Source organism: Monodon monoceros, unplaced genomic scaffold (assembly GCF_005190385.1).
Source record: "Monodon monoceros isolate NGI ecotype Baffin Bay Population unplaced genomic scaffold, NGI_Narwhal_1 Super_Scaffold_18, whole genome shotgun sequence".
NCBI lineage: Eukaryota > Metazoa > Chordata > Mammalia > Artiodactyla > Monodontidae > Monodon > Monodon monoceros.
The window spans coordinates 144,269,626-144,407,922 of NW_021703774.1; the positions used below are offsets into that span (position 1 = coordinate 144,269,626).

General features: G+C 48.0%; 8 protein-coding genes and 6 non-coding genes across 23 annotated transcripts in view; 6 read left to right on the plus strand and 8 right to left on the minus strand.

Moving 5' to 3' along the window:
- The window catches only part of EIF2B3 (eukaryotic translation initiation factor 2B subunit gamma), a 157,798-nt gene extending 109,075 nt beyond the window's left edge, over positions 1–48,723 (plus strand). Inside the window, exons 7-12 of the mRNA XM_029228142.1 lie at positions 20,792–20,919; positions 22,069–22,259; positions 24,078–24,155; positions 24,716–24,864; positions 39,851–39,954; positions 48,500–48,723. Coding sequence (XP_029083975.1) covers positions 20,792–20,919; positions 22,069–22,259; positions 24,078–24,155; positions 24,716–24,864; positions 39,851–39,954; positions 48,500–48,552 — 703 coding nt within the window. The 3' untranslated portion in view covers positions 48,553–48,723. The remainder of the gene's footprint in view (positions 1–20,791; positions 20,920–22,068; positions 22,260–24,077; positions 24,156–24,715; positions 24,865–39,850; positions 39,955–48,499) is intronic.
- On the plus strand, positions 25,878–25,950 carry TRNAK-UUU. Its single transcript has one exon. It is a non-coding gene; the product is annotated as a tRNA-Lys (tRNA).
- Positions 48,724–54,594: 5,871 nt separating the features above from the next.
- PTCH2 (patched 2) lies at positions 54,595–70,869 on the plus strand. Of its 8 annotated transcripts, none has more exons than XM_029231256.1 (22): positions 54,595–55,645; positions 56,097–56,289; positions 62,577–62,766; positions 62,874–62,943; positions 63,134–63,225; positions 63,866–64,061; positions 64,662–64,783; positions 64,932–65,079; positions 65,165–65,296; positions 65,379–65,534; positions 65,619–65,711; positions 65,987–66,112; positions 66,206–66,324; positions 66,429–66,777; positions 66,927–67,239; positions 67,331–67,473; positions 67,559–67,739; positions 67,866–68,146; positions 68,236–68,373; positions 69,427–69,569; positions 69,657–69,756; positions 70,130–70,869. In XM_029231256.1, exons 1-22 carry the CDS (start codon positions 55,574–55,576, stop codon positions 70,391–70,393), a joined length of 3,621 nt encoding a protein of 1,206 aa, XP_029087089.1. In that variant the 5' UTR covers positions 54,595–55,573; the 3' UTR covers positions 70,394–70,869. The 8 variants fall into 8 exon arrangements, 5 of the variants coding, with proteins under 5 accessions (XP_029087089.1, XP_029087092.1, XP_029087090.1 ...); XM_029231259.1 differs by having other exon boundaries at positions 63,866–63,974; XM_029231257.1 differs by having other exon boundaries at positions 56,148–56,289.
- A 2,464-nt stretch (positions 70,870–73,333) lies between these two features.
- Positions 73,334–73,448, plus strand: LOC114900191. The gene has a single exon (XR_003794796.1). It is a non-coding gene; the product is annotated as a U5 spliceosomal RNA (small nuclear RNA).
- Positions 73,449–76,978: 3,530 nt separating this feature from the next.
- On the minus strand, positions 76,979–82,502 carry BTBD19 (BTB domain containing 19). The gene is made up of 8 exons (XM_029227200.1): positions 81,976–82,502; positions 80,504–80,717; positions 80,358–80,411; positions 79,119–79,178; positions 78,951–79,019; positions 78,742–78,873; positions 78,492–78,617; positions 76,979–78,364 (listed from the first exon to the last, which is right to left on the minus strand). Exons 1-8 carry the CDS (start codon positions 82,125–82,127, stop codon positions 78,230–78,232), a joined length of 942 nt encoding a protein of 313 aa, XP_029083033.1. The 5' UTR covers positions 82,128–82,502; the 3' UTR covers positions 76,979–78,229.
- A 302-nt stretch (positions 82,503–82,804) lies between these two features.
- Positions 82,805–84,928, plus strand: TCTEX1D4 (Tctex1 domain containing 4). Its single transcript, XM_029227014.1, has 2 exons — positions 82,805–82,814; positions 84,194–84,928. Exons 1-2 carry the CDS (start codon positions 82,805–82,807, stop codon positions 84,898–84,900), a joined length of 717 nt encoding a protein of 238 aa, XP_029082847.1. The 3' UTR covers positions 84,901–84,928.
- PLK3 (polo like kinase 3) lies at positions 84,912–90,279 on the minus strand. 2 transcript variants are annotated; one of them, XM_029231024.1, is made up of 15 exons: positions 89,524–90,279; positions 89,257–89,364; positions 89,046–89,162; positions 88,777–88,906; positions 88,608–88,695; positions 87,732–87,827; positions 87,446–87,644; positions 87,208–87,334; positions 86,923–87,014; positions 86,588–86,681; positions 86,368–86,451; positions 86,116–86,278; positions 85,830–85,959; positions 85,538–85,651; positions 84,912–85,430 (listed from the first exon to the last, which is right to left on the minus strand). In XM_029231024.1, the coding sequence occupies exons 1-15, from the start codon at positions 89,731–89,733 to the stop codon at positions 85,239–85,241; spliced, it is 1,944 nt and encodes a 647-aa protein (XP_029086857.1). In that variant the 5' UTR covers positions 89,734–90,279; the 3' UTR covers positions 84,912–85,238. The 2 variants fall into 2 exon arrangements, with proteins under 2 accessions (XP_029086857.1, XP_029086856.1); XM_029231023.1 differs by having other exon boundaries at positions 88,608–88,906.
- An 8,727-nt stretch (positions 90,280–99,006) lies between these two features.
- BEST4 (bestrophin 4) lies at positions 99,007–102,804 on the plus strand. The gene is made up of 9 exons (XM_029229671.1): positions 99,007–99,201; positions 99,294–99,388; positions 99,981–100,214; positions 100,394–100,548; positions 100,952–101,029; positions 101,323–101,508; positions 101,608–101,688; positions 101,800–101,954; positions 102,128–102,804. The coding sequence occupies exons 1-9, from the start codon at positions 99,050–99,052 to the stop codon at positions 102,399–102,401; spliced, it is 1,410 nt and encodes a 469-aa protein (XP_029085504.1). The 5' UTR covers positions 99,007–99,049; the 3' UTR covers positions 102,402–102,804.
- Positions 102,805–105,667: 2,863 nt separating this feature from the next.
- Positions 105,668–108,295, minus strand: RPS8 (ribosomal protein S8). The gene is made up of 6 exons (XM_029231152.1): positions 108,240–108,295; positions 107,737–107,843; positions 107,174–107,273; positions 106,613–106,788; positions 106,251–106,380; positions 105,668–105,833 (listed from the first exon to the last, which is right to left on the minus strand). Exons 1-6 carry the CDS (start codon positions 108,241–108,243, stop codon positions 105,724–105,726), a joined length of 627 nt encoding a protein of 208 aa, XP_029086985.1. The 5' UTR covers positions 108,244–108,295; the 3' UTR covers positions 105,668–105,723.
- On the minus strand, positions 105,951–106,019 carry LOC114900134. Its single transcript, XR_003794753.1, has one exon. It is a non-coding gene; the product is annotated as a small nucleolar RNA SNORD38 (small nucleolar RNA).
- Positions 106,485–106,552, minus strand: LOC114900136. Its single transcript, XR_003794754.1, has one exon. It is a non-coding gene; the product is annotated as a small nucleolar RNA SNORD38 (small nucleolar RNA).
- On the minus strand, positions 107,353–107,456 carry LOC114900137. Its single transcript, XR_003794755.1, has one exon. It is a non-coding gene; the product is annotated as a small nucleolar RNA SNORD46 (small nucleolar RNA).
- Positions 107,927–108,006, minus strand: LOC114900126. The gene has a single exon (XR_003794745.1). It is a non-coding gene; the product is annotated as a small nucleolar RNA SNORD55/SNORD39 (small nucleolar RNA).
- A 10,546-nt stretch (positions 108,296–118,841) lies between the features above and the next one.
- Positions 118,842–137,108, minus strand: KIF2C (kinesin family member 2C). Of its 2 annotated transcripts, XM_029228669.1 has the most exons (21): positions 136,924–137,108; positions 135,974–136,068; positions 133,374–133,475; positions 133,158–133,206; positions 130,871–130,993; positions 129,054–129,179; positions 128,402–128,502; positions 127,654–127,749; positions 126,962–127,016; positions 126,708–126,870; positions 125,452–125,542; positions 125,118–125,181; positions 124,947–125,038; positions 124,044–124,186; positions 123,056–123,260; positions 122,827–122,937; positions 121,888–121,955; positions 121,445–121,550; positions 121,238–121,351; positions 119,635–119,758; positions 118,842–119,525 (listed from the first exon to the last, which is right to left on the minus strand). In XM_029228669.1, exons 1-21 carry the CDS (start codon positions 136,988–136,990, stop codon positions 119,443–119,445), a joined length of 2,178 nt encoding a protein of 725 aa, XP_029084502.1. In that variant the 5' UTR covers positions 136,991–137,108; the 3' UTR covers positions 118,842–119,442. The 2 variants fall into 2 exon arrangements, with proteins under 2 accessions (XP_029084502.1, XP_029084504.1); XM_029228671.1 differs by lacking the exon at positions 129,054–129,179.
- Between the last annotated feature and the right edge of the window lie 1,189 nt (positions 137,109–138,297).

A 138,297-nucleotide genomic window follows, 5' to 3' on the forward strand; every position in this document is an offset into this window, starting at 1 on the left:
GCATACTGTTATTTTGTCTGTACCAGAGTCTCCTGCTTGTATTTGGGGGACCTGTGCTATGATAAACCAGTAATTTATTTTTATAAAACTAATAGTAACTTATGAAGCATCTTTCTGCAGTTTCAGGCTCTTTTTCCTTCCTTCTGCAAGGGTGAGCTCCTCAGCCCTGGTGCTATTTGTCTCCAAGCAGATGTCCCTTCCCTAGGCAATTATCCTATAGATGGGCCCTCTTAGCAAAGGGCCAGACACTTACCCAAGAGGAGGAAAGAAAGAAGAGCAAGTTTCCTCCAATTTTGGAAAAGTCCTTCACATCGAATAAAGTTTCATGAATGCAGAGAAACAAAATTTGGTACTTTCCCTAATTTTGCTTTGATAACAGAACTGTGGGCCTTAAATACTTCCCAGAGACTGTGTCTGGCAGATCATAGGACATGGATTTCCAGAGAGAAAACTTCCTTTTGTGGTTGATCTCAAGGATTTTTGATAGGAAATGTAACTAGAGTCCTCAGAGGAACAGGAAGGAAAAGATTTAATAACTGCATGGTTAAGAAGAGTAGCAGCTAGTCTTCCTTGATGGCTGCTGGATAAGTTTCTGCCTTGAATAGTACTGGTAGACTGGAAAGCAATCAGGCTGGTACCACAGCAGCAAGTTCCCTCAGACCAGCTGGGGAAGGGAGTCTGAGAACCTGAGTTTAAGTGCTAAGCATGCACTTAAACTCAGGAATATTAAGGGGAAGAGGAATTGTTCCTCCATGCCCAATATAATATTTCTTGCAGCATTCTAACCCTCACCTGCCTACAACACCTGCTAAACCACTACAGAAAGGCCCATGTAGAGCTAATGGTGAAACAAATCATCTGGACTCCTGGAAAGCTTTCCCAGGGATTATTGTTTCTCTGTTTTTTCTCACCAGGACAGTATTGCCCTGCTCCTCTCTGATTTATTATTCTGTTTTTTCATTCAATCAACACATATTTATTAAGCACCTGTTATGAGGCAGGCATTGTGCTAGATCAACTGTGGGATCCATCGTGAATAAGCAGACATGGGCCCTGCCCTCATGGAACTTACAGCCTTAGCTCCACAGTGGATTGTAGAGACTTTGCTTTTTAAATAGCAAGGAAACTTGCTACCAAGATTAGAGTGATCCAGGACCCATTTTCCACATACCAGTGTAGGCTATCCATATTATAAAAATGAAGCTAACTCTTTGCCATTAAAGGTTTATTTTTTATTTATTTATTTATTTTGTATTTATTTGGTTGCTCTGGGTCTTAGTTTCAGCTCGCGGGCTCCTTAGTTGCAGCTCACCCACTCCTTAGTTGCGGCAGGAGGGCTCCTTAGTTGTGGCACGTGAACTGTTAGTTGCAGCATGCATGTGGGATCTAGTTCCCTGACCAGGGATGGAACCCGGGCCCCCTGCATTGGGAGCTTGGAGTCTTAACCACTGCGCCACCAGGGAAGTCCCTAAAGGGTTTATATTTTATGCCCAAATGAAAATGAAGTCCTGTGAAATAGATCCTGCCCTTGACATGCTGAGAGGGGATACAATAGTGGTAGAGATCATGATTTTTTTAAAAAATTCTTTTCCTATGGAAAATTTCACACAGATACAAAAGTAGAGAAAGTGATGTAATGAACTCCCATGTATCCATCACACAGCTTCAATAGTCACCAATTCATGGCCAATCTTTTTTTTTTTTTTTTTTGCGGTACGCGGGCCCCTCACTGTTGTGGCCTCTCCCGTTATGGAGCACAGGCTCCGGACGTGCAGGCTCAGCGGCCATGGCTCACGGGCCTAGCCGCTCCGCGGCATCTGGGATCTTCCCGGACCGGGGCACGAACCCGTGTCCCCTGCATCAGCAGGTGGACTCTCAACCACTGCACCACCAGGGAAGCCCTGGCCAATCTTTTTTTATTTTTTATTTTTTTTTTATATTTGCTACCGCCAATCTTGCTAGTGTCACACCGGATTATTTTAAAGCAAGTCATTATGATATAATTTCGTCTGTAATTATTTCAGTTGTAATTATCTATAAATATTTCAGTATATATCCCTAAAACATAAACAAATACCTCAGTATTACTACCACACTTTAAAAAAAAAAATCTAACAATACTTCCTTAACACTACCAAATGGGATTGTAGCTTTTGGTGTCTGGATATGCAGACAGTTTTGCAACAAAGCTAGCCTCATCCTGGCTGCTATAGCTCATTTGGCCACCACCAGTTAGCAGTTCCCACACCTGGCAAGTGTAGTGTTCCTTGAGGACAAGCCTAAATTTGGTGATTCTGTGGCTCCAGCACAGAAGCTCTGCCAAATGGGACTTTCCCAGAGCTTGCTGTAATAAAGAAGTATACAGAGCCTCAGCTCCACTACCTCCCCATCTCAAGATCTGTTAAAGAGACCCTTATCTCTTCTTCGCCCCATCTACCCTTTACTTCTCAGAGTTGTTGGGATTAAAGGCATTATATTGAAAATTGGTAAATTTCAATATAGAATTAGGAAAAGTATAAAGGCACAGCAGGACAAATTAGAATGGTACTTGAGGGAGATTCTTTATTCCTGGCTGGAATAGTGGAAGTTATGTCTCAAAGCTTTGAGAGATGGGATTGAACAGGTTGGTGGGAGCAGTGTGTACAAGGCCTTAACAGCTGAGCAGGGATACAGGTCTTTAAACAGAATAGTCCCATATGGAATGAGCAACGATTCAACCTGGCAGGGGAACATAGACTATTCCAAATGGGAAAGAGACTCTTTCAAGGTAAGTAAAAGGCATTTATAGTAATCTGACTATGAGGACTCCTTTAGGGATGGAAAGGAAAAAGTAAACCTAGGAGACATAGCTTCGAGAAAGAACTGCTTTAGCAATCCTTTGTTTCACCTATGAAAATTAACATTCTGCCCTGTATATTTTTCTAGTTGTCTACATGTTAATGTCTTCCACCCAAATTCCTTGACATTAGATACCTACCTGGATTGGTAAGGCATTCAATATATGCTTGGTGAATGGAAGGAAAGGAGATGTGGTGACAGTTTAGACAGCAGAAGTAATTTTGTACATCAGTAGTTAGAGAAGAGACGAGTATTTCTGCAGTTGACTAAGTAGAAAAGCTATAGGGAAAGCTGTGGAGAAAAGAAAACCTATACTGTCTTTGACAAGAGAAGTTTAGTAAGTGAGCTGTGTGACCCTGGACAGGTGTCTACCTTTCTGTACCCCACTTTCCTCATCTGGGACACATTGTACCTGACACATGGTGGTTGTGAAAAATACTTGTAAAGAGCTTAGAGCAGTAGTTGGTGCATAGTAAGAACTTTTCATTGATCACCTACTGTGTTGCTAGATGCTAAAGATAAAAAGATGGAGTTTCTGCCTTCAAGTTGCTCACAGTTTAGGGAGAGAGGGACAGATTAAATTATTACAATAAAATGTGCTAAGTAGTATGAGAGTAGAGTAGAGTAGTATACTAGAAGCACAAGAGAATTTGGGGGGGGATGATGGAAGTACTCTATATCTTGATTTGGAGTAGTGATTACAGTAGTATACATTTGACAAAACTCATTGAACTGTATGTTTAAAGTAGGTACATTTTATTATATGTAAGTTAACTTTATTTAAAAAATTGATTTTAAGAGTTTAAAAAATGAATTGGACTTACCACAATTTTTTTAAAATTCAAAGCAACAGACATTTAATATATACCTAAATATATTCTAACTGCTGTGTTGGAGGCTGAGGATACCAAGATGAATACAAAGTCTTATAGGCCATTGTCTCTGTAACCTTGAGAAAATTACATTATGAAACAAGAGAAAAAAAAAAAAAAAGCCAGAGATCCCCAGTCTTAGTAAATGGGAAAAGGGCACCTCAGGTAGCAGGAGTGTCATGACAGCTGGAAGATGTTCCAGCAGCAGTGGGAGGGAGGGAGGGATTGAATGGTTTTTGAGCTGAACTAACATCAGTGGTTCAGATTAACTTTAGTGGCAAAATCCATCACTAAAACTGGGCAGAAATTAATAAAGTAATGTATTTCAATATTGATTTTTAGCTAACAGTCTATCATTTCTCAACTGGCTTAATACAGCATTCTCCTTGGTAGTCTTCTGCCTCCAGGCTCTCCCCTTTTAATCCATCCTCCACAAAACTACCAGAGGACTTTCTAAATTGCAAATCTGACTGCATCATTATTTGGTGACTAGCATTGCCACGTCCCAACATTTACCAGTTGAAGTAATGCATGGGCCCAGGAGGAGTGCCTGGGGTAATAAGGATGAGGCAGGAGTTTCCTTAGGGATGCCACTGTTTGGCTTGGATGCTGATACCTTTTGCTGAACGTCTGCTAGTCTACATGTGCATTAAGGCACTTAGCTTCATCAGTATGTGATCTTAGAACTAACTCAAGCTTTCTAAGTATCAAATAAATCTTAGAAGCCATTTAAAAAAAAAAGAGGATTGGTAAGTTTGACTAATAACAAGTTTTAAAATTCTATATTGTGGGGGGAAAGTAAAACCGAATAAACATAGTATAAAAATAAACAACAAAAGTGGGGATAGGGGGTATTTGCAATACCAGGATAGCCCAAACACTAGTTTCCTCACATTACAAAGAGCACTTTAAAATCAATAAGGAAAAGACTAATGACTCAAGAGAAAAATGGGTAAAAGTTATAGGTAGTTGGTTCATAGAAAAAGCTAGTACACATATGAAAAGATGCCTACTCTTATAAATAAAAATGAATGTTTTAGAACAGTTTTAGAATACTGTCTTTATTGTATGGCAAAGGTTTTTAAATTTTGTGATGAAGCTAGTAAAACTGTGGGGAAATTCTCTTATACTGTTTTACATAAACTTTTTGTAGGGTAGTTGATGATACCTATCAAAACTTAAAATTATATACTCTTTGACTAAGCAGTTCCTCCCTGAAGAATGTATCCCACAGAAATATTTACTTAAGAGTATGGAAATATTCATTGCAAAATGTTCTTTGCAACATCCTTCATAACAGGGAAAAGTTATAATAATTTAAACAGGGTAATTAATTATATTATTGTGCAACTGTTAAAAAGAATGAAGTATAACTCTGTGTGGTGATGTGGAAAGATTTCCAAGATATATTTACTAAAAAAAGGAAGTTGCAGTATTAGCGTGTATTTTCAGTGTAATATGATTCTATTTTTTGCTTTAAAGAAATAAAAAGATATACATATATATGCTTTAGAAGGTCTTTTTATCCATTTCTGAATGCAGTATGACAGATGGATGTTCCAAAGACTGTCTTGAAAATTTTAATTCAAAAATGTCTTGGATTTTATGTCCAGAGCCAGAGCAGAGCTTAGACTGAGTATTGTTACTGTGATGCTCTTGATGCTGAGTGGTGAGCTAAAAGTTTCTCCTCTTTTATAGTGTTATCTGATCTAAGCCTGAGGAAGCTGGCCTCTTAGGAACTTTTTGTTTGGCTTAGCAAGAGTTGCTCCAAAAGGAGACGGGTCCTGTAGAGAACTGAAGCAATATGCTGGCTCTCTGAGCTGAAGCCTGGAGAGACAGGAAGTTCATACCAGAATTAGTCCTGGTTCCCTTTACCACAGAAACCCAGAAAAAATTGTCTTTCTCTCCCTTTTCCTAACCTGCTAGACCTGCTAGCTGTTTAAGAGACCTAGAGGAAATTAATCTTCTTAAAAGGAAGAATTAAAGCTGAATACTTACTTCCTGTTCAGAAAAACCCAAAGTTATAATTAACCTCTTGTAGTGTTTGAACCCAATCCATCTGTGCAGGACATACAGTCTTAGGGTTTGGCCTTCAGAGCAACAACCATGTACCAGATACTATTCTGGGTACTTTTCACACTTCATTCAGTCCTTAAAATAGTCCGCTCATTTAGGTATTATCTTCATATTTATAGAAGAGGGAAATGAGGCTTAAAGTCATTTGCTTAATGTCATATAGTCAGCACCCCAACAAAATCAGCCACTGTTGGTGAATTGATTGCTAGCAACATCTGCCACATATCTCAGATGTCTCTGTGTTACAGACACACACACGTGCACACATACCTGGGGGGATAAGAGAGTAGTCACAGCTTCCTAGTCTTAGCTACACAGGGATGCAGAGGCGTATGGATGGGCCCCACAAACTAAAGTCAGGAATTGGGGATAGGCAGCCATGTTACAAGGTCAGAATCAGGGTGATAAAGCCACACACGAGATGACGTTATAGACTGGCTAGAAACCCGTGAGTCAGCGTAGGAAAGCAGAGAAAAGAAACAGAGATGAGAGACCATGGGAGATAGGCAGGAACCTTGGTTCCTTACTGTTCAGTTCAAGCATCCATATGACTCAGCTGTACTTGGTTTCCTGTCCTTAGATGTTCTAGAGATTGCATGAAGTATCCTTTACTTAAATAACAGAACAAAATTAAGCTAAGAATCTGTGGTTTACATAACCTTCTAACCGGAGCTGTTATGTGGTAGCTGTGTACTGACAGCTGAAGATGTAGATGCTACCAATATTAAACTAGGGTAGTCTCCTCTGGACGTCTTGGTTACATTCATTTTGATCTCTGGGACTTCTGGAAATAACTTGCTGCTGAAAAAGGGACAAAGGCCTAGCAACACATTGTATTGACTTATAGTTAGCTTAAATATAAGCCCCCCAGCTGAGCCTTGCCTAAGCTATCATAGGCGACCATGGGCCAGATTATGGTAGGAAAGATAACCTTTTTAAAGAAGACTTTTAAACTGGCATAATATTTATAATTAAAGCACTCCTAGGAAGAAGAATCATATGGAACCAGAAAGTCTAAAGCCAGAAGAAAAGATGTGTTTAGTTTGGTGAGGATTTAAAAATAATTTCCCTTTAAGTATAATGCTTAACTGGTGTGCTTGCCTTCTTTCTTCCTCCTCTGACAAATTCTTAAATATCCATTAAAGCTTACCTAGATATTACTCCTTTAGGAAGTTTTTTCTCAATTTTTTTTCCCTTCACCCCCACTTAGAATAGATACCCTTGCTCTGTGCTACCATAGTATTCTGTGCTTATCTCCATTAGGCATGAGACCATTCTCTCTTCTGATCTTGTATAATCTTCAATTATTACATGCATCCTATTAAACTGAATTTGCATGTCTGTTTTTACTACTTTTTTGAACCCCTTGAGGACAAAAACCAACTCTGATTCATCTTGTGACACACAGTAGATGCTCAGTAAATATAAAGGCAGCCAAACCATCAACTTCATATGAGGGCATGGATTCGCCTGTTTTGTTTCACTGTCATACCCCCACTGTCTAGAATATGCGTGGCACATTTTGGGTACTCAGTGAATAAATTCAGATGAATAAAATGTTAGTTGAATTGCCCTAAGCCTAAACAGTCTCTCCAGCCTGTAGGATCTGAACCTGTTTTTCTTTCTCAAGACATATGCACCAACACTGAAAATTTATTCTTATAGAAGCTTTTAGTATTTTTGTTAAAAAGGGGAAAAGGATATCATAGAATACTGTATACCAAATACTTGGTTCTAAAGTCAGTACCTTTTAATCTAAAACAATTCCCTGTTTACTCTTCCAGATTATATCTGTTTTCTTTGAAGGAAAAAAATAAAAAACTGAAAACAAAGCATAGGGTTAACTCAGCAATCACCTTTTCTTCCCAATTACAGCTCTGCTGAGAGAAGAGGCAAGAAAACCCAAGCCTTTAGTATTCTCCTCTGCAGACTTGAGTTCCAGGCCCTATAAAAGTAGGTTTTCTGTTCTACCTCTTTGCTAACTAATATTTTGAAGGACTGACTTAAAGTGGAAGACATTTAGAGGATTTTAAGTCTCTTTTGATTTACTTACAAAGACAGAAAAGCCAGAATGCAAAAGTAGCCAAATTTTTCCGTTTGCCGTGGACATAATTTTTAGACTTCCCCTGAAAACTTAGAGCCACAAGGAGGACCTGATCACAGATCAAGGCAAAATGCTAAAAATAACAGATTTAAGCAGAACTAAACTAAAACATTTCAAATGTTGGATTTTTAATGCTAGTAATATTAATAATACAGAAATGTATTTAGAGTTCATTACATTTCCAAATCAGGAAAGCTCTGCTTTTATCTCCAAAAATCAGAAGGAAAAATTATTGCCAGCTGTCTGGCCTAGAGGGATTACACTCAATCATTCACACAGTCACTCATTCGTTTATTCAAATAAATATTTATTTAGCACTGACTGAATGTTTACTGGTAGAGAGACAGTAAGCAGAAAATTTTAAACCCTGTGGAAAGTGCTGTGGTTGCAGAAAACATGGGATACTAGTTAATATGGTATAGTGGAAAGAGTCATAGGCTTTGAGATAGATGTGGAGTAAGTTTCTGCTCTGCCAGTTATAAAAGCTGTGTTAACCTTAAGAAAGATAATTAACCTTTCTAGGCCTTGATTTCCTCACTTATAAAATGAGGACCATAATACCTACCTTGAGGATTGCTGTAAGAATTTGAGATACGTGTATTAATTTCCTAGCATGGAACTCGCACATGATATGGATTCAAAAACAATACATACAGACCTATTAGAGAATGGACTTGAGGACACGGGGAGGGGGAAGGGTAAGCTGGTACAAAGTGAGAGAGTGGCATGGACATATATACACTACCAAATGTAAAATAGATAGCTAGTGGGAAGCAGCTGCATAGCACAGGGAGATCAGCTCGGTGCTTTGTGACCACCTAGAGGGATGGGATACGGAGGGTGGGAGGGAGGGAGATGCAAGAGGGAAGAGATACGGGGACATATGTATATGTATAACTGATTCACTTTGTTATAAAGCAGAAACTGACACACCATTGTAAAGCAATTATACTCTAATAAAGATGTTTAAAAAATACATACAATTATTGTCTTTGCTATGAGAGTACAGAAACCTACAAGTGCTACAAAAGCCTTCCAAGGAGAGATGATATTTGAGAGCAGTCTTATGGCTCCGTAAGTTTTCACAAAGTTAACACTCCCTTGTAACTACTATTCAAGTCAAAAAATAGAACATTACCCAGTTTCCAGACACTCCCTTTAAACAACTATCCCCCCAACACACAAAAGTAACCACTATCTTGAGCATTAAATAAATTTAAGAAGATAAGACCAGATTTATACTTTAGAAAAATCACTGTGCCTGCAACACAAGAGGGTGGATTGAAGGAAGAAGAGACATGATCAAATTGTGCTTTAGAAAGGGTGTTCTGTCTGTAATATAAAGGATAGATTTCAAGAGGTAAGACTGGAGGAAGAGAAACCAATTAAAAGCAGCTGAAGGAATCCAGGCAAATAATGACAGTGGCTTAGACTAGGCAGTAGCGGTAGAGATGGAGAGTTGACAGTTTTGAAAGATTTGGCGGATAAAATCAGCAGTGTTTGGTGACTGGTTGTATGTGAGGAGTGGAGGAAGGAGGAGGAGTCAAGATGATTACCACATTTCTGGCTTGGGTGACTAAATGAATTTCCATATCACTAAGCAAGGTAATCAGTGTTTGGGGTTGGGGGGAGCATGTTTGAGAGAAAGATGGTGAGTTCAGTTTTAGACATGGTGTTTAAGGTACCTGTGGGTCATCTAAATGGTGGCAGAGTCCATCAGGCAGTTGAAAATGTGAGGCTAAACTAAAGAAGAGAGGTCTTGGCTATGCGTCTACCTTTGGGAATGAGCTGCAAAGAAGCCACCAAGTGATCTATCTCAGGGAAACAGATAGCATGAGAAAAATACAGGCAAAAAGAAAAATCCTGAGAAACACCAAATATTTCAGGGGAAACAAAGAAAGAGGTATCAGAAATAGGAACAGGTCAAGAGAGTGATGCCACAGAAAGTAAGGGAAGAATGGCCTATGACTGTGAAATTTGGAAGATTCAAAAAATATTTTTAAAATACTACCCATAATTCTACTATTGTGAGATAATTGGGAACATTTTAGTGTATTTCTTTCCATCATTTTATTTATTTTTATATATACATATACACACTTCAGATTGTGCTGTAGAAATAAGTGCTTTCTGCTTTTTTTTTAATTTTTGAATTTTATTTTTTTTATAGTTATCCATTTTATACATATTAGTGTATACATGTCAATCCCAATCTCACAATTCATCACACCACCATCCCCACCCCCACGAGTCACTTTCCCCTCTTGGTGTCCATACGTTTGTTCTCTACATCTGTGTCTCTATTTCTGCCCTGCAAACTGGTTCATCTGTACCATTTTTCTAGGATCCACATATCTGCATTAATATACGATATTTTTTTTTCTCTTTCTGACTTACTTCACTCTGCATGACAGTCTCTAGATCCATCCACGTCTCTACAAATGACCCAATTTCGTTCCTTTTTATGGCTGAGTAATATTCCATTGTATATATTGTACCACATCTTCTTTATCCATTCATCTGTCGATCGACATTTAGGTTGCTTCCATGACCTGGCTATTGTAAATAGTGCTGCAGTGAACATTGGGGTGCATGTGTCTTTGAATTATGGTTTTCTCTGGGTATATGCCCAGTAGTGGAATTGCTGGGTCATATGGTAATTCTATTTTTCTTTTTTAAGGGACCTCCATATGGTTCTCCATAGTGGCTGTATCAATTTACATTCCCACCAACAGTGCAAGAGGGTTCGCTTTTCTCCACACCCTCTCCAGCATTTGTTGTTTGTAGATTTTCTGATGATGCCCATTCTAACTGGTGTGAGGTGATACCTCATTGCAGTTTTCATTTGCATTTCTCTAAAAATTAGTGATGTTGAGCAGCTTTTCATGTGCTTCTTGGCCATCTGTATGTCTTCTTTAGAGAAATATCTATTTAGGTCTTCTGCCCATTTTTTAATTGGGTTGTTTGTTTTTTTAATATTGAGCCGCATGAGCTGTTTATGTATTTCGGAGATTAATCCTTTGTCCGTTGATTTGTTTGCAAATACTTTCTCCCATTCTGAAGGTTGTCTTTTCATCTTGTTTATGGTTTCCTTTGCTGTGCAAAAGCTTTTAAGATTCATTAGGTCCCATTTGTTAATTTTTGTTTTTATTTCCATTACTCTAGGAGGTGGATCAAAAAAGATTTTGCTGTGATTTATGTCAAAGGGTGCTCTTCCTATGTTTTCCTCTAAGAGTTTTATGGTGTCCGGTCTTACATTTAAGTCTCTAATCCATTTTGAGTTTATTTTTGTGTGTGGTGTTAGGGAGTGTTCTAATTTCATTCTTTTACATGTAGCTGTCCAGTTTCCCCAGCACCACTTATTGAAGAGACTGTCTTTTCTCCATTGTATATCCTTGCCTCCTTTGTCATAGATTAGTTGACCATAGGTGCATGGGTTTATCTCTGGGATTTCTATCCTGTTCCATTGATCTATATTTCTGTTTTTGTGCCAGTACCATATTGTCTTGATTACTGTAGCTTTGTAGTATAGTCTGAAGTCAGGGAGTCTGATGCCTCCAGCTCTGTTTTTTTCCTTCAAGACTGCTTTGGCTGTTCGGGGTCTTTTGTGTCTCCATACAAATTTTAAGATTTTTTTGTTCCAGTTCTGTAAAAAATGCCATTGGTAATTTGATAGGGATTGCATTGAATCTGTAGGTTGCTTTGGGTAGTATAGTCATTTTCACAATATTGATTCTTCCAATCCAAGAACATGGTATATCTCTCCATCTGTTGGTATCATCTTTAATTTCTTTCATCAGTGTCATATAGTTTTCTACATACAGGTCTTTTGTCTCCCTAGGTAGGTTTATTGCTAGGTATTTTATTCTTTTTGTTGCAGTGGTAAATGGGAGTGTTTCCTTAATTTCTCTTTCACTTTTTTCATCATTAGTGTATAGGAATGCAAGAGATTTCTGTGTATTCATTTTGTATCCTGCAACTTTACCAAATTCATTGATTAGCTCTAGTAGTTTTCTGGTGGTATCTTTAGGATTCTCTAGGTATAGTATCATGTCATCTGCAAACAGTGACAGTTTTACTTCTTCTTTTCCAATTTGTATTCCTTTTATTTCTTTTTCTTCTCTGATTGCTGTGGCTAGGACTTACAAAACTATCTTGAATAGTGGTGAGAGTGGGCTTCCTTGTCTTGTTCCTGATCTTAGAGGAAATGCTTTCAGTTTTTCACCATTGAGAATGATGTTTGCTGTGGTTTTGTCATATATGGCCTTTATTATGTTGAGGTAGGTTCCCTCCATGCCCACTTTCTGGATAGCTTTTATCATAAATCGGTGTTGAATTTTGTCAAAAGCTTTTTCTGCATCTATTGAGTTAATCGTATAGTTTTTCTTCTTCAATTTGTTAATATGGTGTATCACATTGATTGATTTGCATATATTGAAGAATGCTTGCATCCCTGGGATAAATCCCACTTGATTGTGGTGTATGGTCCTTTTAATGTGTTGTTGGATTCTGTTTGCTAGTATTTTGTTGAGGAATTTTGCATCTATATTCATCAGTGATATTGGTCTGTAATTTTCTTTTTTTTTGTAGTATTTTTGTCTGGTTTTGGTTACAGGGTGATGGTGGCCTCATAGAATGAGTTTGGGAGTGTTCCTTCCTCTGCAATTTTTTGGAAGAGTTTGAGAAGGATTGGTGTTAGCTCTTCTCTAAATGTTTGATAGAATTCACCTGTGAAGCCATCTGATCCTAGACTTCTGTTTGTTGGAAGATTTTTAATCACAGTTTCAATTTCACTACTTGTGATGGGTATGTTCATATTTTCTGTTTCTTCCCTATTCAGTCTTGGAAGGTTATACCTTTCTAAGAATTTGTCCATTTCTTCCAGGTTGTCCATTTTATTGGCATAGAGTTGCTTGTAGTAGCCTCTTAGGATGCTTTGTATTTCTGTGGTGTCTGTTGTAACGTCTCCTTTTTCATTTCTAATTTTATTGATCTGAGTCCTCTCCCTCTTTTTCTTGATGAGTGTGGCTAATGGTTTATCAACTTTGTTTATCTTCTCAAAGAAACTGCTTTTAGTTTTATTGATCTTTGCTATTGTTTCCTACATTTCTTTTTCATTTATTTCTGCTCTGTTCTTTATGATTTCTTTCCTTCTACTAACTTTGGGTTTTGTTTGTTCTTCTTTCTCTGTTCCTTTAGGTGTAAGGTTAGATTGTTTATTTGAGATCTTTCTTGTTTCTTGTGGTAGGATTGCATTGCTATAAACTTCCCTCTTAGAACTGCTTTTGCTGCATCCCATAGGTTTTGGATCGTCGTGTTTTCGTTGTCATTTGCCCCTAGGTATTTTTTGATTTCCTCTTTGATTTCTTCCGTGATTTCTTGGTTATTTAGTAACATATTGGTTAGCCTCCATGTGTTTGTGTTTTTTACATTTTTTTCCCTGTAATTGATTTCTAATCTCATAGCGTTGTGGTCAGAAAAGATGCTTGATATGATTTCAGTTTTCTTAAATTTACTGAGGCTTGATTTGTGACCCAAGATGTGATCTATCCTGGAGAATGTTCCATGCACACTTGAGAAAAAAGTGTAATCTGCTGTTTTTTTGGATGGCATGTCCTATAAATATCAACTAAATCTATCTGGTCTCTTGTGTCATTTAAAGCTTGTGTTTCCTTACTAATTTTCTGTCTGGATGATCTGTCCATTGGTGTAAGTGAGGTGTTCAAGTCCCCCACTATTACTGTGTTACTGTTGATTTCCTCTTTTATAGCTGTTAGCATTTGCCTTATGTATTGAGGTGCTCCTATGTTGGGTGCATATATATTTATAATTGTTATATCTTCTTGGATTGATCCCTTGATCATTATGTAGTGTCCTTCCTTGTCTCTTGTAACAGTCTTTATTTTAAAGTCTATTTTATCTGATATGAGTATTCTACTCCAGCTTTCTTTTGATTTCCGTTTGCATGGAGTATCTTTTTCCATCCCCTCGCTTTCAGTCTGTATGTGTCCCTAGGTCTGAAGTGGGTCTCTTGTAGACAGCATATATATGGGTCTTGTTTTTGTATCCGTTCAGCAAGCCTGTGTCCTTTGGCTAGAGCATTTAATCCATTCACATTTAAGGTAATTATCAATATGTATGTCCCTGCTACCATTTTCTTAATTGTTTTGGGTTTGTTTTTGTAGGTCCTTTTCTTGTCTTGTATTTCCCACTTAGAGAAGTTCCTTTAGCATTTGTTGTAGAGCTGGTTTGGTGGTGCTGAATTCTTTTAGCTTTTGCTTGTCTGTAAAGCTTTTGATTTCTCCATTGAATCTGAATGAGATTGTTTCCGGGTAGAGTAATCTTGGTTGTAGGTTCTTCCCTTTCATCGCTTTAAATATGTCATGTCACTCCCTTCTGGCTTGTAGAGTTCCTGCTGAGAAATTACCTTTTAACCTTATGGGAGTTCCCTTGTATGTTATTTGTCGTTTTTCCCTTGTTGCTTTCAATAGTTTTTCTTTGTCTTTAATTTTTGTCAATTTGATTACTATGTGTCTCAGCATGTTTCTCCTTGGGTTTATCCTGCCTGGGACTCTCTGCACTTCCTGGCTTGGGTGGCTATTTCCTTTCCTGTGTTAGGGAAGTTTTTGATTATAATCTCTTCAGATATTTTCTCTGGTCCTTTCTCTGTCTCTTCTCCTTCTGGGACCCCTATAATGCGAATGTTGTTGCACTTAATGTTGTCCCAGAGGTCTCTTGAGCTGTCTTCATTTCTTTGCAATCATTTTTCTTTATTCTGTTCTGCAGCAGTGAATTCCACCATTCTGTCTTCCAGGTCACTTATCCATTCTTCTGCCTCAGGTATGCTGCTATTGATTCCTTCTAGTGTATTTTTCATTCCAGTTATTGTATTGTTCATCTCTGTTTGTTTGTTCTTTAATTCTTCTAGGTCTTTGTTAAACATTTCATGCGTCTTCTCAACCTTTGCCTCCATTCTTTCTCCGAGGTACTGGATCATCTTCACTATCATTATTCTGAATTCTTTTTCTGGAAGGTTGCCTATCTCCACTTCATTTAGTTGTTTTTCTGGGGTTTATTTTGTTCCTTCATCTGGTACATAGCCCTCTGCCTTTTCATCTTGTCTGTCTTTCTGTGAATATGGTTTTTGTTCCACAAACTAGAGGATTGTAGTTCTTGTTGCTTCTGCTGTCTGCCGTCTCTGCTTTCTGCTTTCTTTATTCAGTATTATTTCATGAGCATTTTCCTGTGTCATTAAAAAATTCTTTGTGATCTAAAAAATTCTTTATGATCAGAGTTTTGCCTATATGCTATTCTATTACATATGTGTTTGATTGTTCTTCCATTGTTGGATATTTGGTTGTTCTCTATTTTTTAACATTAACATTTAACATTTTTGTGCAAAGATTCTTTTTTATTATCTGATTATGTTGTTTATTCAGCAAATATTTATTGAGCATGATGTATTTTCCTTAAGATAGATTTATAGAAATAGAATTATAGGATAAGATAATATGAATGTCTTCAAGACCTTTGTTATGTATTGCCAATTACTTTTCAGAAAAGATTTTACCAGTTTATACATTGTATGAGAAGCACCCTTATCGCTAATGAGAATTATTTTAAATCTGCTAGCTTGTGAGAGAAATTGCATCTTTTTTTGATATTTATTTCTTTAAAATATTTTTATATAGTTTTGAACATTTATATCTATTTACCTATTAAAAATATTAATCTTTTGTCCTGTATGTAACAATTATTTTGTCTTTTTTATTTGGTGGAGTTATTTGTTTGCATCTGATAGTCAAATCTGTTGTTCTCCTTTGTGATTTCTTATTTCTTAGGAGCTTATAATTTTATGACATGAGGCAGGTGTTTCTGGGAAGGCTACGTATGAGAGGGAAGGGGGAAAGTGAGGTTGCCGAGGCCCAGAACAGTGGACCCAGCTGCTGGTCTTCAGCCCCAAGGTCAGGATGCTCACAGTGGGTCACAGTGGCCTGTCCCACTTCTTGGCACAGCTTTGAGCTACCTCTAGTTTGAGTACAGTGCAGGAAGAGTAATTTTGTCCTCCATTGTGCTGCTAGGCCAACCGCATTATGAGAATTGACCTGATTGCTGAGCCCCAGCAGAGGTAGGTGGGACCTGGCAGGAATGCTTCAGATCTTCTCCCCAGATCCTTGTCTGGTCTCCTTAAAGGGTTCCGCCTAAAAGGGCTGTGTGCCAAGGCTTGTTTGCTTGCCTCTTGCAGTGACAGTTCTGTTTGGCCTATAGTGTAAATATCATGGCTCTGAAATCCCCCAGCTGTCCATGCTTTGTCATTTCTTCAAAGGGAACTGACTTGTTTTCCACCAGAGGGGGCCAAGGAACATTTGCTACCCACACTGGTTTGGAGCATTAAAAGGGGAGAAAAAAGCTAAGAGTAAGTGTTATTTCATTCTTTGAATTTATATGGAAATTTTTCATCTCCATCAAAGGATCAGAAGAAAAAGCACATTGAAATTCAATACAAGAGCTTCCAGCTTACACAGAATTCTTCAAAGATGTTTGACTTGATCTTTTAAAAATGACAAAAACCATGAACTGTGTAGCTCCAGGGTTCCTAATTTTGCTTACCCTCCTCAGCCTCCACCTCTGTCTTGCCTCCCTACCTACACTCCATCTGTGTGGTCCTGTGTCAGCCTGCAGAGCTTCTTTGAATAGGGGCTGGGAGAGAGGGTGGGAAGTATGAAGCAGCAGTCAGGTTTATAGGGCTGTTTATACATTAACCCCTCTCTCAGGCCACATTATGTCATCTTTCAGAGTCTTGTAACTGGTCTCTCTGTTCATTCTCCTTATTCCAAGCCTATTTTCACTGCTATCAGAATTACCTTATTAAGAAATAAAACTGATCATGTCACTTTCCTGCTTAAAAACTACCACTGGCTTGTCTCAGTCCAAACTGTCTAGACTGCCACAGAAGGCTTTCATGATCTGGCTCCATTGCCTCCTTAATCAACCTCATCTCCTACTCTTCTCCTTAAATCCATAATCAGGCTACTTTCCACTGGATTTTGAATTCTTTGAGGGCAGAAACAGTATATTTCCAAGGCACAGAACAGTGACTGGCATATTACTACAGTCTTATTAAATGCTAAATTAATTAACTAGTGATTTAAAATTCTAACAAGGTCACAGTATGAGAGAGAAAACTAAAAATCATATGGTAGTCTTTCATTTCCTTTGCTAAGTATAAATCAGAAGCATACTCACTGTGCTAAGGATCAGGTTCCTTCTTCCCCGTTACAGATTGTTGGTCATTTAGACCCAACATCCTGGCTCGATACCCATGAGGAAGCACCATGCCTCCAGGGACCCAACGAGGCCAAATGAAAGAGAGCTCCGAAGCTCTTGACCAAGGTTGCTTACTGCTCGTATCTGAGTGATATAGTACAGGAATGTTTTTGCCTTCTGGAGGTTCTTCTACACATTGATCTTTGGTCTGATTTTCTTTCTGTAAGTGGTGTCCTAGACTCATCTGATTTCATGAAAGTAAATTGAAGTTAACTTTGTTGTGGAAATTCTTTGATAGCCATTGATAAATAAGTACAACTGTTATAATGTGAGGGAGCCCACTCTTAAGTAGAAGGGAAGTTGAAATCTGTGTGGGAAATACTTAGTCATCAGAATGTTTGTTTTTTTTTTTTTTTTGCGGTGCGCAGGCCTCTCACTGTTGTGGCCTCTCCCGTTGCGGAGCACAGGCTCCGGACGCGCAGGCTCAGCGGCCATGGCTCACGGGCCCAGCCGCTCCGCGGCATGTGGGATCTTCCCGGACCGGGGCACGAACCCGTGTCCCGCTGCATCGGCAGGTGGACTCTCAACCACTGCGCCACCAGGGAAGCCCCATCAGAATGAATTTTAAATTTGTGAAGTCTGAATCAAGCCAGGAGAGTAGTACCATAGAAGCTATGAGAAAATGAAAGACAAGAAACTTAAAGAAGAGCCTAAAGTTGTAAAATTTGATAATTTGCATAAAAATAGAAGAATCACCTGTAATTCCTCTACTGTGAGGGAGTGTAGAGTAGAAATTGTGTATATAGCCTTTGAAAAGTGTTATTCAACCTGTTAGTGTCAGAAAATGTTTTAATCCATTACCATAACAGAATAAAGGAGAAAAAAAATACAATGAGCTCCATAGATGCAAGAAAAAAATTTTTTTAGTAAAAGTCAGTACCCATTCATTGATGAAAGCTCTTAGCAAGTTAGGAATAAAAGAGAAGTTCCTTAACCTGATAAAGGGTATTTATAAAACCAATAACATGTGCCAGGTATTGGCTATAAAGCATGAAGCCCAATATCTACACATAGAGGACAGTCAATAAATGGTGGCTTTGATGATAGGGGGAAAAAAAGGTAACAATCATCAGTCTAAATGATAAAATAGAAAAATTCCCTTTAAAATCAAGAATGAGTAAGGATGACTGAAGGACTCGCAGGGTGGCTCACCGCGCTGTGTAAAGTTTTCTCTGCGGGGGGCTGGGTTCACACGGTACGTTCGGCCTCAGTGTGAGGGTCAGGACTCTGAGCGGCAGGCAGTCCCAGGGCTCCCGTAGGAGTCTAGGGAGGGGCATGGGTCTGGGGCACCCCCATCACAGGCTCCGGCATTCCTTCCCCTTTCTCGCGAGCCGCATTTCTAGCCCTGGGGCCTCAGGCTTACCCCACTGGTTGGCCCGGAGCCTCTGTTTCCTCCTAGCTCTGGGCGCCGCAGTCCCCTCCTCAGAGTTCCCCCTCTCCCCATCCTTTCACCGGTGTGACTTTGCCCCCAGGGGACTTTTAGTCACGTGCGGAGGCATTGTTTCTGTTGTTACAAATGGGAGGGGCTGCTAGTGGCATCTAGTGTGTGGAGGCCGCGGATGCTGCTGGACACTGCTGGACGGCCTACACCGCACTGAACAGCACCCGTGACAAAGCATTATCTATAGTGCCCTGGTTTGGAAACCCTGCTCTAGGGTCTTACAGTCTTCAAAGCCCTGGAGAACTTAAAGACAAGTTATCTCTGGAGTTCAAGTTTGAGTTGAAACCAGCCTCAAGTTTCACCTGTCCTCACTGACCTGTGGATTTCTGTGTGACCAGGTGGCTTTGGAAGAACTACCAATACGTCCTGGCATTTCTCTTTGCCATTGAGGAAATCAGTAAGGACTCCCATCTGCTCCCCAATCTGTCCTTGGGTTTCAACCTCTACAATGCCTTTCCCAGTGACCAGAGGACCTTGGAAAGTACCCTGTTTTGGCTGTCTGGAGGAAATCAGACTCTCCCTAACTACAACTGCCAGGGACAGAGAAAATCTGTGGCCATTGTTATAGGAACCGCGTTGGCATTTTCAGCCGAGATTGGAACAGTCCTGGAGCCCTACAGAAGCCCACAGGTCACATATGGTCCTTTTGATCCCATCCTGAGTGATAAAGACCAGTTCTCATCGCTCTAACAGATGGCCACTACGGACAGCTCCCTGGCTCAAGGAATGATGTGGTTATTGCTGCATTTTGGCTGGACCTGTGTGGCGCTATTTGTATCTGATGATTTGAAAGGCGAGCAGTTCCTCTGGTATCTGAAAGCAGAGATGGTGAAGAAAGGTAAATGCCCTCCAGAAGCAGGACCTGCATTGATCACCTGATGGCATCTGGAGCTGCATCCGTTTCTGAGGAAAATCCAATTTACCAACAGTGCTGGAGACCACATATCCTTAGATGAAAAACAGAACCATGTGACATGATAGGATATCCAGAACGCTGTGAATTTTCCTGCTGGTCTTGGGCTGCTGGTTAAAGTAGGAGAGTTTGTCACCAATATTCCATATGGTCAAGGCCTGGTCATCAATGAAGAGATGATAGAATGGTCTGTTGTCTTCAAAGAGGTACAAAGTCATTTCAGTCTTGGAGATAGACATTAAGGAGGTATCTGAAGCATGTCCGGATATGAGACTGAGTATGCACCTCCTTAACTCAGCCCTAAATTCACATTTCACATTTAAACTTTTTTCTGTGTCATCTTACCCACATATATTCTGAGCTAATGCCTACAGAAAGAACAGGTCTCTGTATAAGCTCTTGTTTTAAATTTCAGGTGTGTCTGTTCATGCAGCGATCGAGTGAATAAAATGAATGGAGTTATGAAGTTAAAAAAAAAAAAGGATGACTGTTAGTGCTTCTATTCCGCATTAGTATATTGGAGGTCTTAGCCAATATGGTAAGATAATGGAAAATAAGGATTAGAAAGGAAGAAAGAAAATTGTTGTTTACACAGTTGGTATGATTGCCAGAATCTACAGATAAAATATTAGTATTAAGATTGTTTATCAAGGCAATTGGCTACAAGATCAAAATACAGTGAATTGAGTTTCTGTTGACCAAGAAGAAGAAAATAATTGTTTAAAAGGCACCATTTATAACAACAAAAAAACTAAGATACTCCAGATTAATCTTACAGAAAATACGCAAGACCTTTATAGAAAATGTTTTATGTTTTTTTAAATAACTTTTTTTCAAAAGGCCAGAGCATTCTACCTTCTCATGGGTTATTGCCAGTTAATAGTCAAAGCACCATGTTAAGATACACACACGTGCACACACATATAAACATGCAGGCACACGCTTCGTAGATAAGTCTTGTAAAAGACCATTTTCTGCATAGATCAGGGAAAGGGCGTCTCAGGCTCAGTACACTACCCTCCCACCTCCAGCCTGAAGCTGATAGAGAATGTAGATCCTCTGCTTCTCCAGAACTGCCAAATCCTTGTCATTTCTAATCTCTATCAGTCCCAAGGTGGCATGACAGGAAGGAATTTGGCTTTTCCTTGGATGCGCAGTTTTTGATTCTGATTGGATCCAGATAGTCAGATTTCTCATGTTTGACCACTCTTTCTTCCTAGGTCAATCACTTCCATCCGGAGCGAACTGATTCCATACCTAGTAAGAAAACAGTTCTCCTCAGCTTCATCACAACAAGGACAGGAAGAAAAAGAAGAGGATCTAAAGAAAAAGGAGCTGAAGTCCTTAGGTCAGTGCTTGAGTTGGTGGAGTAAGGTAGGGGTAACAATACCTTTGGAAGAGTGGCTGGGCAACTTAGCCCAGCCCAAGATGCCTGTCTCAAGGCAGCAGGTTTTCATCTAGCCAACAGTTAGGACAGGCTAGCTGACGCCACTCCCTGAGCTCTGGGTGGGCTTGCTCAAGCAAATCCTGTCACTGTGCTCTTCAGGGACAGGCTAATCATGCCTCAGGTCCATTCTCTGGTTAACAGCCCTGGTTTGGCTGTGTTCCTCTCTAGAACTTTTTGACTTTGAACTCTGCGCACCACTTCTCAGTTCCCTTATTCTCTAGGCTCTGGGGGCCCCACTCCTGACTAAACTCAGCCTCTCCTGTCAAGGGAAGAAAGGTGAAGGGCTGTATAATGACAGTCCAACCAGAGCCAACAGACTATCACCTTTCCAGGATGTAGGGACGAGGTCAGTCTTGTTTGCTCTCATATCCTTGCCTGGTCCCTGGCCCAGTCCTGGGCTCATAGTAGATGTTCCAAAAAATGTACTTATCAAAGGAATAAATGGAGACAGTGTAGCATGATGGTTAAGATATCAGGGCTTAGCACCTCAGACCTGGGTTTGAAATTTTACTCTGCCATTTATTAGCTCTACGACCTAAGGCAGGTTATTTAGTCTTCTGAGCCCCAGTTTTCTTACCATAAAATAAAAGATTTCAAATGATTGTTGTACGAGTTGAAAAACTGAGGCCCAAGTCCTGTGCTATTTCTCTCATAGCACAACTATCTGACATGATAATGGAGGCTAGCAGCACAAAGCCAACATGGCTGGTCACTAAAGCCTGGACAGTTGCTTCTGCTACCCCATGGTGTACAAGAGTCATCTATTTTATTTTCCCTAGTAGTGCTTGCTTGTCAGTCAGACTTGCTTATAGGACCTCTTTTTAAGCATTTTTATATCATACAGTATTTCAAATGTACAGGAAGCACATTGCCTCTTTTAATTTGACTTAGGCTTTCAGGTTTTAGTGGGATTTCCCCAGGGTCCATGCGGCATGGGTGCATTGCGGGGGAAGAGGTTTGAGCTGTACCCTCTTTCAAAACTTGACTGATTCTGTATCCTCTCTGTCATGTCTCGCATGTACTTGCTCGGTTTGGGTATTTGTTCTGAAGATATTTACAGTTTTATAAAAGAAGCCAATACGCTGACCTTTGCTCCCTATGATGCCTGCTGGAATGCCTGTCGAGGAGACAGCTGGGAAGATTTGTCCAGGTCACAGGTGCGCTGTTACGTCCACATCATGAAAGAGGGGCTCTGCTCTCGAGTGAGCACCCTAGGACTCTACATGGAAGCCAACAGACAGGTGAGAGGATGGGTTCAGAAGAGAAATCGTGGGAGTTCCTGTCCCAGGAGCAGACTGAGCCTTTTGTCTTATTTCTTCATTAGATACACAGTGACTTGTTCAGAATCCCTCTCATTCCAAAGGTTGAACAAGACCTGGCATGTCAGGAGAAACCATTGGGGTACCCAAGTACAGCAAAAGGGGAAGTGAGGGGTCTGGTCCATAGAGGCAGAGCCTCTGTGGCTCCAAAGAAAGGCCAAGATCTCCAAGAAGGCTTAACTTCTGGCCTGTGGGTTGAACAGCTTTCTCCTGTTCTGCTCGGCATGGGGATATCTACAGCACTTCATAAACAAGCAGATAAATACTGTGTAATCATTACTGTGATGATGTAAACATAGGCACACAGAGGAAGCTTTCTTAAGGAGGCAAAGGAGCAGAGTATAGAGTAGCCAGATGGCAAAGCATCAAGGAAGGAATGCCCATGAGAGAGAAGTGTCTGGAAAACAGCATTAGAACATGAGAAATCTTGCCAATCCACCCTTTTAATCCTGAGGTTTGTGAGATATGAAGAATGAGTAGCTTCTATTTAAGGGGAAGCAGTGCCCTAAAGGCAGGCCAGGTTTTAGTTAAGGCAAGGGGTGAAGAAGGGGGACAGTGAAGAGGCCGAGCATGTGCAGGAGCTCTTTATTGTGTAGCAGGCACAGGAGGAAGGGAACACTGGGATTGGGATTGAATCCCTGAAGAAAACCTGACTCAAGAATCTTCAGGACCCACACCATGTGGTAGATATGGTCCCAGCCCCAGACCTCAATCTGGCCTCAACCTGGATTGGTTAAATCCAAGGGAATCCAAGCTAGAGAGTTTATGAGAAATCACAACTAGTCCCATGTTTGCTCAGGGCAGTCCTGGGTAAAGTTAGCCCCAATTTAGGGTTAAAGATATAGAAAGCTTCCTTAATTTGACTTTTAGTTCTCTTTCTTCAATTCTGTGACTAGAGTCTGTCCGACTGGTCTGAAAGCAAGTCCACGGATAGCCTGAGGCCAGAGGAGTATCCTCTGAAGTGTCAGCAGGGGCTGTGCATCAGACAGGCCTGACTGGCCTTGGCTGAAGTGTAATAGAGGAGATCCCAGGGATAGGGACTGAGGGATTAGCCTTCACATCTCCATTGTAGCCAGTCTAGCAAGGCCTCCCTCAGATAGTGTGACTACCACACACAGTGCTCCGACCAGCATTCTGCCCATGCTGGAGAATCACAGATAGACACACTATCTGTGCCTTCCTAATGGGTCCAGAGATAAAAACACTCCATACCCATAACGTTTTCAGTTTTCTCATACTGGAAAGAGAATAGTGTGAATTTCCCCTTCAGCATTTTATTTTGCCTGGTGAAGAACATGGATGCCTTCTCAGGGTCTGTCCTGATTGTGGAGTTGTCTAACATTACTCCCGTCCTCACCTCATGCATGGCCACTGTAGTCCAGGAGGTGAGCGGGAACCTAGGATGACTGTGGTCAGGCCTCAGGAAGCTTCTTGCTCTCTTTAGGCCTCCTCTCCCAAGTGCTGCCTGGGTAGCTCAAAGGCTTGTCTCACAGCCTCCCAGCTGAGGGAGGTGGCATTACTTTCAGGGAGGAGACTCTCAGCTAGGAAACTGAGGATAAGATTATCTAGAAGCTGCTGTGCAAACAATCCCTGTCCTAGGGGAAATGCATCAGCCTGCCTCATCCAGACAGGAGGCTGTGGCTGCAAGCTCCCCACATCTCTGCTGGACACAGGGCTCTACTTAAGGTGCTTTCAGGTGTTTTCTGGTCTGTCTTTAGTGACCAAACCTCTTTCCTCAAGGTGTCCAAATTGCTACCTGTTATCTGTCCGGAAGAATCACTGGTCCATTCATCAGCCCAGATTGTCAGCAAACACCTGGTAAGTGCTACCTTGGACAGGGCAGTTATGGGACAGTGTCTGGGTGTACTGAGGCTTGTTCTTGAGAAGCTGGTTTGGGGCTTCTCCCCAAACCAGCTTCTCCCAGCTTCTCCTCAGGTCAATCCCTGAACCTCATTGGCCCCAGGGAAATCCCAAACTGAGTTCTGGTTATAAAATCTTACCTTCCAGCCCAGGCACTCAGGAAGATTGCCTGGACAGGTGCTGAGCCCAGCCACACAGACCCTCTAAGGAAGGTCCGTTATATAGTCTTTGGACTCAGACACAGGAGCTTTCCATCTCTATCCCTCTTCTTACCCTGATTTGAGCACTGTCTTCAGGAGAGCACGTCTGTATACACAAGTGCATGAGTGTGTAAGTTTGATTTGGTGTCAGAGATATTATATGACCTTGTGGCCCTGAGAAATACTGATGATGATCCCTCTTGCTAAAGTGTCTTTGGGAAAGATCCCATTAGACCCAGCTCAAGGGATCTGGAGGGTTGGTTTGCAGTTGGTTGAGATGGGTGGACAAGTTTTTATATTTATATTTGCCTTTTGCAGGTTGGAGTTGACAGCCTCATTGGGCCAGATACACAGATTGGAGAGAAGTCATCCATTAAGCACTCAGTCATTGGTTCATCCTGTGTCATAAGAGATAGAGTGACTGTCACCAGTTGCCTTCTCATGAACTCAGTTACCGTGGAGGAAGGGTATGTTGCCCCTTGTACCCACTTGAGGCAAGGCCCCTGGTATCTCTGGGAGGCTTTGGAGGCCAGTCCAGCCTAGGAAAGGAGTCAGCTTGGGGAGAGGAAGAAAGGGGAAAGGATGAAAGAAGGAATAGTGCCTAGGCCTTGGTTTTGGCTCCATAATATTTAATATGGTCTCTGAAAGCATTTCCATCAGTCTTCTCATACTTACGACAGTTGTAGTCCTGGGAGAAGCAGCCTTCTCTTGCTTTGATATTCTACTTGATGGGATGGCCACAGTAGTGAGCCACTGGCAGGACTGGAATGACACTGTACCACTGTCTAAGGGTCACCTTCCCCTATCTCAGCATCCCACAGCAGCCCTGAAGAAAGCAGAGGCCTAGGAGGAATGGATATATAAGACACTTTCCATTTTTGAGGGAGAGCTTCTCTGTTACAAGTTATAGAGAATCTTTCCCCATTTTAAGACGCTTTAGAATGCCCTAAAATCTTAGTGTATGAACAGCCTGAACTTGGAGTAAGACTTGAATGATGCTTAATAAGATTCTTCCTCTGTATGGACCTCAGGTTTTTTCCTTGTATAAAATGCAAACATTAGTGGTGGAAGAGAGGAAAGATATTACCAATGGTTTTCAGACTTTTTAGAAAGGAAACTTTTTCTTAAGATAAATCTTAAGCAGAAACTCATTATTTAAAACTGATAAAAGCACAGTTGTTTGGAATACAGTGGGGAAGGGGCACTTATCCTTCCTATAGAATGTGAAAACTGATCTATAAAACAAATTTTGAAAACTACTAGGCTAGGGGCCTTCCCTAGTGGTGCAGTGGTTGAGAGTCCGCCTGCCGATGCAGGGGACACGGGTTCGTGCCCCAGTCCGGAAATATCCCACATGCCATGGAGTGGCTGGGCCCGTGAGCCATGGCCACTGAGCCTGTGCGTCCGGAGCCTATGCTCTGCAACGGGAGAGGCCCATGTACCGCTAAAAAAAAAAAAAAAAACCACTAGGCTAGGGAATTCCCTGGTGGTCCAGTGGTTAGGACTCTGTGCTTTTGCTCCCCGGGGCCCAGGTTCGATCCCTGGTCAGGGAACTAAGATCCTACAAGCTGTGCAGCACAGCCAAAAAAAAAAAAAAAAAACCACCACTAGGCTAGATCAGCCTGAGATAGATTCTAGCTCTGACGTCTGTTGATTTCGCTGTCTGGGAACTGATAGGAGAGAAGGATAGGGGAAGACTGAGGCCAGTAAAAGCTGAACTACCTCTCACAGCTGCCCTTGAGGGATTAAGCGAAGCATTTTGGGGAGAGGCAGTACATAGGGATAGAACTAAAGGTTAAGCCTTTGCTCTTTAGGAAGAGTGGCTGATGGAAGACAGTAGACAAGGGTGGAAATGAAAAGTACCATAATAAAAAACCAAGAAAGTTGGAGACCGTTGGGGATATTGGCCACCAAGACCTGTCCTCCCCTAAGCCTACTTCCTGACGACTCCCAGAAGAACCCTGGCAAAGAGGCCTATAGCCTTCTGTCAGGAGTTTGAAAGAATCTTTTCTGGTGAATTTGACCAGCCCAAGAAGAAGAACCTGAATTTATTTACATGAGAGATTTCTAACAGCCCAGTCAAATCACCCTATAGTGAAAATTATGGATGGCAAATTCCATTCATGTGCTGTTTTAGAATCCTTTCCTAAATATGAAGAGATAATCAAAGATTACCAGAGATCTAAAGAAAGCCTCTATCATGAAAGATAGAGACCAAATCAAACAGATAGAAAAAAGCAACTTAAAAAGAGAGACTCTGCAGGGAGAGAAAGATGCTTTCAAACAACCTGTCATTTCAAAGAACAAAAAACAAACTCTAGGAAATTTAAAATATGATAACAGGGCTTCCCTGGTGGCGCAGTGGTTGAGTGTCCGCCTGCCGATGGAGGGGACACGGGTTCGTACCCCAGTCCGGGAGGATCCCACATGCCACGGAGCGGCTGGGCCCGTGAGCCATGGCCGCTGAGCCTGCACGTCCGGAGCCTGTGCTCCGCAACGGGAGAGGCCACAACAGTGAGAGGCCCCGTACCACAAAAAAATATATATATATATATGATAACAAAAAGGAAAACCTCAATAAAAGAATTGGAAGGTAAATTTGAAATTTCACAAAAAGTAGAACAAAAAGGTAAAGAGATGGAACATAGAAGAGAAATTATAGAAAATTAGAGGACTAGTCCAGGATGTCTAACATCTGAATACGAGTTCCATAAAAAGAGAGCTGAGAAATCAGAGAAGGAAATTGTTTAAGAAATAATATAAGAAAATATCCCAGGGCTTCCCTGTGGCGCAGTGGTTAAGAATCTGCCTGCCAACACAGAGGACACAGGTGCGAGCCCTGGTCTGGGAAGATCCCACATGCCGTGGAGCAACTAAGCCTGTGCACCACAACTACTGAACCTGCATTCTAGAACCTGTGAGCCACAACTACTGAAACCACATGCCACAACTACTGAAGCCTGTGCACCTAGAGCCCGTGGTCCACAACTAGAGAAGCCACCGCAATGAGGAGCCCACGCACTGCAACAAAGAGTAGCCCCCACCCGCCGCAACAGAGAAAGCCCACATGCAGCAATGAAGACCCAATGCAGCCAAAAATAATAAATAAAATTAAAAAAAAAAAAAGAAAATGTCCCAGAACTGAAAGATACGAATTTACAGAATGAAAGGGCCTACTAAGGGTCCAGCCCAATGGTAAAAATAAACCCACATCATTGTGAAACTTCAGAACGTCAGAGACAAAGCATGCTACCAACTTACAAAGAGAAAATAATAGATCATATACAACTAATCAGGAACCGGAATGGCTTTGGACTTACCAGTAGCAACAATGAAAACTAGAAGGTAATAGAACAATGCCTTCAAAATTCTGAAGGAAAATTAATCACCCTAGAATTCCGTACTCAAGGTAAGTGTTAATGAAGTGTGACAGTAGAGTAAAGACATTTTCAGACATGAAAAGGTGTATCCCACCAAAATGAAAAGTAAACCAAAAGGAGATAGATGAGAAACAAGAGATCCAACTCAGAATAAGGCAAAAAGAATACATGGGGTGACGGTGAAGGCAGATCCAAGGGTGACTGCTATGCATGAAGCATAAAGGGAGCAGTTAGTCCAGAGTGGAATCCAGGAAACACTTATTTAGGAAGATGAAACTGATAAAATGCCAGATATATATAAACATCTTGAAAAATTTAGACAACTGGCTAAAAGGTTTGAATTAGTAATAACATAGAACACTAACAAAAACAAAACAGTTATTAACTCTGTTTTTAAAAAAGTTGTACAAAAAAGGAGAAGGCATCAGAGTTTGCTATGTGGCTCAACTATGAAATAGAATTAACACAGTCATAATAAACACTGAGCATTGACCAAAATTATGCTATAGCTATATTGAAAGGATGAAGGGTAGGAAGGGAAAAAGGGAGCAGTGGTGGGGAGAAAGGAAAGCTAAATCCTCATCTTCCATTGTGGGAAGTCTATTGACAATGCTTAAAACTGAAAAATTAAGATGTAATATAAGCATGTTATTATCTATAGACATGGAAGTAAATACTGAAATACTCAGCAAAAAGAAGTCAAAGAGTTGTCTCTGGGAAGAAGGAAATGAGTTGAGGAAACAGGGGACTACTATTATTCATAATAAAACCGCCAGAACAATTTGCTTTAAACTTCATGCATGTATAACTTTAATTGCAAAAAAAAAAAAAAAAAAAAAAAGCCAGAAATTTTTCTGGTACACTGCTACCAATGGTGTGCTGATAAATTGTTAACAACCAGTTCTCCAAAGGAAAAAATAAGTGGCCTGATTTGTAGCATTTTCCAATTCCCATGATACAAAGTTTCCCCTATGACCAGTGATGTCAGTGAACACTGAGTTGGGAAGAGACGCTACCAGTCAGCTCTCCCAAGCAGGATGAGCTGGCTCCAGCACAGCACTGATAATAGAAACCTGTCTCAAGTGATTCCACCCTTTCATCAAACACTTCAGGACTCACTCTATGCTGAAGAATGTAGTAGGCAACTGAAGACAGAAAACTACATAAGGCTCAATCTCTTCCCTCAAGGAACTCATAAGCTATACGCAACAAGAAGTTACAAGTGCTGTGATAGAAATCTGTATGGCCACAGAAGAGGAAAGGGTCAGAGAAGACTTAATTAAGGAAATGACTCTTGAACTGAATCTTGAAAAATGAGTAGAGCCCCCCCAGGCTGGAGAAAGGAATGTTCTAGATACATCAAGAATATAAAGTGTGAGAGAGCATATCTTATTTCAGAAACCGCTCCTCATTTTGTTGTTAGCTCAGATTTCACCACTTACAAAGAGGCTCTGCTGACTATCCTCTCGGAAGTAACCTGTCCCAGCACTCCCTGTTACATCTTATTTTCTTCATTATAACATTATCACTGTCTGGCCTTATGTTGTTTACCTGTCTATCACAAGATGTTAGTTTGAGAATGGTAAGTACCTTATCTTTCCGTTTCACTGTTATATCCTGAAGGCCTACGGGAACTCAATAAATATTTGTTATGTGAAAGAATGGTAAATGATTCATAATGACCACAATATAGAATTCAGAAAGAAATGGATATGACAGGAGACAAGGCCATATAAATGGACAAAAGCCAAATCATGGACTATCCTCTAAGGAGTTTAATGGGTAGTGGTAATTTAAGAGTTTAAAGAAAAGGAATAACATGACTAAATTCCCATTTTATGAAGATCATTTTGGCTGTGGTGAGGAGGATGATCTGTAGAGGGTAAATATGGAGGCAGGAAGACTACTGAAATAATCCTGGTAAAATGGAAGAGGTCCTTAACTAACGCAATAGCAGTGGAGATGGAGAGAAGTAACAGGGTGGTAAAAACTATAAAGCATGATGACTGCCTGGATATGTGAGGTGAAAGAGAGAGAAATTAAGGAAAATTCTTAGATTTCTTGCTGGAGCAATAAGGTTTCTGGTGTGCCAGTCTCTAAGACAGAAATCAGTGGAGAAGGAGCAAGATTTGCAGGGTGGGAAGCAGAGAAATGACACATTCCATCTGTGACAAGTTGAGCTCGTGGCACGTGCAGCACTTGCTGTATAGGACTGGAGTTCGGGAAAGAAGCCTGTGCTTGAAGTACAGATTGGGGGCGGTGGGCATGGGGGTGGTAACCGAATCCGTGGATACAGCTGAGACCACCCAGGAACAGTGTGTGGCATTGAAAGAAAAGAAACCAAGACAAAACCTTGGAGAACATCAGTAATTGTAGACATAAGTAAAGGAATCTAAGGTAACTGACAAGGAACGAGCAAGGAAGGAATGTAAGGGGCAAGGGAGAGGACAGTTGGTCGGTGAAGCCCAGGTTTCTAGTTGGGAAAACAGGGTAGATGGTGCTGTACTCACTGAGATGAGGAAGGGAGAGGGAGGAGCAGATTTGTGAGGAGATAAGGCTTGTGCGGGGCACATGGGATTGGAAGTACCTGTAGGACATCCAGGTGTGTGGAGGTAGCTGGTAGCCAGTTTGTGAGTAGAGGTTCGGAAAAGAGGTCAGACCCAGAGACCTCTTCCTGAATCACTGTGTTCTCTAACTTATTTTCCTGTCTCCATTTTTCTTTCTCTTCCAAATCCACCCTTCCAGCATTGGTCCTATGGATGAGAGCATGAGCTTTGGGGTCAGACGGCCAGACGGAATCCTGGGTCTGTCACTTACTAGTCAGTTAGGGGATTGGATTTACCTCTTTGAGCCCGATTTTCTCATTATAAAATGGGGTAAAAACTGGGTTGCCTCATAGGTTTATTGGGAATACTAAGTGAGTTAATAGACATAAAGCACTGAGACTAGTGCTTGGCACAAAGAATGTTAGCTGTTATCATCTTCTTCTTCATTACTTTATCTCGCCTCACAGAGATGACATGTTGCCAGTGTTGTCGTCCTAAAGAATATCTCTGATCATATCCATGTTCTATTCAAAAACTTTTGAAGAATCCCCATTACCTTTAGAATAAAGTTTCAGTCTTTTGGAAGAAGTTGAGAAGGATCAGTTTAAGTTCTACTTTGTACATTTGGTAGAATTCCCCAGTGAAGCCATCTGGTCCTGGACTTTTGTTTGTAGGGAGCTTTTTTTTATTATAGATTCTGTTTCATTTCTAGTGATTGGTCTGTTTGAGTTATCTATTTCTTCTTGATTTAGTTTTAGAATCAAGTTTCAACTTCAGAGTTTCTCATGTTTCTCATGATCTAGCTCCAACACTGGGTCCTGGAATGTTAGAATGAGATGGGGCCTTAGAAATCATCCAGCTCAATTTCTGCATTTCTACAATGAATAAATCTTGGCAATCCAGACTTTTTTCTTATTGTTCCTGTGCTACTCTATATCCCATTCCAGATTCCTACATAAGACTGAGAGATGTCACCATTCTCTTAAAAACCAGAACTACACTTGCCTTTATCCATTTGATCACCTGGTTCTAGAGTAGCTCATGAGGCTTTGTAACTTCCACTCTGTCTCCTCTTGCCTCAGACCTTCCAAGGGAGACAGTGCCATAACTTTCTTGTTTGCTCTAATTGGTAACCTCTCCCTCCCCTCCTGTGGGTGGGCAGACAAAGGAGCAGCTCTCTAAAGCCCACTGTTAGTGTCCTGAATTGACATGAACAGACTTGGTAAGGAAACTAAGGCTCTGTAAGGAACTCCAGCTTATTTCTATGAGAGAAGTTCATAGAAAGACCTAGCATAATATCCCAGAGTCAGTTGCTGTTTGGGGGGAGGTATAATCTTGAATAGCCTAATAAGATTTCTAGCTGGGGAAACAGTAGAGGTTTAGATGGTGGCTGCTACTATTTTTCCAACTAAAAAAGCTTAGGTGAAGCTATAGGCAGCCCACATGGGACTAATGACTAGGAAGGCCATTAGAGACTACCCAACCCTGCAAGTTAGCTTCTGGTGATAAGATGAGACATCTTGCATCCCATATGAAATTTTTCCCATTATTTTTGGGTCATTTAGTTTAGTTTTGTTTTGTTTTTTAATTTTTTTTTTAATTTTATCTTTGGCTGCGTTGGGTCTTCATTGCTGCACGTGGGCTTTCCTTTGGTTGCGAAGAGTGGGGGCTGCTCTTCATTGTGGTGCACAGGCTTCTCGTTGTGGTGGCTTCTCTTGTTGGGAGCACGGACTCTAGGCGTGTGGGCTTCAGTAGTTGTGGCACACAGGCTCAGTAGTTGTGGCTTGCGGGCTTAGTTGCTCCGCAGCATGTGGGATCTTCCCGGACCAGGGCTTGAACCCGTGTCTCCTGCATTGGCAGGCAGATTCTTAACCACTGCACCACCAGGGAAGCCCCGGGTCATTTAGTTTTAATTACTTATAGTAAATTTAGGAAAGGTGATTAAATTGCAGTCATGTGAGACTTGATTATCCTCATGCTATTACATCTGGACTAAATGGCACAGTAGGAGCATGAATTTGTCTAGAAAGGAGTTTCTCATATTCTTAGTCTGCTTGTTTCTGCCAGCATTGGTGAGCTGCTAAGACTTTCTGGATAGTGGCTTGGACACCTGCCCAAGGTCCTCAGGGCTTAAAGGATACTAATAGGACCACCTTGGGGAAGGTGTAGGCAAGACTATGCAGAGAAGCCTCCTGCCTGTCTTTCTGATTTTCAACCATTTCCAATTTATATGACAGCTGATGTTCAGCAATCAAAAGTGAAGTGAAAACTTCATTGTCGAGGCTTCAGTGTCAATCCTGTGTTCTGCATCTTTGGTCCTCTGGTCCTGATTAACATCTCCTGCATTTCCTCCTAGTCCAAGGTGAATGACCCAAGCAGCAGTCTAGGGTAGCACCTTCACATGCAGGCAGGCTGGGGAACCAGGATTTCACCTGGATTTTCCATGCTTTCTACAGGCAGCAAGTGCAGCCCTCAAAGCCAAACAAGATACAGTATTGCTGCTTCTCATTGTTACCCTGAGTGTCCTCTTTACTGACACTCAACTCACTGCCCTACCCACTGAGCCCCTTACTTTTCCACTCCCCTTTATCCCTGACATTCACTGTGCCTGAATTGCCTCTCTTTAGAGATCTTTACCTGTAGAAATCCTACCCATCTTCCAAGGTCCCACATGTATTCTAACTGCTTCATGCAGTTTTCTTGAATTTTCCTAGCCAGAAATTCTCTCTCCCACCTCTCTGTTCCCTGTGCGCCCATCACTTTACTTATGCTCATGTGACACTGCATCTTTCTTTTTTCCTCAACTAGGCTGTAAATTCCTTGAATACAGAAATACTCCTCATATGTCTTTGTATCCCTTAACTCCCAGTACTGTATTTTTTTTTTGGCTGCATCGGGTCTTAGTTGCAGCACAAAGGATCTGTCATTGCCTCAACGCGCGGGCCTCTTTCTAGTTGCGGCGGCGTGCAGGCCTCTCTAGTTGTGGAGTGCAGGTTTTCTCTCTCTAATTGTGGCGTGTGGGCTTCAGGGCATGTGGGCTCTGTAGTTTGCGGCACGTGGGCTCTCTCATTGAGGCACGTGAGCTCAGTAGTTGCAGCATGCGGGCCTAGTTGCCCCACGACATGTGGGATCTTAGTTCCCCGACCAGGGATCGAACCTGTGTCCCCTGCATTGGAAGGCGGATTCTTTACCACTGGACCACCAGGGAAGTCCCCCCAATACTGTACTTTTTATATACTAGACACCTTGTAAGTATTTACTGAATGAAAAATAGAGATCCCTAATTTAAGCCCTCCTACTGTAACTGACTATCTGTCAAAAGAGCCCTGTCAACTTCTAGAAAAAGTCATGAAGTAAGTGCTTTACTCCTTCAAACTCACCAAAATGAAAACAAACAAAACCAGAAGAGGAAGCTTCATCTGTAATAAAACTAGATAACTGCCAAGTACCCATACACAGACTAAAGAATATCTGCCAGACACAATGAAATTTAGGTCAGATCCAAAAAGAGCACCAAGATTTGACCAGCATAAGGAACAGGGGCATGGACGATCTAAAGGAGAAATGGCAAACACCACTTTTGCAAAATCTCAAGGCACATAGAACTGAAGGAAAAAAACATCAAGGCACATAGAAGGGAGAAAAGCAGGCTGGCCTCATACTTTTCTGTGACAACATTTAAGGCCAGAAGACAGTGAAACAACATTTAGAAAATTTGGAAGGAAAACAGTTGTGACCTAAGAATCCTATATGGTTGAAATATAAAATCATCAGAAATACTCCAAGGCTCAGGAGATTTGTCACCAATGAACCCTCTGGAAAACTCTACTCAAAGACATAATATAGCCAATAAGTAATGAAACAAAATACTGACAAATGGGCAGGCTGAGTATAAAAGTGAACTCCCTTAAACATAAAATTAAGTCTGTAGCAGTTAGAGTTGAAAAAAGATCATAATTGTTCAAAGAATTCTGTCCATGTTTCTTCAGTCACACTTTTGTTTCGTTTTGTTTTGTTTTTGCGGTATGCGGGCCTCTCACTGTTGTGGCCTCTCCCGTCGCGGAGTACAGGCTCTGGACGTGCAGGCTCAGCGGCCATGGCTCATGGGCCCAGCCGCTCCGCGGGATGTGGGATCCTCCCGGACCGGGGCACGAACCCGTGTCCCCTGCATCGGCAGGTGGACTCTCAACCACTGCGCCACCAGGGAAGCCCCAGTCATACTTTTAAAAAAACCAAATTATAAAACTTTGGCAAGATCCCCTGGACTTAAGGGACTCCTTCGGACTTTTGATTCATTCCCTACTTGTAACCATTTGCACTAAGCCCATCTTCTTAGACTACTATAACTTATTTCTTTTAAGATTGTTACATCTTGGGAATTCCCTGGCTGTCCAGTGGTTAGGACTCCACACTTCCACTGCCGTGGGCCTGGGTTCAATCCCTGGTCGGGTAACTAAGATCCCACAAGCCACGCGCAGCACGGCCAAAAATAATAATAATAAATTAAAAAAAATAATATTGTTACATCTTTACTTTTATTCCCTCTGAGCCCTTTTTCTTTGCCTCTGCTTAGGGAATATAATTAGATTTCTGAGGAGGAAGACATTTTTCACTACTAAACCTTTATATAGTAAAGGGAGGCACATAGAACTAAAAGGAAGAAATGTTCAGCCTGCTCACTGGAGCCAGTACATTTTAATCTAGAGGACCCAAGAGCAAGAGTGACCAGAGACAGGAAGAAAGTGAGCTGTTTCTTCAAGTATTGTATCTCATTACATGAATTAACCTGGATATATCTCACAAATATGATGTTGAAGGGGAAAAAAGCAAGTTGCAGAAGGATACATAGAGAATGATAGCATTTATATAAAATTTTTAAACTTTGCAAAAGAATACTATATATTGTCTACTAATATATGTAGTAAAAATGCTTAAGAACAATAAATACCAGAGTCAAATAGTAGTTACCTCTGGGAGGAGAAGGAGGGAAACGTGAAATAAAGAAAAATACTTTATTTTTGTATTGTTTTTTGGTGGGTACACAGGTGTTCTGTATATTCTCTGGACTTTTGCGCATGCCTGAAATATCTCATTAAAAATAATACATGTTCTTCATCTAGAGGAACACCTGGACCAGGGCCTCTTGGGCCAAGATTAGGAGCCTCTGGCATCTGGAGAGATATGGGCAACTCAGCCATAATCTTTGGGCTGAAGGAGACCTTTAGTCACATGCCTAAAAAGCCTACGTGTATCTCCAGTTCCTTGCTCTTTTCTCCCCAAGGTTATGAGTAAGTTTAGAAAGCGTGCCAGCTAATCCCCAGAGAAGAACCTGCTTGCCCTCAGAGTTAACTAAGAAGTTTCATGGCTCTTTACCAAACACTGCCAGTCAGCAGCTGAGGCAGAAGCCCATGGCACCGTGGATAGTCACTTACCACTGTGTAGGCTTGGGCACATTGCTTAACTTCTGTGAGCCCCACTTTTATCTGTAAAGATTAGAATAAATACCACCATTCCTGCAGGTTTGCTGAAAGGATTAGGTTACATAATAAATATAAAGTGCTTTGTGTAGTGACTGAGCTGTATTAGACATTAGATTTATGTGAGTTCCCTTCTCTCCTGGAATAAACTGAAGAAAGTCCTAACTAAAGCCAGAGGAGGAATGAGAATTTGGAGGCACTTCTGCTTCCCAGGTGAGGGCTTCTTCTTCCTGTCATATGTTATGGTATCTTGGCAGTGATCTTACAATAGGCCTCTGTTTTTCTCATGGCCTCCTCTCCACTGAAGCATTAGGGTTCTTGGGGTAATTTCTCAAGGCCTGCAGCTTTGCTTAAAATTTGACACCACCAAGAAGTGAGGACCAAAAGCCCATTAATCTTAGCCATCTCTGAGCAGCTTGTTAGAGAACACAGCCAGGCATCGGCACAGCAGAGTCCTTAGTACCAAGCTGAGAGTTAAAAGTAGGATTCAGAAACTGTAGTTCTGGCACTGGGGCCAGGTCTTTTCATGAGCTGTATAGGAAGTCACCTCCCCTCCTGCTTTAAGCACTGAGGAGAAAAGGCAAGGTCTTTACTGTGGATTGGCGACCTGGAGGGGGGCTTGTTTGATATGGTAGTGTCTGTCCTTCCCCTCCAGCCTGAGCAAACACACATACTACCTGTAAAATCCTTAACGTTGGAGTTCTTTCTGGACAAGAGGAAAGCTAAATTGGCTTAAAATTTTTCCAAATTACCTCAGCCTTGCTAGGTGACTTGTGACTGCAACAATGATCATGGGAAACAATTGAAGAAACAAGTGGTAGAAAAGATTTCACACTCACTAAGCATTTTGTCGTCTCAAAGCCTTTCACAGATCCACTGAACAAGAGCTTCAGAAGAGCCCCCAGTTTCCCATCAATCAACCACTTTTTCCCTATCACGTCTGCAGACTCTCTAGTGGTGGTTTATTTGTCTCAGAGGGAGTTAACACACAAACTGGATGAGACAAGCAATAAAGCAATATGGGGGTTCCTGAGACCTTAATCAGACCTGTTAAACATAAGGAGAACCCAGGCTATCCATTGCTATAGAAATCTGACCTCAGTCATTCCAGATTCTTCCTTCCAGAAATGGTTCCCACTTGTGTCCCAGATTCCAAAATAGCCATTTAGTACTCTCTAATTATGGCTGCTGGAGTTCCTGTTGGCGGTTTCTTGTTTGCTGACTATGTTTACCCCTAGCCTAACTCCAGAGCACGCTACTACTCTTAAACGAATAAGTAGGAAGCATCCCCTTTCTCCCATTTTGAAAAAAGAAATGAGACTGGTTTCAGTGACAAACTAGTAGCCAGTTGTAAGCCTGCTATGTCTCAGAAGCCTCTGTGTCTGAGGCTTTCTATACTTCCTTACTCTTCTCTTGGGGTGAATTTTCCCCTAGGAGCAGGAGTCACCCTAACCGCTGACTGGACTGCTTTTCCTCAGGCAGAGGGCAAATTGGAAAGTGCTGGAAGGTCCCTTAATGCCCACCCACTGAGTGTATCCTGAGTCTGAGCCAAAAAACAAACTAATACTAGGACTTCCCTGGTGGTCCAGTGGTTGAGACTCACTCCACACTTCCACTGCAGGGGGCATGGGTTCGATCCCTTGTCGGGAAACTGGGATCCCACATGCCGCATGGTGCAGCCAAAAAAAACCTAAAACTGTTTCTACCCATCTCTAGCCCACACCACAGAGGTGCTGTGGCTTTGGCCTTTTGCTGCTTTCCGACAAGCTTTAACCTTCTAGAAGAATAGAGATAAAGAAGGCTCTGGAATGCCATAAAGTGCTAAAATTCCTTTTTGGCAGTTTACTAAAGTTTTGGCATTTGAGAAGAATCTTTTTCTTTTTGATATTTATTTTATTTTATTTATTTTTTGGCTGCGTCAGGTTTTAGTTGCAGTACATGGGATCTTTTGTTGTGGCGTGTGGGCTTCTCTCTAGTTGTGGCGTGTGGGTTTTCTCTCTCTAGTTGTGGTGCGTGGGCTCCAGAGCGCATGGGCTCTGTAGTTTGCGGCACGTGGCTCTCTAGTTGAGGCATGCAGTCTCAGTAGTTGTGGTGCACGTGCTTAGTTGCCCCACAGCATGTGGGATCTCAGTTTCCCGACCAGGGATTGAACCCACGTCCCCTGCATTGGAAGGTGGGTTCTTTACCACTGGACAACCAGGGGAGTCCCAAGGAAGAATCTGTTTTTTTAATGGCCTGTACATGATAGTTTTAGTCCTTGGAATGGCCTCTTTTCCATCCCCCACGCCTCCTGGGTTGCTTGAGGATTTTTTTTTTAGTTGGTGTTTTGTTTTGTTTAAATGGATACTCACATCCTTCCTACTCACCTCTTTCTCCCCTCCAGCTGCCCATTTCTGACTCTTTAGGGTATTAAATATTCCCTTGTTAGGATAGACCTCCTTCCACAGAGCCATCTTGGCTCAAAAAAACAACTAGGCAGGCCTTCTCTGGTGGCATAGTGGTTAATAGTCCGCCTGCCAATGCAGGGAACACGGGTTCAAGCCCTGGCCTGGGAAGATCCCACATGCCGCGGAGCAACTAAGCCCGTGCGCCACAACTACTGAGTCTGTGCTCTAGAGCCCGCGAGCCACAACTTCTGAGCCCGCGTGCCACAACTACTGAAGCCCGTATGCCTAGAGCCCGTGCTCCACAACGAGAGAAGCCACCGCAATGAGAAGCCTGTGCACCCGTAACCAAGAGTAGCCCCTGCTTGCCACAACTAGAGAAAGCCTGCGTGTGCAAAGAAGACCCAACGCAGGCAAAAATAAATTAAAAAAAAAAACTAGGCAGTCCCAGGCTTCCTCTAGCCTTTTCTCCCCTTAATTTCTTTCTTTTTTTTTTTTTAACCTTATTTATTTATTTGGTTGTGCCAGGACTCCTTAGTAGCGGCTTGCTGGCTCCTTAGTTGTGGCATGCAAACTCTTAGTTGCGGCATGATGTGGGATCTGTTTCCCTGACCAGGAATCGAACCCAGGCCCCCTGCATTGGGAGTGTGGAGTCTTAACCACTGGACCACCAAGAAAGTCCCCCCTTAATTTCTTTGTATGGCATTATGATTAAATGTATGAATTCTGGAGTCCAGCAGACTTAGTTTTGAAATTCCTACTTGGCAGTTATGTGGTTTTAGGTAAATGGTTTAACTTCTCTTAATCTGTTACCTCATCTGTAAAATTTTGTTATTTCTACTACATCAGAGGTAAAAATGGTACTTCCAGAATGATTTAGGAATGTCCCAAATGATTTTACTGATGAAATGGCTAGATTTGTAGGTCACTCCTGTAATGTGTATAGAATATTTAGCACAGTACCTGGCCTGAGGTAGATATGCAATAAATGCTAGTGAAGATTTTCAAAAGGACTTTTCCCCCACCCACCAGTCCTCAGAAGCCAAGAAGATGCTTTTTAAACACATTCAAATGCTAGGAGCCAGTGGAGCTCCTCTTGAGAGTGTTGCTTTTATGAGTAATCTTTTATGTAGCATGGAGTTGGTTTAAAAAGCATCCTTTTTTTTCTAAACGAGTATGGTTTTGATTAACCAGGTTCTATGATGAGAGCTGTGGGGCACCCACTGTTTCCATAGCTGATCTCCTGGGAAGATTCATGGGATCTGAGCCTCCAATGAAATTTGGTATATATTCCCAGATGAGAGACAGGAGCAATGGATCAGCCCAGGGACCAGGGCCAGCTTCCACCCCCAGACCAAAGGAAGAGAGATTGGATGGAATTTAGACCTCCCAGTCTGGGGTGCCTAAAGAACTGAAGGCAGACTGGTTGCTCTTTTCAGGCTTTGGGGGAATATCATTATGAGCATATACAAACTCTGGTCTTCTCTAAAGCCCAGTCCTCTCCTGGCCCAGCTGTGCCATTCTGTCTTCTAATGATAAGCTTGTAGCCATTAACTGGACTGGCCAGCTAGTCCTAGCATATGGAGGAGCCAGAACCCCCAACCCATAGTGACAAGGATAGTGATGAGAGCCAGGGACACTCCCTAACTTGGTTACTGTGTTACAGAAGCAACATCCAGGGCAGCGTCATCTGCAACAATGCTGTAATCGAGAAGGGAGCAGACATCAAGAACTGCCTAATTGGAAGCAGCCAGAGGATTGAAGCCAAAGGTAAACCAGAAACCAAATTACAATCACAGGTGCCATTTTTTACATATCACAGTAACACAGATAATGCTCAGTGCTGGTGAGAATTGGGGAACAAGCATATGCATACACTTCAGGTGAGAACATAAATTGATAAAGCTATCTTTAGGAGGGGATTGACATCACTGTCAATTTTTTTAACTTTGACTTTACAGTTCCATTTTTAAGAATTTATCTTGTTAGATAAGCTCATATATATTTATGCAGCCTTACTACCAAAAAATTGAAAACATAACAGAAAGATCTGATGACCCAGATTGGCACCAATACTTTACAGTGGCTGTTAGGCGTAAGAGAGAAGGGCCAGTGATCCAACAAAGGCTCTGGAACTAGCTCTGGCCTCCTGCAGTCCTTGAGTACCTCATCTGACCTGATAGTTAAGAGAGAGAGTCCCATAGATTCTTGGCCTGGAAGAAGGTTAGCAGCTTCTTCAGAAGCCATTTTCTCAGAGCCATCCTCAACTGCTTAGCGATGATGCTGTGAGCTTTACTGTTAGCGAGCTCTGCACTGTAGCTGTAGAAAGACTGTATAGTGCTAGAGAGACATGCAGACATCAGGATTTCCCTGCTGGGCTGGTCAAATTTGAATGGTCCATAATTTGGCTGGGTATTTTTAACCAAAAAGTAGACAAAGCTCACGATCAGTAAGGATGGCTCACTCCTTTTCAGATTATTCCTAAACCTAAAATAGGATGGGATAGGGGAGTTGCTGAAGGAACTAAACCCACCAATTCTGAATTGGTGTAAGCCACATCATTTTCCTTCTCCCAGTAAGTAGAGGCCTTCTTCAGTTTTTTCTCCTTCCCTTTTTAAAGTTGTGTGCTTCCCTTGTGAGCTTTAGACTGAAACAGACCCGGGTTCAGATCTCAGCTGTGCAACTCACTGGATGTGCACCAGGTTAAGTTTTTAATTTCTTGGCCTCAGATTTTTGAAACTAGAAAAATTGAGACAATAATACCTATCTTGGGGCTTCCCTGGTGGCGCAGTGGTTGAGAGAGTCCGCCTGCCGATGCGGGGGACGTGGGTTCGTGCCCCGGTCCGGGAGGGTCCCACGTGCCGCGGGGTGGCTGCGCCCGTGGGCCATGGCCGCTGGGCCTGCGCGTCCGGAGCCTGTGCTCCGCGGTGGGAGAGGCCGCAGCAGTGAGAGGCCCGCATACCGCAAAAAAAAAAAAAAAAATCCTATCTTGGAGGATTGTTGTGAGAATTAAATACAGTTAAATGTTTGTTTTGAGGAGTACAAACAGCTTCTGGAGCATACCAGGGGACTTAGAGCTCCGTATACACACCATGCTCTTGTGCCTCTCCATGCCTTTGCACATGCCCCCTCTCTCTCTGGAATTCTTGATGACTCTGCCCAAGTGCTTTCTCTCCCTGACTCTTCCCATGATTCCCCACAGTCAAAATGAGCATTCCTTCCTCCTCTGCTCCTTTGTCAGTACCTTTATTAAAGTACATACACAAGTTATGGCTATTATTTATGAATCTACCTTCCCTACTAGACTGAGATCCTCAGGCCAAGGATTGACTTATTTCAATATGTATCCCTAGCTCTCAGAACAGGTCCTGGTTTATCGTAGATAGTGGGAAGGGGAGACATGAGTGAATGAATTTTGGATCCATAAAGGGAATATGGGGGCATTTCAGGGCAGAGAGTTCGGGTTCCAAGAAAGGCATTTGTGAGATAGTTGCAGTTATCATGAAATCTCTTCTGGCTTCTCTTCTAAACTTACGCTGATGAAAGAACCACATGCAACACCAATAAATGAACTGGGGAGATGTGGCCTTGGCCTGAAACCACCCTTCAACCTTTTTCTTCACTTGAGACTAGATGCAACTCTCCTCTTCATTGCCTTTCTTCTCACATTTCAAGTGCTTTCTTCTTCTACGTGTGAGAATTGTCATTTCTAAGAGGCCTTTCCTGGGTGTCACTAGTTTACCAATAAGGTTCTTTGTTATAAGCATCATAAACTAATAACTCTGGCTGATTTAAGCTGATAAAGAATTCATTGTAAAGGTAGGTAGCTCACAGCTCTAAGATAGTTGCAGAATCAAGCTTAGAAAATGGGTTACAGCCAAGATTTACACTCCAAATCATTCTGGTGAGGACACTGCTGCCATCCTTGCTGAACACTGGTTATCACAGCTGGCAGTGCTACTCCAGCCGCCCAGCAGGTGGATTCTCTCTGGTTCCTACTTTTTTGTGTGGTGGCCCAGCCCAAGGTTTGTGGTGGCTGCATTAACAGGTCAAGCCTAGATCCTATACCCCTGCCCTAGCTGCAGGGAAGGCTGGCATTTTTAGTTCAGTTAGTAGGAGACAGACTCCACCCAGCGTCTCACCAGAGAATCTTTGAACAGGAGTGTTGGTCAGCAGCAGTGCCCCAGCTATTGGTACTTTCTGCTGTGATCCCGTGCCAGCTGAGAGTATGAGTTTAGGTGAGAGGGCTGAGACACCAGCTTGAACTCCAGCACAGGAGGCATGGATGGCCCTGCCCTCCTAGAGTGCCACTGGCCTACAGCTATTGTTTACAGCTTTAAAATGTTCTCACGTGCATTGTCTTATTGGATTCTCATAAAAGCCATCTAAGGTAGGGATTCATTATTGACCCATTTGGTGAAGTGGAAACTGAGACTTTGAAAAGTTGAAATTTACCCAAGGTCATAGCTAGTACATGACAAAACTGGGTCTTCAGCCTGAACTATCGACAGCCTCCAAAAAGACCAGAAGAAGAAGCCATTCCTGGCTTGCCCAGCAGAATTTGGTCATTGATACCCTTTTTCTCCCTTTAGTCCATCTTTCTCGGACCAATAGGAAAAATATGTTTGGCCTCCATATTATGGCTCTTACTCTCCTCAGGAACATCAGGTCTTAGTTCTTTCCCCTGCTCAGCATACCACTTCACCCAAGCCTACCTTTGGCTTGCAGAGAAACTTGTTTTTTGAGCATCTGAGGCCTGTTGGTTGTTTCTTTTTTTTTTGCAGTACACGGGCCTCTCACTGTTGTGGCGTCTCCTGTTGCGGAGCACAGGCTCTGGACACGCAGGCCCAGCAGCCATGGCTCATGGGCCCAGCCGCTCCGCGGCATGTGGGATCTTCCCGGACCGGGGCACGAACCCATGTCCCCTGCATCGGCAGGCGGACTCGCAACCACTGCGCCACCAGGGAAGCCCCTGTTGGTTGTTTCTTAAAAATAGGATTCAGAACACCAGCCTTTTCTCTGATTCCATGGAAGGCCTTGGAAGAGATCCCCAGAGCTTCAAAAGCAGCCGCTCAGCTGGTCTGTGGGGCTGCTTTCTTATCCCATCCCCTCCCCTGTCTCCTCATTGCATTTCTCTGTCCTGCTTTGTTCTCTCCTATTTGGGTTTATGGCCCCACACCATGTTTCTTCCACCTCCTTCTTGCTTCTTTGTCTTTGTAAATTATCTCCTGCTCAGCAAAAAGTAGAAACATCCCCTAGTGCTTTTCTTCTTTCAGTCCCTCCTGGAGCCAGGAGCTGCTTCCTTTTGTTGTTTTTACTGGCATATTTGAATGAGTGAACTCCATTTGCCACTGCCCTAGGGTGTCCCTCCTTTCTTATTTGCTGGAACCTGGAAGCTCACAGTTTCTGCTTGTTCTTCTCCCCACTTCCAGCAAAGTATTGGTGCTCCTTTCTTTTACTTTGCAAGGACCCCTCTTCATTCTGTGTGCAGAATGCATGAATGTCAACGGAATGCCAGTATTGAGGCACATCTCCCATCAGGGAGCATAGGGATGTGCCAGCCAAACCCCTAGGATGTCACAGGCTGCGGCGTCTCCTGCGCTTTCTAGCTCTAACTACATGCCCTCTCCTTAACGGTCCTGAAGGAGAGATGGCCAGGGAAGTCATCTGGACTTTAAACTGGAGAACCCCAACATTTCTTGCTCTGTCCTCTATGCTAGAGAGACCAATGCGTCCAGCACAGTAGTCAGTGCCTTCCTGCCACAGGTACTCCTGGCCAGTCACCTGTTCCCACTATCACTTATCTTTTTTTTTTTTTAATATTTATTTACTTATTTATTTTGACTGTGCCTGGTCTTAGTTGCTGCACACGGGATCTTCGCTGCGGCATGCGGGATCTTTAGTTGCAACATGCAGGCTCATAGTTGCCACATGTGAGCTTCTTAGTTGCAGCATGCGGACTTCTTAGTTGCAGCATGCAAACTCTTAGTTGTGGCATGCATGCGGGATCTAGTTCCGTGACCAGGGATCAAACCCAGGCCCCCCGCATTGGGAGCCTGGAGTCTTACCCACTGGACCACCAGGGAAGTCCCCACTATCACTTTTCTTTGAGGCTGAGCCACACTGAGAATGCAAATTCCAAACCATCAGTGCAGCAATCAAGACCTGTTAACTATGGATGACCCAGACAAACATAACTCAGGTCCTCACTAGCAAAGAGTCAGGAGATGGCAAAGTCCCCAGTCAGTCTTCCCCCCATGGAGGGATTTCAGGAAAAAACATTCATCCTCAGAAGCAATGCCGTCCCCTCTCCAAATCCCAGTCATTTGCATGCCACAGAGTCACCACATCCATAGCAGTCTTCTACACCAAAAGTGGGACTATCGTAACCCAGCGTAGGCCCCTCTGCCCTTTTTTAGCACTACCAGGAGAACAAGGCATTTTCTAACAATTCTGGCTTTACTCACCCCACCCAGCATGCTCAGTTAATGAGATTATCTCTGGCAAAAATCCTGGCAACCAAGTTTGACCTCCTGCTCAAGCCAACTGAAAAACCACAGCCAACAAAGTCAAAACCTGGGAAACTAATTGGACATTTCATCTGAGTCTTTTATTACTGTCAGTGAGAGAACTTGGACCTCTTCCCTGGTCCCGCAGTGATCAGTCCTTTGGCTGTGAAAGTAGACCTGATGGGTACATAGGTCAAGTCCTGGCTAGCAGGAGTCCTCCCCAGCTTCCCAACAGTGCAGCTTTTCATATGTGACTTGTCATTCCCTTCTACCTCACTGGTTTTTTTCCCAACTTACTTTCCTCCCTTGTACTCTTCCCTTTAGGATCTTTCCCGACCTGATTCCAGCCCAGAACTTTTCCAGTGTGTTTATTGGAGCCTCCTTCCAGCCCTGGCCAAGCGGAACTAGTACTGCTTGTTTTTCCCCTTCAGGTTTCCTCCACCTTACTGAATCTCCATAAAAATACATCTTCCCCCAAAATGCCAGATACAGTCTTCCTCCCCTGAGTCCCAGTGATGGTGCAGGTATTAATTTGGAGCCTAGCAGAGCAGAAAAAGGTGTTGTTTGCCTCAGCCTAACCCCTCATTAACCCCTCTGGTCTGGAGCACTGAGGACCAAGAAGTGTTAATGAAACTGGCACTGTCTTCAGAACATTCCAGTGTCCCTGGAAACTAGGAAGAGACTGGGTGAAGGAAGAGCAGATGTCAGAGTCTGGTTATGAGATGATGTGGCTAACTGATGGCTACAGAGGGATAAAGGGCAAAGAGGAGCTTTTGGAGGTGCCCTGGGAAGCTAGCCAGAGGAGCGTTTCCTTTGTTCTTTTCTGGTCAGTCTTACCTCAAGGTAGAGCCTGATTGACAGTCACACTCCAGGACCAGCCCCAGCCCTAGGGAATTTAGCAGCCTGAGCAGTGTCTGGGCCTCCCTCCCATTCCTCTCACTGAAGGAAGCAGATTGCTATAAAGTATAAAAAGAACACCTCCTAGGGCAGGAGTACACAGGCCAGACCCAACCACGTCCTGTAACTTCCGTTTAATACTTATCAAGCCTCTTTACATCAATTATCTTATTGAATCCCCACAACTTCGTGAGGAAACTAAAGCCCAAAGACATGAAATAATTTGCTCAAAGTCAAATGACCAATAGAATTCAAATCTCTATGGCTCAGAGCTCTCCTATTCTGCACTGTCACCTTTTCTTCTCACATGAGATTGCCTCTGTCAAATACAATGCTGAAACAAGAAAGTCTGTGAAAGGCCTAGACCTTGGTTTCTCTTCCTACTGGAGAACATTAGAGAAATAGGCCCGAAGATGCTCTGGACCCACTAGGACCTTTGCTGTAATGCACCGGATGTGTCAGTTATATTCTCTTTGACAAGGGGATTGGAGGCCTTCTCCTCCATACATGCTCCTTTTCCCACTTCTCTACCCTCACATAACCCCCAGAACACACACACCTTCAACAAACAATTACTGCCTATCTTCCAGGCTCTGGGAGGCTAGGAGTGTAAAGATGAGTAAGATTTGCCTCTTGCTGTCCAGCTGCTCACAGTCTATTATAGAGACTCAGATGAGTAAAGAAGTAAGTGCAGGGGCTTCCCTGGTGGCACAGTGGTTGAGAGTCCGCCTGCCGTTTCAGGGGACGCGGGTTTGTGCCCCGGTCCTGGAGGATCCCACATGCCGCGGAGCGGCTGGGCCCGTGAGCCATGGCCGCTGGGCCTGCGCGTCCGGAGCCTGTGCTTCGCAATGGGAGAGACCACAACAGTGAGAGGCCCGCGTACCGCAAAAAAAAAAAAGAAAAAGAAATAAGTGCAGTAAAGTTTCACAGGTATGATGGTAGAAGACTGTCAGGGTTAATTATGGACAGAAGAGAGAAATTGGTCAGTTCCTGGCACAAGGATCAGGAACACCATCTCAAAGGAGAGAATTTAGGCTAAATCTTAAAATTGTTGGCTATTTACCAAATATACAAAAGGGAAGAACCTCTCGAGCAAAGGAGAACCATGTAAACAGGCACCTGACGGCAAAAAACAATCTGATATGTTGGGAACTGAAAATCATTTGGAAAATCTAGAATATAGTGTGTAAGGGAGATATAGCAAGAAACAAAACTGGAAAGGTAGATAGAACAGAGGACATGTCTGAAATCTCAAAGTCTCCACAGCTTCAGTCAGAAACCCCCTTTCTACTGACAGAGCAGAAGTAGGCTCCAGGCTGTGGGCAGTATGAGCAGAACAAAACATCTCTTTACTATCAAACTTGGTCCTGTCGTTAACGATCTTCATTTTGCTGCACCAAACCCTTCTGAGGCTGAAGTAGAGCCTCAGGAAAGTCAGTTTCTGCCTCACCTATCAGGGTCACTCTCAAGCCCCCATGTGTGGCAAGAAAGGTGTTGGACCTTTAGAAGCCAAGCTAACCCAGAAGGAATCCACTTTCAGCCAGGTGGTCAGCCTTTTCTGTCTGAGCCAATAGAACACTGAAAGCTCTCCTTCCTCCTACATCTGCTCCATACCTCCAGGGAACAAGCAGACAGCATGCTCCTGGTTTCCCCTACCCCTTCCAGACCCTTGGTTCACTGCCTCCTTTCTATAGCTCTTACTCCTTGAAAGCTAACCCTCTTCTTAGCTTTCACCCCATCGTTGGTAAGCTCCCAAGGCACTCCCCTAAATATATTGAGGGTTCACAGTCTTCCCCTTTCCTCCGTCTCTTTTTCCAAACATCTTGGACAACTTAAACATATTCATCGCTGAACCATCCAGCCCCTCAGCTTCACCATTCCCTGACCTTCTCTACCAACCTTCACTCCCCTGCAACTTTAGCTCTCCACTTACATAACCATACCCTATCCCTGTCATTACCCCAAACCTCTGAAATCTTTCATGTGCCAGTAGCTGTGCTAGACACTGGGGTGTGATCATAAATCCACTGCCCCTGCCCTCAAGATTCTTACAGTGAAGTAGAGATAGAGATACACATCAGGTAGAGTGTTTTCAGAGAGCAGGAAATGGACAGTTTGGAAGGGAAGGCATCACACAGTGGAGGTGCTTGATTAGGGCATTTAGGGTGAGTAGGGAGGGAAAGAAAGGCATTCTAGGCAGAGGGAACAGCATGTACTAAGGTCTAGAGCTGTAAAATAACATGGCTTCTAGGTACAAATGGAGAGTGATGGAAGATAAAGCTGAGAGGTAGGCAAAGGTCAGGTCACAGAGGGCCTTACGAGTTTGGAATTTATAAAAATAATACTGACCACTATTTGTCAAACACTCAATGATTCTTTAACTCATTGAATCCTCACAATAACCCTGTCGAGTATGGGGTATTATTTACATGTGACATATGAGGCATCTCCCTTTCTCCTTTGAATATCTCCATCATTTAACTATTTAGTCTCTTTTCTTCTCACTATTTTCCCCCATTCCCTGTCCTCTGGCCACCCCACAGTTTTTCACATGCCTCTTTCTTACATCTTTATGTCTTTGCTCACGTTGTTCTAACAGCCTGGAATGCCTTCCCCTTGATATACTGCCTAAAAACACTCTATCATTCTTTATGACTCAGTTCCAGTCCCCCTCCTATGTGAAGTCTCCTGAAAGCCAGGTGTATAGAGAGTCAGTCCCCTCCTCCTGTGTGGGAAGATGCTGTCTCTTCCAAAGTCCTTTCGACAAGTTGTATTCCCAAGAGCTTCTAAAGCGCAGAGCCACATAGGAGAGGCATGAATGTTTATGAACACAGAATTAGAAGTAATTGGGTTTGAAATGACATATTTTGCTGCCATTTCTTAAACAATCTTTTCTTTTTCTTTTATAGCCAAACGAGTGAATGAGGTGATCGTGGGGAATGACCAGCTCATGGAGATCTGAGTTCTGAGCAAGTCAGACTCCTTCCTCTTGGCCCCCAGAACTACAGATGTTGGCTGGCCCACCTGTTTGACTCTGTATTTATTTCCCAATAAAAGAAGGGCTCCCAAAGGCATGCTGGAGACTTAGGGAGTAGTCCCAAGCTCCACATCAAATGGGCTCCAGAGATACACAGTGTGTGTTCATGTTGTAGAAACCATCTGGAGCTGGCGTGTGGAACAGTGGCCTAGCTCTTGTACACCGAGGGTATCAGGCAGGGGCAGCAGCTGTCCAGTGGTGAAGTTCCTAGGAGGGCTACTTTCTGACTGGCTGGCCCAGCGTCGTCCTTAAAAGCATCTCCCACCTGAAAGGACCTGAGGGTACTTCAGTCCCTGACCCTAATCAGGCTTTCTAGGCCCATAGGCCTAGCTGCTGTCATTGCGACCTCTGCATATGATGTTCCCTCTACAGCTGTCAATTTGGGCAGCCTGGCCCCTGAACCTCAGTCCAGGACTTACTGCTCTGCTCCCATACCTACCACACAGATTCCTGGCCCCTGACACCACGCCACCACCAGCCTCACCTTCTAACCCCTGCCATTTACTTCCTATCCTTCCAGCCTCGGGTCAGTTTCTCCAGCTCAACTATTACACCTTGGAGACCCTAGAGCAATCAGGAGGCAGCCCCTGCCTAGCCAACAAGCCTATCCCCACAGGTTTTAGTGGAAGAAAGAGCAATAAAAGAAAGCCATGGTTTGAGAGAAGCCAGACCCCTTCTCACCTCCTCTTAGTGAGGTCTGCCCAACGTGGTAAGGAAGAGCCAGCAACCTATATCATCGTTGGAAATTCTTTCTGAGTCTTCTCCAACTGCACTCCTTTATACCCTAGTTACACAGACTCTCCTGCTTCAGATCATTGAGAAGTGACATTTCAGTACTCACAGCTCTTCTGGAGCCCTGTGCACCTTGCCTTCACCACCCCCGCTCCCAAACACACACACTCTGCTCTTGCCTCTCCCTACATTGCTTTTACAGCCTGCAGGTGTTTGGTGGAAGATGAAAGAGGTTCCTGGGGTGAGATTTCATCTCCTAGAATTATCAAAGGAAACGTTTCTCTTGATGTGCTCACTGTGGGTGGCTGTAATTATAAAGAATGATTTGAAATACTGGTTTCTACCTTGCTTCAAAAATCTGAAGTCTCTCAAGTTCATTTGAGTGATCTTGCCTGAATCTTAGTTGCTTTTATTGAACTTGTCAGAGACTAGATGAGCATTCCTACCCTGGGGGATCTCCACCTCCGCCAGCCTTCTTGGTTGCTCTAGAGCTCCACATATCCTCCCACTGGTCAGGACAAGGTTCCTGAAAGTTTGTCCTAATCAGACAGGAGTTGAAATGGCCCGGCAGAGTGGTTGAAACTGATAGGACTGCAGGGGAGGTGGGAATAAAGAGCTGTGGTAGTGCCCAAGATGATCCCCTTTGGAGGTGATATTAAATTTGTGGGGCTCCGATGATGCTAGAGACAGTTCTGGCCTCGATGGAAGAAGACCTGCCCTGTGGAATGTTGTTTGGCTTTGGCCAAATCACTGTCTCTCTCTGTCCCTAAGTTTCTACATCTGCAAAATGGAAAAGCTGGACTGGGTGACTTTTAAGTGACTTTCTCAGGTTTTGTCCCCTCTCAGAGCTTTCTGACCCTTGGGGTCCAGGTGGCCCAAGAGGCCAGAAGACTGCTCCTTGACTGCAGAAAGGGGATAGAGGTGGGTGGATTTGGAGGTAGGGTGGAGTAGGGGAAGAGAAGGGATTGATTAAACTGTCCCAGAGCCTTCCCATACCCCTTTCTGATCTTCCCCACTGAGCTCGTGGAACCCCTGACAGTAAAGTAGAGGAAAAGCCTCTCCTCTACCTTCCCTTGCACAAGCCCACGAGCAGCTCCTGCTCCAAGGAAAGGAGGGAGCTGGAGAAAACACAGGGTGGGCTTCCCTGGTGGTGCAGTGGTTAAGAGTCCGCCTGCCAGTGCAGGGGACACGGGTTCGTGCCCTGGTCCGGGAAGATCCCACATGCCGCGGAGCAACTAAGCCCACGAGCCACAACTACTGAGCCCACGTGCCACAATTGCTGAAACCCAAGCGCCTAGCGCCCATGCTCCACAACAAAGAGAAGCCCGTACACCACAATGAAGAGTGGCCCCCACTCGCTGCAACTAGAGAAAGCCGGTGCGCAGCAACGAAGACCCAATGCAGCCAAAAATAAATAAGAGTTTACAAAAGAAAGAAAGAAAAAGAAGACAAGGTAAAAGTCCCCCAGGGGAAGACCTTGCTGAGTTTGAGTCCCAGCTGGGAGCAGCCCCCAGCTCAGGACACTGCTGTTATTGTCTCCAACAATTCCAGAACGGGCTGAGTGCCCAAGGTGCTTTGATTTCTCTTCTCTTTGCTCTGTTTGTCTGCCAGAAGGCAGGGACAGCTTTTGTTTCCTTTTGGCAGCATCTACAGAGGTTTGAAATGTAGTGAGCAACTGCATGTCCACTGGCCAGCTACCTCTCCATGGGACAGAAGCCAGAAGAGCCAGGCAGGCAAAAGAATTGATACAATCTGCCCTGCCTCTCTCTCCCAGTGATGCTGCATGAGGGAAGTGGAGGAGAGGGGGAAGGGGGCCTTTAATGCCAAATCAAGGAGGACTCTGGGGAGGTGTTGAGGGTTTGGGGTTTTGGGAGCTTGCCAGATCAGACACAGTTTGATGGCTACTGGTGCAAGAACCCCTCCCCCAGTAACCCATCTCCCCTACCTGCCAGCAAGAGCTCCCTGAGCCTGTAAGGGGATTGACCGCCAAGACTGCCCTCCAAGCTATTTCCAAGGCGAGAGGCTGAACTTCCCAGTTCTTCACCACGTTGCTTTTGCTAGCCCACTCCCAACTGCAGTGGAAGGCGTCAGGGAAAACTCTAGCTGGATCCCAAGAGTGATCTAGGGGTCTGCACAGCCTAGTTTAGAAGCTGTTCCTATTTCCAGAGAATTGCAAAGAGTAGACTTTTTTTAATCCACAGGCATCCCTACCCCTAAGAAGGTACATAAGCCAGGTCTTGGTATGCTGCTTTTTAAATAGTTAAATGTGTCTGAGGAAGGGGGAGAGGGGTGTGGGGAAGGACCACCCAGACAGAAGGTCTAGAAAGCTCAGCTCTGATGGAGCTGACAGGGAGATAAAGAGGCTGAGCAGGAGAACACATTCTACTAGAGGTCAGGATGACCTGTGTTCAGCCTGAGCCATCTGCCACCACCCAGAAGGCTTGCATCAGGGGCTCTTCTGCCATGGATAAATGGGGAAATTCTGCCTTGATTCTTATCCTCTCTCCTTCCCTCACCATCAAGGTAAAAGGCCATTTTGATCTCTGGTTGTAGCCTCTAGCACTAGAGACTTGACAGGTGCTACTGGAATAAATCTGCCTAGAGAGAAGGGGCATACATTCCCAGGCTTGGCCCCTAAACATAATGGGTGGTAGTAGGGGGCTGCTAGGGCATCTGCTTCCCTCCTCCACATCTCAGTGTCATTGACTTTGCCTGGCCCAGGTAACAGAAGCCAGCCCAAAGCATGGTGAGTGAGTAGCTTGGGGAATACCAGGGAAAGAAGGCCTGCCCTGGCTCCTCCCTCATGGACCCTACCCTGATGTGTGTGTGTGTGTGTGTGTGTGTGTGTGTGTGTGGTGGTTTGCTTCACTTTTCCTGGCACTGTTCCTCAGCTATATATATTATCTCATTTAATCCTTAGGGCAATGTCAGAGATTATGTGACTTGCCCAAGATCTCATAGCCAGTAAATGAAAGATCCAGACCTTGAACCATGGTTCTCCTTTTATTTATTATTTATTTATTATTTTATTTATTTATTTATTTTGCGGTATGTGGGCCTCTCACTGTTGTGGCCTCTCCCATTGCAGAGCACAGGCTCCGGACGCGCAGGCTCAGCAGCCATGGCTCACGGGCCTAGCCGCTCCGCGGCATGTGGGATCTTCCCAGACCGGGGCACGAACCCGTGTCCCCTATATCGGCAGGCGGACGCTCAACCACTGCGCCACCAGGGAAGCCCCGTCTTTTCCTTTTAGACTCTGTCACCCTCCCACCTCTCCCATCCAGATGTTCTCACTTCTGGAAACCTCCCTGAGTATTCCAGCTCACAGTGGTTTCCCATGTGGTCTCTGTGCTCCCTCTTAGGCTATGAACTTCTAAAAATCAGGTACTCTGCAACCCCAGAGCTTAGCAAAGTGGTGGCTCCATAAGAGACCTTAAGGAATATTTGTCTCAATCAGTAGTGAGATTTACTCCTTGGTGATAATGAATGATTGCTTTTCTCTTTTTGTTGTTCCTTGGAGAATTTCTCTGGTTTGGGCCCAAGACACATACCAAGGTCCAGTGGAAGTGACTGTGAACCAGGCTATTCCATAGTTGAAGCAGGCTGTTTATAGAGAGAAAAGAGCAGTTTCTTCCCTCCCTGTTCCCTGGGGTCTGTGGCTTTAGCTCACCCTGGCTGAGCTCAGCTGTACTTAGGAACTCAACTTTGTTGGGGAGAAGAAAGGTCACTTTGGAGCTCAGAGCAGTCAGAGGGCACTAGGCCCTGGGTTAGAATTGTTGGAACTGCAGACCAGTTTCTCCCACCCTGGTGTTTGGACTTTACAAGGCAAGAAGTTTTCTCAGCAGGCAGGCCCTGCCCTGAAAGCATCCATAGAAGTGCCAGACTTTACCACAGTTGTTAGCAATGGTGGGCCTGCTGTGGAAACAGTCCCAAGGCCCAGGTGATTAGCAATCTATTTCTCCATGGACCTTATGTCTGCAAATCTAGCGAGAAGGAAGGAGGCCTCAAGAACTACTTACAGCAAAGCCTCTCTACTTCCAGTCCTGATGACACCCAGCCATACTCATCTTTTGCTATAGCCGCAAGAGCAATCTGGGGGCCCACACAACCTAGTTGAGAGGCTATTTCTATTTCCAGAGAATTGCTGAGGGTACACTTTCTTTATCCACAACAGGACCCTCTTATCTATGACAGGGAGGAACAAAGTGCTATGCACATATGCTGCTTTTACTGTGTAGTCACTACTTAGCCAACACCATCACATATGTATTAGTTCCTCCAAGGCATTTTGCTGGATGAATGTACCAGTGGAAGTGGCAAACCTGCTAGGTGTTCACCCGCTTGGCCTAAAGTTCCCCTTTCCCCAGAACTGAGGAGAGATCTCCAGGGAGATGATGTTAATTGACACAACTTTTCAAAAAGCAGTTTGGCAATGTGTAGCAAGAGCCATAAAAATGTTCATACTTTTTGACCAAACACCCCAACTTCTGGGAATCTGTCCCTAAGGACATTCTCCAAATGATTGATACAAAGACTATGTAGTAACATGAAATGTTTGTGATGTAATCATAAACAAGTCTGGAAGAATTGACCAAGAAATTGGCCAGAGATAATAGTAGTTGTGTTAGAGTAATGAGTTTACTGGAGATTCTTTTTCTCTTTCCCAGACTTTACATGCTAGTATATTGATTTTACCCTCCTCTGCCACTCTCAGTCAGGAACCTGCAGAAACACACTCAGAGGCCAGACAGTTGATGAAAGTTTAATAAAGGGACTAGTCTCTGTTTCCAAGTCACTTCCAAGACTGGTTTGTGCAACTCTCAAATTACTCAACAACTTTTTTTTTTTTGCGGTACGCGGGCCTCTCACTGTTGTGGCCCCTCCCATTGCGGAGCACAGGCTCCGGACAGCCGCTCTGCGTGGCATGTGGGATCTTCCCGGACCGGGGCACGAACTCGTGTCCCCTGCATTGGCAGGCAGACTCTCAACCACTGCGCCACCAGGGAAGCCCCACTCAACAATTATTGAGCACCTACTTACTCTCTAGTGAGGGAGGCAGACTTTCAAGTACATAAATTGTATCACGTGCAATAATAAATATATAAATTGAGTGTTATAAGGCGCACAAAGAAGCAATTATCCGTTAGGAGGGGTGGTGTGACTCAAGGAAGACTTCAAAGGCGGATGGTTGATGCATGTTCAGTTTTGGGTCTCTTTTTTTTTTTTTCCAGGCCACGCTGAGAGGCTTACAGTATCTTAGTTCCCCGACCAGGGATTGAACCCGTGCCCTCGGCAGCGAAAGCGCGGAGTCCTAACCACTGGACAGCCAGGGAATTCCCTCATGCTCCATTTTGAAGGTGGCCTGCCAAAACAAGAGGGCCACGTGCAAGAAGGCAGAAATACATGGAATAACATGGTGGCTTTAGGAAATTACATGTGGCTCTGCAGGGCTGTAAGGAACATGGGGTGGGTGTGAAGGAACTATGGGAGGGAAGACTTTGATTAGATCCTGCAGGGCCCTGTGCTCCAAGTGGGCTTTGTGTTTTGCAGCTGTCATCAGATTCGCGTTTTAGAGAGATGACTGGCCTCAGTGGAGAGAGTGGACTGACGTGGGAGAGAATGGAGGCAGAGAGTTGTGAAAAGCAGTCTTTGGGTCTTGGTTGGGTCGGCCAGCAGATACCTTTTCTCAGCATTGGTCTCTCCTGACTTAACATTTGGCCAACGCATCGCCTCTCCGGGTTCTCCCTCCCTCCTCCTCCCCGAGGGCAGGCAGGCGGGCGGGGAAGCGAGGAGAGGGGTGGCCCTGCCTGGGTGGTCTCCTGCCCCGCCCCCCGCGGCGCCGTTGTCTAGCAACGGATCCGGCCGCGCAGCTCCGGGTAATTTGCCGGCGACTAAGCCAAAGGGAGGGCGTAGCCCCGGCCTTTCCCTTTTTCTTGGACTACAGACGCCTCCTCGGCACAGCGGTCGCCACCTCGAGCCGCGCCGGGCGTCGCGTAGCTATTCCTGCACGCGGGAGCCACTCCGGTTCCGCGCCCCGGGCCCGCACCGCCCTGCACTCCTACAGCTCACGAACGCCACTGTACACCCGTACCCGCGGCTGAGCGGCCCCACTGAATTCCGACGCGGGACCTCGCGGTACGCGGGACCAGGCCAGCCTATGGGGGCGCCCAGATAACGCGGGTTGGGGGCGCCCAGGCCCCCCATCCCCGCCAGCATGGCTCGGCCACCACCCCTTGGGGAGCTGCCCCCGGGCTACACACCCCCAGCTCGATCTGCAGCACCCCAGGTGAGTGGAGGGGAAGCCGGAAGAAGGGGCCGGGTCTAGAGACCCCAGGTCTGTCACTCGGCAAGCTGTGATGTCTCTTAAATGCCATGTGTTATTGGCCCTCGCCCGGGAAGGCTGTGTTGTGTGTGTGTCTGTCTGTCCGTGTCTCCTCCTGCTCTGCCCGGTGAGAGTAGGTGTGTCTATGTCCACCTCTGTCCACCTGAGAACAGGTGTGTGTATATGTATCCTATCTCAGAAAGGAATCTGTGCCTTCCTCAGGTGTATATTGGGTGGGAAGCAGGGAATGGAGTCAAATTTTTTCCAAGTTTGGGCCCGTGTCTGTTTAGGTCCTCTGTCTTGTATCCAGAAACCAAGAAGCTAGAGCTTGGTAGAGGGTGTAATAAGGAGAAAAGGGAAAGGTTTCATGTGTTGTTGCAGTAATGCCTGGCTGACCCTTCTCTTTCCATCCCAGATCCTAGCTGGGAGCCTTCAGGCTCCACTCTGGCTTCGTGCTTACTTCCAGGGCCTGCTCTTCTCTCTGGGCTGTGGGATCCAGAGACACTGTGGCAAAGTGCTCTTCCTGGGACTTTTGGCCTTTGGGGCCCTAGCGTTGGGTCTCCGCGTGGCCATCATTGAAACAGACCTAGAACAGCTCTGGGTGGAAGGTGAGTTGTGGACACTGGCCATAGCTGCTTGGGTATGGTGAGAATAGGGTGAGGAGCTGGCTACTGAGTTCTAGTGGGCTTTGCGCTGGGTCTGGAGGGGGCACCTGCCTTCCAGAGCCTGGGCGTCTGGGAGGCCTGCTCCCTCTCACATCCATAAATGGACATCTGCAGATGGTGGAACCCTGTGAATGGGTATATGGAACAGTTATCTGTGAGTGCGTGTGTGTTTATTTAGCATTTACTGGCAATCTTTAATATGTATTTGACTGCACTGCAGTGCTTGTAAAGGCAACTAAAACAAGACCCATCTTTCAGTAGCAAGGAAAGTAAAATATATGCTGGGATATAATATACAATATAATACAAAGCAGAAAATGATTATGTTGTATAAAAGAAGGCAGGGAGAGATCGCATCTAACTAGGAGAATCAGAAAAGTTAGAACTAGAAGGCTGGGGAAACAGTAAATCATCTGGCAGGCCTCCAGGGAGAGGTCCCATACACCGAGGTCCCCTGCAACCATTTAGTGGAAAAGTGGCACAGAATCTGTACTTTGAGGCAACAGCAGAGTCAAATGGAACCAAATCTTCACGTCCTAATGGCAGCATTAGAGTAAAATCATTTCTTATTAATAGTTTTGACATAACTCTCTTTTGCTGGAGCCTGGTATGGCAACCCTTTAACAGAGTCCAACTCTCCTCTGTTCTTTCCTGGGAAATTTACATTTGTGGGCTCACCCAAACCTCCCCCAGCCCTGGCCCACACCCAAAGGCAGGGCCCAGGTTAGACTCTCACACCCTTGAGTTATTTTAAATGCTAGCAAGCCCTAGGATACAGAGCAGATGTTTCTTGGAGCCTGCCTGCCTATTGGGCTCCCACACCCCATCCCCACCCAACCCCCCAGCCCTCTGCAGACCCTCACATATATACACACTCTAGGCCAGCCCTGGGGTCCAGAGCAGATGTTTCTCTGTGCCTGCCTGCCCCCAGCCCCAAGACAAACTTGCACACACACGCACATGCACATAGCCCCACCCACACTACTGCTGCCTGGGTGGTCCCAAATGACTCTTGGATTTCCTGCCACAGTAGAGGCTGTCTCCCACCTCTTCCTTCTCCATTCCCCAGATCTTCCCAATCTAAACACTGCTTGAACCTCCATGTTTCCTCATCCTTTCTCCTACACTCCAGCACAGGATAGGCTAGATCCCACTGGATTTTTGCTGCTGCTTGTGCTAGGGTGATATAAGAGGGTGGTAATCAATTCCTAGGTCTTTTCTCTTTATGTCAGAATATCACTCTGGGACTTCCCTGGTGGCGCAGTGGTTAAGAATCCGCCTGCCAACGCAGGAGACACGGGTTCGAGCCCTGGTCTGGCAGGATCCCACATGCCGCGGAGCAACTAGGCCCGTGCGCCACAACTACCGAGCCTGTGCTCTAGGGCCCGCGAGCCACAACTGCTGAGCCCGCGTGCCCCAACTACTGAAGCCCGCACTCCTAGAGCCCGTGCTCTGCAACAAGAGAAGCCACTGCTATGAGAAGCCCACGCACCACAACGAAGAGTAGCCCCCGCTCAGCGCAACTAGAGAAAGCCTGCACACAGCAACAAAGACCCAATGCAGCCAAAAATAAAAATAAATTTATTTTTAAAAAAAAAAGACATTACTTAAAAACAAAAAAAGAATATCGCTCTGCCCTGTATTAGCTGGGGCTATGGGTGAGGTGAAAGCAGTGATCTTGACCTGATCTTTTCTCTGTACATCTGTCATTGAGGCTTCTTCCAACAATGCCCTAGGCAGTGAGGACTGAAGGGTATTTTCCATTCCTTTCCTGTTCTGTTAATGCAGAAAGCAAAGAAAGAAGCTAGACATTAGCTATCAGAGTTCTGGACTCTCCAGCTTTGCCGTGGTGAGATTTGGAATGTGACTTCTCCTTCCTGATCAATATTAAAGCTGAAGGACTCAGATAAATTCTCTAAAATAAAAATCACAGGGAATCCCCTGGTGGTCCAGTGGTTAGGACTCTGTGTTCTCACTGCCGAGGGCCCGGGTTTGATCCCTGGTCGGCAAACTAAGATCCCGCAAGCCAGGTGGTGCAGACAAAAAAAATAAGAAGAAGAAAGGAAGGAAGGAAAGGAAAGAAAAAAGGAAAATCATAACATGTAGTCCAACTAGTACTTACAGGAACAGTGATAGAGATGGTTTGAAACTGGAGCTGTCCCTGAAGATAAGGAACATATGGCCCTTCTGTCTGGAAGGCAGGGGACAGCCACATATCAATTGGTGGAACCACTATTCACTCAGACACCCAAGGCTGAAACCTTGAGAGTCAGCCTCAGTTCTTCTTGCTCACCTGATTGGTCACTAAACAATTAAAATTCTTCCTTCTCAGCCTCTCTCAGATCCCTCCTTTCCACCCTTGCGGCTGTTGCTCTAGTTGAGGCCTGGCAGTATACTCCTGATTGTATCATTTAGCATGCTTTTAGCCACATGAAAGAGAGAGAAAGGGAAAGAGGGAGGAAGGAAGAAGAAGGATGATTTATTATCCCCCCCAACAAGGGTTCTAGCAGTAGACAGTAGAGAAGTTCCAGGATGGGTAATTCAGCAATCTAAGGACATCAGCAAGGACCCAGTTTCTTTCTATCTTTCTCCTCTGCCTTCTGCATGTTGGGCTTATCACCTCCTTCTCCCAAGGTGGCTGCTGCAGCGGTAGAAAAAGGAAGTCATCCCTGTCTTGCATCCCTTTTTGAAAGTGAGGAAAAATACACCACCTACCCCTCCCCACCATCCACCCCCACTGACTTCCCATTTGGTTATATACTTTGGCAAGAACTGTGTAGCATCCTATGCCTAAATCCTTCACTTGGCAAAGACGGTGGAATTACTGTGATTGACTTATTAGACTAATCAAGTTTCACCTCCTAAGGCTGGGGAAGGGCCCAGCTGCCCTGAATCATTAGGCCTTTCAGAAGATGGCCCAGGAAATCGAGGTCTATTAAGTGACTCATCTTTCCCCCTCACCTTCAAATCTGCCTCCGCACTGCCCTCCTGTGGTGCTTCTAAATCTGGCCAAGTCAGTCCCTGCTTAGAGCCCTTCCACCACTCTCTACTGGGTTTCGGGGAGTCTCCAAATCCAAGTTCAAGCTCCTTAGCATACTCTAGGCTGCTTATCCAGCTTTGTCTCTGCCTCACTCTTAGCAGCCCAGCAACACGGAGCCTCTTACAGTTACCTGCACACACTTGGTCCAGAACCCCTTTCCCTGACTTCTTTCCCTGGCCAACTCCTATGCATCATTCACAGCTCAGCTCCAGAATATATCAGGTGATGAAAAAGCCAGGTCATCTCACTTCTCTTCTTAAAACATAACATGGCTCCCATTCCACACAGAGACAGCTTGAGTCCCTACAATAGCTTACAGGTCCTCACATGTGAAATTTCTGGACCAAAGATTATGAACATTTCTGAGGATCCTAAAACATACTGCAGTATTGCTTTCCCCCAAATATTGTACCAAATTAAACTCCTGCAGTAGGTAAGTTAGAATGCATTCCTGTAAGCCAGCAATGAGTACTACCAATTCTTAAATTTTTGCTAATTTGAACGATGATAATTCATTGCTATTTTAATTTGCATTTATTGGATTACCTATAAAGTGGACTCTTTTTCCATGCTGGCTAACTGGTTATATTCTCCCTTTTGTAAAGTTTTTTTTTTTTCCGCCACAGTTCAGTGGCTTTTATTTATTTATTTTAACATCTTTATTGGAGTATAATTGCTTTACAATGGTGTGTTAGTTTCTGCTTTATAACACAGTGAATCAGCTATATATATACATATGTCCCCGTATCTCTTCCCTCTTGCGCCTCCCTCCCACCCTCCCTATCCCACCCCTCTAGGTGGTCACAAAGCACCGAGCTGATCTCCCTGTGCTATTCGGCTGCTTCCCACTAGCTAGCTGTTTTACATTTGGTAGTGTATATATGTCCATGCCACTCTCTCACTTCATCTCAGCTTACCCTTCTCCCTCCCCATGTCCTCAAGTCCATTCTCTACGTCTGCGTCTTTATTCCTGCATCTTTATATCCTTCCCCTAAGTTCTTCAGAGCGATTTTTTTTTTTTAGATCCCATATATATGTGTTAGCATACGGTATTTGTTTTTCTCTTTCTGACTTACTTCACTCTGTATGACAGACTCTAGGTCCATCCACCTCACTACAAATAACTCAATTTCATTTCTTTTTATGGCTGAGTGATATTCCATTGTATATATGTGCCCCTTTTGTAAAGTTTTCAACAAATGTGATGATTTTGACGTCTCCTTCCCCTGTTCCCCCTGCTTCTTCCCCACTCACAGTCTCTTTTTCTCTCCAGTTCTTTCTCATTTTTCCATCATATCATTTCTCTCCCAGCAGCCACTGAATAATAACTCCATATATGTACCTACTGTGTTCTGGACAACTTCCTAAGTACTTTGCTCACATTGATTCTAATTCTACCAAGGTAGGCATTTCTCCATTTCACAGATGAGAACATTGAGGGTCAGAGAGACTAAGTAATCTACTCAAGCACAGACCAAGCATCAGAGCCAAGACCCAAAGCCAGGTCTGTCCAGAGCCTTTGTGCCCCCCCCCGCCCCATCTCTTCTTGCCTCACAATACATCCTAGTGCATCTGTCCTCATATCTGTCATCATCATCGTCAGCGAAGACTTATCTTTTTCTCTTCCTCATTTTCTCTGAGGATTCCTTATTCTCTTTGATGCTGTTTTGTTTTTTTTCAATTTTTTGGCCACGCCACATGGTTTGCAGGGATCTTAGATCCCTGAGCAGGGATCGAACCTGTGCCCTCGGCAGTGAGAGTGCAGAGTCCCAACCATCAATTCCCTTGATGCTGTATTTTAAATTGTGCTTGTCTCTTTCTCTTGCTTTCTTATTAGCTCTGTCCGGGTTCCTTCTTTCTCCCACGCCTCCTTCCCCTCAGCAAACTCACTTACTGTGAGGAGCTTACCTCTGCCCTCCCCTCCTGTCCCTCCTTGTGGCAGCTCTGGCCCAAGCCTGGTGAAATAAACACTGCAGTACGGACCTGCTGCAGAGGAGTGGGGAGTCAGGAAAGGAAGAAAAAGAGTAGGTGGAATTGCCAGCGGAGAAGGCAGGATGATGGCTGTGTGAGACTGTTGTGGGGGTGGGAGGTGTGAGCATATGGGTGAATCTGTGATGGGGAGTTACCAAGGGTTTGGGGCTCGCATGAGTGAGGGGATTGTGTGGGTTTGGAAAAGAGATTGGGGAGCATGATAATCCCAGGTGGGGCTGGAGTCTCAGAGAAGCAGTCCGTTGGGCCCCAAGGGTGGCAGTGACCTACAGGAAGAGGCCCCAGATGGGTTGAAGCAGGATTATGGGTCTAAGACCAGGCCAAGTCCACAAAGCCTCCGGGGTGGTTTGGCCCTGGCCCTCGCCTCCCCCAAACCACAGTCAGGTCATAGCATCCCTCACAGCATCCCCACCTCCCCAGATCCCAGGTACAGAGCTGGCCTCCGTGGCCAGTGCAATGCAGGACTTGATCAAGGAGATGAAGGCAGGCCTGGCGCCGGGACTCGCCGTTGTCTGAACAGAGAGGCTGGTGAAAGGGATCTTTTTCCCCAGGCCCGCTTTGATGTCACCTCTGCCGGGATCCAGGAGTGCTTCCATGAGTGGAAGCAGTATCTTGGCAGCATCACACTGAAAGACCGTCTGACCCTCCCCCGCACCTGTGCCACCACAGAGCCATTATTGCCAGGCACACCCCACCCCTTTGCAGAGCAGTTTGCAAAAAAGTGTCTGGATATAAACCACTGCCTGGGACAACCTGAACTAGGAACCACCCCCAGTGCTAGACCTGTTCTTTTAGGAGACCCTCCAAGGGCGGCCTCCCTATTGGCCCCTCTGTCCCTCCTTCTCCTCCCCACCAGAGTAGAGAGGGACTGAGTGAGGGCTCCCTTACCAGGACACCCCCAGAACCCCACCCTGGCCCAGCTCATGTTGATATCTCGTTTTAAAGTTATTTGCTCCAAACCCAGCCAGCCAGGTTCATGCTTAAACCTTAGGTCCCATAAGAATTCCACAGAGCCACACAGCTGGACCTCTCCACTCCAGATTCCAAGCAGAGGGCCAGGAGCCTGGGAGTCAGCATGGCCATCAGGGAGAAGCTTCCCCCACTTGTCCTGGGAGGCCTCTGTGGGTTAGGGTCCCACGTCCCCCAGAGCTCTGATCCACTGAGGCTCTTTCCCCCCAGCTTTCTCTCTCTGCTCTGGCAGCGGGCAGCCGGGTGAGCCAAGAGCTGCAATACACCAAGGAGAAGCTGGGGGAGGAGGCTGCATACACCTCCCAGATGTTGATACAGACCCCGCGCCAGGAGGGGGAGAACGTCCTCACACCTGAGGCGCTTGGCCTCCACCTTCAGGCAGCCCTCACCGCCAGTAAAGTGCAAGTATCACTCTATGGAAAGTGAGTCTGACTGAGCCCCTGAGCAGCTGGGGGTGAGAGGTGCTGCAGCAGGGCTGGAGCGGGAATCCGCCTCTTCTGCTGATGTCCTGTGCCCCTGGCTATTGCAGGTCCTGGGATTTGAACAAAATCTGCTACAAGTCAGGAGTTCCCCTAATTGAAAATGGAATGATTGAGCGGGTGAGTATCCTGAGCTGTTCTCTGAGACTAGGTAGAGGTGCAGCCTTTTCTGCAGTAAGGGAGGGCTTGGAGAGACGGGGAAGGGGGAGGTGGCGTCGGGAGGTGGGGGCATTGCAGAGGGCATCCTACAAAGGTCATGGAGAAAAGAGCCCAGGGACAGGACTGATGTGGCCTGGGATGTCCCCGGCAGATGATTGAGAAGCTGTTTCCCTGCGTGATCCTCACCCCCATCGACTGCTTCTGGGAAGGAGCCAAACTCCAAGGGGGCTCTGCCTACTTGCCGTGAGTGCTGCCACAGCTGCTCCCAGGGCCCTGCTTCATCCCCTGCCAGGATCTCCCCAGCAGAAAGGAGGGTGGGAGTAAAGATGATGATCAAAAGCTCACCCAGGGCCTAATTACCTCCCAGACCAGGGTCAGAGCACCGGCAGCCTCAGAGCTCTCTCCACATCCCCCTTCGCCTCACCTCCGAAGGAGAGGCAGACCTGTCTTATTTAGACAAAACACGAAGATCTGTAAGATCTGAACAAAGGACGGAAAAGATCCCCAGAAAGACTTTGCCAGGGAGACTTAACTAGGTGTCAGCTCAGCTGTGACCCAGGCCGGAAAGAAAACCTGTTATAAGCAGGTGCATGTATGGTTATGTATTAGAACCAAGGATAGACGGTTTGGGAAGGAATGCAATGGGGCTTTTCCGGGCCTTTTCATTGTGTTAAGTACCATCTGTCTTGAGGTCCATCTCAGCCCCGGTATCTGTCCACAGCTCACTGCAGCAGCCTGCTGGGCTGAGCCTTGCCCACCCTCCACACAGAGAGACAGATGAGCAGCTAGGAGGAGGGTGGGCTACTACATGGGTCCCATCGCAGTGGTTTGGAGGGTGGGCATTGATCCTTGATCCTCACCAACTGTGAGCTCTCCCCTGCAGGGGCCGCCCCGACATCCAGTGGACCAACCTGGATCCAGAGCAGCTGCTGGAGGAGCTGGGCCCCTTTGCCTCCCTTGAGGGCTTCCGGGAGCTGCTAGACAAGGCACAGGTGGGCCAGGCCTACGTGGGGCGGCCCTGTCTGCACCCTGACGACCTCCACTGCCCATCTAGTGCCCCTAACCATCACAGCAGGCAGGTGGGTTCCAGCCAGGTCTGCCAGGGACAGGTTATTTTCCTTCCCTTTCCCCTCATATGTTCCCCTGTTCTAGGAGAGAGCAGACTGCTCTGTGCTCTGCCCCCCATTTCCTGGACGTTGTTACCCTGCCCCCACTGTGCTAGACACCTAGAGGGTTCCATTCCTATTCAGCTCTGCTAAAGAACCCTCAAGTGGCCTATGAATCCCTTTGTCCTTTTCTAAGCCCAGAAAGGCTGGACTTCATCAAAATACACGTTTACAGGGAAACAGGACAAATTAGCTAAGCACAAGTATCATACCTAATTTCCTGAGTGTCTGTGTGGCCCTGTGTACGTGGACCTTTTTCCAAAACCAGCAAAGTTATGCCAGCTCCTCCCCGCAGCCTGTCTCTAGGCCTCTGCTCCCTCTTGTGGCCTCCTCTCTGCAGGACACTAGCTGCTCCCTTACAGAGTAAGCAAGAGGCTCAGCAGAATAGTTGTCTGCACTCCAGGTCCACAGAGCTCCGTGGCAAGCATGGTTCCTGGAGGTTCCAGCCCAGAGACACCCAGTTATCCAAAACCAGGGCCTTGAGTAATGAGCCCCTCTGCTGTCCCCCTCCAGGCTCCCAATGTGGCTCAGGAGTTGAGCGGGGGCTGCCATGGCTTCTCCCACAAGTTCATGCACTGGCAGGAGGAACTGCTGCTGGGAGGCATGGCCAGAGACCCCCAAGGACAGCTGCTGAGGTAGGGCCTCCCCTGGGAGTTGGTAAGGGCACCCCAGGTCTGGGGAGCCACACCCTGACACCAGGCAACTCTGGCAAAAGCCCCTTGCACACCCCCTCCTGGGTGTTCAGACCAGCTCTGACCCCTACTTCTCCTGTACCCCAACCAGGGCAGAGGCCCTGCAGAGCACCTTCCTGCTCATGAGTCCCCGCCAGCTCTACGAGCACTTCCGGGGCGACTACCAGACACACGACATCGGCTGGAGCGAGGAGCAGGCCAGCACGGTGCTGCAGGCCTGGCAGCGGCGCTTCGTGCAGGTCAGCGTGGAGGCGTGGAGGTGGCGAGCACGGCGCCCTGAGGCCGCTGCCACCTCCTGCCCCTCACACCGCCCTGTCTCTCCAGCTGGCGCAGGAGGCCCTGCCTGGGAACGCGTCCCAGCAGATCCACGCCTTCTCCTCCACCACCCTGGATGACATCCTGCACGCCTTCTCTGAAGTCAGCGCTGCCCGCGTGGTGGGAGGCTACCTGCTCATGGTGGGTCCTCCTGGCACCTTGTCCCCCACCACCGGCCCCCACCCTGCGAGGCCCTATCCAAGACTGCCCTCTCTCCCCACAGCTGGCCTACGCCTGCGTGACAATGCTGCGGTGGGACTGTGCTCAGTCCCAGGGTGCCGTGGGCCTCGCCGGGGTGCTGCTGGTGGCCCTAGCGGTGGCCTCCGGCCTCGGGCTCTGCGCCCTGCTCGGCATCGCCTTCAATGCCGCCACTACCCAGGTACATCAAGACTGCGGGGCAGACTTGGGGGCCGATGGCCCAGGCTGCCCGGTTCCTCCAGCTGCCCGCCCCGTGCCCCTCCAGGTGCTGCCCTTCTTGGCACTGGGCATTGGCGTGGATGACATATTCCTGCTGGCACATGCCTTCACAGAGGCTCCACCTGGCACCCCTCTCCAGGTGAGGCCTCGTCCTCCAGCCTGGGCTCATCTGAGGCAGTGCTGCGTAGGGGCTCAGAGCCTCTTGGTTTGAGTGCCTTGGGCTGGTAATTAACCTCTCTGTGCCTCATTTCCTCATCCGTAAACGGGGGTAATGATAGTGCTTGTGTCGTAAGGGTTGTAGTGAGGATCGGTGAGGTAATTCAAGTCGAGTACTTAGAACAGTACGATAAATATTAACTGCTATGAGGCTCCTTTCCCCCCCCTGCCGTCCTTCACGCTGCCTTGTCCTGACAGGAGCGCACAGGTGAGTGTCTGCAGCGCACAGGCACCAGCGTTGCACTCACGTCCATCAACAACATGGTCGCCTTCTTCATGGCTGCCCTAGTTCCCATCCCTGCACTGCGGGCCTTCTCCTTGCAGGTGAGGCCTCACAAACGGGGCCCAGGCTCAGGGTGAGCATGGAGCCGGAGCAGGCTTCATCCAGGCTTTGTGCCCCTCCTGTCCATCCCGCAGGCGGCAGTAGTGGTTGGCTGCAACTTTGCAGCCGTGATGCTTGTCTTCCCAGCGGTCCTCAGCCTGGACCTGCACCGGCGCCACTGCCAGCGCCTTGATGTGCTCTGCTGCTTCTCTAGGTATCCCTACCCCACCAGACCATCCTTCCTTGGCCCCATCCCGTCCTGTCCCTTCAGCAGCATTTCCAGGCACAGACCCATCACCCTCTCTCTGCCTCTTCCAGCCCCTGCTCTGCTCGGGTGATTCAGATTCTGCCCCAGGAGCTGGGGGATAGGACAGTACCAGTGGGCATTGCTCACCTGACTGCCACTGTTCAGGCATTTGCGCACTGTGAAGCCAGCAGCCAGCATGTGGTCACCCTCCTGCCTCCTCAAGCCCACCTGGTGCCCCCACCTTCTGACCCACTGGCCTCTGAGCTCTTCAGCCCAGGAGGGTCAACACGGGACCTTCTAGGCCAGGAGGAGGGGACAAGGCAGAAGGCAGCCTGCAAGTCCCTGCCCTGCGCCCGCTGGAATCTTGCCCATTTCGCCCGCTCTCGATTTGCACCCTTGCTGCTCCAGTCCCACACCAAGGTAAGCCTCCAGGCCCAGGCAGGTCAAGGTGAGACACAGCAGAGGCTTCTTAGGTATCTCTGGGCCCCAAGAAGGGAAGAGGGCTTAGCCCAGCATCTGAGGGCCCAAGGGTATCCCTGGGCCTCCAGCTTAGTTGCCGTTTCCCACAGGCCATGGTGCTGGTACTTTTTGGGGCTCTTCTGGGCCTGAGCCTCTATGGATCGACCTTGGTGCAGGATGGGCTGGCCCTGACAGATGTGGTGCCTCGGGGCACCAAGGAGCATGCCTTCCTGAGCGCCCAGCTCAGGTACTTCTCTCTGTACGAGGTGGCCCTGGTGACACAGGGTGGCTTTGACTACGCCCACTCCCAACGCGCCCTCTTTGATCTGCACCAGCGCTTCAGTTCCCTCAAGGCAGTGCTGCCCCCACCGGCCACGCAGGCACCCCGCACCTGGCTGCACTATTACCGCAACTGGCTACAGGGTGAGAGGCAAGGAGACCGGCAGGGAGGGCTGCGGCCAGCAGGAGCTCCCAGAGCTCCAGGCCAACCGGACCCCACCCTGTTTTCCCCCAGGAATCCAGGCTGCGTTTGACCAGGACTGGGCTTCTGGGCGTATCACCCACCACTCATACCGCAATGGCTCTGAGGATGGGGCTCTAGCCTACAAGCTGCTCATCCAGACCGGGGATGCCCAGGAGCCTCTTGATTTCAGCCAGGTTAGGAGAGGACTGGAAGGGTCAGGGAGCACCCTGGGGCTCCAGGCCCCATGGGCCCAGCCTTCAGCTCTCTCTGCCTCTACAGCTGACCACAAGGAAGCTGGTGGACAAGGACGGGCTGATACCACCTGAGCTCTTCTACATGGGGCTGACCATGTGGGTGAGCAGTGACCCTCTGGGTCTGGCAGCCTCACAAGCCAACTTCTACCCCCCACCTCCCGAGTGGCTGCATGACAAGTACGACACCACCGGGGAGAACCTTCGCAGTGAGTCCCAGGGGAGCCCGCAGAGCCTAGGCCTGGGCCACACAGGCCCTACCCTAAGGCCCTGCCCACTGCTCCCGGTGCTTACTGGCCACCCCTCCCTCTCCCTCCGTCCCCTCCCCTCCACAGTCCCGGCGGCCCAGCCCCTGGAGTTTGCCCAGTTCCCCTTTCTACTGCACGGACTCCAGAAGACTGCAGACTTCGTGGAGACCATTGAGGGGGCCCGGGCAGCGTGTGCCGAGGCAGGCCAGGCTGGGGTGCGCGCCTACCCCAGCGGCTCCCCCTTCCTCTTCTGGGAGCAGTATCTGGGCCTGCGGCGCTGTTTCCTGCTGGCAGTCTGCATCCTGCTGGTGTGCACTTTCCTCGTCTGCGCCCTGCTGCTGCTCAACCCCTGGGCAGCTTCCCTCATAGTGAGTCCTTGCAGGGGTGGGGCTGGAGAGACCCATAGCTCCCCACCCTGCCCTGCCCAGGAGCCCTGGGTGAGCCCTGCCCTCCCCAGGTGCTGGTCCTGACAGTGATGACTGTGGAGCTCTTTGGCATCATGGGTTTCCTGGGCATCAAGCTGAGCGCCATCCCCGTGGTGATCCTTGTGGCGTCTGTAGGCATTGGTGTCGAGTTCACGGTCCATGTGGCTCTGGTGAGCACAGGCACTAGGGGAGGGGTGGGCCAGCTGATTTGGTATTCAACAAATATTGATCAAGCACCTACTGTGTGCTAGGTACTATTTAAGAACTGAGGAGATAAGAGCACTACAGACGGGCTTTACCTTCAAGGAGCTTATTCTAGAGCATAGAGATAAGCAATAAACATGTAAACAAACAAATGAATAAGCAGCCATTTCAGTAGAGAGGAGGGACAAAGCCCTGACCAGAAAGGGGGGAGGACAGAATGGAAGGTGAGAAAATGGGAACCAACAATTCTTTTGGATGGACTTACAGTGAAGAGGATCAGAGAAATGGGGTGGTAGCTGGATGGCAAGATCCCACCAAGACAGAGATATTAGAACAGAGGCAGGCAGGCCTCTCTCACAGCCTCATGGTCTCTGGCAGGGGAGGAGTGTGGGTGGGGTGGGGGGCGTGGACCAGCTGGCAGCTCCGGCACAGACCTGGCCAGACCCCGCAAACAGCTCCCTTCTTTCTTCCCCCATAAAAAGCCTTATTATTTTTCCGCTTATAAGAATAATATATACTCCTTGGGAGACAAAAAATGTCAGCATGCTGGAAAGTACCAAGAAAGAATTAGAAATCCTCTGAAATGCCACCCCTAGAAGTTATCACTTTGGTGTCCATCCTTCTAGACCAGGGGTTGGCAAACTTTTTTCTGTAAAGGACCAGATAGTAAATATTTTAGGCTTGGCAGGCCATATCGTCTCTGTGGCAACTCTGCCGGGGTAGCCCAAAAGCATCCATAGATACTATGTGCACGAATGGGTGTGGCTGTGTTTCAACAAAACTTTATTTACAAAAAAACGTGGGACAGACTGTAGTTTGCCAGCCTATTCTAGACATCCCTGTGTCTCACTCATCTATACAGTGTTACCTATATGGACTCGTGCTTGCGTCCTGGGCAGCTCCCAGGGACTCGGTTCACCTGGCCTTCTGTGGGCCAAGGCATGGGTGAGCCCTGGGGACACAGATGAGCTGGCCATGGTTGGCCAAGGAGCAGCTCCAGGACCACTTTATTCCCTTAGGGCTTCCTGACCTCCCAGGGTAGCCGGAACCTCCGGGCTGCCCGGGCCCTAGAGCACACATTGGCCCCGGTGACCGATGGGGCCGTCTCCACATTGCTGGGTCTGCTCATGCTTGCTGGTTCCAACTTTGACTTCATTGTAAGGTAGGGGAGGGCTCGGGGCAAGGAGGCAGGGCTGGCCTGCACTGGCTGCAGGACCTGCCCAGGCTGACCGGCCTCACACACCCCCAGGTACTTCTTCGTGGTGCTGACAGTACTCACACTCCTAGGCCTCCTCCATGGGCTCGTGCTGCTGCCTGTGCTGCTGTCCATCCTGGGCCCCCCACCAGAGGTGACCACCCTCCTTCTGCTCCCAGCCCAGGGGACGGGGTGGGACAGAGCCAGGGCAAAATGCCCTCAGCGGCCAACAGACAGGGCTCAACTCACAGGGACCCCTCCCCATAAGTACCACCAACTGAAGGTGGCAGCCTCCCCCTTTGCCCAGACATCATGTCCCTACCCCTCAGCCCTCCTGACTTCTTCATGGGACCCACCTTAGCCATTTAGGTGCAGGGTTTGCCCCAGACCTCGACATCCTGTCCCTTGTCAGCTCTCATATCCTGCTGGAAGCCGCCAAAGACCCCAGCTTCCCAACCAGGGAGGTGCTGAAGGAGGCTGCGTCCCCAGTAGCCCCTGGGCTCACTGGGGCTGGTGTCTCCCCCAAGGTGGTACAGATGTACAAGGAGAGCCCGGAGGTCCTGAGCCCACCAGCTGCACAAGGAGGAGGGCTCAGGTGGGGGGTAGCCCCCACCCTTCCCCAGAGCTTTGCCAGAGTGACTACCTCCATGACCGTGGCCCTTCGCCCACCCCCACTGCCTGGTGCCTACATCCACCCGGCCTCTGAAGAGCCTACTTGGTCCCCTGCTGCCACACCAGCTGCCAGTGGCTCCAGCAACCTCAGTTCTAGGGGACCATGTCCAGCCACCTGATGAAAGAGCAGCTGAAGCGTGGAGACCCTGTTCAGGCCACATGAAGGCACCGGGAAGCCATGGGGGGTTATTGAATGCAGGGCGGACTCCTGGAGAGCCCTGCTGCTGCTGCTGTCTGCCTCCATCCCCTCCCCGACCCAGCCATCACAGACCTCCCTGAGATCCACACTAAACCACCATCCTCTAGGCTGTGAGCAGCCTTGCACACCCGGGTGCTCCGTGCCTGTGCCCGTGACTGGGTGGGGTGAAAGCCAGCAAGCACTTCAGGCTGCAGTGCAGCCCTGTCCCCCCTCCCACCCCGCCCTGCTGCCCCCAGCAGACCAAGCCTGAGGGATCCTCTAGCACCCTTCTCCAGTCCTGGTCCCCCACTGCTTGCTGACTTCTGGGTAGGCTCTCTGTATCCCTGCCCACCTCTTACCACATAAATTATTTATATGGAGACGTTTATTTTTGTAGTTTGTATAGATGTTAGCTATGCTGAAAGTTTTATTTTTAAAAGTGAAATATATTCTATATGAACTCATCTCAAATGACTTTGGCGCTTTGTTTTCAGATAGAGCTGTGAGTTTGCAAGTGGAGGCGTCGGGGCTGCAGGTCGCGAGGCTACCCTAGTCCTTAGTGTGTTTATTCACCTGGCACGTGAAGATGATGTTCAGCTAATGTGTCGGTCATGTACATGGTAACAGGGTCTGGCTGAAGTGCTTAATACACAAAGTGATACAAATGCTTTTGATGTCAAACCCCGCCATGTGGCTTTCAGAGCCATCATAAGCCAGCCTTGTGCACCTCTCCAGACTCATCACCCACCTTCCTTTGTGAGCGGCGTGGGGGGATGGGCAGAGGGACACAGCCAGGCAACAGGTGAGAGGAGAAGTGGAAGCAGATCAAGAAAGCGTCTGAGGGAATTCCCTGGCGGTCCAGTGCTTAAGACTTGGGCACTCTCATTGCTGGCCCGGGCCCGGGTTAGATCCCTGGTTGAGGAACTAAGATCCCACAAGCCATGCAGCCAAAATAAAAAAAAAGAAGAAGGTGGCCGATTGAAACAGAGATGGGGATAGCAGGGAGGTATTGTAGGAGTTTTGTGCCCAGACCAACCTCCAAGGCAGAGGCCTCTGCAAGTCAGCAGTCAGCTTGGCGCCCCAGAGGCATCTTTGGCCAGACAGCTAGGGGATCAGTAGGGGCACTGCTGAAATTGAGGTTGCATTAGCAACCAGTGAGGCTCTGTATTTAAGCTGTTTGTTCTGTGAATGTTGAACAGGCCCACTATACAGAGGCCTGGACGATTCTGGCCACACCCCTGGGTGTAGAGTGCAGAGTCTCATCTGACGCGCACGAGGTGGGGGAGGTCTTTTATTGCCCTTCTCCAATTATCCCAGGGCTCGGTCTCAACTGACACACACACACACCCTGGGTTCCAGCCACCCACTCACCAGGACCGATCCCACCCCCAGAGTACTGCTTTCTCACACTCCACCCCACCAGGCCAAAGGCCAGAAAATCATGTTCTGACCAAAAGTGGGCAGGGAGGGGGAAGACTTCTGCAGCTGAATCAACACTAAGATGCTTGAGAAGACTTAAGAGAAGCAGGCGGTTGGCTTGGAACCTAGAGTAGGGGATGCATCCAGGATGCCCAAGGGATGGACACTGGATTTGGAGCCAGTAGTGTTTGGGTCACTTTGGAGGGGCTTTTGGGTAGAGCAGGAGAGCTCACCAGGCTGGAATAGTGCAAAAGATGTCACTCCATCGGTGCCACTTACCAGCTGAGTGACCTGGAAAAGTCAGAGAACCTCTCTGAGCCTCAGCTTCTTCATCTGTGAAATGGGAAGATCAGAGCCTATCTTGTAGGATACTAGTTTTTCCTTTCAGGATTTTAAATGAAATATTTATGTAAGACATCACCCGGCTTCTCATAGGTGCTCTCTATTTCTGTAGTTTGTGGGATATTAGCTATGCTGAAAGTCTGTGCTCCAACTGCATGCTTAGTGAATAACCCTGAAACATTGCCCAGTGTCCTGGTGTGGCAGCAGCTGAAGGATTCCAGCCAGTTGGAGCCGGACCACCCCAGGAATGGTCAGTTCCGGGGCACTGACCACAGCCAGTCTTGGGGACAAGTCCCAGTGTTTGCAGGACAGCCCACCCTGCGTGGCAGTGCACACTATTCAGCCCCGTTCATGGCTCCCCATCACTGATCGCACAAGATCAAAGCCAAGCCCTTTCCAGGCCTAACTCCATCTAGCCTCTGCCATCATCCCAGCTCTCTCAGGACAGCGACTGGCTGGATTCACACCCTCATTCAGACACACCACACTCTACTCCAGACAGACTGATTACTTTCTATGTTCCCCACCCGTAACTTCACAGAGGCCATTCCCTCTGTGGAGAACACGTTTCCACCTCCCATAAACCCGAACCATCCTTCCAGATAATTTGGATGCCATCTCCTCCAGAAGGGGTGGTGACCTGCCTCCTACATGGTCCCAAAGTCCCTGAGTGTCTGTGCTTGACCGTTTCTGCTTCTGTCCCTAGAACAGCGTTGGGGGCGGGTGGGGGGAGGGGTGGTCCCTGAGGGTACCGAATGGTAGGACTTAACCTCAGCCTGGGTAAGGAAGCGCCGGCTCCCGGGCGGACCCACAGCGACGAGAGAGCGCTGCAGCCCTGGGGTCCGCACGGTGCCGCCCTGCCTGGCCAGCGGCTGGTGTCGCCCAGCTGCCGGAACGGCCTGCGATTTGCATACCCATGGTGCACCACGAAAAGACAGTTTCACGCTGCTTGAGTTCCCCCCACGGGGTTTGTCCACTGTTGCAGGGGACAGTGCCTATTAGAAATCTATGGTCTGTGTAAATCCCACGCAGGGAGCGCGAACTGCGCAGGAGCGGAGCAACCATAAGTGAGCTGAGTGTTACGTTGTTCTGGGAGTGTTCCAAGCGGAAGCGAGTAACCATATTGTGGTTTTTCTTCAGCTCGTATAGAATTTTCGCCTTTTACTGAAGATTTCCATGGAGGGAAACAGTTTTGAGAGTTTATTTTTTGAGGTTGCGTATTTTAGTGGGGGTACATATTGGAGTTAAAAAAATGAGAAGTTAATGTTTGATCCTGTGTTTTAACAACTTGTCTGTAATTACCCGGGGGAATTTAGACAAAAGTTCGTGTCGGATGTTGGAGTTCCTTTCCAATTATTCACTTCGTTTTGCGAAGTGTGCCTCTTACTTTTCTGCTGGTTTCTCTCCAAGGCTTCGCAGTAGGTGATGAAGTTGACGAAATAAAGGAAGGCGTGAAAAAGCACTGAACGTTTTTGGCTCGACATATAGCGACACAAATTAAGCGCAACAGTGTTCATTTCCAATCAGGCTTATTGGTTCCCTTCCCAAAAATAGCAGAGGAGGCAGCTTGGTCAGATTGTTCCCGTTCAATGCTCGCTCGATGCCAGTTTTCCGTGTAAATATACACGGTTCCTTCTCTTAAGGAGCTTAAGTTTTTGGTGAAACCAAGAACTAAAAAAAAAAAAAAAAATTGGGTACATAATACAGAATCTCAGTGAAAAGTGCTCTACAGCAAGAGCATTATTGAGAGGACAGGGCTAGCTAGCAAATGTGGTTCTCTTGTTCCTGGGTCTTAGATCTACCTCACGGTAGGGGAAGTTACCTAGATCTGTGGCTTTAAGTAAGTATCATCTCCTACCTGGTGTCCTCCGAATTCACAGCCATCAGCTGCTCCCACTGACTCTCATATTCAAAGTATATGCTTCACACAACCGCATACGTTTTACTTCCTCCAGTGCTAGCAAGCTGCTCCAAGAGTTCTTGGATTCCGGCAATAGCCTCCCAACCCTCGCCTCACTCCCTTGACCGTCTTTGTCCCAATCCTCCACACAAAGGCCAAGTAATTGTTTAAAATGTAAATCCGATCACACCACCACGTCGCTGTGTAACATGTTTTTTCTTCAGAGTGCAAACCCGCCCCGGAATATCATACATGCATTTCTTTACTTGTCTGCTCTTTCTCCTCCTAGAATGTAGGTTCTGTGAGGCAGAGACTTTACCTGATTTGTCCTCTGATAGATCCCATGACCCTAAATCAATGTCTAGCACATGAACACTCAATGAATATTTGTGTAACAAATGAATGAAGAGATTTATTTTCTAAACACATGTACTGTCCCACTACAGTCCTAAGCATTTTACAAAATTAATCTTCCTGAGAACCTAGATTCTATTTTTATCTCCATTTTATAAACAAAGAAACTGAGGCATAGAAAGTTAAATAGCCTCAATCAAATCACAAAGCCAGAAAATGATGGAGCTGAGATTCAAACCCAGGCAGCTTGGCTCCAGAAGAGGCATTCTCTTCATCACTGTGCTACTTAGCGATGGGGTTCAGGACATGCTATCCTAAAATATGGCACCTCCACATATTGAGTATTTTAAGCTGAAGGAGTTTGAGAAAACAGGAAAGTCATTTGACCTCCTCACTCCCTCAATGCCCGACACACACACACACCCCATGAAACAGGTCATAAAACTCTCAAGTGAGAGCTGCCCTTAGTATACCGAGAGGAAAGCAGCACCATCTCCAAGGACAAGGAGACTCTGAGAAGAATTCTAACGAGCAAGTCTTGCTAAATTCCCCCCCAGATTACTACCCTTTAACCTAGCATAAAAATACTCAGGCTTAACTGTTTCTTTTGGTCTTCATTTCCTTATGAAGGCTCCCATGTCACGTAAAAACTTACATTAAATGAATTTGTAGGGACTTCCCTGGTGGTGCAGTGGTTAAGAATCCACCTGCCAATGCAGGGGACACGGGTTCGAGCCCTAGCCTGGGAAGATCCCACATGTCGCGGAGCAACTAAGCCCGTGCGCCACAACTACTGAGGCTGCACTCTAGAGCCCGCGAGCCACAACTAGTGAGCCCTTGTGCCACAACTACTGAAGCTCACACGCCTAGAACCCATGCTCCACAACAAGAGAAGCCACCACAATGAGAAGCCTGAGCAACGCAACGAAGAGTAGCCCCCGCTCACCACAACTAGAGAAAGCCCGCTCGCAGCAACGAAGACCCAAAGCAGCCAAATAAAAATAAATAAATAATTTTTTTATTTTTTTAATTGTATGCTTTTCTCCTGTTAATTGTTTTTGTCAGTTTAATCTTCAGATCCAGCCAAGGACCTGAAGAGGAGCGAGGAAAACTTTTTCCTCTCAATATTACCTTTTCTTTCAGCAAAATGAATCATGCTCTACTTGGTCTGCACTGTGCTTTTCTTACCAAAGATCATGGATTTCTTTTTTTGTTGTTTTTTAATTTTAGCTGCGCTGGGTCTTTGTTACAGCGCACGGGCTCTTCGTTGCGGCACACGGGCTTCTCGTGCAGGCTTAGTTGCTCTGTGGCATGTGGGATCTTAGTTCCCAACCAGGGGTGGCACCTGCATCCCCTGCATTGGAAGGCGGATTCTTAACCACTGGACGACCAGGGAAGTCCCAATCATGGATATTTTTTAATATCACTGTAGGAATATACCATAGTTAATTTAACCAGTCCTCTAGGTTAAACCAGTCCTCTAGGACTAATTTGTCTTCAATTTTCATTATCCAAACAAAGTGGTACTGAGGGTAACCACATTTTCAGTCTTGAGAAATAATAGCAAATAACTATTTTTAATCCATGTACAATATTTTTTACATAAAATCTCTGAGAAAGAAGAATATTTTTTTCCAATTAGGGACTTCCCTGACGGTCCAGGGTAAGACTCCACACTTCCACTGCAGAGGGCACGGGTTCGATCCCTGGTTGGGGAACTAAGATCCCACAAGGCGAGAAGCACAGCCAATTAAAAAAAAAAAGTTAATTGTCCCTAATTTCACACTGATAGTATCTTTTTTTTTTCTTTTTTTGGCTGCGTTGGGTCTTTGTTGCTGCACACGGGCTTTCTCTAGCTGCAGTGAGCGGGGGCTACTCTTTGCTGCGGTGCGGGGGCTTCCCATTGTGTTGGCTTCTCTTGTTGCAGAGCACGGGCTCTAGGTGCGCGGACTTCAGTAGTTGTGGCACGCGGGCTCAGTAGTTGTGGCTCATGGGCTCTAGAGCGCAGGATCAGTAGTTGTGGCGCACGGGCTTAGTTGCTCCGCGGCATGTGGGATGTTCCCGGACCAGGGCTCGAACCCATGTCCCCTGCATTGGCAGGTGGATACTTAACCACTGCTGCTACCAAGGAAGCCCCACACCAATAGTATCTTAATGGAATAAAATAACATTTAAATAAGAAAGCAAAGTCATCACTGAACATTTACAGAGCACTGATTATGTGACAGGGACTGGGGAAGTAGAAATGAATAAGGCAACACTCCAGGCCCCAGAGATCTTTCTCCAGGGAGATTCAGATCCTCAAGAAGACAAAAATGTGTAACAAATGAATGGGGAGTCTTCAATAACCAAGAAAGTAAATCCAGAGCTGGAGGACCATTGCCTTCAGGACCAGTGAATTTATGCAAAGGCAGTAGTTGAGAGAAGAGTTGCTAATGTTTGGAACCACTAGTAATTTTGAGTTCCCTAAAAGTGAAACCGATTATATTTTGTCCTGAGGGCAGTGGGAATGTTGAGGAACTTAATAAGGAGAGTAGGGCTGACAATCTTACACAAGTCTGGCAGCAGAGTGGGAAATGGTTGGGGGGGGGTCGCCGCTGGAGTGAAGGCAGGAGGATTAATAAGAGCCTGTGGCAGTGATTCCTGCCACAGATACGACTGGCTGAACTGTGCTGAGAGAACTGAACCAACTGGAAAGATCTTGTAGGAGAGGAAAAATAATTTCTCTCTACTCTCTGTGCTCTTGGCTGAGACCTTTGTAATAAGACATCTTAACAAGAGAAAACAAAAAAACCCAGAAGTTTATTAGCATGTATATCTCATGTATACATGGGAGATACCCAGGGGAAAATGAGTAGCTCCCTGAGGTGGCCTAAAATACCTGCTTAAATACCTCCTTCAGCTAACAATAGAAAGAAAACTGTGGGGAGGCCAGTTATAGGAAGGCCATCAGGAAAAAGCACCAAAAGCAAGGATAAGGTTTATTAAGCAGATTTCACTGACTTCGCTGGAAGATTCTCCTGTGAGTTAGTCATCCTGGTACAGAGAGGGAGACACCCTTACAAACAGAGATTTCCATTCTAAAAATTTCCCTTACAAAAGGGTAACTTCTCTGTTTTCAAAACTTCTCCCTTTTCTCAAAATAATCAGCTTAAAATAACCTTATGCCAAAAAGGCATATTTTGGGGTGGCATATTCTGCTAACTTTCAGCCTCTTAAAAGGTAGAAGCCTCGGGAGGCAGATGTGAGGAAGAGGAATAAAGCAAGGATGAGCGGTAGACTTCTGGCTTGGGCACCCACGGAGATGAGAAACACGATGGGGGCAAAACTGGAGAAAGATGAGGGGCGAGCTCAATTTTGGATTGAGTCTGAGGTCTCTGTGGGACATTTAGAGAGAGATCGTCAGGAGGCAGGTTTGGAGTTAAAGAAGGGGCTGAGCTGAAACGATATGTGGGAATTAAAAGAGTAAACAGGGTGGGCGAGAATGCCCAAGAGCCGGCTGTAACGCCACAGCACAGCGCGAAGGAACCCACTTCCCGGCTTCGCAAGGACCTTGAAGCCAAGGCTCAGCCCACTGACACGCCGCTCAGGCCCGCCCTCCCCCGGAACTTCACCCACAGCCCCTGAGCGTGTCAGACTGCCGCCCCTCCTGCGCCCCGCTAGCCGGGCATTCTGGGAGCGGAAACCCGCTCCGAGCGCGGAGCATGTTGGGAGCTGTAGTTTAGGAGAGGCCCAGAATTCCTCGCAAGTCGCGGCATTTGGTCACTTAAAGGGCAGGTCCAGAAAGCGATGATGCTTCCGGGGCAGGGTACCCCTCCGGCGGCGGCACGGGGCGCCCCGGGCCGCATCCCCTCTCCGCAGAGCATGGCATTTCCACGCCTCTACGATCTGTTCCACCTGCAGGGGAGGCGAGTCATGGCGGAGTCACGCAATACCTACCTCAGCCCGCAGATCCTGGGCTGCGCCCCCCGCCCTTCCCCCCACGCCGCGGAGTGAATCTGAGCCGTGTTCCCCGCGTCCGTACCGGGATGAGCGGCTCCCGCCGGTTCTGCTCTTCAAGGGCGCTCAGCTCTGCCGGAGCCAGCAAGGCCAGTCTCAGCTCCCGCACCACCGGGGCCGCCACCTCGGCCGCAGGCCGCTCCAGCACCGCCTGCCGACGCCAGCGTTGAGCCCAGGCGGGCGGGGGCACCTGCCCAGCCGCCCGCTCCCCGGGTTCCTGCGGCCCGAGCCTCCTTCAGCGCCCCCACCCCGCGCTCCCCTCAGCTCCCGCTCACTGCGCCCACGCGCGCCCAGCTCCGGGCTGCCAGGACCAGCTCGGCCTCATCCACGCAGAGCTTGTCGCTGCGCAGCAGGAGCAGCAACGCGGGTGCCGACAGCTCCAGGAAACCACGGGTCCGGAGGGTCTCCTGTGGGTCCGCGATTGGGTCAGTGGGGAGCAGGATGAGGCGTGTGGGGTTGGGAGTATGAAGGTCGGGAGCTGTACCTGGCTGTGGGCCTCTATGAAAGCTACACAGCGCTCCTGCAGCGGTCCCAGGCCAAAGGATACAGCAATCTGAGAGCAGAATGAGGGAGGTCGGGTTGAGACTGGAGGGGCCATGTAGCCCGGCCCTCCACAGGGGGACCACCTGCAAGCCTGTCCAGCAACACCCACCTGCAGGGCCTCACAAACCAGCTCCACGTCTAGCACCTTCATCACAAACTGCAGGCACAGCTGGGAACAGAAACGAATGTGGGTTGTGCCCAAATGTCCCTCTTCCAAGACCCCAGCCCCAGTCCAGAAGCAGTGAGCAGGCTTGGAGCAGTGAGCCACCCAGGCTTATAGCAGTCCCAGGCCCATACAGACCTCCCAGGCCAAGGGAGGCAGGGAATCACCTGGGCCCGAGACTTGGCAAACCTGGAGGAACTAGAAACTAGCAAAGCCAAGCCCAGCGACCTACCTTTTAGTACATTCCTCACTAATCAAGCTAGATAAGAGCCATGTGAAAATTCCACTCTCCCTTTCTCTCAGGACACTTATCTTTCTCCATGTGTCCCCTTCTGGACTCTTCTCTTTTAACCAGAAACTTGAATTTCATCCACAACATCTCCCTCTCACCCCCCACATCCAGAAAAGCACCGGGTCATGACAATTCCACTTCTCTCAAAGCCATGCACCTCTCTCGGGCAACCACCCCCACCCCCACCCCCCCTTACTGGACTGGTAAGCCCTAATCCCTTCTCCCCTTAGCTTCCAAATCCTCACTCCTTTATCTGAAACCTCATGAACTTCCACTGCTGTCTGGGTAAAAGAAGTCCAAATTCTTGAAAGTTCTGCAGGAACCAGCCCTTGGCATGCTCTCCAATCTCATATCTCCCTCTCCAGGGAGTCCAGCCACACTAAATGTCTCACCAGCATCTTTTGTACCTCTGTCTCCGTAACTAGAATGCCATCTCTCCTCTCCCCCTCTGAACAAACTCCTACCTGTTCTACCCGATCCAACACAAATGTTTCCTCCTCCAGGAAGTCTTCCCCTCCTCTCTCTCTGGTGGCGAGACTAGAGACTCTCCGTACAGTCTCAGCACCATTTGCCCTTATCTGTCACACTTCTTATGGCACTGGGTTAAGAGTTTTCTTGTGTCTGTCTCTCTTTGAAGAACAGGGATCAAGGCTAACTTATCCTGGTATCTACAGCACCATCCATAAACACCCCACATGCCCCCACAGCACACACAGGGCACGCGCATATCCGTTTGCACACAGGCACACATAAATGCCTATCTACACAGAGATACCCATACTTATGTCTGTACCGGTGCACGTTGCTCTCCAGGCTAGCCGGTGTGTGAGGCAGGATAGGAACTGAGCCCATAAGAGGCAGGGGAAACGAGATGAGGCGCCACATAAACCCACCTCTCGCAGTTCCTCCAGCCCATACTCCACAGCCGCCATCAGCACCTCCAGCACCTGCAGAGTGGGTGATTGGGGGAGTGGAAAGGAGTCTCCCCCGTCCCTCAGCCACCCCTCCTCCCACCCAGAGCCCTGCCCGGTGGGCTCACGGAGTGGCGGTGCAGCTTGGCACTGTTGGTGTACAGAAACTCCAGCACTGCCAGGAAGGCCTCAGCTGGCACGGTGCTCAGCACCACAGGGCTAGGCACCCCGGGGCCCGGCTCTGAGCCCAGAAGTCGCTGGAAGAAGTTGCATCTACATGCCAACAAGCACCGGTGGGCAAACACCTCCTGCCGTTCTTGACCGACGACAAAGCGAACATCACTGTGGGAGAGAGGGGCAGAGAACTAGGAAGAGGAGGCCAGAGTCTCTGTGCAACTCTAGGCTTTGCCTTTGCCCAACTCCGTTTCCTTATCTGTCCTGTAAAAGAGACAGTCCCTCCAGCCGAAGGTCTGGGTCACACAGGCGTGGTTCTAATTCCAGCTCCACCTTGTGGTGCCTAGGCAAGAGACTTCCTACTCATTAACTCAGCTTTCTCATCCCTGAAACAGGATGCGAATCCCAAACCCTAGGAGGTGGCTATGTTTGATCAATTGATCACTGAGGGGGCACCAGGGCTGATACAAGGTTGATCCCAATACCCCTCTCCTCCCCCCCCAGCCTGTGTCTTGGGGGAAGGGAAACTCTTTTTCGCTTCTCCTCCACAGACTGCAAACTCAGCTTTTTCAGCCTCCTCCAGACAGGAGAGGGTAGGGTTGGGGGTGTAGAGTGCACCGGCTGCAAATAGACACGTCAGTGAGGCACCATCATGAGGCCGGACCACATTTTCCATCTTCACGATCACTACCGGCCCCAGCCTCTGGGCCTCTGAACAGCATAGTGGGTAGGAAGCAGGAGATGAAGCTTGAGCTTCCTGGAGCCTCCCAGTCTCAGGTCCAAGGCCTGGGGGTTCCCACTGCTCAGACCAGGCTGCGATGCCCAAAGAAGTAGGGTTATAGGAGTCACCGACCCGTAGGGAGGGGCCCAGCTCCGAGGCAGGGGGAATAGAAAGCTGCATTCTAGTTCTCCTGACCAGCGTTACCCCCGTACTCTATGCCTTGGTTTCAGACAGCACAGCGTCCTGGGCAGGCAGTGCGCCCCAGGCAGCACCCTTGAACTACTTCCTGTCTGCAACTCTGGCTCAGTCTCTTGAGCTTTGTTCCTCTTGTGAGTCCGCAGTTCCCAGAGCAGGGTTATCTGCTCCTCTGCCTCCCTAGGGAGGCACTCCAGTTACATTCCATTTCTCAGGGTCCTGGGGGCAGAGGGCTCTTCTCTGCCAGGAGCCTAAGATCCAAAACAGGAAGGCCTTTCCCTGAGGTCACATAGCTGCTCTGAGCTCCAGTCCCCAGTGCCCCCACCTCTGGCTCTCGTAGACACTAAGCGACCAGTAATTATCCTCTACACTTGACTTCCCCAGACTGAGTTCACCAGGGAGGAGGGTCAAGTCCTAATTCCCCACTTCCTCTGTACCCAGCGCTTCCTCAGAGTCAAGGGGCCCAGCAGAGCCAGCTAGGGAAAACCCACAAACAGGGCCCCCCCTCACCTGTATAGGGGGTTGTTGACGAGGCTTCGGAGTGCTGTGGAAAAGGGCGCAGCCTCCCCGTGCACAATCAGTCCTGGGGTCTCCATGGGTGGGGTAGGGCAGGGGAGTGAGCAGGAGGAACAGCCTAGGAGGCCTGTTGTCTGCTGGTCCATGGGAGGCGGTAGGTGGAAGGAGCAGGAGGCCTGGTTGAGCCCTAAAGCTGGTGAGGAGCTAGAAAGGCCCGAGAGGGAGGGGCAAGAGCTTGGGAGGCCTGTTCGCTGAGAAGCTAAAGTTTAGGAATGAGGCAGGAGGCCCAGGTTCCTGAAGGCATCAGAGGCCAGTGGAGGAGGCCAGAGGCTTGGCTTGGGGATGGGGACTCAGGGAGGGGACCAAGAGAGGCCAAGGTAGAGCGGACTGGACTCGGCAGGAGAGGCTGGCTGTGGATGAGGCCCCAGCTGGGAGCATGCCCAGGCAGCGCTGGGGTGGGAAGCCTGTGGGTTTCCACGGAAACTAGAGCCCAGCCAGAGACGAGGCCCCGCCCAGCTCCCACAGGCCCAGAGAAAACTTCAGCCCTAGAGGGGCCCTAAGCAGAGTCGGAGGGTCTTGGCACCCTGGCCCCTGCCTGTCCTGGGTTCAGAGTTCAAACTCCCTGCCCCCTCCCACCCTCCCCCCAACAGGCACACAGGGTCAAGATCGGGCTAGCCAGGCCTGGGGAACCCCCCTCAGCGGGGAAAGTCCTTGTCCCTATGGACTGTTTTCAGGGCCCAGACCTGGTTTGTTTGGGAGGTGGCAGTCCTGTTGCTCCCAGAGAGGGGTCAGGTGAGGAGGTGTCACCTCTGAAAGAGGAGTCATGGTCTCTGGTATCCCTGAAATGCAACCGAACGGGGGAGGGGGGGGTCGGCAACCTGAGCAGTAGGGCACACAAGAGGTGTGGATAGGTCAGCATTGAGGTCAGCAGGGTGCACTTAGGAGTGGAGTCATCACTGTTGCATCAGGTCTGTATTCGGATGGGTCTCCCTTCCCCCTCCCCCAGCCCTGAATTGAGGAAGTCATCCGAGCCACACCCTAGCTCTGCACAGGGAACGGAAAACGTTTGCCCTAGTTGAGGCTGACAGGGAGATGACAGGGCCGGGGGCGGGGGTGGGGGAGCTCCTTCCCGTAGGCCCAGGTCCGGATTTCTGAGGGGCCTCCCCCACAGCCTCAGGGTTTCCCCATATCCCAGGCCCTCTGAGACTTGCTGACAAGTGGAGAGCCAGTCTTCACAAGGGGTGAAATGGACAGTGGGTCAAGAGCTCTGGGGTGGGGGGACACCAATCTGACCAGAGCCCCTCTCTACATCTGCCCCTTCAGTCAGACTTGTATGCCCTTGGGCTCTAAGCCCCCGCTGATCCCTCTCCCCTGATGACTCAGTCACCTGGCACGTGCTCATAGTAGGCACACTCCCAGGTTAAGCCAGAGCCAGGACAGGAAAGAGGGAACCGGGAAGAGGGGAGTGCTTGCCCAGTAACCCATGGCAACTCCACAACAAAGGCAAGGGGCCCTTAACCTCCCACCTGCCAGCCAGGCCAGCCAGGCAAGGGCTGTTAGGAGAGAGCTTGGAGGCCAAAGGCTACAGGTGACTCAGGTGTCTGAGGAGTTTCGGGAGAAGAGGGCAGCCATCCCAGAAGTGATTCTGGAGGTAGGGCCGGAAGCCAAAAGCGGAGAGTGGAAGGACCATCCTGAGTCACCTGGCCCCAGCCGCAGCCAGTTGTAGGGATCTTTGTGCCAGCCACCGTAAGAGCAGGTAGGGGTGGAGGATGTCTGGATTCAAGACTCACAGGGCTAGAAGGATCTGTGGGGGATGAAGGAGTTGGGTCTGTCTGTCCCTCCCTCTGGTCAGGGGGTGGCGGCGCCACTGTCTAGGCTGAGGCAGAGGGCAGATACATCTCCCCCTTCTCCTGCTGGTGAAGTCAGGTGGAAGGGAGAAAAGGAGGTGTACTTCGAGCTCATTTAACTAATCTCCATAGTGCCCAAGGAAAGTGGAGCTCAGGGGGCAGGGATAGCAAGATGATAGTCTGAGCAGCATCTCTCCCCTTATTGTGTCCCTAACAGCCCTTAACCCTCTAAGCACCTAGGAATCCACGCAGCCCCGGACTATTTGATTCACCTGTCCCCAAAAAAACAGGTAAGAAGGGATTAGGGGTTAAAAACTCTTATCATTAAGTAAGAGACGGGATGGTGTACAGAGACGGCCAGTGAGGGCCATCCCGTCCAAGCGTGGGTCTTCCAGCCGGCAGGTCCACGGCTGGCAGGCCTGTGCCCTCCGGTTACAAGGAGGAGGAGGCTGCCAAAGACCATGGGCTGAAACAATCACCAGCGCAGCCTCCAGGCCGTCTGCCCAGCATCGATGAGACCCGACCAGACGGCACGGCCCCGGCCTCCCGCCGTGGCTCCGTGCTAGGTCTGGCCTCGTTCTTTTCGCGCCGCAACTCGCTGTCCGGGCCAGGTGCAGGTCTTCGGGGTCGGCGCCCATCCCTGGGCCCCTTGCCCCCTCTAGGCTCGCGGGTCAGCTCCTCTGGCTTACCCCTGGCGGCCGCCCGCTGGGCAGCGCCCTCGTACCACACGGAGTCGGCACCACGGGAGCGCTGTGAGGCCGCGTGCGCACAGCAGGCCCTGGAAGCGGCGTTGGAGGCAGGATTGCGCGAAGCGTGCTACTCCCACGCCGAGGCCGGGCGGCTGGCGCCGGAGCTGTGTGAGCTGGTGCACGTGCGCCTGCGCCTGCGCGAGCTCAGCCCGCCGCGCTACAAGCTGGTGTGCAGCATGGTGCTGGGGCCGCGCGCCAGACAGGGCATGTGCGTGGTCAACCGCGCGCTCTGGGACTGGGCCCGCGACAGGCTGGCCACAGCCGCGGTCACCAACGCCTCCTTCTTCGCCGTGGCCACGGTCCACAGGCTCTACTGCGAGTGAGGACTCCCCCGAGTTTTGCAAAAACGGTTTATTATACCAGGAGGAGGCCCTCCCTGGGGCTCACATCCCAATAAATAAATGTCTGTCAATAAATAAAAGTGGTCCATAAATAACGCCCCCTAGCGAGGGGCTAAGGCTCAGGCTTTTCTTGGAGAAGGGGTAGGAGGCCGCCTCCAACCCCAGTAAAGCTGGTCCCTGATTCCCTGGGGGATTCGGCCCAGAGCCCCCAGTGAGGCACCAAAGGAACAGGGAGGGCCACAAAGGCAAGGGCCAGAGCCTTACAGGCATAGGCGTCAGGCCTGAGGGCTTGGGTGGTGGCCGGCCCCGCAGGTTGGGGCCTAGACTGGGCAGCGGTCCCGGAGCAGGCGCAGAGCATAGCAGAGCCGCTGCCTCAGGTCTGGGGAGCAGCCCAGCTGCTGAAGGTGGGAAGCAAGGTAAGTACAAGCACTGCGATTGCGGGCCACAAAAGTCACAAGGAGGGGCTCCCAGCCACTGAGGATCAGCTTGGTGTGGTCTCCGTAGAAGTTCACCTGTGTGCAGGAGGGTGGCACTGATCAGGGCCTAAGGCCCAGACCGTTTCCTCCCCAGCACCCTGGACCTCCCAGACCTTACCCCCAACTCCAAGAGGAGCTCTTACCTGGATGGTGCCATCACTAAAGAGCATGAGTAGGGCCTGATCAGTCTTGACCCACTGTAGCAGGAGTGGGGGGACAGGCACCTCCACCTCTTCCACACTGGGCAGATCTCCACCCTGGGAGCAGGGGCAGGTCACTTGTCTGACATGAGTCAGTCCTCTCTCCATTCATGTCTCCCTTAGAGGTTTAGCTTCTAGCTGCAGCACCCATCCCCTCGCCCACCCACCCCCAAAGGGGAACAGAAAGGGATCAGGATGTGTTCGTCCTCAACGTGCCCCACCCCAGTCCACAAACCTTCATGAGGCGCTGCTCCATGTAGGAGGCAAAATACCTCAGGACAGCCAGCTGAGGCTGCAGGGCCCGAGGCACAGCACCCACAGAGAAGGAGAAGTGCTTGGTGCTGGTGGGGTCGTAGTGCACAGTCCTGGAGGGGAGGAGATGGAGACAGAAGTCAGGTGGAGCCCTGTACCCACGCCCCTCCCCTGAGAGACTGCAGGTCGGGGAGCCCCGGAGCACACACCAAGGTACAGCCCTGCTGAGTACGCTGTGCTGGCACAAGGCTCCCCGTGACACCACTTACTTTCTGTTGGCTGACAGGGCCATGTGCGTGCCATTGTTGAAGAGCACAGCCACACGGCAGCTGGACAGTTGATACCCAAAGCCAAACTTGTTGGAATAGTCAACCCACTTGCTGACCCACACCAGAGGCTCTGGCTGGGCCAGGGGAGCGGGGTTCTGTTCAGCTGTCATGGAAGAGGAAGGAATGAGAACCTGTTCCTGGCCTCCCAAAGAACTCCCACCACCATTCACATACACCAGACCCCAGCCTCACCTGGGGACATGAAGGCCAGGCAGTTTCTCAGAGCACAGAGGGCTGACTCCACCACTGTGACCACAGTCAGACCTTCTTCAAACCCTGAAGGGAACAGGGCACTGAGAATTAGGCAATAGTCCCCAAGGTCCTAGACAGTGACTCTCCACCCACTCCTTCCCTTTGGGCCTGGTCTCAGGCCCAGCAACCTCTAGCACCCTTCACCCTCCTGGTGGCTCACCATCTCCACTGCTCGCCAGTGTCCCACGGGGTGAACTGTCCTCAAGTGCTGTCTCTACCAGGCTGACGGGGGCTGGACCTGAAGCTGCCGGAGCCTGGAGGGTTGGGTGGAGAAAGGGAGTGAGATAGGCCCCGAAATCCAAATCCTTGAGAGTCCATGGCCCGGCCCTGCCCTGGCACCCGGGGCACCCCAGGTCAGCCCTTCCTGGCCGATGAGACACAGCCAATTAGGCCACCACGAGGCTAGATGTTTCATCAGCCTCTTTTATCCCAGGCTTCCCGCAGCTGCTAGGGTGGGGGTGAGTCAGGGGAACACTGTCCACGTGAGCACCTCACCTCGGGCCTGGCACCCTGATGGCCAATGGACATCCAAGTGAGGCTGTTCACCAAACAGGAGACTTCGTCCCGCTCCTCAGGATGGTTCTTATCTGGGTGGGGCGAGATAGAATCCTCAGAACACTGTCCAGCCCCCCTGCTTCCCGCTGGGATGATACTGTTAGGCATACCCACGTGCCTGTGTAACACATGCTCTCCCCAGGGACTCAGACTCACACCCTCACATGTACTTGACAAGCCCCCTGCCGCTCTGTACCCTCAAAACCACTGACATCCCAGACTCACTCTTACTCTTCTTCCTCCCAAATAGGCTCTTGGTAACTTTGACAAACAGAATCCTAGCTGGGTTAAGGGGTGTCAGGTCTGGGACTGTCACACAGCTGCTGACAGGGAGCCGGTAGGGGGTGTAGCCCTGAAGAGAGAAGGCGTGTGAGCAGAGAGGAGCAGTGCAGGGGTCCTGTCACCTGCTCCCATTCAATCCCCTGGGAATCCGCAGACTGGACATGTCTGGGGGGCCACAAACCTTGGTAAAGAAGTTGTGGCGCAGGATCTGGTCAATTGAGGGGCGGTCTTGGGGTGAGGCTCGAAGGATGGTGGCCAGGAGCTGCCGGGCAGGCAGTGAGAGGCTGGCAGGCAGCGTGTAGTGAACCTGTTTGATGCAGCGGTATGTCTCCTTCAGGTCAACTGTCTCAAAGGGGGGGCTCCCACATAGCAGTGTGTACCTGTGGGGCAGAGAAAGGGGGTCAGGAGTAAAGTGGAACATATGCCTCCCTGGGTACCCCCTGTGTGCACATGACTCTGGGACTCACATGACACAGCCCAGGGACCACACATCTGCCTCAGGGCCGTGGCCCTGTCTCTGCAGCACTTCTGGGGCCACATAGTTGGGGGTGCCACAGACGGTCCTGAAAGGGGGTAGGGAAGAGCAGAGGACAAGGTTCAGAAGCAGCCTGGCTGGCCCCTCATCCCTGCCCCCACTGTGAGTCCAGACAAAGCAGCTGCCTGTCACCAAAGGCCAGAGAACTCCTGCTTGTTCTGAGACAATGGATGCCAGGGATGGCAGCTGAGTCCCTGCCCACCCGCCTGGCCCAGCTGCTCAGCAGGACAGGGGGAGGCCCTGACCCCCAACCCAGCCCCCTCCTCCAGGGTCAACAGAGGGTCCATCACTGATCCCTTCCTCCTTCCCCCCCTCCCGTCTGTCAGACACCCATACAGGATGTCACCTCCTATGGTCTGTGCCACACACACCAACACCAGCTGTCACGTCCCCCATAAACACTTAACTACCACACATGCTATCTGTTTTACACCCAGTCTTCGTTGCCACAGCAGGTTATTGTGACACATGGGGTGTCATGTCCCACCATCCCTACACTCTCAGTCCATCTTACACATTCTTATGTCACCATCCACATTCACACAGGATCAGTCATACACCTCCAAGAATCCTTACACCCATCTGTCTCGGGGACTAAACACACAGAGGACCCACAGACTCTCCATCATTCCCATTCACCCAGGCTGCCACTGCCACCATCTCACACACACACAGCCCATCATCCTTTCCCATCTATTACACAGACACATCAGGCAGTCATCGTGCCTACCACATACATATATAGTGTCTGTCACGCACGTCATCTGTGTCACACAGACTGTGGCCACCCCCCTCCTCAAACACTCACTTCTTCCTATGCTCCGGGGGCTCCAACCTGGTTGCCAGCCCAAAATCCCCCAACTTCAGTTCCATGTTCTCAGTGATGAAAAAATTTCCTGGACCGGGGTAGAGAAATGTGTCAGACGCCTTTTTCTCTGCCTCCCCAACCCCCCATCCTGTTGGCCCAGGAGTCTCACCCAGCTTGAGGTCTCGGTGCAAGATGCCTCGCTGGTGCAAGTACTTGAGTCCGGAAAGGATCTGCCGAAGGTAGTAGCGCACCTCTGGCTCCAACAGGGTGTGCCGGGCCTTCCAGATGTGGGCCAGGGACTGCAGAGAGCCACTGCCTCAGCCCCTCGTCTGCCCTCCCGGATCCTCCCTCCACTTGTGCTTGCTGAGGAAAAGCAGGGCTCCAACTTTGGGTCTTAAGGTCCCCATTCCCTCCCCCACCTCCATCACCATCCCTCACCTTTCGGCTGCAGAGCTCCAGGAAAATGTATATGTTGTCAGCATCCTCAAAGTGGTGCGAGAAACGCACAATGTGGCGGTGCTGCAGGCCGCGGTGCAGCTCAATCTCGTTTAGGATCTGCAATGGGGACGCGGGGTTGTCATCCGCAAAGGGCTCCCACGCCACTGTCCCCACCCCACCCGTCGTTTGCTGGGACTGGGTCCCGGCTCACCTTCTCGCGCTGATGCGGCTTGGTGATGCGGCTCTGCGAGATGACTTTGACCGCGTAGGCATTGCCGGTCTCTGTGTCAGTGGCCTCGTAGCAGCGGGCGAAGCCCCCCTATAAGGAGGGGGCATCAGGCAGGGCGCTCCAGGGGAGCGCCAGGGCAGGCCAGCAGAGGTTCCCGCGCCGAGGCCAAACGCCCCTGCCACGCCCCGCGCGGGCAAAGAGGCCGGCAGGGTCCCCCTCTACCCTCGCTGACACCACCCCCCAGCTCACCTTGCCCAAAAGGCGGCCTTTGAAGTAGGTGCGGCCGCTGCGCGGGTCAGTGATGAGGCGCCCAGCGTCCGGCGCCAGCGGCCCGGCCAGCACCTCCGGCTCAGGTCCCGGCATGGGACTCCCAGGAGGTCCGGGCCCGGCGGGGGGCGCTGGCAGGGCGGCAGCACGCGGGAAGGGGCGCGGGGACAGGAAGCCGGTCGCGGGCTCCATGAGGGCGGTGCGGCGCTGCGCGGGCCCGGCTAATTCTGGCTTCCGCCAGGCCGCGGCAGCGCGTGGCGCTGGCTGGATTTGCTACGCGGCGCTCGCGCCCGAGAGAGCCCAGCGTTTTTATCAATGAACGCCTGCCCCCTCCCTGGCGTCTCGTCACTAAGAGCCCGCCCCCTTCCTGGAGGCGAGTCACCAAAAGCCACGCCCTTCCTCGGGCCTTACGTCATCAAGAAGCTCCTCCTCCCACCCATGCACCCGGAGGCCCAGCTTCCTGCTTCCTTGAAGACGCAGGCCCTGCTTCCTTGAAGACGCAGTCATACCGCTAGTCACCATGCTGCTGGCCATCAGGATGTAGGAGCCAGCTGCGTCCCCGGTCCCCTACCTACCTGGTGATTGAGAGTCCCTCTAATGGGGGTCCTCTTTTCCCTCATCCTTGGGGGCTTATGCTGAGGTCCGAGGGGGCCTGGACATGTGGGGAATCCCCCTGGCAACTAGATGGACTAGCGTTCCAGCCTGGAGGACAGAGGCAGGGGCGGTGCTCGCTTTTGCCTGAGCTCGTCACCAACACTCCCCCTTAAGTGCGCGGGAATTTGCGCGCACTGGCACTGGCCACGCCCTTGGACAAAGCCCGCAGGCTCAGGCCAGTGCTGCCCCCCTTAGGGCCTGAGAGGAATTGTACGCGCCCAGCTGGGCTTGCCTGGCGTGGGGAGGAGCGTGGAGGCCTGGGCTGCTATGTTGAGTTTTGGGGTCAAACAGCCTGGCATTCAAGGCTTTTGACATGAGCCAGGCCACATCTTTCGCTACCCACATCCACACCTTTGAAGGGCAGATCTCAGGTTCTGGAGGGGTGCCGATTCCTTTTCCCTGAAAACAACCACTGCCCTGGGTCAGCAGCCAGAGGCCAGAAAGTGAGGAATGGGAATTGTATTTTCTCAAATCTAGCAATAGACAATTGGGCAGGTGGTCCCCGGGCCATCTGAACCCCTAAATCTGGTCTATGCCCACCGTTCCCAGGGCCAGAGACAGAGAGATGGGGACTTTTTAAAAAATTTTACTTTATTTGAAGTATAGTTGATTTACCATTTTGTGTTAATTTCTACTGTACAGCAAAGTGATTCAGTTATACATCTATATTCTTTTTCATATTTTTTCCATTATTGTTTATCACAGGATATTGAATATAGTTCCCTGTGCTCTACAGTAGGACCTTATTGTTTATCCATTCTATATATAATAGTTTGCATCTGCTAATCCCGAACTCCCAATCCCTCCCTCCCCCATGCCCTCTCCCCCTTGGCCACCACAAGTCTGTTTTCTATGTCTGTGAGTCTGTTTCTGTTTCGTAGATAAGTTTATTTGTGTCACATTTTAGATTCCACATATAAGTGATCTCATATGATATTTGTCTTAATCTTTTTGACTTGCTTCACTTGGATTGATAATCTCTAGGTTCATCCATGTTGCTGCAAATGGCATTATTTCATTCTTTTTTATGTCTGAGTAGTATTGCACTCTATATACGTACCACGTCTTCTTCTTCCATTCATCTGTCAATGGACATTTAGGTTGTTTCTATGTCTTGGCTATTGTAAATAGTGCTGCAATGAACACTGGGGTGCATGGGTCTTTTCTTTTTTTAAAAAAATAATTAAATTAATTTTTGGCTGCGTTGGGTCTTCGTTGCTGCACATGGGCTTTCTCTAGTTGCAGCAATCAGGGGCTACTCTTCGTTGCGGTGTGTGGGCTTCTCATCGCGGTGGCTTCTCTTGTTGTAGAGCACGGGCTCTAGGTGCGTGGCCTTAGTTGCAGCGCGTGGGCTCAGTAGTTGTGGCGCACAGGCTTAGTTGCTCCGTGGCATGTGGGATCTTCCCGGACCAGGGCTCGAACCTGTGTCCCTTGCATTGGCAGGTGGATTCTTAACCACTGCCCCACCAGGGAAGTCCCGCATGTGTCTTTTCGAATTATAGTTTTCTCTGGATATATGCCCAGGAGTCGGATTGCAGGATCATATAGCAACTCTATTTTAGTTTTTCGAGGAAACTCCATACCATTTTCCATAGAGGCTGCACCAATTTACATTCCCACCAACAGTGTAGGAGGGTTCCCTTTTCTCCACAGCCTCTTAAGTGATGAAAAGTGTTATTTGTAGACTTTCAAATGATGGCCATTCTGACTGGTGTGGGGTGGTAGAAAGGTGGGATCTTAACCCCTCTGAATCCCAGGATCACAGGCTTCTTCCTGGGCTTGTCCTTTCACCTCTCTGTGCTCACTCTGTACCATCCAATCAATTATTAACTTGTTCAGTCCTCAAAGATCTGAGAGCACCTAGTAAGTGCCAAGCACTGTGTGTATAAGATTGGTCAAGGTTGCAGCCCTCATTTAGTTTACATTCTGCTTGATGGAAACAGATAATAGGCAAGTATATAAACAAGGTAGCTGCAGGCTGTGAAAAGTGCTGTGAAGGAACTAAACATAGGAGCAACCAAAGAGCTTACTTTAGAGACAGTAGCCAGGAAATTCAACAAATATTTATTGAGTACCCAATTCCTGTCAGTTTTATCTTCCAAATATCTCTGAAATCTATGCACTTCGCTCCATCTTCCCCAAGCACCCTAATCTGGGTCACAGTCTCTCAGGTTGGGATAATTGCTACAGCACCTTGCTGGTCTCCCTGCCTTTAGTCTCATCTCCATTTCAACCTCTCGCCATATGGATATCCCACCCAGTCCCTCATCAGGCCCACAAGAGCCTGCTTCTCTCACCTTGCCCTCCATGACCCCTGAATGGAGAACCAAACCAGCCAGAGAGGTGGAGAAATATTAGTAGTTCAGAGGAGTGAGGGGGAGAGGGGAATGGGGGTGGGCAGGAAGGCCTTAAGTGCCGTACTCTAGAGTTTGGTCTTTATTCTACAGGTCAGCAATTTTCTAGGCGGGTAGATGGTAGAGGTGAGGCCAGAAAAAGCAAATCCACAGGGGAAATGGGGCTGAGGCATGTATAGTTTGATAAGGCATATTTGATATTGCAATTTTTAAATTTTATTTATTTATTTATTTTTGGCTGTGTTGGGTCTTTGTTGCTGGGCTTTCTCTAGTTGCACCAAGCGGGGGCTACTCTTCGTTGCGGTGCATGGGCTTCTCATTGCGGTGGCTTCTCTTGTTGCGGAGCACGGGCTCTAAGTGCGTGGGCTTCAGTAGCTGTGGCACGCAGCCTCAGTAGTTGTGGCTCGCAGGCTCTAGAGCACAGGTTCAGTAGTTGTGGCGCACGGGCTTAGTTGCTCCACAGCATGTGGGATCTTCCCAGACCAGGGCTCGAACCCGTGTCCCCTGCATTGGCAGGCGGATTCTTAACCACTGCGCCACCAGGGAAGTCCTGATATTTCAATTTCGTATTTGGAAAATAAAGCAAAATGTCTTTGTATGAGTTTTCTAGGGTTGTCATAACAAAATACTACAGACTAGGTGGCTTAAACAACAGAAATTTATTTTCTCACACTTCTGGAGGCTGGAAGGTCAAGATCAAGGTATTGACAAGGTTGATTTCCTCTGAGGCCTCTTTCTCGGTTTGTAGATGGTGTCAGTCTCCCTCTGACTTCACATGATCTTTTTTATTTTGGAGCCCCACGGAGCACCCCCTCCCCCCCGGCCCTGTGCCTCGCGGCATGTGGCATCTTAGTTCCCAGACCAGGGATCGAACCCACACCTGCTGCCGTGGAAGCGCAGAGTCTTGTCTTAACCACTGGACCACCAGGGAAGTCCCACATGATCTTTTTCTATGTGTCCTAATTGCTTCATCTCTTAAAGACATCAGTCAGAGCAGATTAGGGTCTACCTCAGGACCTCATTTTAACTTGACCTTTTTAAAGTTCGTATCTCCAAATATAGTCACAATCTAAGGTACTGGGGGTTAGGAGAAGTCAAAGCTCCATCCATCTTAGGTTTTCATACAGGACTCTTTTTTTTTTTTTCAGTTTTGTATTTTTTATTAGTAGAATTTATTTTTTAGAACAGTTTTAGATTTTTCAGAAAAATTGAGCAGACAGTACAGAGAGTTGTCGTATACTTCCCCCTGCCCCTGCACACACAGAATTTCCCCTATTATTACCATCTCACATTAGTTGGTACATTTCTTACAAGTAACTCTTCAGTGGTTTCCCATTGCTCTGAGAATGAAATCTAGAATCCTTGCAACCGTCTATAAAGTTCCCCATAATCAGGCCCTGCCTAACTCTCTAAACAATCTCCTCTTGTCTACTTTGCTCCAGCCAGGCCTTCTCTTTCTTCCTCACACATAATACCTGTTCTTACCTCTGGGCCATTGCACATTTATTCCCTCTGTCTGGAATACTTTCCCCCTAGTCTTTACTTATTACTCATTCATTCTCATCTTTTCTGGCTTAACTCACATGTCATCACCTCAGAGAGGTCTCCCCACCACACTACCTAAAGTTGGATTCCCTCAACAAATTAACCCATACAGGACTCTTCAACAAAGAGATTAACAAGAACAATACAAAAAACAAAAAGCAAGTTTATTAACACGTAGAGCTTATGTATACATGGGAGATATCCAGGGAAAAATGGATAACTCTCCCATGTGGCTTAGAATTTAGGCTTAAATACCATCTGAGTAGGCTTTCCTGCTGGCGCAGTGGTTAAGAATCTGCCTGCCAATGCAGGGGGCATGGGTTCAAGCCCTGGTCGGGGAAGATGCCACATGCTGTGGAGCAACTAAGCCCGCGAGCCACAACTACTGAGCCTACGTGCCACAGCTACTGAAGCCCATGCTCCTAGAGCCTGTGCTCCGCAACAAGAGAAGCCACTGCAATGAGAAGCCCGTGCACCACAACAAAGAGCAGCCCCCGCTCGCCGCAACTAGAGAAAGCCTGAGCGCAGCAACGAAGACCCAACACAGCCAAAAATAAAATAAATTTTTTTTTAAAAGTACCATCTGAGTAGAGAAAGGGGGAGGGGAATGTAGGCCTCTTAGGGGAGAGTAAATAATTTCTAGGAAAGATGAATGGGCCCTTAGAAGAATGAATGGGAGGTATGATAGTTTATGACAAAAGTGGCCTGGATATGATATAGAATTCTAATTTCCTCTCCCGTGATATGAGATGAAACTCCCAGGAAGGGGATTTATGACCATTGAGTTCCTTTTGGAGGCTCTGTCTTTAGGCAGTTAAGGGGAGTTCAGAGAAAGCCTCTCCCTGCATTTGCTGTTTTTCAAGTGCCTACAGCTCAAAATAATCAATATGCCAGAGTGGCATATTTTGGGGTGGCATATTCTGTAACCATCACTGGCTCCTCCCCTTGGGAGGTTAACAAGGCTCCTGAGTCCTCCTCCGGGAGCCACAGCATCAGGAGGACATCCTCCTGATGCTGTAACTGGAGGGGCTGGCAGCCTGTTCTGCCTCCTCCCTCAGTGTAACATATGCTGCCATTAAGGGATCTTATGCACCTGTCACATACCAGGCGTGGGGCTAAGCATTTATCTTCTGGACTGCTCACAGTAACCTTATGATGTGGATGTGATTATTATCCCCATTTCACAGATGAAGAAACCGAGCCTCATGGGGCTAAGCCTCTTGCCCAAGGTCATATGCAGCTACCAAGGGGCAGAGCCAAGATCTGAACCCAAGATGTCTGACTCCACTATTCATCATTGCCTGACTTTTTCTTTTTGTTTGGCTGCGTGGTATGTGGGATCTTAGTTCCCCAACCAGGGATCGAACCCGTGCCCCCTGCAGTGGAAGCACGGAGTCCTGGACTGCCAGGAAATTCCCCTGCTTGAGTTTTCTCAGAACCATAGTTCTCTGACCTTGCATCTGTCCTCCTATACTACTCCATGTCTCCCTGTCCCTCTTACTAGTGCCCTTTCTCCTCCCCCCAAGACTCTCACAACCCCTGCCCAAGCTGAGTTTTTTCTGACCTCTCTGGGTCTCCATCCCCCAGAGGATGCTCTCAGGCCCGCTGCTAGTTGAGCACATATCCCACACTCCTTGCCCCTTGGCAGCTCAGAGTCAGAATCTCTTGACAGTATCAGGTCACAGAGGTCAAGGGAGTCTTTCAAGAATGAAAGATACCAAGTAAGGTTAGGACTCAGGAGGGGCCTACTGGATTCAGCAATAAGGAGATCTCAGGTGTCCTTGGTGGTGGCAGAGGTGGAAGCAAAAGAGCTGGACCAAAAACAAGAGAGATGCTAATAGCTACAGTAGCATTTCATGCTTACCAAGCGCTTTATAAATATTAATTCATTTAATAGTCACAACGACTCTGTGAGATAGATACTATCATTCGGTTTCCCCAAGGGGAAATTAAGGACAGAGAGGTTAAACAGTTTGCTCAAGGTCAAGGTCACAAAGGTAGTTCACAGTGAAGTCCGGATTTAAAAATCTGGGCGGTCTGGCTCCAGACTCCATGCTGTAAACTGCCAAGTCATATATACAGCTCTTGGCTGTGAGGAGGGGAGTGGGCATTGGTGGTTAGGACTGGAAGAGAAGGAGAGGCAAGAGCCAGAGGAGGATAAAGAAGGGTGGGGAAAATGATTTACAGGTGGAGTGGTTCCCTCTCCTGGACCATAAACCAAAGGGACCTGACAGCAGCTGGGAAGGGAGATAAAGTGACCGAGGAAGGAGGGGCTGGGTGGGGCCTGGGGACTGCTCCCTCCTGGGGCGAGCCTTCAGGTTCTGTACCTTTACCCACAGCTCTGTGGGAATTCACAGCCCAGTGATCCAGAGAGTTGGTAACAGGCAGATGTGAGGGGGCCTCACATGGGGATGGGGGCTGAGGTCTGAAATGCAGCCAGCTGGGCTGCCCTCAGGGAGCACTGTCAGAGAGAAGCTACCAGGACTTCAGGGCCTGAGCTCCCACAGTCCCAGGGCCTGGCTTCCCAGGTACCAGAGACTCTTTAAGTGGTAAGCAGCCCAGAATGCTCTAGAAAAGTCACAGATCAGAGCTTGGGAAGGGGCTGCATGGCCAAGATAGCTGAGGCCCCAGAGCTGGTATCTTGCCCTTCCCAGGTCAGGTCCTGGGTCTTCCAGACCTCCAGGACACACACATGGAGTCCTGTTCTTTCCACATATGGACATCTCACCTGGGCCCTGGAAGGAGAACATAACTTGTCAAACCATGAGTTGGCTTCCAGACCTTGCTCATCCAGGGAGTTTCTTATAAAAATTGGGGAGGGGGACCCCTCAGGTTAAAAGATACATGCAACCCAATGTTCATTGCAGCCCTATTTACAATAGCCAAGACATGGAAGCACTGTCCATCGACAGAAGAATGGATAAAGAAGATGTATTACATACATAAATGGAATATTACTCAGCCATAAAATAGAACGAAATAATGCCATTTGCAGCAACGTGGATAGACCTAGAGACTGTCATACTGAGTGAGGTCAGACACAGAAAGACAAGTATCATATGATATCACTTATACGTGGAATCTAAAAAAAGGGTACGAATGAACTTAGTTACAAAACAGAAATAGAGTCACAGATGTAGAAAACCAAGGGGATGGGGGCGGTAAAATTGGGAGATTGGGATTGACATAGACACACTACTATATATAAAATAGATAATAAGAGCCTACTGTATAACACAGGGAACTCCTCAATTCTCTGTAATGGTCTATATGGGAAAAGAATCTAAAAAAGAGTGGATATATGTATAACTGATTCACTTTGCTGTACAGCAAAAAATAACACAATATTGTAAATCAACTATACTCCAATAAAAATTTAAAAAATAGAATAAAAAGAAAGGAAAGAAAGAGAAAAGAAAAGCCTGCCTGGGTTCAAGTCCTCCCCAGCTTTACTGAGATGAATCAGATGCAATCCTGTCCTCAAGGGTTTCATGGGCTGGAGGGGAGATCTCTCTGTAGGTGGATTATAGGCCAGTATGATTAACTGATGCAAGGATGGACCTCAAAGAAGCAGTGAAAAGGAGTGAGGCCAGAGGCTGGTGATGGCAGGTGGAAGTGGGGGGCATCTCAGAGGCCTTATACCCAGATTAAAAGCCAGGACCTGGCACTGTTTGGCTCAGGGACAGGCAGGACAGGCATCAGAGGAAAGGTCTCTGACTCTCAGTCTCTGCAGGATTGCCTGGTTCTGGGATGCAAACAGTGGATGGACCAGTAGGTGGAAACCAAAGGGAAAAGACTTGGCTTTTCATGGTAACAGCCGCCCAGGATAAATGCCTGCATGCTCCAGGCTCCAGGCATTGTTTCTCTGAATATTACCAACTGCCCTGTGAGGAAGGAGTTATTGATCCTGTTTTGCAAAGGAGGAAACTGAGGTTCAGAGAAATTAGGTATCTTGGACAAGGTTACAGAGAGCTAGAATTCAAACTCAGGTTTGTCTCTCAAGCTTGTGCTCCTAACCACCTCTCCATGCTTCCTCTCTTCAGAAAACACTTGCATTGAGAACCAGCTCACAGTGTGGGGGAAGGAGCTTTCCAGGACAGGTCAGAGGTGTGATGTAGTGGTGTTTGGCACAGTGCCTGTCACTTAGTCAGTGCTCTGCGATCAGCAGCTGTTATAACACTTAATCATGCATCTGTCTTCTCACCTGGAGCTGGGACAGTAATTCCTGTCACCCTGGCTTCAAGGACATGGTGTGAACTGTGGGGTCAATGATGATGGCATTTATGACACTCAAAGGCCAGCCCAGCCCTGCAGGCATAGGGAGACACATCCAGTTCCCAGCACCAGGGAAAGCTGGGTGACAGCCTCAATCCATCAATGATAACCTCAGTCCAGCCAAACTTTATGGGCCCAGGAGGTACTTAAGTGCTGTGGGGTGAAGGCTAGCCCAGTTCCCCTTCCTCAGCACAGGCTGCTGTCCAGAGCAGGTAAGTAGATGTGGGGTGCGGGTGAGAGTGCCCTGGGCCTTGAGAGACCAGCTATCAGCTTCGAGAGCAAGACTCCAATGTGCATGGGTCTGGGCTAGAGTTGGATCTCCTGTCCTCAACAGTTCAGGACCCGGTTACTCCTAGCCCTGCAAGTGGAAGAGGAGCTTGGGGAAGCTTCATGCATGAGAGGGTGTAGACCTCAGCTCCCCCTTGCCCTACCTCATCCTGGTTTGACCCACACACCACTGAGTTCTAGGGGGTGGGTGTGTGCTCTGTCTGCTCTGCAGCTTCCTCCCCCTTGTCTACTGACACAGGGTGAAGGCTGGGATGGCGGGTGACCAGAGTTGAAGGAAGGTTGCCTGGGGATCTAAGGTGGGTGATGAGAAGGCAAGCTAAGGAGGTTTGCTGGGGGAGAAGGACAGCTCTGGGAGCAGCTCTTGTAACCTTCTGCCCCAGGCCCGCAGCACCATGACGGTTTCATACACCCTCAAAGTAGCGGAGGCCCGCTTCGGAGGCTTCTCTGGCCTGCTTCTCCGTTGGAGGGGAAGCATCTACAAGCTCCTCTACAAGGAGTTCCTCCTATTCATCGCCCTGTATGCTCTGCTCAGCATCACTTACCGGTGCGAGGGTGAGGGCAGGGTCTCAGGGCTGGCCTGCGGGTGACTAGGCTACCTACCTCCCTCTAACCCAGGCCTCACCTGACATTCCCCAGGCTGTTGCTGACCCAGGAACAGAGGCATGTGTATGCTCAGGTGGCCCGATACTGCAACCGCTCTGCAGACCTCATCCCCTTGTCCTTTGTACTAGGTAAGTTCAAAGAACCAGGGGTTCTCCCTTGTAGCCTCCTAACCATCTTTCCTTACCTTTGGGTTGGGTTGCTAGCTCTGAGGGTCAGAATTACCCCAGCGGAACCCCTTGGAGGGCAACCAGAGCAGGCTCAGCAGGCATGGGAGCTGCGTGCGGGGTCCAGGATTTCCAGAGGACTAGGCCCTGCCTATCACGTGCTGGACCCTCACTCCAAACAAGGCCCAAGCCACCTGCTGGCTTCACAACCCTCTGGGTACTGGAGGAGAACTGGAGAGAGGTGACACCTCCCTCCCGACCCCCATGTGAAGCAGGGCTCAGAGTTAACCATTGCCTGGACTTGAACCATCACTTCTCTTCTGCTTGAGGAGGTTTGCACTCTTCTTCCTCCCTGCCTGGGTTGGTACATCAGGGAGGGACCAAGAGGAAGAGGCTGTCCCCCTGACAGAGAGGCAGGGTGCTGGAGCCAATGTGTCCTTCCCCCTGCCTTGGTTCCACCTGGCCTGGACCACGCGCTCTGGGTGGGGGCAGGACACGCTGACTCCTGAGACCTCCATCTTGCCTTCCCGTCCCCCCTACCCATGATGGTGACCAGGTTTCTACGTGACCTTGGTGGTGAACCGCTGGTGGGCCCAGTACACAAGCATCCCACTGCCGGACCAGCTGATGTGCGTCATCTCGGCCAGCGTGCACGGCGTGGACCAGCGCGGCCGCCTGCTGCGCCGCACCCTTATCCGCTACGCCAACCTGGCGTCGGTACTGGTGCTGCGCTCGGTCAGCACCCGCGTGCTCAAGCGCTTCCCCACCATGGAGCACGTGGTGGACGCAGGTGCGCGGCCCACAGCCAGACGCAGGTGCCGCGCTGGGGGAGCCCTGGAGCGGGCGGGACCGGACCTGCCTCCCGGGAGGGGAGGTTTGATCACTAGGGGGAGCTCCAGGGCCCCAAGGCGGTGAGTCCCCGGGGACAAGGATGAGTGAGTCTTCATCCCTCTCACTTCATCCCTGCAGGTTTCATGTCCCAGGAAGAGAGGAAAAAGTTTGAGAGCCTGAAATCTGACTTCAATAAGTACTGGGTCCCCTGCGTCTGGTTCACCAACCTGGCGGCCCAGGCCCGGAGGGATGGGCGAATTCGTGATGATATTGCTCTCTGCCTGCTCCTGGAAGTGAGTCAGCCTAGGACCAGGCCCATCTGCCCTCCTCCCCCTAGTTTTGCAAACTGGAATAATAATTTTAGTGCTTAACACTTACATGGTGCCAATTATGCACAGCACACTTTTGCAAGCGTGAGGAAGTAAGGAAACTGAGGCGCAGAGTGAAAAGAAACTTGCTCAAGTCACACAGCTAGTTAGTGGGGCTGGGAATCATCCTCGGACCTGGCTCCAGGCTCTGTCCTTGCAGTTACTTTGCTAAACTGCTTTCCATCAGTCACCCCAGCCTGACAACACCTCTGAAAGCAGAATGAGCCTCTAGACCTGGCCCAGGCCTAACATGTGCTGGGCTCCCCTGTCCCCTCCCCATTCTTCCTTCCTCGCCTCCACTGACTTCCTCTTCCTGCTGTTCCACCAGGAGCTGAACAAGTACCGGGCCAAGTGCAGCATGCTGTTCCACTATGACTGGATCAGCATCCCCCTCGTCTACACCCAAGTAACTGCCTCTCACCTCCCCAGTCCCAGCGCCTACTGTATGTCCTGTGCTGTGTGTGACACTGAGAATTAGAGATGGTACCTGCCCTGGGGCAGTTTGGTCCAGTGAGACACTCAACAGCCACAGGCTCATCTTCAAAGCCTCCCTGGACACCCCACTAAGATGATCCCCTCTTATCTGGTGCTGCCACACCTTGCTACATGTTTTATTATACTTATTAGATCTCCCACTGGCCCTCGGGGCAGGGGTGGCATTTCTCCCTGCCCCACTTAGCCTGGCTTCCCTTTCTCCAGGTGGTGACCATAGCAGTATACTCCTTCTTTGCCCTCTCCCTGGTTGGCCGCCAGTTCGTGGAGTCAGAGGCAGGGGCTGTGAAACCTCAGAAGCCTCTGGAGCCAGGGCCAGCCCTGGGGGACCTGGACATGTACGTGCCTCTCACCACTCTGCTGCAGTTCTTCTTCTATGCTGGCTGGCTCAAGGTGGGCACTTCGGGTGGTCAAGACATGGGCCATGGCCCACCCCAACTCTGGGGTTAGAAAATAGGGCTCTAAGCCCAGAAAACACTCCATCACCTGCAGGTGGCAGAACAGATCATCAATCCCTTTGGTGAGGATGATGACGACTTTGAAACCAACAAGCTTATAGACCGCAACTTGCAGGTGATTAGGGGTCTGGTGGCAGCTCACTGGCAGTCAGGCTCTCCCTCCCTGCCAGCTCTCAGCCCAGGTATGCAGGAGAGGGGGATCCTTGTGACCCGCTGCCCGCCCCAGGTGTCCCTGCTCTCCGTGGATGACATGTACCAGAACCTGCCTCCTGTGGAGAAGGACTCATATTGGGATGAAGACTCAGCGCAGCCGCCCTACACTGTGGCCACTGTGGCCGAGTCACTGCGGCCTTCCTTCCTGGGTTCCACCTTCAACCTGCGGTGAGTGGCCCACGCAGGCCGAGGCAGGACCTGAGTCAGCACATGGGCCCCAGTTCCCCACCCACCCTCTGGGGTGCCCAGGACTCGGTCCCTCCTGCCCCAGGCCCCACTCTGGGGAGCCGGTCCCCCAGCTGCCAGAGGCTCACTCACACCGCCCTCCCGCCCACCTGCAGCATTAGCGACGACCCTGAGCAGAGCCTGCAAGTGGAGGCGTCCCCTGGGCCAGCCCGGCCGGTGACTGCCGCGCAGACCCCGCTGCTCAGCCGCTTCCTGGGCGTAGGAGCGCCCTCGCCAGCCATCAGCCTCCGGAACTTCGGCCGCATCCGAGGAGCCCCTCGGACCCCTCACCTGCTGCGCTTCCGGGCCGAGGAGGGCGGCGACCTCGAGGCCGCGGACCGCATTGAGGAGGAGGCGTCGGGGTCAGGGGACGAGGCTCAGGAGCCCTAAGCAGAGGCAGCGGGGCCGGGCCATCTGGCTGCCTCCCCTAGGCCCTCCGGAGCTATTAGAGCAGCACTTCCATGCACCCTAAGCCAGAGCACTTAGGGACGACCCTTGAGAAGGCAGAAGAGCCTGAACCAGAGTTAGGAATGCATCCACTTTGGCTTGGGGGAGGTGAAGCTAGGACACAAGAGGTGAGGTACAGAGGACTAGAGCCAAGGGGCACGATTAATTTCCTCCGCAATGCGGGGCTAGGCCGGTTCTTGAGGGAGCATCAGTATCACTGAAGGGCTGGTTAAAGTTTTGGGTATGACTCCCAGCGTTTGATTCATTAAATCTGGGATGGGGTCAAGAATTTTCATTTCTAATAAGTTCCCAGGGAATGCTGCGGCTGCTGCCCCAGGGATCACAATTTGAGTCATACATAAAGAGATGTTTAGGATATTCCTTATTGTGATAACCTCACTCTGATGAGGGGTCAAAGTGTGTGCTGGGGTACTTTTGCTTCATCTGTCATATTCAATTTTTTTGTTTACAATGAAAATATATTTATTATTGTGCAATTAAAATTGCTTAAAACTGAACTGGCATGCTCTGCCAATGGACTAAAGATGAGGGTTTGAGAGTCTGCCCTGAAGCTGATTCAACTGATACGTGAGGGTAGCCATACACCACCCAGCCTAGACTTCCAGCATCTGAACCAAGCCCTTCTCTGCTCCCACCAACCAAACAGGGAAAAAGGACAGTTTAAGGGGTGAAAGCTGCAGGTCCATCCATCTCTGCGGTAGGACCGCAGCACTCAGCTGATGGTAATAAGAGGGGGCATTGTGGAAAACAGCCCCACAGAGCACTATATTAGAGTTGCTGCTAAACTGAGTTTCTCTAAGATTCCTGCCTTCTAAGCTCAGCCACCACTGAAGAAATTGGCGAATGTCAAAACTCAACATTAAGGCCAAAGGAAGACAAATGCCAGAATTCAAAGGAAGGGAGGCATGAAGAGTGTAGGTAGAGGTTGTGAGGACGCACAGCCTCCTGTTGACTGACAGGATTACAGTGCTGGCTTCTACTTTCCTGCTGGGTGACAGGGGATACTGAGTTTTTCTCAGCCTTGGTCGACAAATCTATACTGTGAAGACAAAGCACCTTGTGGTCACCATTCACTCAGAAGGAACCTGAGGTGTTTTGCTGGGTCTACAGAAGAGGTAGCCTTGCTCCAGGGTAAGAATGGTCATCTATGAAGGCAGTGCAGATGGATAGTTGATGAATTCAAGGCTCTTTAGAAAAAGAACCCCTTATCCTATGGACTGACTAGAGGGTGAAGGAGGGGAGGAATAAACATCAATGCCTTGTAGAGCTCAAATTAGAAGATGAAGGCAAAGTGTTGCTGTGCCATGCCCAACACACAGCTCAGCAAACATCAGCTAATGTTCAGGTGGTAAGGGAAGATCACTGGGTGGGAAGGCCAAGGCCAGGTCTCCCCAGAGCCAATGGTAAGGTTTTAGAGGACTGGACTTTTTGTCCTTAAGTTTTTGTACTAGAAAAGGGGGTTCACCTTTCCCAACGTCTATTCACAGAAGTCTGCAATTTAGCCAAGGTGATGGTTAGATTTTGTACTTCTTTAGCTCTTAAGACATGTGCTTTCCAACAACTTTAAACTGGATAAAACCTTTTTTCTTTAGAACTCATTAAGCACATATTTGAGTGCCTGATATATTGCCATGTACCTTTCCAGGTACTGGAGATGCCACAGGAAACATATCCCTGTTCCCCTGGAGATATATTCTAATAGAGGGCAAAAAAAGACAAGCAAATAAAATGAGCAAAATTTATGCCAAATTAAGAGATAAGGAGAAAAAACAGGGCCAAAGGATATGGCATGGAGGGGAGTACAATTTAACATCCTGTGATCAGGGAAGAACTCACTAGACTAACAAAACAAAGACCTGGAAGGAATAAGCAATGTGGGTATATGATGGAAAGTATTCCCAACACAGGGAATAGTAAGTGAACATATGTTCAGTAAGGCCAGGATGGCAGTCACTATAGAAGGGACCACGTCCCACTGAGTTCCATACCATCTGGTAGGAATTTTGAGATGGGATATCCTGTAAAAAAAAAATCTTATCTTGGGCTTCCCTGGTGGTGCAGTGATTGAGAGTCTGCCTGCCGATGCAGGGGACACGGGATCGTGCCTCGGTCCAGGAAGATCCCACATGCCATGGAGCGGCTGGGCCCGTGAGCCATGGCCGCTGAGCCTGCGCGTCCAGAGTCTGTGCTCCGCAACGGGAGAGGCCACAACAGTGAGAGGCCCGCGTACCGCAAAAAAAAAAAAAAAAAAAAAAAATCATATCTTTAAAAATGATCACTGATAGCTGGGATTGCACTGGGGACAACAGAAGAGCAAGTAGGATGCAGAGATGTGACCAGAACAGTAGAGGTGGTGTTAAAGGTTGAAGCAACAAGATGTGGTGACATTAGATGTGGGAGTTATGACCCAAGGATGACCTTAAGATTTATGTTGTCATATGAAGACCACTATTTGCTGCAGTCAAATAATTGAGAAACTGTTTGAAAAGGGAAAGCTGAAGAACGTGATCAGTTTTGAACATGGTGACCTTTTAGAGTCCGATTATGATATCCAAATGCAGGTGTCAAGTAGGTCTGGGCTAGTTAGAAAGATGGAGCTTAAACCATCTTTAAAAGTTGATGACAGACAACAATATAGCTAAACTGAAGACAAGAGCTGACCCTTAGAGATTCAGCAGCCATCACTGGTAATATTACATACTTTTGAGTAATGAGAGGAGAAAGGATTAGGGTTCAAAGGAAAATTAACTTCAGAAAGACATCCAAAAGCTGACAGCATACAGATTATGTAAATGTGTATAACCTGTTCAACAATGCAGAAATCTGGAACACAATTTCAAGGTTTCTAGACCATCCATGAACCTGAAATAAACCCCTAAAACCAAGGTCTGCACAAAGGGTCTCTAAGAGAAGCTTATAGAAGCAGCATGGTTTCAGGTTCCAATCATGGTCCAGTCAACAGCCCAATACTGTTGGGGGCCCCCGTGCTGGGATGCCTCCCTCATACAGTCTCTCCTCAGCCTGCATGCCACATCCCTGATGCCACTGAAACTCAGCCTTAGGGGTCAGAAATGTTCCTCCTGCTATAGAAAGGCACATAATAGGCCTGGGCAAACGGAGGCAGGCAAAGGGAGTTGGGGCACTCTACTGTGTGCCAAAAAATCAAATATTCTCAGAACGCAAACACAGGGCATAGAACAATAAACACCTTTATAACATGAGCTAAGATAGGAAGGAAGAGGATTTATTTGCCTTTCCGGGCCTTGATTTTCCTCAGATAGAACTCCAGCTCCTTTCCCTCTAGCACATAGCCATCTGCTCGGCCACACTGGCCTGGTCTTGAGGCGATGCAAGCTGCAAGAGAGTATGTGGTCCTTAGCAAAATGACACTGTGGGCCTACCCACACCTACGTATCCCCTTAAGAGTCCATGTTGGTCCAGGTATCCTGGGGGCAGGCATGAAGCCCACTGTCTCCTCAGATATACTTTATCATCACTTAAAGTCAGTAGCAGAACTGGACAAAGTTTTCATCACTGAGACAACCCCCTAAGCCTGGACACAGACTTCTCAGAATACTCCTGAAACTCAGAGGCAAAAACCAAGCTCAGGCCTATGGGCTCGGGCCCACTATTTTCCATTTCAGCTTCAAACTAATTGGATGACCAAATATTCTGATTTGTGCTTGTGTGCTGTTACCAAACTCTCTAGCCCACAGAGGGCACACCGTATCTTGGGACCCTCCCCTCCGCCAAATGCAAAAGCCATCTCACCAAGAAGCTTGCCCTGCTGGAACTGCTCCTCTAGAAGACTGCTAATTTTGGCATTCTTTTTCCTTTCATCATATTTCTTCTGAATTTTCTTTGATCGTTTTTTGTTTAAAATCTCTTCCTCCTCAGGAGTCTGAATAAAGGAAACACACATGGGTTAGTGGGGCCTCCCCAAACCCTATCTCAGGGAAGGAATGTCATAGCCTTCAACACTGCATATCCCATGCCCCTGCCACCTTCCTCAGCACTAAAGGCTTTCATCTCTCCCTTCAGTAGCAGAACTGGACAGAGTTTTCATCACAAGAAGGCTGGAATCAGGGCGGCCTCCCCTCCCCCCACAGGAAGTTGGTTCCCCAAACACGCACCAGCTTGGCCCCCTTCTTGCGGCCCAGGGGCAGTGCATAGTGGGACTCGTACCACTGTCGGTACGGTGTGCTGTCAATGAGCACGATGCAGTTCTTCACCAGGGTCTTGGTACGGACCAGTTCATTGTTAGATGCATTGTAGACAACATCAATGATCCTTGTCTTGCGTGTACAACCTGCTCATAGGAGAAATTCAGAATCAAGCCATGTGAACCTAAGGTTAACTGTCCCCCACCCACGCCCTAGCAGGGCCTAAGGAGATGGGAACTCTAAGCCTTTACAGAGCCATAGGGCATAAGCTCATCTTCCACACACCCATCTTTCCAGACGTGGCTGACACCCATACATACATGGTCTCTAGATTCAGCCCCAATCCCTGAAGCTACAGGAGTTAAGAGGCAGGACAGGATGGAGAGAAAGCTCCAGAACCTCAAGGTCTTTCAACAGGAGAAATTTCAGTATCTTGGTTCAGGCCACGGACTTCCTGCTAAAAGCACTTATTGAAGCTTAGAAAACGTTTAGGTGCTGAGTTCCCACCCACGCCTGCAGGGCCTCACTCACACTCGGAGCCCCAGGAAAAGTTCCCCACGTCCAGCCTCAAGGCCCGGTACTTCTTGTTGCCTCCCCGCACACGGACTGTGTGTATGCGGCGGGGGCCAATCTAGAAAACACAAGGAGACAGGAAGTAGGTTATCAAGGAGAAGCTAGAGAGAGGAAAGGGAACCCGGGCTGGACGGAGGTAACAGTCAGTGTAACTATGACAAGTCCTAGCATTGGCAAGTGGCACACAGGTGACCAACACGGCCACAACCACGCCTAAGGATAGTTATTCATCACTCTAGTTACCTCCAAGAGTTAAAACCTGATTCCAAACACTGAAAATTAAGTCTCCGTGCAACAAAAATTCCAGGTTTCTATCACTGAAGAGCCCACTCGCTCCAGGCGCCCTGCAGGTAGCACTAGGACACAGTAGCTGTCACCATGCAATCTCTCAGTATTTACCCAACACGCAAAGACGAGGAGGTCGCCTAGTCCCTATAGCAAATCGCAGAACCCCACAAAGATTCAGGCGGACCGCGGACAGCAGGTGGGAGACCTCCCAGGCGGTGAGGCCCCGCACGCACCTTAGTGTTGGCAGCGGGGCGTCCCAGCTCATACTTCCGCTTCTTGTGGTAGGGCTTTCTCTTGCCCCCGGTCTTGCGGCGCTTGTGCCAGTTGTCCCGAGAGATGCCTACGTGTGGAACCGGGGCGAGGGAGCCTGAGCCAGGGAGCCCGGGTCCGGGGCCCGCCAGCCCAACGCCCCGCGCCGGCGGCCGCACGCTCAGCTCTCCAAGGTTGGCTCCCCCATAGCGCGGTCGGGAGGTCACAGCATTTCCAAGTTGTCATCACGCGCGTGCGGCCCGGCTCCTTCCCGTCCCGACCCTGGCAGCCATGATGGTGCCGCTCGCGGCCCCGGTCCGTGCGGCCCCCGGAGCGGCCCGGGCGGCCCAAGCCCGAGCATCACCCTCCTCGCGGAGGCTCGCTGCCCGGCGCCCGGGCGCCCGCGCTCCCGGCTGGGCTGCGAGGCAGGATGGCGCCGGATTGAGCTCGTTCCCCAACCAAGGCCCCAAAGCAGAGAACCACTCACCCATCGCTCGGCGCTGGCTGAAAAGAGAAAACGCAAAGCGTCACGGTTCCGTTTGTAAAACGTAGCCCCGCCTCTTGACGTATTTTCCGGGCGCCGCAGAGAGCGGCCTTGGGTCGGAGGGCGGGGCGCCGAGGTCTTGGACCCGAGAGGGTCGTGAGGGCGCTGCAGCCCGGCCGAGGGTCAAGCTGGGGTGCAGAAGAGCCCGGCCCTGTGCGCGCCTCGGGGGGAGGTTGAGAGACCCAGGGCACAATTCGGGCGGGGCTTGCCTGGTTTTATTTACGTCTTATAAAGACCCATTTTAGAAGCTACTGCTGTAGTCCTGGATGAGAGCCGTGAGTGCGTTGGAGAAGGGCGGAAGGCAGTAGAGGTGGAAACGAGAGGGGGACGTGGGTTTTGTTTTGAAGGGTTTGGTTTAGGGGGCGGGAGGTGTGTCAAGGATTCCGAATTCCTCACGTGACCAGTTGGATGACTATTGGTGCCACTTAGTGGGAATGGGTAGGCTGAGGTAGGAGCTGGTCTGGACGTGTGCATTTTGAGTTCTTGGTGACTCCCGCACGTGGGAATGACAGGCAGATGGATGGTCATGTCTGATCCATAGAGAAGGGATCTGGACAGAAGGTGTTACTTTGGGAATCGTTGGCGTATAAATGGTAACCAAAGCTACCAGAATGAACGGAACCTAGGGAGAGCGCATAAAGCAAACTTCTCTTGTAAAGGGTAAGTTAATACTGTAGCCTTTGTGGGCTGTAGGGTCTGTGTCACCACTCAGTTTTTTTTTTAATTTATTTTTGGCTGTGTTGGGTCTCCCTTGCTGCACGCGGGCTTTAGTTGCGGTGAGCGGGGGCTACTCTTTGTTGTGGTGTGCTGGCTTCTTATTGCGGTAGCTTCTCTTGTTGCGGAGCACGGGCTGGCTCTAGAGCGCAGGCTCAGTAGTTGTGGCGCACGGGCCTAGTTGCTCCGCGGCATGTGGGATCTTCCTGGATCAGGGCTCAAACCCTTGTCCCCTGCATTGGCAAGCGGATTCTTAACCACTGTGCCACCAGGGAAGTCCCTGCGCCCCCTCTCTAAATAGCAACACTCCTTTTTCTCTACCCACTCAATACTAACATTGTTTTTACATGCTCATTATCTGTCTTCCCACTAAAATATAAGCATTAGAGTAGGAACTGTGTTGTTCACTACTGTATTTCCAACACCTAGAATAATGCCTGGCATTTAATAAGTACTCAATAAATATTTGAATGGTACTCAAATAATTGAGTAAATTATTGTTCTACTAACATTGTATTCAATGGGTTTTCCCAGTAGACTGAGGTCTTAAAAACATAGCGCACATATGTCATTCATCTCTCCATCCCCAGCCCCTTGGCACAAGAAAAAGAAAAGGCAATTGCATTGGACATAAAAAGGAGAAAGGGGGGACTTCCCTGGCGGTCCAGTGGTTAAGACTCTGTGCTTCCATTGAAGGGGGCAGGGTTTGATCCCTAGTCGGGGAACTAAGATCCTGTATGCCACTTGGTGTGGCCAAAAAAACAAACCAAACCAAAAAAACCCAAAAAAACAAAAAGGAGAAGGTGGATTCAAGGGACATTTGTTTGGTGATGGGATTTTGTGATAGACTGGATTAAGGGGATGAGAGAAGAGTGACATGAGGTTTCTTCCCTGGGAAAACACATTAATGGTTGGGTGACACCACCATTAATAGAGAACACAGGAGAGGCAGGTTTCTGGAAAGTTCAATATTAGGATAAGTTTGAATTGCCTGTGGGACACATAGGTGCTAATCTTTGTATTTAAAGTATTTGGAAAGATGAGTCTGAAGCTTAGAAGAGAATGGGACTGATAATTCCCACCCCCACCCACCATGGTCTCACTCCTCTATCCACCTAACCCAGTGGTCCACCCCATCAGCTAGTCTGTTTCACATGAGCATTTTGTTGTTACTGCAGAAAAAGCTATAATCAAAACCCAGTGCTATTTCATAATACGAACACTCAAAGTAGGAATAAAAGGAAATTTATTCAATACGGAAAAGAGTAGTTTACAAAGCCACAGCAAACATCTGGCTCAGTGTTAAAGACTGAAAGATTTACTCCTGAAATCAGGAAGAAGGCCAGGAAGCAGGCCTTCACCACAGTTATTCAACAGGGTACTGGAAGTTCTACCCAGAGTCTTGAGGAAAGAAAGAAAAGACATCCATGTGTGAATGGAAAAATTAAAACTGTGTTTATTCACAGAACACAGATCACATCATCTTATAAAACTTCATCTTATAAAACTTCCTATAACAACAAAAAATTATTTGAGCTAGTCAACTAATTTAGCAGTTATAGGACAAAATATCAATTCATAAAAATCTGTCTTATATATATACACTAGCAATAAATAATCTGAAAAAGAATTTATGAAAACAATTCCACTTTAGGACTTACCTGGTGGCACAGTGGTTAAGAATCTGCCTGCCAATAAAGGGGACACAGGTTTGAGCCCTGGTCAGGGAAGATCCCACATGCCACGGAGCAACTAAGCCTGTGCGTCGCAACTATTGACCCTGCGCTCTAGAGCCCGCGAGCCACAACTACTGAAGCCCACGCACCTAGAGCCTGTGCTCCGCAACAAGAGAATCGACTGCAGTGAGAAGCCCGCGTACTGCAGGGAAGAGTAGTGCCTGCTCTCTGCAACTAGAGAAAGCCCGCGCGCAGCAACGAAGACCCAACACAGCGAAAAATTAATTAATTTAAAAAAAACAGAAAAAACAAAAAATTCCATTTAAAATAATGTCAACATTAATATTTAGGAATATATTTAATCAAGTTATTAGACTTATTTTATGTATGTAAAGTTGTCTGTACGTTTGAAATTACTAGAAAGTAAATTACTTTTCAAAACACCATGTCAATACCATGCCAGAAAAGCAGAGAAAACATCAAACTTCCACATAAAGGCAAAGCCTTACCCAGATCCAATTCACCCAAAGTCTATATGTAATTTAGAGGCACTGTGGGAAGTTATATTAGGAGCCACTTTCTTCCGCGTTGTGGATGACCTCAATGTGATAGAAACAGTGGGATTTTTGAATTCCAATTTTCCACAGCATTCCACCAAAAAACTGTCATAGTCTTGGCAAATTTCCCCCACAGCTACCAAGGCCTTCAGGTACTCATTGGGCTGGTAAGGGTGGATGTAGTGCAGGAAACAGCCGGTCCTGGTGTCCCCCATTCGAGGCAGTGGAATCTATAGCTACCTGGGGTGTTCAACAACCTCGACGTCTTGCAGAAGTAGGTGGCATATTGCTCACATGGAGGCGCTGTAAATGAGCTGAGTATTTTTCTGGGTTGTAGCCGCCACCGTCGTCTGCATCTGTAGATCATGAGACGCTGTGGTCTGTACTTTGTCTTCTTTTAGCAGAGATGTAACCAAACACAAATTGCTGCGCCCAACGCACAGAGAAGCCAAACAATTCCAAAACGTTGGAGTTTGGAGCAGAGAAAGGTTTCTTGCAGGGCCACGCAAGATGGAAGGCTGATGCCCAAAAACCCTGAACTCGAGCCTTTTTTTTAAATGTACTTGAAAGGTAAACTAATAAATGCATCTGAATCTCTGTTGGGGCAATATTCAAGACAGACTCTGGAGTTCTTGAAATCAGAGCAAGACAGTTCTCTGTGTCCCACACCATGCCCTCCAAGTCTCTACTCTTGCTTTAGCAGAAGTCAAACAGGGGCTCTATGATGCTGTGTGATCCTGGAGAGATCCTCTCTTCTGCTGTCCTCCTAGCCAGACGATCACTCCATGTGCTTTGAGACCATTAACATTGTCTTATGCCTTTGTCCCTATTTTCATTAGTCACCTTAAAAAAATCATCTCCCAGATTATACCTATCACCCATGCTCTAATCCTGACCTAGGTATTATATTATCTTTTTTAAACCCATCTCCCACCATTCTTCATTTTCTAAAAATCTTCTGTGTCCTGTGTTCATCAGAAAAATCCTGTATATCTTCACCCTCTTCTCTGAATGTTTCCTTTTAACATAAATCTGCTTCTTTCGGGATTTTCTCTCTTTTCTTGTCAGCCTTCTCAAGTGGAGAATGACTGTGCTGTTCTCTAGATGGGAGACAGGTGTGCTCCATGGTCTTCATTGCCAATTTCAGACCATTCTTACTCTATCCTCCCTAAAAACCAAACTTTGAATCTAAGACTACAACAGTCACTGCTCCTCTTTATTGAACTTACCTATAAATTCTAGTTCTCACCAATTTGTGCCTGGAAGATTTTATGTCCTGACTCACTGTCTCTTCCTCTAATAATACCCTTGGCAGTTTTTTGGTGCCTACACATGAGCATCTTTACCTCCCTCAACCGTAAGCTTTCACCAGCTCCTCACCCTGTAAGTCCTTAAACCTGGGATTGGTCCAACCTCTTGTGCCTGACACCTGGGTTACAGAATGCTGCTGGTTAAAGGCACGTATATCTGCAGACTACTGCCACTAGAAATTAAGAACAATAATTGGCATTAGGCCCTGGAGGATCTTTACAATGAAAGACTTACTTGGGGAGTTCCCTGGTGGCCTAGTGTTTAGGATTCTGGGCTTTCACTGCGTGGTCTGGGTTCAAACTCCAATTGGGGAACTGCCTGCGCAGCGTGGCCAAAAAAAAAACTTACTTGAAGCATAAACTCTACTGGAGAAGACAAGATATTTAGACTGTAATAAATGCTATGAAGGAAATAATGTGCTGTCTTAGGGCAAACTTGAGTTAAGATGCTCTTAGATTGCTTCTCTGGGGTGACAAGATACCTGGGGTAAACTGAGACCTGAAAGAAAAACGGAACATTTTGAAGAGCTGATGATTCCAGTCTGAAGGAACATCAAGTGTGAAAAGCCCTGAGAAGGGTGTGCACTTCTGGAATGGTGGAGTAAGGATCTTTGAAAAACCACTCCTCCAATAAAGCAACGAGAACACTGGCAAAAATCGTCAAAATCAACTTTTCCAGAACTCTGAAATTAACTAAAGACTCACAACAATCCAAGGAGCATTTATTCAAGAACAACAGCTAAAACTTTGTTCAGTGATCTTTATTGCTTTTTAATTTGCCCTAATCCCCTCCCCTTCTCCTGGCTCCACATTAGCTTTGAAAACCAGTAGCCTTCTGGCTAAGGTACTTGTGAAAAGCGGCAGCCTAACAGCAGGTGGAGGAGGCAGATGGGTCTGGAGCTCCCCAAAAGCCCCATCCCCAAAGAACTATCACCATTTGACCTGTCTCGCAGCTGGCTGAAAAGCTCCATTCTTAGGGCTTGTCTTTATTTGATCTCACTCAAAGCTCACTCTGTGAACAGCCCTACCCCTGGTGTTTATAAGAAAAAAAAGTCAGGGGCAACACAACTGCCTGGGGCAGGGTTATGAGTTGGGGCTGACAAGAGGCTGATAAAAAATAATAATAAGAAATATTTTTAAAAAAGGAGAAATAGGAGAATATGGGAGTTTTTAAAATTCCCACATTTTCCTGGGAATCTAGAAAATCTAGACGGTCATGTGTGTATGCAGGACTGAGTACATGCCCAGTAAAGACCTGCAAAGGCCCTAATATCGGTGATATATGGCTGACCTTGAAGCTCTGCACGAGCAGGAAGTGAAGGCTGTACAGCACGAGCAAGTGGAATTTATCTTAGGTTTTCAAGGTTGGTTTAACATCTGAAAATCAATCAATGTAATATACCTTATTAATAATAAAGGGGAAAAAACACATGATCACCTCAAAACACAGAAAAAGCATTTGACAAAATCCAATATCCCTTCATGTTAAAAACACTCAACAAATTAGAGTGTTTAGAACAAATTAGAACTTCTTCACCTGATAAAGGAGCCACAGCTAACATCATAATTAATGATCAGGAACAAGACAAGGATATCCACTCTCACTTCTTTTTTCTTCGTCTTTATTGTTTTGGCTGTGTCGGGTCTTCCTTGTGGTGCGCGGGCTTCTCTCTAGTTGCAGTAGGTGGGCTTCTCTCTAGTTGTGCATGCAGGTTTTCTCTCTCTAGTTGTGGTGCGCGGGCTCCAGGGTGCATGGGCTCTGTAGTTTGCGGCACGTGGGCTCTCTCGTTGAGGTGCGTGAATTCAGTAGTTGTGGTGTGTGGGCTTAGTCGCCCAACCAGGGATCGAACCGGCATCCCCTGCACTGGAAGGTGGATTCTTTACCATTGGACCACCAGGGAAGTCCCTCTCACCGCTTCTATTCAAAATTACATTGGGTGTTTTATCCAGGGAAATTAGGCAAGAAAAAGAGATAAAAGGCATCTTAATTAAAAAGGAAGAAGTCAAACTTTCTCTATTTACAGATGACATGATCCTATATAGAAAGAATCTCAAAAGAATCTACAAAAGAACTATTACGGTTAATAAATGAATTTAGCAAAGTTGCAAGGTACAATATCAACACACAATGGGGGCGGGGGGAGAGGAGATAAATTAGGAGTTTGGGATTAACATATACACACTACTGTACATAAGATAGATAAACAACAAGGACCTACTGTATAGCACAGGGAACTATATTCAATATCTTGTAATAATCTATAATGGAAAAGAATCTGAAAAAGAATATATACATATATATATAACTGAATCACTGCTGTACATCTGAAACTAATACATTGTAAATTAACTGTACTTCAATTTTTAAAAAGAGGTTAAAAAAAAGATCAACACACAAAAATCAGTTGTGTTTCTATACACCAGCAATGAACAATCTGAAAAGGAACTTAAAAATAATTCCTTCTGCAATAGCATCCAAAAGAATAAAATACCTAGGAAATAAATTTAACCAAGGAGGTGAAAGAGTTGTACACTATAAAATATTGTTGAAAGAAATTAAAGACATAAATAAATGGAAAGACATCTTGCATTCATGGATTGGAAGACAATACTAGGATGGCAATACCACCCAGAGTGAATGTAATCCCTATCAAAATTCCATCAGCCTTTTTTGCAGAAATGGAAAAGCTGATCCTTAAATTCATATGGAATTGCCAGTGTTCCTGAATAGCCAAAACAATATTGAAAAAGAACCAACTTGGAGGACTCACACTTTCTGATTTCAAAACTTATGGGAGTTCCCTGGTGGCCTAGTGGTTGGGATTTCGGGCTTTCACAACCACGGCCCAGGTTCAATCCCTGGTCAGGGAACTGAGATCCCACAAGCCTCGCGGCACAGCTGAAAAAAAAAAGAAGACCTTATTACAAACTACAGTAACCAACAGTGAAGTATTGGCATAAGGATAGACATATAGACCGAGGGAATAGCATTTAAAGTCTCAGAAATCAGCCCACTCATATATGTTCATTTTCTTTTTTAAAAATTTATTTTCATTATTTCTTCCAGTTTATTGAGATATAATTGATATATAGCACTGTATAAGCTTCAGTTGTACAGCATGATGATTTGATTTATATACTTATGAAGTGATTATCGCAATAAGTTTAATGAACATCATCTCATATAGATATAAAATAAATAGAAAAAATTTTTTTTCCTGTGAGAACTCTTAGGATTGACTCCCTTAACAACTTTCATGTATAACATATGGCAGTATTAACTATATTTATCATGTTGTACATCACATCCCTAGCACTTACTTATCTTATAAATGGAAGTTTTTACCTTTCGACTGCCTTCATTCAATCCCCTCCTGCCTCCGCCATCAACTGACTTTCAACAAGGTTGCCAAGACAATTCAATGGGGGAAAGAATAGTCTTTACAATAAGTGATGCTGGAAAAACTGGATCTCGACATGCAAAAGAGTAAATTTGGACCCCTACCTCATAGCAGCTACAAAAATTAACTCAAAATGGATCAATGACCTAAATATAAGAACATAAAACTCTTAGAAGAAAACATTAGAGTAAATCTTCACAGCATTGGATTTGGCATGAGATTCTTAGATATGACACCAAAAGCACAAGCAACAACAAAAATGTAAGTTAGACTTCATCAAACTTAAAAACTGTTGTGCTTCAAAGGATACCATCAAGAAAGTGAAAAGACAACTCACAGTATGAGGGAAAATATTTGCAAATTATACATTTGATAAGGGTCCAGTATCTAGAATATATAAAGAGCTCTTACAAGTCAACAATAAAGACAATCCAACTTAAAAAATGGGCAAAGGACTTGCATATACACAAGAGAATTGAAAACATATGCTCAGACAAAAACTTGTACATGAGTATTCATAGCACAAATGGTCTGTTCATAATGCCAAAAAGTAGAAACAACCCCCAAATTCATCAAGTGAAGGATAAACAAAAAGTATAGCCATGCAATTGGAATATTATTGGGCCATAAAAAGGAGTGAATTGATACATGCTACATGATTCTTTAAAACATATGCTAAGTGAAGAAGCCAGACACAAAAGACCACATATTATATGATTCCATTTATATGAAATGTCCAGAATAGGCAAATCCATAGTGAAGGAAAAATAGATTGGTTGTTTCCTGGGGCTGCGGGGAGAGATGAATGGGGGTGTGTAGGTGGCTGCTTGAGGGTAATTTTTTTTTTTTTTTTAATTGAGGTATAGTTGATGTGCAACAGGATTTCTTTTTGGGTCATAAAAATGTTCTGGAATTAGGGGTGATGGTTGCCCAATTAAATGAGTATACTAAAACCCACTAAATTGTACACTTTAAAAGAGTGAATTTCATACTGTGAATTACACTTCAATAAATGTAAAAATTACATTTTCATTATTTTAATTAATTAATTAATTTATTTATTTTTGTGGTACGCGGGCCTCTCACTGTTGTGGCCTCTCCCGCTGCGGAGCACAGGCTCCGGACACGCAGGCCCAGCGGCCATGGCCCACGGGCCCAGCCATTCCACTGCACGTGGGATCTTCCCTGACCAGGGCATGAACCTGTGTCCCCTGCCTCGGCAGGCGGACTCTCAACCACTGCGCCACCAGAGAAGCCCACATTTTCATTATTTTTTAAAAAGCCCTGGCATATTCAAGAAATAAAGGCCAGTGTGGTTGGAGAAGAGTGAGTGCCTAGAGAACCGTTCATTCATTCATTCAAAATATTTTGTGTGCTTGTCATATGTTCAGGATATTGTGGATACAGTATTAAAACAAAAATCTTTGTTCTTATGTGCTTAAATAGCTAGTAATTATATAGCACTTATTAAGTGTGAGACATTGTACCTATTGCTTGGTGTGTGAACTCAGTTTTCTTTTCCTTTTTTTTGGGCCACACCGCACAGCTTGTAGGATCTTAATTCCCCAACCAGGGATCCAACCCAGGCCCCTGGCAGTGAGAGCGCAGAGTCCTAACCACTGGACCACCAGGGAATTCCAAAACTCAATTTTCATAGTAATTCTATACTGTACAAGCATTATTCCCATTTCAGAGAGCACAGAGGTTAAACAACCCACTTAAGGTTCTGCAGTCAGAGGTCGGATCCCACCCTGCACTATGGCTTGAGAAGCTGGGCTCTTAGCTACCAAACCATTCTGCTCAAATTACATTCTCACTGGACCAATAGAGAGGAGCTGACCAGGTGGGGCCTAATAGGCCATGATAGGGCATTTAGAATTTATTCTTTGTGTTATTAAAGGGTTCCAAGCAGGGGAGAACCTATAAAGATTCTTCTGGCTGCTTGGGGAGAATGGGTCACTGGGAGTTAAGAATTCACAAAGGGGGGCAGTTAGGGAAGGTGGTCAGGTCTGGGATGGTGGCATTGGATCTTTGCAATTTAGTATACTAAAACCCACTAAATTGTACACAAAATTGTGGGTATTGGTGGCCTTGTTTTACAGATGTGGGAGAAGTTAGGTATCTGGAAGCTTTTAAGGCCTTAAGAGTTAGTGCCATTTCTGTCAAACTTCTGATTTAGCTGAATTTCTGAATCCAGGCCCTCTATTTGGTTATTTAATGGCACCTCAAACTCCTGTAATTTTCTCACCATGAGGTAGAGAATGCCCCTACTTTACAATGAAGTAACTGAGTCTGAGAGGGCTAGAACCTGGTCCATCTGACCCCTCTTCTCTGGAGTTTCTGCAGTAGCCCACATGACCCATGCCCCACCATGTCTCCCGGACTGAGGCCTTTCTGAAACACACATTTGGTTGTATGGCTCCCAGGCTAAAAACCTTTCAGTGGCACATTACCATTTAGATAATTCATGTTCTGTGACACGGGATCTGGAGTCTTCTAGTTCCCAAACCATACATGCCCTATTGTTTGGTTTCTCAGTCTACCTGGCAAACTTCTCATTTTTCAAGATCAAACGTGTTACCCATCAGATCCTTTCCTGTCTAGCAAGGCAAGTGCTTTCGTGTCAGTGTTGCCACAGAATCTTTTAACATGCCTTGAGCAGACTGTAAATGACAGAGCACCATCTCCTTTCTGCTTACGACTCCTGTGCCCAGGAGAGGGCCTAGGACCTAGTCAGCATTGAACAAGGCAGAGGTTGGAGTCTTCACCATGTCACTGAAACTGCAGGTGTAGATTTGGTCTCCTGGGTAGAGTACAGAATCAGCACTACCCAGAGTTGCAGTAGGGTCCTAAGTCCCAGAAGGCTCATACACATCCCAGGCACTTCCCACATACCACTCAACAGGCTGATTTTTTTCTCTTTATTGTTAGACACAATGTATAAATACATAAAACAGAAAACAGCAGGGATCCTCTTGGGCCTCAAAAAACAGCAGGGAAGGAAGAGGTCCCGGCAACTTTTTTTCAAGTACAAAACATATAAGTGCCCCGACCAAGGGTATGGAAGGCAGGCCAGGGCCAGCAGAGCTGAACTAAAGGCTCCTTCCCTCTCCCAAGAGCCAGGACAACCCCAGGGAGCTCTCCACCAGCAGCCAGTCCACACAGGCAGAGTGCTGCCCAAGGGAAAACTCTACACCAGAGAGCTTTCCCCTCTTGGAGAGAAGGGCAGCACATAAGATAACTAAAAGCTCCCTCTTTCCATCCTTGTTCCCTTCATGGCTACAACTGAGGAAAAGGAAAGTCGTGTCCCATGCACTCTGACCCCTCCCCAGCTGCCCTGGGCCCAGATGCCCCCATACTTGGCATTTACCAAAGCTTGTCCCAGCTCAGACCTTGACTAGACCCACCAGGTGCCCAGAGTTCGCTGAGGAGGGAAGGGGAGGGGAAAAGGCTGGGTGTGACACCAAACAGATCTTTATTTGCATTCGTCAATGGGGCCGTTTCTTGCTGCTTATTTGTTTGCTGGCCTGCTCTTCTAGCTGCATGGCCAGGCGCAAGGCCTTGAGGACATCTGGAAGGAAAGGGTGGTGCACCCGGGGTTAGTGAGTCTCTCAGAGGCCTCATTCCCTCTGGCAGAGCTGCCATGACCCGCAGAAGCCCCATCCTCTGGCCGCACCCACCTTGCAGGGCTGAGAAGTGCTTGGCTTGCTGGGCCAGGGCACATTCTGCTTTATTCACAAAGGTCTCCAGGTCGTAGTCTGGCTGCTCAGCCATCTCGGAGAGCTCCAGCCAGCCCGGCCCTTCCTGCAACAACACAGCGCAAACCTTGTCAGGTCAATAATGACCAAACCAATCTAGCAAATCATTCCTAGGGCTCTACCATCTGCAATGCAGATGCCCACTCCTCCAGCCATGCCCCATACCCTGCCTCCTGATCCTCTCCCAGAAATTCTCAGCTTGAATTCATCCTCTTCCCCACCCCAAACTTGTGCGTGTGCCTTATATCAAATGAATGTTATCATCTGTCTTGATGCTCGAGCCAGAAATCTCAGCAAGAACTTCTTTCACCCTGCTTGTCCCCCAATCCTACTAATTCCACCCCCGAAATGGTTCTTAAATCTCATGCCCTAATTCCAATACCATGGCCATGGTCATAGTTGGTCTAGACACCAACATCTCTCTTGAACTCTAACAATCTTCTAACTGCTCTTAACTCCTAAGTGCCTCTACTCATGCTCGCCCCACATCCCGAAACCAGCCTCTATACTGTGGCCATAGTAAGGTACCTAAAGCTCTGATGTGACCATGTCACCACTCTGCTTTACTCTCTTCAAAGGTATCTACTGCCCTCATAACGAAGTCCAGGCCTTTGGTGTGAACCATTAAGGCCCTTTAGCATCAGGTCCCAGCTGACCTGTCCACAGCCTTGATCTTCCCTCATCTGCTCACACCTTTTGCTCTGGCCAGAGCGAACCTCTCATTCTTCCTGAAAGTACCACGTCCTTTCAAACATTTGTACCCTGAGCGTGCCACGGAGGGAGGACGCATGTAGGCATTTATCCTACATGTTCCCTCCTCAGTTCTAAGTGCCCCGAGCTCTCCCCTCTGCTCTGCACTCTGAAAGCCCCATTCTTAGGGACTCTCCCCCACTTGCTCTTCCACAGCAGGGATCACAGCAGTGGTAGCATCTACCACTTACTAAATGCTGACTACAGGCTGGGGATGGCTGAGTGCTTTAAAAACATATCACTTAATCCTCAGATGTAACCATCTTGTCTTGCCCATTTTGGGGATGAAGAATCTGGGGGCCCAGTGAAACTCAATGACTTTCACAAGGAAATCAGCTTATAAATAGAAGAGTCACGATTGATCAAGTCTTACTTTCGGGCCTGTTATCCGTACTTCAGGTTTTTGGCCCTTGGTCTCAGCACAGGAGCTGGCATATAGAAAGTACTCACCAAACATTCACTGAACAAACAAGACAAGGTTACCCTCCAAACCCTCAGTCAGGAGCATGGGGTAGAGAGACCAGCTCCAGCCAGAACGATGGAGGAAAGCCTATGTGTGCCAGGCTGGGGAAGGAGGTGCGGTAATTAGCTGCTCTAGAAGAGCAGCTGAAATAATAAATGGAGAATTAAGAAATGCTGGTGTAGATGGCTGCCTCTTGCCACCCCAGCCAGAAGACCCAGGGAGGGGCAAAGCCCAGGTCACGGTCAAGGAATGGCGCTGAGCCCGTGCTAGGATGGATATCCAGTCTCTCCCAGCCCAGGGCTAGCCCTCCACCTGTATAATCTCTTTGAGCTCTTCCATGGCCCTCTCCTCCAGCTCCCTGATCTGAGTCATGGCTTCATTGAAGCTGGACATCTGGGAAGACAGTTCCTCCTCTTCCTTAGAGAACTAAGGGGGCAAAAGCAGAGACACAACAGTGTGGCCCAGTCCCCATCTCAGGAGGCCACGTTTCTGTCTTGCCTGGCCCACCCTGCCCCTTACATTGCCTGTGCTCAGGGCCCCGTCAGAGCTGGCTTCCATCTCTTCTGTTTCCATCTGAGTTGGCTGCTCCCCACTGGGCCCACTGTGGGGGCTCAGCTCCTTGACCCTGAGAAAACAAGAAGGTCTCAGATCCCACAGCAGCCTCCTTGGTACTCACGAGTGTGCAGCACCACTCAGATTGCGAGACTTCGAGGAGATGGACTAGCAGCTTTGCTTTGGCCTAGGAGAAGTCCCTCACTCACACTGCTCCCCACCAAAGCCTGAGGGGATCGGAAAAAACCTTGTAGCATCATATATGAACTCCCAGGCCTCAGATTCAGCGAGTCACAGAAGAGGAGACAATGGGCACTGAGTCGCCAGAGCTTCCTCCCCACTCTCATTGCTGTCATTCCCTCCCCCATCCTGCACCCCCTCCCCATCCCACCTGGTGTAGGTACTAGTACCTGTCTGCATATCTTAGTGTATTTAAAGTATATTCACAGGAGCTTATGCCTGGTGAGATCATGGCGATCTGCAAAAGAGGGAATGGGCACTTAAAGGTCAAGGATCACAGGGTAAGAGTGCTCTTGGAGAGGCTGCCAGTAGGAGTTCTTTAGGCTGCTAATACCCACGTGGAATTGGGGGCAGAACCCATTAAGCAACCATTCTGTGCCAGGCAACTTGCCCCATGAGCCCTGCAAACTAAGGTGCCTTAAAAATTGGTCCCTGGGGACTTCCCTGGTGGTGCCGTGGTTAAGAATCCGCCTGCCAACGCAGGGGACATGGGTTTGAGCCCTGGTCCGGGAAGATCTCACATGCCGTGGAGCAACTAAGCCCGTGCACCACAACTACTGAGCCTGCGCTCTAGAGCCAGCGAGCCACAACTACTGAAGCCCGCATGCCTAGAGCCCGTGCTCTGCAACGAGAAGCCACTGCAATGAGAAGCCCGCGCACCATAACGAAGAGTAGCCCCCGCTCACTGCAACTAGAGAAAGCCTGTGCACAGCAACAAAGACCCAACGCGGCCACACACACACACAAAAAAATCACTCACAGTTGTGGCCCTCTATTTCCTAGGCTGGGAGCCAATGACCCCTGAGGGAAGCCACAGAAGAGACGAGGACTGCCTCTCCTGCTTCCCCAAAGGTCCTCCTTCTGAATTCTCCAGCCCCCTTTTCATCAGGTAAGGGAGGAATGACCTTCCCCAAAACAAGAGCTGCACGGACATACAATAAAGGGAGAAGACCCTTTCCTCCCCTCTTGGGTAGGCAAAGAGGAGCCTGATGTCCAAAAGCAGGGGGTGAAGCCCAGTCAAGTTAGAGCCTAGAAACCCAGGTGGCCAAGAGCACCAAGCCTCTTGCCCAGGGACAGGAGTGCACCACCTCCAAAGGGACCCTACTCACCATGCAGGTCCTTGAGTTCTCCCCGATAAAGGAGTCCCTTAGCACCTGTGTCAGCTTGCTCTCGCGGAACGGGGTGTGAGCTTTGTTCTGTCCCAGGGCCCTGATGCACTCCTGGGGCACAGCAGGGGAAGCTGAGGTCCCCTCCCTCCTCTTGAGATGCCCACTCTCTCCCTCCCTCCCCCAGCAGCCCTCCAGGCCAACCCCCTCCCCTCCAGCTGGGCTCCACTACCTTCAGAGCCAGGAGACTCTTGTTGATTTCTGCGCCCTCCATGCGGGTCTGCCGGTCAGCACTGGAAGTGTCTGCGCCTCGCTCGTTCCCTGCCAGATCCACCAAAGAGAACTTGCCATGCACTCTCCCTTTGGCTCGAAGAAGAATCTGGAAACAGGCGTGGGAGCGGGAAGAGCTGGAGTTGGCAAATGTCTGCCCAGAGGTCCTGTGGCAAAGGAGGACAAAGAAGGACTATGAGCTCCCAGGGTCACCAGCCACCATGGCACCCCAGGTTCCAAAGCAGTCAGTTCTCCGGTAGCAGAGGGACACAGGTCAGGACTCTAAGATGTCTTGTGTCATCCTGTCCCACTTCTGTCCTGCCCTCCCTCCAGCTCTGGACCTAGTGGCTTACCCTTGCAGTCAAAGTACTGGATTCTGTGTGAGGGCCTTGGCCAGACCCCAGGGCCCATAGGACATGGGGAAGCATGAGTTGCCTCTGCTGCAGGGCACACAGGGAAGGAGGGGCTGTCATGAACCACTTGCTGCAACTCAAGGGCCCTGGGGTGGGCAGCCCTCTCCCTGGGCCTCCATAAGCTGCCCAGCATCCACTGCACCACGCCTAGGGCCCTGGTAGTGCACTTCCCTACCTCTATACAGGAAGGGAGCTGTGGCCCCATCACTTCCAGCCTAGAGCACAACCAGAGCTCCTGTCTCCCACCACAGAGGGAGGGAACAGCAAGGAGAAACCCAGAGAAGCCAGCAAGCATGCCTTTGGGTAAAAGCCGGGGAATAAAGCCTGCCTTGGTCAGATTCAAGATACTTTGACTCGACCCTGATAAGTCTCGTCCTGGGTCATCGGCCCCATTGAGACCACTTAAGGCAGAGGCCTTCAGAGCCCGCACCAAGCCAGGGAAAGCGGCGCTTTGTGGAAACAGCAAAGGACTCAGCGCTAGTCTGTTACCTGACCTGGCATTAGAAGGTGGCCCGTTCCCCTGGCCGGAACTCTGACCTGCAGGCACTGCCTATGTCGATCATCTTGATGACGTCATCAGCACAGCTCACCACGTGCTCCTGCAGCCCCACCACCTGCACCTGCTGCTTGCCATCCTCTAGCACGCGCAGCTTGGCCTTCTTGTTGAGCAGGTCGAACAGCTGTGTCAGGCAGGGGAACAAGGCCAAGGCCATCAGGCGCCGGGCACCCCACTGACTCCTCCCTCCTTCAGGGCCGGTCCCAGCTTAGACAAGGGCTGGCAGCAGGAAAGGCAGGAGAGGCTGAGCTGGGTTATGCCAGACTAGCAGCGGACAGTCCACTTGGGAGCTGAACCAGACTGCCTCAGTTTGATGCGACCCTGCTACTTTACTAGCTATGTGAACCTGGACAAGTACTTAGCGACCTAGCCTCGTTTCTCATCTGTACAATAGTGACAGTGACAGTAATACTTCCTAGTAGGATTGTGGTGATGAGCTGAGACAAGTAAAGTGCTTAGAATAGTGCTTAGCACCTAGTGACATCTTAATAAGCAACCCTAGCTATTATTATTATCTAGACCCCACTTGGGGAAGATGACTCTGCAAAAGCATAGAGGTAGAAAGATATATAGACATCTATAGAGAGAACACGAGTGTGAGAATGGGGAAGAAGAGAGTTATGAGGGAGGTGTGTGGAGGGAGGACAGGGCACACACAGGCAAACCTCCCATCTGAGAGGTGGCCCTGAGGCATATTCCTGCCATACTTGTTGAGCGTGGGTACCATCCCACCATTGGATGAAAGCTCCCACACGTTTGGGCGAAGTGGCCCAGAGGCTTGACAACCCACAGGTCGTTTGGCTTCTACAATTTCTAGCCAACCTCAAGGTTTCTGAAACTTCAGGGGCCCCAACAGCATAAATAAAGGGCTCCCTGCCAGCTACCTTCCCATTATAGATCTCGAAGAATGTCACATAGACTTCCAGGCCCAGGTTCCGGTATCGGGGCTGATTCTTCAGGAGGAAGACGTCCCGGGCTGTGGGGAGAGAGGCTGGATTAAGTAAGCAACCTGCCCTTCTGTGCCCAACCCCACTGTGGCAGAACACACTACTTACAGGCCATCGCATAGATCCCTTTCGATGCGTTCTGGGCTTTCCCACAGAGGTCTCCACCCATCGTCTGCAAAGGGAGGGGGCAGAAGACCGTGGTAAAGGGCCCTTGGCCTAGGCCAGGGCACTACTGGCTCCACCACCACAGTGGGCCACACCAAAGCTGGGAGGGGAGGCTGGACCTACTAAGGCCCCTCCTTGAACCTGGCACAGCAAAGGCATCTGGAGATGGGGCATCTGCACTGAGGGGATTTTCTGCAACAAACTCATTGTCCTCCTTTTCAGAGACCCAGAATTCCGCTATGGGTAGGCTTGCTCTCTGCCAGGCCTGAATACTCACATGAGTCTTACCACTTCCCGTCTGGCCATATGCAAAACAGGTTGCTTTTCCCCCTTCAAAGATTGTCTGTACGAGTGGCCTTGCTGTGAACCTAGGAGAAAGGATGGGGAAGAGTGTACATCTCTCCTCAAATGTGCTCCCTGGAACATGGAGCACAAATCAGGACTCCTAGAGGCCTCCTTCCAAGCATGAGTATACCTCTCACACAAAGTGGTCCCACCTGATCCCATCCCCACTTATAAATTTGAAATTCTCCTAGCCACCTGGGGAGAGCTGGACCGACCTGCCAGGAGCAGGCTGATGGTCCACACTCTAACTGAGCACCTCCTCTACCCTGGAGACACAAGGTGAAAGCTTGAGCTTAGCAGCCGACTTCCAGCATAAGATATGCTACAAAGATCAAAGAAACCATCTAAAGTAGGAACCTAAATTATTTTAGGCTTTGTGGGCCTAAAATAGGTCTCTTCCATATATATACATACATACATACATAAATATACATATATATTTAATGATTCTTTAAAAACACAAAATCCATTCTTAATTTGAGAGCCATATAAGAAGGGATTGCAAGCCAAATTTGGTCCATGGACTATAGTTTATCAACCTCTGGTCTAGAGCAGTGCTGTCCGATAGTAGCCACTGCCACACATGGCTATTGAGCACTGGAAATGTGGCTAGTGTAACTGAAGAACTGAATTTTTTTTTTTGGCCACACCGCATGGTTTGCGGGATCTTAGTTCCCCAACCAGGGATCGAACCCAAGCCCCCTGCAGTGGAAGCACAGATTCTTAACCACTGGAGTGCCAGGGAAGTCCCTGAAGAACTGAATTTTTAACTTTATTTAAACAGTCGCATGAGGCTAGTGGGTGTTGTATTGGACAGAGTAGTTCCAGAGTTTGCTGAGTCTGCTAAGCCCAGTGGGAAATGGGTGGCTGCACAGGACATAGGAAGAACCCCTAGGGCTTGCCCAGCCCAGCTTCAAAGAGTGCAATGGGTAATACCTCACTTCTGTCCACTCAAGCGCGGGCCACTAAAGCTGAAAAACGGGATGGGACAGCCCCAACAGGGTCTTCCAGGTGCTGGGAGCCAGAGCCAGCTCTGTGTCATGGCCCATCCAAAGAAAACACAAGAGGAAGCCAGGAAGGGCTTCAGGGTCAGCATGTCTGTGAGCGTGAGTGTTACCACAATGTCCCTCATTGGAAAGAGTAAAGTGTCAGGCGGAAGGAGGAGAAACAAAGAGGCAAGGGACTAACCTGTAGACGACTTCATTTGAAGCTGTTTCGTCAAATGCGAAGTCAAAGCAGAATGCTTGGTTCTCCAGGTACTTTGTTAAATCCACTTTTAACTTGGGCTCATGTACCAAGAGGACACACTTGCTAGGAACGGAAATCACATCAATTTCTTTCTTGGCCAATTCTGCAGAAGGACAGTATTTCAGGGGATACTCCCTGGACACGGGGGAACCCACAGTCAGTCCAAAGCCTCATTCTGACTGAATAGGGCTTACCTTGTTTATTCAGCGGTCGTTTCCTAACACAAACACATATCCTGTGCTCTTCAATCTTCGAGGATGAGGAAAGACAACCAAGAGCAAAAGGTCAGAGCAATATTGAAAGAAAGCTTGTCCACAACCCATCCAGTTCTAATCCCAAGTTTGGCTCAGGCAAGGGCCAAGATCTAACACTGGAACCCACTATGCCCATAGTTACTCTGGAGCATAAGAAGGTAGCTCTGAATTTTCTTCCCAGTTTCCTCACTCTGCTGCCTATAGGAGGGTTCAGCACACTGTCATGATTAGTAGTAAGAATCTAGCCAACCTACTGAAGCAGGGAGTATGGGGGTGTGGGAGTTGATAAAGACCAGACTCTCCCATCTAGGCCTCACTAGCTCCAGCCCACCAAAGGGTATTAAAAAACCCCTTGAGGGTGAGTGAAGATTCCTGCACGCTCTCGTTGCCTTAAGAGATGATTCTGTCTCTCACTTGTACGCCTACTCGGGAAAAGAATCTGAAAAGGAATCATATGTGTGTGTGTGTGTGTGTGTGTGTGTGTGTATTTACATATATATGTAGAGAGAGAGAGACTCAATCACTGTGCTGTACACCTGAAACCAACACAATGTTGAAATCAACTATATTTAAAAAAAAAAATTGTACACCTACTCAGGAAGGAGAGGTAGAAACCCTTTGGGATTACTTACAGGATCAGTCACAGTAAGTGGATGACATTCCAAAGTAGCCCGAAATTCTTTAATCATCCGGGAAAATTCCCAGTTTGGAAAGCTGTTGTCATACTCCTGTTTGGGATAGGAGTGAAGAAAGACTGACTGCCAAGATGTTAAGTGCTCTCAGGCCTCAGTGCTAGGAACAGCAACAACAGCTCTTCATATGCACACAGCCCTGCAGGGCTGACAAGCCCCCATACGATCTCACTGCCCCCAACTCTGGCTCTGGGCAGAGAACCCAGGAACAAAGTCTTGGGAACAAAGATTGGCAGGGGGCCTAGGCATGCACAAACCACTCTTGGAACTGGGGCAAGAGCCACTGTCCCACATCTTAGGAGACCAGCAGGCTGGGATTCCCCTGTGCCATTAACCCAACTAAAGGGAAATAATCCAAACTGGAACTCCACTGTGGCACCCGTGCATACACGCAACTAGGAAGTTGGGGGAGGCAGGCAACTGTGCCCAGCAGCCCACTGGACACTGAACTGTGTGATGGGCATGCCCATTGGACAATTAGCAGCAAACATTCCTCATCTGAGGGCCTTCAGAAGAATATCTGAATTATTTGTTCTCTGAATCCTGATGAGAAACTAGTTAAACTTCTTGGATATCAGAACTGGAGCCTCAGAAATGCTGGGGCCGAACTGTTATCTCTGTTGCAGACAAGGTTTCAGTTAAGGATGCCTGTCCAAAAACCTTTGCCCTTGCTTCCCAAGAAAGGTACCTGAGCTCGTTTTATTCTCATTTCAGAGTTTTGGGCTCTTTTCTCTTCTCGCTTGTTCTTCATTTTTTCCATTTCCTTCACAATACAAGATTTCCTCCGAACTATGGGGAGAAAAAAAAAGGAAGCCCTTTCTTTTACCTGTCTAGGCCAGCCTGTTCTTCTCTGGCTGTTGTGTTGAGTCCTGGGCCTTTCCCAGGACTAGGCCTTCTCTAGACCCTTGCTCTTATGTCACCATATACATGGAGAGGAAGCAACAGCTATGACTCTTGGGATGGCCAAGACCACAAGAGACTTGCTAATGTGGGCACTCCAGGTCTAACCCAAGCTCTCCCTATGCCTCTGTGGCATCTTCTCAACAACCAGAAGAGGTGAGATCATCCCTGCTTGGCCTTGGTGGGCACTCTGGGCTGTTCTTCGGGTGTTGGCCAAGACTTTAGCTGTGATAGCACCTCAACTACATCAGAGGGCTCCTGCCACCTGGCAGTGACAGGGTCACCTCTTGTGAAAGATTGATTCCGTGGCCACAGGGAAACACGACCCCATGTGACAAACATGGTTTGAATTCAGGTGCCAAGGCAAGCCAGGTGTGGGACAGGCTGTAACTACCTATCCTGCACTAGGAGCAGGGCAGCAGACAGCTCAGCGTGTCTACCTGAGTTCACAGGGTTTGCAGAAGAGCTGCCTTGGACGGAGGAATGGACTTGCTCTTCCACCTCCTCGCTGACCATCGTCAATGGTATCTCAGCCACTGCAGGGCAGGAGGGCCTAGTGGGGCCGGCTGTGGGGGAACAAGAGTCATTGGAGAAGCAGGCAGGCATACGGCAGCCATGCTCATCTGAGCCCTAGCGGGTCATAGGCCAGGAGGAAGGCTACCGACTGCCAGCTCAGCAAGGGCTCAGGCTCCTACCGTGTGAGCAAAGCTCAGGCTTCTTCCTGCATCTTGGCCCACACCTTGAACCCAACAAGGCCCTCCACAGGGGCTGGCTCCTGGGGTCAAGAAATCTTAAAGAGGGTGGTCGGGGCAAAAAAAAAAAAAAAAAAATCTTAAAGAGTGTGTGAGTATCTCAGTGTGGGCTTCACCATGAAGGGAAAAGCCTTTAAAGGCCTGAACTCTTCAGGCTTGACCAAGCATGGGTTCTCAGGCCAGGCCAGGCCAGGCCTTTCTACTCATTTAGGAGAAATTTCTGACTTCAGAACCCAGGTGGTTAACAGGAGCAAGGACTGAAACCCAGGAATAATGGGAAACTGAGCAACGTGCAGGCTTTTCTCTGGTTGCGGCGAGCAGGGATTACTCTTCTTTGCGGTGTGCGAGCTTCTCATTGCGGTGGCTTCTCTTGTTGTGGAGCACAGGCTCTAGGCGCGCAGGCTTCAGTAGTTGTGGCTCACGGGCTTAGTTGCTCCGCGGCATGTGGGGTCTTCCAGGGCCAGGGATCAAACCCGTGTCCCCTGCATTGGCAGGTGGATTCTTAACCACTGCACCACCAGGGAAGCCCCAACCAACCATATTGATTCAACCCAGAAAGGTACAACCCATGGTGACTCACTACTTCCCATACCTGGTCGTGACCCTTTTGTTTGCCTTCACTTTATTAGAGCTGAATTTGATACACATTAAATGTAATGATTACAAAAATCACCTACTTTATTTACTAATAACTAGTAAAGTTGACAATTAAAAATGTTTGGGACTACGCTCTACCCTGTTGGTGCAGTGGTTAAGAATCCACCTGCCAATGCAGGCGACATGGGTTCAATCCCTGGTCAGGAAGATCCCACATGTTGCGGAGCAACTAAAGCCCGTGCACCACAACTACTGAGCCTGCGCTCTAGAGCCTGTGAGCCACAACTACTGAAGCCCGCGAGCCACAACTACTGAGCCTGCGAGCCACAACTACTGAAGCCAGCGCTCCTAGAGCCCGTGCTCCAAAACAAGAGAAGCCACCACAGTGAGAAGCTTGCGCACTGCAACGAAGAGTAACCCCCACTTGCTGCAACTAGAGAAAGCCTGCTAAACTAAACAAAGACCCAGTGCAGCCAAAAATAAATTTAAAAAAAAAGTTTTAAAAACTCCGTTTATATAAAGTCAAAAAAAAGAGAAAAAGTTAATTTATGCGATCTGAAGTCAGGACGTAGGTACCCTTGGGGGCTTAGGAACTGGGAGGGGGCCTGAGGGGGACTTTTGGGGGTGCTGGTAATGCTCTGTTTGATCTGGGTGTCAGTTACATGAGTGTGTTCACTTTGTGAACTATGTAGTCAACGATAGGTTTACTCTTCTGTATATATATTATGTTTAAATAAAGTTTAAAAAGTAAAGTGAGATGATTTCCAGATAAGGGAGCAGTGGGGCAGGAGCAGAACAATACAAAAGCCAGGGAGTGTAGGAATCCTAGGATATTCTAGAACAGGTTCAGGGCGATGTGTGAGGACCACTCCAGGGCCTCAAACAGGGAGAACAGATTCATTACTCACTGGGAACTGAAAACTGCTTGCGGGAATTTGCAGATGCAGGCAGTTCCACCTCCATATCATTCTCCTGAGTGGTGATGCGAACCTCTGGGACAGTGGACATGCGAGTGGAGCGGCCTCGGAGACCTGAAGGACCAAGGGCAGAAGCCAATCAGTGCAGCATGATCAGGAGAGCCAAGAGGCATAATAGAGGGGCCGTCGGGGGTAACCCTCCAAGATTCTATACAGGAAAGGAGCCCACCAACTCCCCATTCCTTCCACCCAAGGAAAGGAAAAATTAGAAAGGCCAAGTACTAGTGACCCCAAAACTAATTTGTTACGTTCTGCAATCTGAGAGCTCCTGAGGGCTCCCACAAGAGCATCTGTCTTGAGTAAATGGAGGGACCTACAGACAATCTGAAATCATTTCTGGAGACATAGACCTAATCCCTGAAAAAAAGTATTCTTAACCTTAGCAACAGCACCTACCATTCTACAATCTTCCCATACCACGAAACATCATGAGGTAAGTATCAGTATTCCCAACTAATGGAAGATGACACTAAGGCACAGAAAAATTAAGCAACTTGCCCAATGCCACTCAACTAGTAAGCGTCAGAACCAGGATGTGAACCCAAGACTGCCAGATTCCAGTCTGGGCTTTTTCCACTGCTCCAAGATATTTTACAGAGCCAGGCCTGGGCCACATCTTTAGAAACCATGGGATTAGCTACATGAATTTTCTGGAATCTTAAAAGAATGCTTAACTGAGAGAAACAATTGAGTTATACTTTAATTCTTGCCAATTTCTACCCATCTATATAGTTTCTCTCCATAAGAAAGAAATAATGCACCTATAAATAAAAGAAGTAGTGAATTTGGAAATAAAACACTGGTGTCATATAAGCAAATATCAACTTGTACTGAATTTGAGTTTCCTAAATTTGGGCTGATCTGATGGCTCTATATAATCCCTATTTTTCATAAAGAGCATGAATTATTATAATTTTCCTATTTCTCAAAAGATCTATAATCTTGTGTTTCATTTCTACTGTTCAATATCATGCACATTCATTAAGGTTTTTCCATTAAAAGGAGCGGTGGCAGTATCCTTTCATGTCATGCACGTGGAGTGGGATGGCTGCCACCCCCATCTCTCTTGCAGGCCCTTACGGTGGTATAGCCTGCAAGAGAGGGCCAGCAACACACCAGTCATGCCCAGCTGAAGCTCAAAACTGCACCACCTTTTACCTTGGGCCCCCGGGAACCTGAAGCTCCAGGCATGTCGTTTCTGGGCCCAAGGTGGCTGTGTTATGTCAAGGCAGTGATACCCCCTGGACTGGGACAGGCTGTGAGGTATAGCTGGTTCTGGGTTATAAGCTGGATTATTTGGGCAGTTTGTGCCTATAGCCACCGTCACAGATGACTGTAGTCAAAGTAGGTTTATGCTGACTCCTTCTGCAGAGAAAGCCCAACCTTCTCTTGGAGTTCGAGGCATTGCTATTATCTGTCCAATCTCACCCCACCCCCAGATCACCACAGCACTGCCAACTCTACTTCTAAATGGCCCTGACCTAGCTTTTCTCACAGCCTGCCCACCACCTCACTCCAAGGCATGTTGTTCCCCCAAGGAGAGAAAACAAGCCCACAATGGCTGATTACTGCTCTGGATTCCACAGGCCAGTCAGCAAATTTCCCAAATGCACCAAGTCCCTGAGAGGTTGGCCTAAGTAAGAGCTGTAGGTTGAACTGCTGAATTCTTTCTCTTCTTTTCTTTTCTTTAAACTGCTTTAGAGGTATGACTGACATATAAAAAGCTGTAGATATTGAATGTGTACAATTTGATGGGTTTGGAGGTAGGTATACACCCATGAAACCATTATCACAATCAATGCCATAAGCCTACTCATCACCTCCAAAAGTTTCCTCCTGCTCCCTTTGTTTTGTATTTTGTTTTTTCCTTTTGTGGTAAGAACACTTAACATAAGATCTACCCTCACAGTAAATTTCTAAGTATACAATACAGTATTATTAATCATAGGCCCTATGTTGTACATTAAATCTCCAGAACTTCTTTATCTTGCAAAACTGAAACTCTGTACCCTTTGACCAACACCTCTTCATTTCTTCCTCCCTGTAGGTTAGATTCTTCCTCACTGAGGAAGATGCTTGGAAGACAGGGCAGGACTCAGTCCACACAAAAGCCACCTGCTAAACTGGAGCAATGAGTCTACTTCACAGCTTCCTGAGCTCCAAGAACATCATTCCTGGCACAAACCCCATGACAGTGAGCCAGTAGAAATCCATTTACCTTCCTTTGGAGCAGGAATTTTGGAGCTGACTGATCTGCGCTTTTGTTTCTGAAAAACAAAACAAACCACCACAATATATGGCTCTTATCAATTCTCAAGGGCCTATCCTGGGCCCATGTGCTGTGCTAAAGAACTAAGCAGCCCCAGAAAACAAAACAGCAAAGAGCCAACAAGCCAAATGGGGCACTGGCTGCAGTCAGGTGACAGGCACCTACCTGAACCGTTACATTCTCCTGCAGGGGCAGATTGTCCTTTGGGTGTAAAGGAAGAAGCTGTAAGATTTCTGGGTTTATTGCAGCCACATCATCAAAATCAATCTGCAAGGAGCAAGTAAAAGCTTCTGTGAACAACATAGCTTGTTCAATCCAATTGCATCTCTGCAATCAAGGCTACCCCTAGATTCAGACTTTATAAACTTTAAGTTCCACCAAGTACTAATAGCTATAAACAAATATTTATTCCCTAGTCGTGTTTTACCATCTAGATGGATATTGCTTTCTGATTCCAAGCCAATGGTACCTGTCAGTGATGGGAATGAGGTGAAGAGGAAGGCAGACAGGCAGGCAAACAGGAAGTCCACAGCAGATCTAGGCCACTCGGCTCCCCTACTGCTCTGCGGGGCAGTGGGGTCCTACTGGGCACAGCCCCCTGAGCACCCCTTGCTGCCTGACACCAAGGAGGAAACAAGTTCTAACTGCCCACTGATAGTCAAATGGAGGGCCCTTCAGGATCTTATGGGCAGGGACCAGTTCCTGAGAGCTGCTACCTAATCCTAAATCTACCTACATTTTCTACTGGGCCCAGAAACTTCAGGCCCAGAAACTTCTTCCCCAGTCTTAGTGTCCTGCTCAGGCCTTCCCTACTTCCTGCTCATGCCTGCAATAAGGTCACAATTCTAGGTTTACATCACCAGAGTCCTGAAACCCTCTGGGGACAACTCAAACTTCACCAGCATACTTCACAGCAGGTTCAAACACACCTAAATAGTACCAACTTGATTATTTCTGTTTCAAAATGTGAAAGAGCTGAAGCATGTGCTCCAGGGTGAGAGCTTCACCTCCTACATATGCAACCTTTATGTATTAATCAGCTATTCAAACACTTACTAGGCATGAGTAAGGCTGTAGGGGGAAGGTATTCAAAAATGAATTAAGACATGTATCGCCCTTGCTTTCAGTGAGCTCATATGCTAGTGGGAGACACAAGCCATGTGCACAAAGGGCTAGAAACCAAAGCAGCATGGGATAGACGAGGAGGACAGAACCACCAGATGCAAAAGCTGGCGAGTACTTCAGTAGCCAGGCTTCTATCCACTTTTCTTGGACAGCTACAGACCCTTACCCTCCCCCACTCCCCCGATTCCAATCCCTAAACTACAGAGAGCATAAACAACACAGGAGACCAAAGTTCTGACATTAACTGATCCTCACTTTGATGATTCAGGAGGAAGGAATAAGAGTGAGAGTGTGAAGGCAGCGAGACACTAGGCAGGATCATAGAGTGGGGAACTGCCCCATTTGTCCCTGGCACTACTTTGGAAGGAGTGTGTGGTATAAAGAAAAAAAGTTGATTGGGATCAGATCTTGAAAAGGCTTTAATTCCTCACTAAGAAGTTTGGACTTTATTCCAAAGGCAATATTTAAGCTGGAGTGAGACCCAATAAGAGCTGTATTTCTAAACGAAAAACAAAAACAAAAATAAGTCACACGGAACTGCTAATAGATGGTTGACAGGAATTTTAGGAACCTCTTGATTCAAGGACAGATAATGTAAAGAATTCAGTTCTTCTATTTCTCAGATATACCACCTAAATATATGCATACCTACCATAAGGCACGATACTAAGCAAGCCCTTTACACGTGTTATCTGTTAAGCTCCACAGAAGAGGGTCCAGGTCTGTCTTATTCACTTCTGTATCCCCAGTACCAAACACACTGGCTGGCATTTTGGAACCAGTACAAATGGATTTGTTGAATAAGTCCTCAAAACAACCCAAAATAAGTAAATATTATCGTCCTCGTTTTAGAAATGAGGAAGTTGAATTTTTAAGAGGGACAGAAACGTGCCTGAGAACACATTAAGTAGTGGCAGAGCCAGACTCTAGAATTCAGGTTTTCATACTCTTAGCTTGGTGACCTCTTCACCACACCACAATGCTTCTAAAACGTAAATATCTTAGGCACATCCCTCCTCTTCTCAAAATCCTTCCAAGGCTCCCACTGCCTACAGAATAAAATCTTAAACAACTTACTGCCAGAGACAATGACCCTCTAGTTTCCTTTTTTAGCCTTTTTGCTGCTGCCAAGCATCCTTGGCCTTCCTCAATGCCCGGAGCCAGCTTCTTTACCAGTCCCCATGAGGGCCATCTCACTGTTTCTGTTAAGCTTTCTGGCCTCCACAAGCCCAGCTCATCCTCAGTGAGTTTCCACCTCTGAGCTGCTCTAGCATTATTCATCTGTAGTTGCCTTCTATTATTTGGTGTTTCAGAAACATATTTTTGTCTCCCCAACCAGATTATCAATTTTGCTCCCCAAATCAATATCATAGGTAGTGTGCACTCAGAGCTAGCTTGGGTGAGCAAGGTTTTAGAATTCTGTGCAGTTTACTTTCTAGAAACACAACAGAAACTGTTGATTGCTTCAATTTAGAACAGGCCTGCCTAAATAAAATCCCAATGCATTCAAAGAGGACCATATTTAAGATTAGGGAGGACAAGTCGACATCAAAAACAAGGCTGACACAAGTTCCATTTCCACACACGTCTTTTAGGTAGGAAGGCGTTAAATGTGGTACAGGCATACTCATAGAACCTACCTCTTTGCCCTTTGTGGCTCCTCCTTCTGTCCATTCCACCGAAACGCAGGATTTCTCCAAGTTCACAGTCCTTACATTGGCACTGTGAATTAAGCCTATAGTATGAAAAGATCAGAGTTACCCATCTTTTTCACTTTTAGGATCCCACAGAGACTCTTAATGTAGAGTTGGCCTGAAGGAAGGGACAGTTGACTTTCTTTCTAACCCCAGGAGACAAACCTCCTGGCACTTTACCCTTGGAATATCCCACAGTGAGGTAGGCAAGGAACAGTTCTTAAAACTGAGCTGCAGAGGATAAGGACTCATCCGTACTCAAAAGAGAGCCTGCTGTGTGGTGAAGGTATGTTTGGGCAGGGGAATCACTCTAGTGCTTAGGTGAGCAGTTCCTCAACACAGCACTGAGGCTCTAGCGCCCTCAGGTTTCCCTATCTCACTCCTGACCTTTATGTCAGACAATTCTAGGGATATGGGTATTAGACCTGCCAGAGGTGAGGTAGCTGCTCAACTAAAAAAGAGAGGGTAGGATTGCAAGCTCCTGAAGAGCAGGGATCTCGTCTGTCTCGTTACCCTGAATCCCAGTATCTGACATGCTGCAAGTGCACAGCGTTTATGGGAGAACAGAGGGGCCAGAAAGCCGAGGTCCCTGCAAGAGCAGGGCAGTTGCAGGGGCGAACTTTGGAGGGGAAATGAATCCAGCAATCCTGACGTCCCGGAGAGGTCCAGTGACACAAAGGAGCTCCGCTCATTCCTGGAGGACGGGGAGGGGACCCACCGCCAGTGCAGAGGCCCCTGGCCCTGGTAGAGAAGACTGACTGCCAGTGCGGAGACCTAGACCTGGGGGGTGGAGGGGAATCCCCAATAGTGATTCAGGGCCTGCTGTTTGGGGAGGGGAGGTAATCTCTGCCGTCTCAGCCCACGGGTCCCCTTGGCCTCAGGACCCCGCCCCTCACCATTACTGCGTTGTATCTTGATGGCGAGACCGGGAAACAGGCGAGCCTGAAGAAGCGACGAGTCCATGGGTAGGCAGGAGCTCCGGGAAGAGAAACGCGAAATGCCAGAAAACCACCACTCTACCAACACTGCGAAGTCTTAACGCCGCGTAAACCGCCGAAGTTTAAATCCCGCGCGCCGGCGTCCCTAAACGTCATCACGCTGTCGCCGGCCTCTCTTCCGCCAATCAGCGGCGCCCTGCGGAGCCTGTTGGGATACGTAGTCTCCGGGGGGGGGGCGCCTTCCGGGGCATGGGACCGCCCACTCGTCAGACCACAGCGGAGAACGCAGGGCTTGCGGAGAGCTTCGGGAGCCGGCGCGGCCGGAGGGGACAGATTACAGGCATTCAGAGGGTTGCAGTACTGCTGGGGTTCCCTAAACTGAGAAACCTCAAGATGGTGTCTCAGAGGGAGGGCTCACGGGTCCTACAGTCATGGGTTCGAATCCGAACTTCTTTAGTTGCCTGCTCAGTGACCTCGGACAAGTTACAAACTTTCCCTCTTCACGCAGTGGGGAGCATGTTTCCTCCCACGCGGAATTATTGCTAAGTTTCAACGAGGGGCTATCATTTACAGTGAATGGAAGACCAGATTCACTAACTTTTTATCGAGTGTCTACCACGTGGTAGGCATGGTGCAAGGCGCTGGAGATAGCAATAATGAAAGCGACACGTAGTTCTTGCCCTCGAACTAACGTTTCTAACGTGAACAGGGGACAAAAAGAAGAAAATTACAAGTAAATTACGATATGTAGTAAGTGCTCTGAGGGAAACCGAGAACTGGAATACAGAAAAATGGAGGAACCTACTTTAGATAAAATAGTCAGGGGAGAAATCTTTGAAGTGATACTTAACCTGACTCTAGAGAACAAGGAGGAATGTCAAAATGAAGGGCAGGGAGGTGGAGAGGCTTCCAGACTAAGATCTGAGAATGATATATGCAAAGGCCTTGAGGTGGGACAGAACTTGATCTTGAAGAACTGAAAGAAGCCTGTATGGATAGAAGGCAATAGGTGAGGGGGAGAAGAATGAGATCAACTTAGCATCTTGTATCCCATAGTAATATTATAATTTTGGCTTTTGTCCTAATGAGAAATCATTGAAGAATTTTGAGCAGAGGAGTGACAAGATCTGAATTACATTTGGTTTTATGTTTATTGGGCTTGCTGCTGTGTGGAGAACTGATTTGAAGCGGGCAGGACTGGAAGTGAGGTGACCTAGTAGGCAAGAGATTATACCGGCCTAGCCTGGGGTCGTGATACTGGAAATGTAGCTAAGAGGATGGATTAAAGGTGTACCTTATTTGGGAGGTGGAAAGGTGAAGTGAATGGGTCTT

Coding starts and splice junctions, on each gene's coding strand:
- RPS8 (XM_029231152.1), bottom strand. Junction 106,789..107,173: donor CTTTTCCTGGGGCTCCGAGT/GTGAGTGAGGCC, acceptor TCCTATGAGCAG/GTTGTACACGCAAGACAAGG. Junction 106,381..106,612: donor GCAAGAAGGGGGCCAAGCTG/GTGCGTGTTTGG, acceptor TCCTTTATTCAG/ACTCCTGAGGAGGAAGAGAT.
- BTBD19 (XM_029227200.1), bottom strand. CDS start 82,127: ATGGACCAGCAGACAACAGGCCTCCTAGGCTGTTCCTCCTGCTCACTC. Junction 79,179..80,357: donor GGCTGGAGGAACTGCGAGAG/GTGGGTTTATGT, acceptor TTCTGTTCCCAG/CTGTGCCTGCAGTTTGTGAT. Junction 78,618..78,741: donor GCTGGGCGCGCGTGGGCGCA/GTGAGCGGGAGC, acceptor TGGCGTCGGCAG/GCGGTGCTGGAGCGGCCTGC.
- KIF2C (XM_029228669.1), bottom strand. CDS start 136,990: ATGGACTCGTCGCTTCTTCAGGCTCGCCTGTTTCCCGGTCTCGCCATC. Junction 133,476..135,973: donor GAGCCACAAAGGGCAAAGAG/GTAGGTTCTATG, acceptor TGCTCCTTGCAG/ATTGATTTTGATGATGTGGC. Junction 130,994..133,157: donor AATTCCTGCTCCAAAGGAAG/GTAAATGGATTT, acceptor TTGGTCCTTCAG/GTCTCCGAGGCCGCTCCACT.
- PLK3 (XM_029231023.1), bottom strand. CDS start 89,733: ATGGAGCCCGCGACCGGCTTCCTGTCCCCGCGCCCCTTCCCGCGTGCT. Junction 87,335..87,445: donor GCCACAACTTCTTTACCAAG/GTTTGTGGCCCC, acceptor TTCTCTCTTCAG/GGCTACACCCCCTACCGGCT. Junction 85,431..85,537: donor TTAGTGATGGCACCATCCAG/GTAAGAGCTCCT, acceptor TCCTGCACACAG/GTGAACTTCTACGGAGACCA.
- PTCH2 (XM_029231255.1), top strand. CDS start 55,574: ATGGCTCGGCCACCACCCCTTGGGGAGCTGCCCCCGGGCTACACACCC. Junction 64,062..64,661: donor CTAACCATCACAGCAGGCAG/GTGGGTTCCAGC, acceptor GTCCCCCTCCAG/GCTCCCAATGTGGCTCAGGA. Junction 67,740..67,865: donor CACCGGGGAGAACCTTCGCA/GTGAGTCCCAGG, acceptor TCCCCTCCACAG/TCCCGGCGGCCCAGCCCCTG.
- BEST4 (XM_029229671.1), top strand. CDS start 99,050: ATGACGGTTTCATACACCCTCAAAGTAGCGGAGGCCCGCTTCGGAGGC. Junction 99,389..99,980: donor CCCCTTGTCCTTTGTACTAG/GTAAGTTCAAAG, acceptor GATGGTGACCAG/GTTTCTACGTGACCTTGGTG. Junction 100,549..100,951: donor CTCTCTGCCTGCTCCTGGAA/GTGAGTCAGCCT, acceptor CTGTTCCACCAG/GAGCTGAACAAGTACCGGGC.